Below are 144179 nucleotides of genomic sequence, written 5' to 3'. Positions count from 1 at the left end.
CCATCTCATATCTAACGAAGCATGTTGCTCATATCACCCAAACCCCAGCCGGATCATTTGTAATGACACATGTCCACTTGTCATGGGTCTGAAATCAATAAGAATCAAACACAGAGGCCAAATGCAAGGCCAGTGAAATCTGTAATCACACTGACTGCCAGTACTTCCACTGAATATGAGTGCAGAACACAAAACAGCAGCTTATTTATGCCAGTTCACACTGACTATCAAACTCTGTTTTTATTCCTGTGCAAGAGGAATTCGGGAAGCTAACGCAGCACCTCTGTTTCTTATTCTCAGGAGACCTCTGTGCTAGAATCGCACACATTTAGCTTCAAACATGGCTTCTTTTCAGTGTGCTCATTTAAAAACACTATACTATCTTCAAATATTCAGAGCTCACACACACTAGCCTGTCAAACGCTAGTGTTACACTGACACAAAGCGTTCAGCCTGCATGTAGGATGTCTTGTCCACACATGATTAATTAGGCTGTTAATCATCTTTAAACATCCCCACTTTCACATAAGGCTTATCTGCATTTCATAAACCTGGGCTTGTATCAGTGAGGTGTAATATATGAGGCGTTGACCGGGGGACACAGATTAGCAAGTGGAGCATGAAACTGTTGTTTTCATTAGCAATGACAGCAAACAATTGCAAACCACCTGCAAAATGCAATCATTTCATACATCTCTATCTGTCAAATTGCCATTTTTAAATGGAAACGATGTCAACATGTTGCACAAAGATGCTGGTATGTTCTGTAATGAGTTTTTACTAAGATAAGCGTGCTATTCTGCTCTGCGCTAATGACCTGATGGTTCATTGAATTAGCTTTGCCTGTGGAGACCGTGCAGCAAGGTTCATAGAAACAAATGATGATGCATCCTGCGAGCGGATTTAGCAGGACCAGGAGACTCGAGCACGTAGCGCATGTCGCTTAACTGCTTTCACATGCTAATTATTCATGGCTAATCGTGGTGGTGAAGGATTTATATGCAAGAGTTGTTTTGTTGTTGCTCCTGGCCCTCATAGCACCTCTCAGATCAGCTTGGTTAGTATGCATAATGTTGTTTTTAAGGGCTGTTTATCACAGATTTTCCTTTTGGTCACATTTCTTGTAACAGAACAATAGATGCATCACTTTTCTATTGATGGTGGCTCGATAAGAAAGTCTTAACTGATCAGTCGTGTCATGCAGCCTTGCTATGGCGACACTACCAGCATTTTAGTATTACTGAGAGACTTATAGCTTTTATTCATATTCTGATGTAGTTTTTATATTTTCTTTTTTTTTTAAGTTAGCAATTTAGTTTTTGTTGTGTGTTCACCATTTTATTAGTTCTTGTCGTTTATTTTGTAATTGTTTGTAGCCTATATATTGTTTTTATTTCAATTTTAGTTTTATTTATTTTTGTACATCAAAACTAAATGAAATCTAGAAATCAGTTTACATTTTATTTATTTCAAGTAACAAAAAAAGTTTTTCAAGTTTTAGTTTTAGTAAAAATGGGCTTATGACAAATAAGATAGTCCAAAGGAAAAATCATTTTAAATTCAATGTTAAAAATTTTGTTTTTTTTTAGTTCGATGTATTCATGTTGGTTTTAAAAAATGGTTCATAGGGGTTAGATTATTTATTTATTTATTTATATATTTAGTTGTTTATTTATTTGTTGCATCACTTGACATTGCTTTGGTGGGCACAATTTTTTTTGTTAAAGATTTAATTATTTTAATAGTTTTTCTTCATTATGATATTAACACAGTTTTTATATAAAAAAAATTGAATTTTTTTTCCACCAAAATATGATAAAATTATAATTTTTGTTCTGAAAAGGTAATAATAATAGACTAATAGAAAAGTCATTTAGTTTATCTTGCAGTGAAATATCCCATGTAGTTAATTGGCATTGTTTTACATGTTTACTTGACTAATTCTTGTCACAGTACTGAATGAAATTATTCTAGGTTTGCCGAACAACTGTATTTTTTGTTTCTTGTTTGTGTACGTGTGCAGTTCTGAGGAGTGAGACTTGCGTGGAGGAGCGTCCTGTCTCCTTCAGTTAGTGTCTCAGGACCTCTTGGCCGGGGCGGTGATGCAGATAAGATGCAGTTACATCACTGTCTGGTATAGGACGGGAACAGATCGATATGCAGACAGTCGAGTGTCCCAACATTAAGGGAGACAGCATTGCTTATCCATTCAAAAAGCACTTAATGTGAAATGCTTTTTAAAACCTTAAGACTTTAGTTAAACAAACACAGGATGGGAAAATCTAGTAGCTGTTCATGTTCATTGTGCACTGGCTACTTATATCATTGGTCATCACTTCTTGATTTCCCAAGCGCCTTATGGGAAGCGATTAAGAGACAAACGTGTTACATAAATGCAGGTGCACTAATAGATTTCCACAGCAATTACATACATCAATGTGCCAGCCAGACTTTACATTTGGGCTCATTTCTCCAACACAAAATGCTATCTTAGTGTGAAAGTCTAAAGTCCTATGCTTTGGCTTATTGACATAATTGTTGAAGTCATAAAGCTTTAAAAAAAAGTCAAAAGTGGCCAGATGGTATGCTGTTTCTGAAAGATTTTACACCTTTCCCTTGTGAAAAATAAGTGTTTAATTGTATTGAATGTGCACTTGTAATGCTTAAAATCTTAAACTGTACTTGCAGATCATATGATATCATTAATCAAATAAAAGGCCACTTATGTGTTTTTAAACAGAACATACATTCATGACTAAATTTTGAAAACAATTAAATTTTTAAGTGCAGTTCATCATGTTACATTAAACGTTTTACTTTAAAGTAGAAATAATCATCTTTTGCCATGCTTTAAAGAAGTACACTTGTGTTGACTAAAGCACAGATAGCAGATCAACACTGAATCAATGCTGAAATTTAACATTGATTTATTTATCATGTTTGCACCCTGAAATAATGTTACTTCAATTATGAAAAATAGAGCACAGCGTAAAATTTATTTGACACTGAATCAACATTAAAACAGAATTAAATCAGTTTTGCTTTAATGAACAGCAGGATTCTATGATAGTGAGTCATGTCTGTTGTGACCTCTTTTAATCAGAGATCATGCAAGTGATTTAAGTTGAACAGATATTGATCTTTATGTCCGCCTTGATCTATTTTTCATCGTTGAAATAACATTATTTCTGGGTGCAAACGTGATGAAAACCAATGCTAAATTTCAGCATTGATTCAGTGTTGATTTCAGCATGACTTCAATGTTGAATCAGTGTTTGTCTGATATCTGGGATATAATTTTATCTGTATTATGTTATTCAATACTACGTTTAAAGTTAGAATATTTAAAATGGACTAAATTGCAACTTCATTATTACAAATGTATTTGTATGACGTGACATACAAGTTTAATAGAAATGACATTGAAGTATATTTTTGTTTTTCTATAAATGCTTATCAGGCAGTTACACTTTAACCATATTTCAATGTGTAATTATGTAATTATGATATTATAAAGATGTCCTATTATAGAAAAAAAGTGTAAAGAAATCCTACTTAAGTGGGTCAAATTGCACTTAATATAAATTTGAACTATAATATAGTATATTCTTATAATGCATATTATTCCATAATACAACATTTTTTATTTAAGTATGCTAAACTGTACTTGTTTCTCACAATGGAAGGCTTAACATTGCCCACAATGCAGAGTTTGTGATGTTTTAAAATATCCAGGAATGAAAGAGGTCCACAACTTTATTTATTATAGAAATAAAAAATGTGAAATATATGTCTCAATACTGCCATACTGTTACTGTAATACTAGACATGCTTAAAACTATGTGCTTTCCCATCACCACCAACAAACTTCTGCATGTGACTTGGCATGGCAGCCAGAAAATGAAGAATAGTTGTTCCCCGTCACCCATCGTGTGATAAATGCTTCTTCCAGATTGTTGTCAGTTCATTGCTCTCTGTCCCTTGAGCCGCCTGCCAGAGTAATACATCACATTGTGAGGTTGAATATGTTTTTGAGTCGGTCCCTGACATAAACCATTGTTCCAAAAACTGGAACGGCCATTGAACGACTCTTTAATTGGACATTTATGGAAAGTTTGTTCTTTGGTTCAGAGACTTTTTGCACATTTTCAAAGATTGCATTTACAGAGCCACCGAGTGTCACAGTTTCTGGGTTGTGTCCCTGGGTTTCCACTAGATGTCCCCCTTTCTCACGGTGTCTGTCACCTTATCACTTCCTGTTCCCTTATTTGGTCACCTTCCTCCTTGTTGAGTAATTGATTGTTCCCCACCCATCTCCTGTTCCCTCATTATCCTTCTGTGTATTTATATCCGGTCTGTCTGAGTCTGTGTTACGGAGTCCTTGTTTAATGTTTTAAACTCATGTCCGTCAGCTCTTGTCCTTGCCTTGTGTTCGTGTCTTGTTTATGTTTGGATTTGGATATTCTGGTTTTGACCCTGCCTGGACTGTTTACCCCTTTTGGATTACCCTTTAATAAATGACTTACCTGAGAGTGGTTCCCTCTCCTGTGTTTTCTGTAACACCGATCGTGACTGAAGGACTCCGTCACACTAGGAACCAGCGGTATGTCATTTTTCCGTTCCCCAGCCAAGATGGCGGAGCGGCGAACCAAGTACCTTCGGTTGACCGCCCTCCGCCAAGAGGGCAATGAAGTGGGTGCCCTGGCTCAGGTGTTCTGGTCCCTGGCCGAGGGCATGGGCTACAACGATGCGGCCCTCAAGGACTATTTCAATGGCGGGCTGGATGATCCAGTGTCTCCGGAGGAGATGGCGCAGTTAGAGACACTGGAATTCTGGGAATTTGTGCGCTACCTGCAGCATTGGCTTCGGTGGGATGCCCCAGCCACTTCTGTCTCTTCCGGCGGAGTGGTCGTCAGCCCAGCACCACTGCCCAGGATGGCAACCAGCCAAGCGCCACAACCCAAGATGGCCGCCAGTCCAGCACCACAGCCCAAGATGGCCACCAGCCCAGCCCCACAGCCCAAGATGGCCGTCAGTCCAGCGCCACAGCACAAGATGGCCGTCAGTCCAGCGCCACAGCACAAGATGGCCGTCAGTCCAGCGCCACAGCACAAGATGGCCGTCAGTCCAGCTCCACAGCACAAGATGGCCGTCAGTCCAGCGCCACAGCCCAAGATGGCCGCTAACCCAGCGCCAATGCCCAAATTGGCCACCGTTCCAGCGCCACAGCCCAAGATGGCCGCCAGCCCAGCGCCAATGCCCAAGATGGCCGCCAGCCCAGCGCCAATGCCCAAATTGGCCACCGGTTCAGCGCCACAGCCCAAGATGGCCGTCAGTCCAGCGCCACAGCCCAAGATGGCCGTCAGTCCAGCGCCACAGCCCAAGATGGCCGTCAGTCCAGCGCCACAGCCCAAGATGGCCGTCAGTCCAGCGCCACAGCCCAAGATGGCCGTCAGTCCAGCGCCACAGCACAAGATGGCCGTCAGTCCAGCGCCACAGCACAAGATGGCCGTCAGTCCAGCGCCACAGCACAAGATGGCCGTAAGTCAAGCGCCACAGCACAAGATGGCCGCTAACCCAGCGCCAATGCCCAAATTGGCCACCGGTCCAGAGCCACAGTACAAGATGACCACCAGTCCAGCGCCACAACCCCAGATGGCTGCCAGCCCAGCACCACAGTACAAGATGGCCGCCAGCCCAGCACCACAGTACAAGATGGCCACCTGTCCAGAGTCATGGCCCAAGATGGCTGCTTGCCCAGCGCCGCTGCACAGGATGACAGTCTCAGCTGACCCTCCGGAGTCGAGTCAGATTCCAGTTGACCCTCCAGAGTCGAGTCAGGCGCCAGTGAACTCTCCAGAGTCGAGTCAGGCGCCAGTGAACTCTCCAGAGTCGAGTCAGGCGCCAGTGAACTCTCCAGAGTCGAGTCAGGCGCCAGTGAACTCTCCAGAGTCGAGTCAGGCGCCAGTGAACTCTCCAGAGTCAGGGCTAGCCACCGCTGATCCTCCGGAGACTAGGCAGGTCACCGTTGACCTCTCAGAGTCAAGTCAAGTCACCTCTGATCTTCAAGGACTGAGTCAAGTCACCTCTGATCTTCAAGGACTGAGTCAAGTCACCTCTGATCTTCAAGGACTGAGTCAAGTCACCTCTGATCTTCAAGGACTGAGTCAAGTCACCTCTGATCTTCATGAACAAAGGCAAGTCACCTCTGATCTTCATGAACAAAGGCAAGTCACCATTGATCTTCATGAGCAGTGTCAGGCCAGCACCAATCTTCTGGAGTCCAGTAAGGACAACAGGGTATTAGCAGAGTTTCGTCGTCCTGTTGGTCCAGCTGCACGGAGGTCTGCTCCGCCTTGGGGGGCTCTGGTCCTGACCACATGGCTGTGGTGGTCTTCTGCTCCGCCCTGGGGGCCTTCCGCCCTGGCCACACGGTTGTGGTGGTCTTCCGCTCCGCCCTGGAGGACTTTGGCTTCGACCACAAGGACGTGGTGGTCTTCTGCTCCGCCCTGGGGGGCTCTCGCCCTGACTACATGGTTGTGGTGGTCTTCTGCCCCGCCCTGGAGGACTCTGGCCTCGACCACAAGGACGTGGTGGTCTTCTGCTCCGCCCTGGGGGGCTTCATGTTGTATTTTGTTCTTGTGTTCACTCCTGTCCCTGTTCCTCTCTGTCAGTCTGGCCCTCCGTCCCTCCCCCTGAACCTCCTCCGGTCCTCCTCCCTCCTGGTCTCCCTGTTTGGTGTTCACACTTCCGGTGTCTGTTCCCCATGTTTTTCTTTTCTGGCCCTCCGTCCCTCCCCCTGAGCCTCCACCTGTCCGCCCCCCTCCTGGTCTCTGTTTTGTGTCTGTCGTGGAGCGTCGGGGAGCCGCTCCGTAGAGGGGGGGGGGTACTGTCACAGTGTCTGGGTTGTGTCCCTGGGTTTCCACTAGATGTCCCCCTTTCTCACGGTGTCTGTCACCTTATCACTTCCTGTTCCCTTATTTGGTCACCTTCCTCCTTGTTGAGTAATTGATTGTTCCCCACCTGTCTCCTGTTCCCTCATTATCCTTCTGTGTATTTATACCCGGTCTGTCTGAGTCTGTGTTACGGAGTCCTTGTTTAATGTTTGAAATTCATGTCCATCAGCTCTTGTCCTTGCCTTGTGTTCGTGTCTTGTTTATGTTTGGATTTGGATATTCTGGTTTTGACCCTGCCTGGACTGTTTACCCCTTTTGGATTACCCTTTAATAAATGACTTACCTGCGATTGGTTCCCTCTCCTGTGTTTTCTGTAACACCGATCGTGACACCGAGTCCCTCACCCTTGCTCTCCGGGGTGTCTGGTGTTTTATTGCTGTGAACGTGAGTATGAGATATTCACTCAGTAAATAAGTCCAGCAGGTGTGTGAGCGGAGAGCGGTGTCACGCTGTGTTCTCCGGAGAAGAACCGTGTGCCAGGGAGTGGCTGATCTGCACACCATGACTCTAGTTAGCGCACAGCTGAGGTGGTGTGTTTCCATACCGACTGCTTGGTCTGCTAGAGGTCAATCTTAGCTCCATTCGGGAAGGAACCAGATAATGTGTTTTCTCTGTTTGCATCCTAATTCACTGCTGATTAATGCATCCCATATTCACAGAGTGTTAAAGATTATCCATCCTAGATGGTGTGCTTTTTCTGTTTTTAGTGTTACTTCCTGAATTATGCATTTGTGCATGAATCTTTCATTGTTTTCAATAAATGTGTGTATTTAACACTCAACATGTTAAAGCTCGAGCTCCGTCACTATATTCTTTTCATTGACTATTTTTTAACTCAAAAAACAATTTTATACATCATCGTTTCCGTTTATATAACGTGTGACTATATCCTCTATTGTATTCTACAACAAAAACAATCAGAGCGCCTCGCTATCACTAGTTTTATTTTGATCTCCCGGGTCCGCTATTAGCTTTTAGCCCGTTAGCATCAGCGGCGTGGTTGCAGCTAACTGCGCTAACATTGCTAATACTCTATTCACACACATTACCACTGCTGTACTCACTGTTACTTGCTTTAATGGCGGATGAATGTCTCCACTCTGTGCAGCTCGAGCTCGAGGCCGTGGGAAAGCAGATTCGCGACCTGGAGGTAAGGCAGGCCCAGCTGAGAGAGCGGAGAACCGCGCTGGAATCATCCCGGGCTGACGCTCACAAGTCCGGGGTAAGTATACAGCGATCTGTTAACAGTCCCACCACGTCTACTCCGTGTGTTTCTCTGCACAGGCCCGGTGCACCCAGGACGCGATCTTCCCAGATGTCCTTCACTGCGACGCCGGGACACCACGGACCCTGGGTGCATCCACAGCGAAAGACGCGAGCCGGGTCCCGGGCGACGACTTCTCCCCCTCCTGCCTTCGACATCTCCATCCGGAACCGCTTCGCTCCCCTCCGCGAGACAGGACGCGACGCTGTGATCATCGGAGACTCCATCGTCCGACACGTAAGTGCTACGTTAGCCGAAGGTAAAGTGCACACTCATTGTTTGCCTGGTGCTCGTGTTCTCGATGTTTCTGCGCAGATACCCGCGATCCTGAAGGTCGACGAGAGCCCCAGAGCGGTCGTGCTTCACGCCGGGGTTAACGACACCACGCTGCGGCAGACGGAGACGCTGAAGAGGGACTTCAGCAGCCTGATCGAGACGGTTCGCAGCACGACGCCCGCGGCGACGATCGTCGTGTCAGGACCACTGCCCACGTATCGACGAGGACACGAAAGGTTCAGTAGACTTTTTGCTTTAAATGAATGGTTGTTGTCATGGTGTAAAGAACAGAAACTGCTATTTGTTAATAACTGGAATCTTTTCTGGGAGCGTCCTAGGCTGTTTCGCGCTGATGGATTACACCCCAGCAGAATCGGAGCGGAGCTGCTCTCTGACAACATCTCCAGGACACTTCGCTCCATGTGACTAGTAAGACAATTCTCTAATAACTATTATGATGAGTTTTGTTCCACCCGCTTAAATGATAAAAGTACTTGTGCTGTAAAAACTATTAAGACTGTGTCTGTTCCCCAAATAGTGAGGTCAAAATATAATGTAGGATCTAGAAAAAATCTTATCGTAATTAAACCAGAAAAATTTAAAGTAAATGAACAAAAACAATTTTTAAAGTTTGGGCTCATAAATATTAGATCACTCACACCCAAAGCAGTTATTGTAAATGAAATGATCACAGAAAATAGTTTTGATGTACTCTGCTTGACTGAAACCTGGCTAAAACCAAATGATTATTTTGGTCTAAATGAGTCTACTCCACCAAACTACTGTTATAAGCATGAGCCCCGTCAGACTGGTCGTGGAGGAGGTGTTGCAACAATATATAGTGATATTCTCAATGTTACCCAGAAAACAGGATACAGGTTTAACTCTTTTGAAATACTTTTGCTAAATGTTACACTGTCAGACATGCAAAAGAAATCTAATGTATCTCTTGCTCTGGCTACTGTGTATAGACCACCAGGGCCGTATACAGAATTCCTAAAAGAATTTGCAGATTTCCTCTCAGATCTTCTAGTTACAGTTGATAAGGCGCTAATCATGGGAGATTTTAATATTCACGTTGAAAATGCAAATGATACATTAGGACTTGCGTTTACTGACCTAATAAACTCCTTTGGAGTCAAGCAAAATGTCACCGGGCCCACTCATCGTTTTAATCATACACTAGATATAATTATATCGCATGGAATCGATCTTACTGCTATAGATATTGTACCCCAATGTGATGATATTACAGACCATTTCCTTGTATCGTGCATGCTGCGTATAACTGATATTAACTATATGTCTCAGCGTTACCGTCTGGGCAGAACTATTGTTCCAGCCACCAAAGACAGATTCGCAAATAACCTGCCTGATCTATCTCAACTGCTATTTGTACCCAAAAATACACATGAATTAGACGAAATTACTGACAACATGGGCACTATTTTCTCTAATACATTAGAAGCTGTTGCCCCCATCAAATTGAAAAAGGTTAGAGAAAAACGTACTGTGCCATGGTATAACAGTAATACTCACTCTCTCAAGAAAGTAACTCGTAGTCTTGAACGCAAATGGAGAAAAACTAACTTGGAAGTTTTTAAAATTGCATGGAAAAACAGTATGTCCAGCTATAGACAGGCTCTAAAAACTGCTAGGGCAGAGCATATCCACAAACTCATTGAAAATAACCAAAACAATCCAAGGTTTTTATTTAGCACAGTGGCTAAATTAACAAATTACCAGACGCCACCTGATTCAAATATTCCACCAACGTTAAATAGTAATGACTTTATGAATTTCTTCACTGATAAAATAGATAACATTAGAAATACAATAGCGAATGTAGATTCTACAGCGTCTAACACTTCAGTTTCATCCATCGCCCTCAAAGATAAACTGCAGTGCTTTACAAATATAGGACAGGAAGAGCTAAATAAACTTATCACTGTATCTAAACCAACAACATGTTTATTAGATCCTGTACCCACTAAATTACTAAAAGAGCTGTTACCTGTAGGCGAAGAACCGCTTCTCAATATCATTAACTCGTCGTTATCTTTAGGTCACGTCCCAAAACCATTCAAGCTGGCGGTTATCAAGCCTCTTATTAAGAAACCAAAACTAGATCCTAGTGTACTGGCAAATTATAGGCCTATTTCAAATCTTCCATTTATGTCTAAAATTTTAGAAAAAGTTGTGTCTGCTCAATTGAGCACCTTCCTGCATAAAAATGATCTGTATGAAGAATTTCAGTCAGGTTTTAGGCCCCACCATAGCACAGAAACTGCACTTGTTAAAATTACAAATGACCTGCTTCTTGCGTCAGATCAAGGCTGCATCTCATTTCTAGTCTTACTTGATCTTAGTGCTGCGTTCGACACCATAGATCATGACATACTCATAGATCGATTACAAAACTATACAGGTATTCAAGGGCAGGCTCTAAGATGGTTTAGATCCTACCTGTCCGATCGCTACCATTTTGTTTACTTAAATGGGGTGTCATCTCATTTATCATCAGTAAAATATGGAGTGCCACAAGGATCCGTCCTAGGTCCCCTTCTATTTTCAATATACATGTTGCCCCTTGGTAATATTATTAGAAAATACGGAATAAGCTTCCACTGTTATGCTGATGATACTCAGCTATATATTTCAACGAGACCAGATGAAACTTCCCAATTATCTAAGCTAACAGAGTGTGTTAAAAATGTAAAAGATTGGATGACAAATAATTTTCTCCAATTAAATTCAGATAAGACAGAGATATTAATTATTGGACCAAAAAACACCACACAGAATCTTGTAGATTACAATCTGCAACTAGACGTATGTACTGTTACTTCCTCTACAGTCAGAAATCTGGGTGTTATATTAGACAGCAATTTGTCTTTTGAAAATCATATTTCCAATGTTACAAAAACTGCATTCTTCCATCTTAGAATCCATCTTAGAATGCTTCGTCAATAAACAAGCTACAGGTAGTCCAAAATGCAGCAGCTAGAGTCCTTACCAGGTCAAGAAAATATGATCATATTACCCCAATTTTACAGTCTCTGCACTGGCTACCTATTAAGTTCCGTATCTGTTACAAATTATCATTACTTACCTATAAGGCCCTAAATGGTTTAGCTCCTGCGTACCTAACTAGCCTTCTACCACGCTACAACCCATCACGCACCCTAAGGTCACAAAACGCTGGACTTTTGGTAGTTCCTAGGATAGCAAAGTCCACTAAAGGAGGTAGAGCTTTTTCACATTTGGCTCCCAAACTCTGGAATAGCCTTCCTGATAATGTTCGGGGTTCAGACACACTCTCTCTGTTTAAATCTAGATTAAAAACGCATCTCTTTCGCCAAGCATTCGAATAATGTATCTCTTAAATTGTGAGTGTAGTTGCATCTGCATTTTTATTCTTTAGCTTGGGTTAAACTAATTTTACTTTGTTGGATCAGCAGCTATGCTAATGATGTCTCTATCTTGTTTCTATGTTTTGCCACGGGATTTACATCCCGTGGCAAAACGGGATGTAAATCCCTTTACATTTTCTGTAAAGTTGCTTTGTAACGATTTGTATTGTAAAAAGCGCTATACAAATAAACTTGAATTGAATTGAATTGAACATAGAATCAAAATGGAACCAGGTTACTTCTGTGAATATTACAGGTTCAATACAAGTAAAACTCATTCAACAGCACATTGAAAGTGTACTCACCCTCAGGCCATCCAATATGTAGAGGTGTGTACAGAGCTGTTTTTATCAGCTGTTTTGACTCTCATTCTGACGGCACCCATTCACTGCAGAGGATCCGTTGCTGAGCAAGTGATGTGATGTTACATTTCTTGAAATCTGTTTTGATGAAGAAGCAAACTCATCTACATCATGGATGAGGGTGAGTTAATCTTCATCACATTTTCATTTTTGGAGAACTACTCCTTAATACATGTTTCTAGCCTAAAACATGTTTACTTTAATTGCAATAACTTTCCTGAGACTTGAGAAGAATTACATTAAAAGTCCACACAAGGAAAACTTTGATGCTTATAATATATAATTATAAAAGTGCATCATAAAAGTAATCCATATGAATCTAATGGTTTAATGCACGTCTAATGTGAAGACACAATTTCTTTTTATGATGAACATATGATTATTATGGTTATGATCTGTTTTAGTTTAGTTTTCTGTGTTTCCGTTCTCCTGCCTTGATTGTTTCCATGGTTTTTGATCTAATTAGCTCCACACCTGTTTCAGTTCTCCCAGTTAAGTTTCTATTACTTCAGTCTGCTATCGTTTGGATTTGTGTTTGGTTGTGCCCATTCTCTCCTGTGGATTATTAAAAGAACTCTTTGCTAAAACTCTTTCGTCGTGTGCTTTGTTGTGCACCCCACACGCGTAACAATAATGAACTTAATATGTTGATTTAATTTAGGACTTTATTCATATATAAACATCACCACACATCAAACATAAAAATTTTTCTGTTATTTGGGTAGAATTATTATTCATACCTTCCAGTATAAGGTATTCATCCATATTCTAAAGCTTTTCTAGTCCACCATAGATTATTATCACATAGTGTGTCATCATAAACATATCTTCAGCTCGTAGTGTTCAAAATCGTTAACGTTTTCATCAATCTGCTTGAGTTTGCAGCTCTGAGAACTGAATTAGCGCCGTTCCTTACAGAAGCTCGTCTGATCAAATATTTCACTGGGAGCTATGGATCGTGTTCTCACAGAAAAAGCACCTAATTTAGCATGTTGTAACTGCACAGAGATGTTGGCAGATCCAATTTACCTGTGGTTCAGATGCTATCGAATTTAGCCGTAGCCTTGCAGCGCTCGGTCCTGGTTGTCTGGGTACTCCTGCGGGCCGGCTTACTGCTGGACTCTATTAATCAGGTCTGGATGGTGTCTTGACAGCTGGCTGACCCTGACAAGAGCAATTTTGTCTTTGCGTCTCACCATACACTGCCGCGTGATCAATTCTCAGCCACAGAGAATAATCCTATAAGGCTACAACCAACACTTGTCTGAGCTTAATGCTCTGTCTCCCTGGGCACTTTCATAGAGAGGCATAACTCTCACCCTTCACAATAATAAATTGAAGATGTTATGCTCTTTTTCTCCTCCCCTGACCTTCTGAATGAGTCATGAGTGAGAGCACAAAAACTGCCATGATAAGTCACTGGCTGTGTGTATTACAGGACTGAATTGCCATTTTCCACTTGTCCTCTTCTTGCAGGAAAAGTTACATCTGAACCCGAACAAAGACTGTTGTCATCTTTCAAGATTGAGCTTTGATGGAGAATCGGAAAAATCTCTTAATTAAATTGGAATTATGTCAAAAGAGTTAATCAATATCTCGATTTTGGGATTCTCTGTTCTACACCTGACCCTGACCCTCAACCTGCATCCCCCAGGACATACCAAAAAGATTAGTTTAGACCAGGACTTCCATGCTACTTTATGATAATTAATGCTGGCTTGACATTGGCCTTGTGAAAATGAAGCTTGCTTAATGTTATTGCACGTCCCTTCGTAGTGCACTTCAAATCTTAAAAGTGTATTTTTAAAATAAAACAGTACTTGCAGATAATATAATAATTCATGAAACGAAAGGCCACTTAAGTGTGCTTAAAGAGAGTACACTTTATTTCTTAATACACTGAAATACTTTGCCATTATATCAAGTTAATAGTTTTGCTTTTAATTTAACAGTATTATTTGTTATTATTGTTTTTAATGTGTCATTACATGTACAATATTTTATGTTAATACATGGAGTATTATATGATAAATTCACTAATTAATAGAAACATTATATTAGAAAATACCTGAAATATAAAATTATTATTATTAAATAATAAAAATAACATATTTTCCTACTGTAGGCCTTCTGCCCTGTTTCTTAAAATAAAAATACTTTTTTTTTTACAATGCAAATCTAAATGAATCTGTGTCCAAATTCCCCATTTATAAATATACATGAGCACTTTTAATATCCAGAATAAATAAATAAATAATAAACAAACAAAAAAAATAAATCAAACGAACAAATACATACATAAAATACACAAAAGGTGATCAAATTAAATCTTTATATGAGATAAATTGCTATCACTATGAACAAAAAAATGTAATGATAATAATAATAATAATAATATTTATATATTTTTTGTAATAGAACTCTCAAATGGAATAAATCTAATAAAAGCTGATTCTGATATTTAAGATCAAGATTAATATTAATAATACCATAGTCATAAATGAGACGTAGTGACATCTGGTCCAGAGGAAAATTAATCTTACTGTGCTGATGAAATAAAATCAATGGGCTACAATTAATTTTGATTTAATGTTGACTTCGATAAGTAAGTATGGACACAAGAATCCAAAAACACAACATAGGCTGATGTAGTAGAAGAGTAGATAAAAAGACAAACATTGAAACTAAATTACATGTGAACTGTGTGTTGACCAGTTCATCTTTTTGTTCCTGTAAGGCAATGGGGTCTTCTGAATAAGACATGAGCGTCCATCTGTCATGTTTATGCAACACAGTCTTCTAGTGCTGGTGGTTTTGGCTTTGTTTTGCTGGTCAGGTCATGTCATGTCTTTTCAGTCTCTTTCAATCTATCCCACACCAGCTGAAATTTTGGACTTGAGGGTAGGTAGAACATTTTGTGGTCCTTTTTCAGAAAGGCCAGGGCATTTCAGAAGCTATATTAGGAAACACAAGGTAAGCAGAAGGGCAGAGGTAAATTCCACTCATTATTAATTTGGCTCACAGCAAAGAAAGCATCTGTTTCTCAACCATGAACAGTGGACCTGGCACATTTCTGGTCTTTCATGAGGTGAAGTGTTGGTGGAAACACGTGGTCAGTAGCTGATAATGTATCACCGCAGCTGCTTCTCTGGCCATTACTTAGTTCTGGTCTTCTCCACTGTTGTTTACTGTATTTTGTTGTAGCTATTGCCCATCTCGCCCGGTGCCCTTGATAACTGGTAATTGTGTGAGTTGCTGGATGCCTTTCTGTGAAACACAGTAATGGAGTGCAGGGGTGACCCGTTCAACAGTGAGGTCAGGGGCTTATGGCTTTGTCTCTCAGTTTAATTGAAGATGGAAAGGTGAGCTTAACTGAGTCTGTGGGTCTTTCTTAGTATGCTGTACACATGTCTCCATCTTATTTGGCTTAAAGGTGTTGTGCTAAAGCATGAACATACTAAAATGTGGTTGCAGTTATTTAGGAAAGATGCTAAGTTCACATACTTGCAAAAAAATAAAAAATAAAAAAATAATTTAAAAAATGCGGGAGAAAAAACTCTTTCTTGTATTTTGAATTTGGACTGCAGTACAAATTTCAACCATTAGCTGTCAATACTGGATCTTTAACATATTGGATACAATATTAATAATAATAAAAATTGTAAAAAAAAATGTAATTATATGTCATTATGCTTAGCACTTTTATATCAAGTTGAAAACATATGTCCACTTTATCTGTATGTACTGTATACTTATTATTTTTTTTCAGTGTACATACGGTACAATGGCATCCTGAAAGCAATGATTGCATGGTGATTGTGGAACTGAATTTCTCATATATTTGTATGTATGAATCTGTATGTACAAGGTTTAACAAAAAACAGATCCGAGTCTAATATATACAATATATACTTTCTATGTTTACAGCGTGAATATTTCATTCATCATTTCATTGATTTGCATTTATCTCTGATTCTGATTTATCTCTGTCCTCTCATGTCTGTTGTTATGAGAGTAAAGACACATTCCCAGTCCAAACACATCTGCAAGAAGAAGATCTTCAGAAATCCCAGTTCTGTCATCATTTACTCACATTCACATCATTTCAAACTTCTATGAATTTGTTTTCCCTGTGGAACACAAAAGGAGAAATTTAACAGAATGTTCATGCTGCTTTTTCTATACAATACAAGCACAGGTTTGGAACAACATGGGGTTGAGTAATCAATGACAGGATTTTCATTTTATCCATTTAAGCTGTAAATCAAGTTATGCCTTTAATGAATTTGGCTCCAGCTCTGAAGTGCTTAAATGGAGGCAGTCTGGAGGCTCTGGACATTAGAAAGGTACAGATATAATGAAGGACAAAGACGTTTTAACATTCAGCAAACATGTGCATGCAATAGTACTAAGTGACTCTGAGAGGAAGAATAAGGATTACGACAGGAGGAAAGAGAGAGAGAGAGAGATCTAGTTATGGGACAGTTGCATGTACTTTTCACTCTCCTAATGAAATGTGATTTGATAAAGTATTGTTCTCTCTTAGCCCATGCAGGTCTTGCTTTTGTGGTTTTGGAGCGTATCCATTCATCACTGAACTGAGGATGGTGCTTTTGGACAGAATTTTGTTTATGTAGCTTATGTAGTAAATATGGATGATAATATTAAACAATTATTTATAATATTAAACAGTTACGTGTCATGAGCATAATAGGTCAATCAATTTTATCCCATGAAAAAGTCCCATCCTGTTTCTTTGGTAAAGCTTTAATAAGTCATTAAACATTTATTTACATAACAGAATTATGATAAAATACAATAAAATAAAAATACAAATATAAAATTTCTGTCTAAACTCTCTCTGTATAGTTACATAAATTCATCCATATATATATATATATATATATCATATTTTAGTTTAAAAAAATCTGTTTATTTATTATTATAATATATATTTTTATTATATAGTATTATATCATTGGCCCATATTAATGAGCTACTGATCTGTCAAGCATAATATAATATAATATAATATAATATAATATAATATAATATAATATAATGTAGTTTGGCGATGTTTGTTTTTGCTTTTAAATACCTTACAAATATGTATTTAATTTAACAAAGTAATTTAGCATCTAATTAATAATGCTGACAAAAAAAAAAAACTGACAAATGAGCCCCAACCACACATATTTTTGTATGCCTTACAAAATAGTTAGCTTTATGCAATTCTTTGTGGAATCATTAGGTATTTTTGGCTCCATTTGTCACTCTGACGAGAGGGAGAATCCATCATGTCTGAATGTGCCGTGGCCTTTATGTCCTGCAGTGATTCAGGCTCTCAGGGAACTGATGTGTGGAGGGGAAGGAGTCGAGGCCCGTTCTCTCCTCAAGTCAGGCTCAAGTCATTAGAGGACTTCCAGAATGTTCTGTATTCTGTTAAGCACATCAAAAAAATTAAATAAAAAATAAAAAAATAATAAAAACCAACAACATTTGCTTACAAATGATGCCATCTCTGTCCTGACCTCTCATTCTGACGGAAACAAGCATAAATGTGCTCATCATACTCACTATGCCTTTTCAGCTTTTGCTTGTTATTAGGATTGCCATTGATTCACTGTGACAGAAACCACTCTGGCTGCGTTTCCCAAAAGCTTTGTAAGCCTAAGAAGTTCATAAAAATGATCGTACGACGATTTTAATATTACGGTCTGTTTCCCAAAAGCATCGTGACTTAAGTAGCACTTGAAAATCATCGTAGACCTACGAGTGCTCTGGAGTACTCGTAAAGCCCTAAGTGCATCATAAGAAGAGAGATTTATGCAGTCACCTGCAGGAAAATCAGCATATTGCACCTTTAACTTTATTCAAGTGCAATGCGATTATAACAGGAGGATTTTATTGTCCTTTGTTATATACTTTATTACTCATTTTTTAATGAATTTATAAATTAAGTAATTAAAAAGGGCAGAAAAATATAAATACACATCTAAATTAAATGACTGAACAAAAAAAATGAATAAAAGAAATTATGTAGGAAATATGCTTCAAAGACTGCTGTATAATATTATTTATAATATAATATAATATAATATAATATAATATAATATAATATAATATAATATAATATAATATAATATAATATAATATAATATAATATAATATAATATAATATAATATAATATAATAGTTATTATATCCGAATTGTCTGGAATGGATTATGTTAACATTTTGATAAACGATAGTGTACTACCATTACGAACCTTTCTATAAAGTGACATTTCAGCACTTGACAAACGCGAGAAACGCAGCCCTGGTCTGGTTTAGGGAGTTTATTTTGGAAATTAAGTTGAGGGATTAATTGGGAAATGGCCCTTTTTTAAAATTGCATTAGACATTCAGTTTACAATTAACCAGGTATAAAACCAACAGTGACAGCAATTATATTACCCCTATGCTTGGCCACACAAATGACAGTCTTTCAAGAAGACACATGGCTTGACAGTGTGTCATCTAAAAGTCAGAAAACTCACAAGTCATGTGGTAAGTAATTGCAGTTGGGTGAATGTTAGGAAATTACAATATTCTCCACTCCCCACTAGTGTAATGAGTTTTCTGCATCGGCATCCACCCAACATCTGCTGCCCAGGCAGACACCAATCAAACTCAAGTACAACACACATAATTTCACTCTCTTTCACTCATCTGAACATTGCAGCAAGAAAACACACAATCTCAAACACCTGCATGATGCAAAACCTTGAACAAACCCAAAAGCATTCATTGATGACTTGATTGATTATTCACAGATGCTGTAAATAGGAGATGGTGCCAGGACAGTTGCCAGAGTCATGCTTGCTAAGGTGAATGGTTCTTAGTGCTTTGCTATGTGATTGCTAGGAAGTTTTAAATCATTGCGAGGTGATAAGGGTAGCTAGAAAAAAATGAAACAAACATGTCATTTATTTAAAAGCACACTATGCACATTTTTTTATTAAAAGATCACAAAACCACTAGAACAGTGTTATATATTTTCCTGACATGTGTACTTATTGTGGTTAGTAAGACTTTTCTTTTTACTGGCAACGGCACCCGGGGAATTTTACCCCGAGAATAGGATTTGACTAGCTCAATAAAAGACAATTTTATTCATACAATTACTAAAAAAAACATCAAGTATAAAAAACCATACACCCTAAAATAGGGGAAATGAGTGCTGAGGCCTTAACAGTGGAGGGACAGGGTCAAGGGGTGTGGGATCTCAGGGAAGGATTCCCCAATCACACGTGAACACTCATACACACACACACACACACACACACACACACACACACACACACACACACACACGCACACACACACACACACACGTTTGTTTTTGTGGAACATCCCATAGGTGTAATGGTTTTTATACTGTACAAACTGTATATTCTATCTCCCTTCACCAACCCTACACCTAACCCTAACCCTCACAGGAAACTTTGTGCATTTTTACTTTCTGAAAAAAACTCATTCTTTATGATTTATAAGTGTTTTGAAAAATGGGGACATGGGTTATGTCCTCATAAGTCACCCTCTCCTTGTAATACCTGTGTCATACCCATGTCATTGTACAGAGTTGTGTCCTGATATGTCACAAAAACAAGAGCACACACACACACACACACACACACACACACACACACACACACACACACACACACACACACGGTGGTAAGGAAACTCAAAATAAGCATATGAGGAAAAACATAGCACACAGGAGGAGACACCACCCCTTTTGGCACTCAGCACTGTGGGAAAAAAACATTCAATTATTGGGGGGAATAAATCAATACCAAAAATAAATGAAAAACAACTTCAATCTAAGGCAAATATAGGCAGCAAAGGTGACTTAATAGCTGCTTAGAACCTAACAAAAATAACCAAAAATCAACAACAAAACTTAGCAAGAGAAGCAATTTACAACCCTGACGTACACAAAAAACAAAAAAATTCATTATTTTGCATTATTTTGCATTACCTGTCGAATTACCGTGACTGCACCATGGCCTCGAAAGAGTCCAGAGCAGAAATGTGCCTCTGGCAAAAAAAAGATTAAGGAGTGTCAAAAGGGCAAACCCCCTGCATATATAGCATGCAGTTATGTCCTGATTGGTCCAGACAGAGTGAGTGGAATTGAAACCATTGTGACCAATCAACCTGCTACAATCCATTATCCCAAATGTTTCGAAGAATGTTTAAATCCAGAGAAATAAGCAATTTTAATTTGTGACATGGACTGTGTCCATAGTGTCAGTGTGTCGCCTGCCAATGATGTCATAACCCCTTGATTTTCCCTTGTTTTGTTGTATAGAAAACACGGAAACCCCAAAGACGCATTAATATATTAAGCGTTTTATTAGATAGGTGACGACCGCACAGAGTAGCATTATAACAGAACTCAAATGTATCTAGTATGATGAAACAGCGCTGACCCCTTCCCCACCAAGCAGCGAAAGTGGTCGACTGTGGCATAATAAAAACTCCGCTGCTTTCGAGCCATGTGTCATGCTCGTTCAGCAGCCTATTTTCGGTTCTACGCTTTCAGCCTCACCCTGCTTCATTCTACTACATTAATAAATCATTAGCTCATGCATGAACATGTTTGCTGCCAGATGGCCAAATTGTGGCCAATTTCATACAGTGTGCACTTGGCTTATTGCTGATTCATTCAGGAACAAATCATAGATATTGCATGTTTCTTGAGACATGACAGTAGATTAATACTCAGGCTTATTGGAAACACTGTACATGCTTCTACCTTTTTTTTTTCACTGTTGATCTCTCACCCATGATCCACACCTCATTATGTACAAGTACTGTACTAATTGGATGGCAGAGCCATTTTTGTACCTATTTTATAGACAAGACCTATTTTATAGACAAGAGGAAGATGGAAAAGTGCTAAATTTCAGAGTACTGCTCATAAATCATGTGTATTTCAGAATACTTGTGCAAATGCTAGGACATTGTAATATCGGCAAACTATATTAATTAAATGTCCAGAGTTCACCAGCACCTTTTCCTTATATACTGTAGACATTAGGAACCCTAGCTCTGTCCTAAAACCTACTTATCTGTATACTTGTACAGCGTTTTAAGGCTTCATAGCTGTGCTTTTAATATGAAGTTTGTCTGAAAATGTGGGATACAGGACAACAACTCTCTGAAAAAGGAGTGTGCTTAATTGTATTGAATGTGCACTTATAGTGTACTTCAAATCTTAAAAGTTTATAAAAACTGTACTTGCAGATAATATATTACTGAAATAAAACATCACTGAAGTGTATTTAAAGAAAATATACTATATATTAATGTTTTTTTATTGTCATGCTTTAAAGAAAAAATGTATTCTGATATGTTGACTAACATGAGTACTTGATTAATTTTTACTAGCGTGTGGTTCAGGAGGTAAAATTATAATAAAGCTATAATATATTTTAAATGTACTAAAATGCAGCTTCATCATTACAAGTGTGTAAATACTAATGCATTTAAATACAAGACGAGTTTGAATAGAAATAAAATTAAAGTATATTTTAGTTTTGCATAAATGCTTAGTGACACTTAAACTGTATTTCAAAGATAATAGAAGTACCGTAATTATGAAATTACATATGAAAATGTACCTGCTTAAGTGAGTAAAAAAATATTCTTAAATTCAGTTAAATACATTTAGTATAAATTTGAACTATAATATATTAAATATAAATATCTTTCTTGTAAAGTGCAACACGTCTCATTAATGTGCCTGAAATCACGGTTTGAAAACTAGTTACTACATGCTGTCATATTATTGCCCCTAACATCCTCCACGGGGGCACAGTGACAAATCTTAATGAACCCTTCAGTTCTGTGTGACATCTTGAAATGTCGTGACGTGTAGGCTTTGAAAGCAGCCAGCTTGCTCTTGTCAAAATTAATTTGCTGACAGGGAACGGGTTGCCAGTTCAACAGTCTGAATGCCGCGATCAGAGGTCTTTGAGGTGTAATGTGTTTAAACTAGGCTTATTGGGTTGATACAGGTATAATATCAATATAATATGTCTGTACACGTAAAATGACATTCCCATCATATACTGAAAAAAGCTTCATGTTGCAGTTTTCTGTGATGTCTGTCTGGAATATTGCTCTGCAGATTATCAGCTTCCTTCAAAATCGTTGCATTGCTAATCAAATGGTTTGAGGGGCGGTATTGTGTGAATATATGCATGTCATTACATGTACTGTACATGTGTGTTGAAGGTAGGTGCAAAAGTTTCAAATGATTTCCTCAGCTTTTCATTTGGGCCGTATTGATCCTTGTTTAAAGGTTGGGTTAACAGATTAGCACTTCTGTCTTTTCCTGCAGTCTTTTTCTTACATACCTCTTCTTCTTCTAGTTCATGACCCACTGTGACATTCTATTTCCCAATGCAATGAGTTGTACTTACAGGGATGGGATTGCTTCGACAGAATCAAGATACAGAAAATTGAGTCACATATCGAGAAGCCCTTCTTCCAGTTTTTAATTATTTTGTTATATTGGCTATTTGCACAGAGTTTCTGTTAAAATCCCTTTTAAATGGCCTAATTCCAAAAAAGAGGTTTAGAGAGATTGTTGTCTGGGAAGATGTGAAGGAAGTAATTTACTCTTTGTTAAAATACTGTCTTATCCACCTTACTTTTGACATCAGAGCGGATGTGGCCATGTAAAACTCAATGTGAAATCTTCAATTGTCAACTGTTAGTTATTTAAGCATTTATTTTCAGTTACTTTCCGTTATGCTGCTTGTTAAGGCAAAGTGGTATATTTGCTATCAATATATTATGATAATCATAAACACATTGATTTGTAGCAAAAATAGTTTTAACTTTTACCCAATTTGGTTATTTTAAAGTCCAATTTTCACTATTAACTAACTATTAACTATGATTTTTGGCAATAAACTCCTAATTTGCTGCTTATTAATAGTGAGGTTGTTAAGTTGTTAAGTTTAGGTATGGGGTAGGGTTAAGGCAATATAGTCATGCAGAATAAGTAGCAAATATGTGCTTTATAAGTACTAATAAACAGCCAATATGTTAGTAATGTGCATGCTAGTTAATAGTGATTAATAGTCAACAGTGTTGTCTTTGTTTCATGTTTGGTCCTCCCTCACAGATCCTGACAGGTTCCCTTCACAAAAAAATAATTAAATAAAAAATTAAGACCAAACTGATCTGAACTGTACTCAAAGTATGGCCGCATGCACTTTTTGCCGACACTTGCGTGCTATATAAAACTTTAAAGTGAGGCACTGTTTACAGCAATTTTTAGTTGAATTCACCAACTGGATATTCATTAAATGATCTCCTTTTGTGTTCAACAGATGAAAGTCATATGGCTTTGTGTCACAAGTTGGTCAGGCTCATCACTCAGCCAATCACAGCGCACTCCCTCACCTGAGTATTAATCACCAGCACCTGATCACAGTTATGTCATCAACTTACCACCACATATAAGCACACACCTCAGTCTACACCTTTGTCCGATCTCGTAGCTTCACAGCTGAACTATCCCTGTCACAAGTTACCTGCATTGACTCCTCTAACTTACCTCTCTACCTACCTCTTTGTCAGCACGAAGCTCCTATACTCCTGAGTTCCTCCAGTGTTCCTCCAGTGTTCCTCCAGCGATTTCTCTTCCAAGTCCTCCTCTCCTACGTCTCTCCCGAGGTGTGTGCAATGATTCATCAATACAGGTCACCCTTACTGTCTGTAAGGAGAATGCCAGCATCAATTCCAGCTATCGCTACCATAATCAACTCCTCATATGGATATACTCCCCTGCATTACTTCACAGCTTGCATATATACCTGTTTAATAAATTTACTATATCTAACCTTCTGTTCCCGAGTCCGTGTCTTACAGAAGATTGGACCTAAACAGAGGATGAGCAAACCGGACACGTTTCAAGAGCTGGTGAATTCGCTACAGGGGAGTTTTACAACCATCCACACCGCCTCCAGTCTCTCCAGCCCGGACTCATCCACCACAACATTCCACATCTGGTTCTCCTCCTCGAATCGTGTATTCAAGCCTGGTCATCAGACCAGCGCCCTATGCAGGCGCGGCGGAGGAATGCAACAGGTTTCTCCTTCAGTGCTCCCTCGCAATACACACCCAACCTCAGTTAAATCCCTCAGAACAGTCAAAGATTGCTTTTGTGATATCGTCCCTCACAGGTCCCGCACTTCAGTGGGCTGAGACGATCTGGTCACAAGCTGGTCCTGCAACACAATCCTTCGAAAACAACTTTACCATCTAAAACAAGGCAGAATGGCCATGCATGAGTATACTCTGCAGTTCAGAACCCTTGCGGCGGCCAGCGGGTGGAATGAAGCATCTTTAATCACCGCGTTTTTTCAAGGTCTGGAACCCAAGCTCCACCTAAAGCTGGCCTAGAAATATTTATCCAGCATGCCACCAGATGCTCTAACCGCCTTCAAGCTTGCCTCCAGGAATGCTCACCAGCCAGCCAGATTCCACGCTACCGCCGAATGGACACCCAGAACCCTCCTGAGACTGACCCAGAACCCATGCAAACCGATACCAACAGTCTGACACCTGCTGAGCGGCAAAGAAGGATGACCCAGGGTCTATGCCTCTACTGTGCCGCGAGTGTGCATGACATCCTGGCCTGTCCCCTTCGTCCTCCTCGCCCAGTGGTGAGTTATCTAAAGCCCTCTCCTATTAAGATGAATCCACTTACCACTAGTGCCCAACTTACTGCTGCACACATCACTCTTCCAGTTACTGCCCTCATCGTCTCTGGGTCAGCTGGGAATTTCATCTCGGGGGACCTCTGCCGCCAGATCCACCTACCGACCGCCACCACTGAAACATTCTACCAAATAGTCTCAATCACAGTAAGACCATTGAATCAGCAGCATGTCCGTTTTGGTCCAGTCCAACTGACTCTCTGCCTGTAACATACTGAGTCAATCAATTTCCTAGTCTTGGAATGATCTACGGCGGATATCATTCTGGGTCGTCCCTGGCGGGTGCAGCACAACCCAATCATCTCCTGGTTGTCTGGCGAAATCCTCCCGTTGGCTGACCAGTGTTTCCCATCATGCTTCCCCAATCGTCCATATATCGAAATATTTTTCAGACATTATATCAAGAAATTGCCATAGACCCAGGATTCTTTTTTCCACTATAAATTCTGTTATAAATCCATCTGTTGATTTTCACTTTGAACCTGTTATAGCTTGTGAAAGCTTTCTTAGATTTTTCAAATAAAATAAGTGATATCAGACAGTTTATTATTCCTGCAGATTATGACCCTCAGTCCCTCTAGCTTGTAGTTCATCTTTTAGTGAATTTGGACCAATCACTATAGATTCTCTTCGAGAACTTACTAAGCAATTAAAACCCACTACGTGTTCTACTGATATTATTCCAACACGCTTATTTATTAAGATTTTAGATGCTGTTGGAACGTGTATCCTTTCTAGAATAAATGCAAGTATCTCTGAAGGGACTGTCCCTGAATATTTCAAATGTGCAACAATCAAACCACTCTTTGGATATGACTGTGTTATCAAATTTTAGGCCCATTTCTAATCTACTTTTTATTTCTACAATTTTGGAGAAAGTTGTTTTTAATTAGTTGCTAAGTTTTTGAGATTCAAATAGTTTGTTTGAAACTTTTCAGTCGGGTTTTAGGAAACATCACAGTACTGAGTCTGTTCTTTTAAGAGTATTAAATGATATCTTGCTATCAGATGATACTGGTAACTCTGTAGTACTTTTGCTTTTGGACCTAAGTGCAGCATTTGACACTGTAGACCACAGTATTCTTATTTCCCGTCTTGAACACTGTGTGGGTATTAGTGGTTTTGTCCTGGAATTTTTTCAAATCTTACTTGAATAATAGAACTTTCTCAGTTTGTGTGGATGGGTGTTCATCCTCTAAATCAGTGTTGACTTGTGGAGTTCTTCAAGGTTCTATCCTAGCTCCAATTTTATTTTCATTGTATATGCTCCCGTTGGGTTCCATTTTTAATAAGTGTCGTTTCATTGTTATGCTGATGACACGCAAATTTATGTGCCTTGAGTATATCCGTATGAGGAGTTGATTATGGTAGCAATAGCTGGAATTGATGCTGGTATTCTCCTTACAGACAGTGGGGGTGACCAGAATGGATGAATCGTTGCACACACCTCGGGAGAGAAGTAGGAGAGGAGGACTTGGAAAAGTAATCACTGGGGGAACTCTGGAGGAACTCAGGAGAATAGAAGCTTCATGCTTACAAAGATGTAGGTAGAGAGGTAAGTTAGAGGAGTCAATGCAGGTCACTTGTGACAGCGAAAGTTCAGCTGTGAAGCTAAGAGATCGGGCAAAGGTGTAGACTGAGGTGTGTTCCTTATGTTGTGGTGAGTTGATGACATAATTGTGATCAGGTGCTGGTGATTAATACTCAGGTGAGGGAGTGCGCTGTGATTGGCTGAGTGATGAGCCTGACCAATTTGTGACATTACCCCATCCTCCAGGGCCCACTCCCGAAGGCCGAAAACCCAGACGACATGGTGGTCTCCCTCTGCCCCGAGGAGCTGGATGATCCGGGTGTGCTGTATGGAATTCCTCTAGGAGTGTGGGATCAAGAATATCGTCTCTAGGGAACCAGGAGCGCTCCTCAGGGCCATATCCTTTCCAGTCAACCAGATATTCCAGTCTGCCACCACGCCGCCAAGATTCCAGAATCTCCTTGACCTTGTAGATAGATTCTTCGTCCAGAAGCAATGGGAGAGGGGGTTCCTCTGTCTGGTCAGGCTCTGTGGAGACAGGAGGGTGAAAAGTTTTAACAATGAAACATCGAATGTGGGATGAATTCTATACTGAGGAGGGAGTTGGAGGTTGTAGGTGACGGGATTGATCTGTTCCAGGATGGTGAAGGGGCAGACGAATCTGGGATTGAGTTTCCGGCAGGGCAGGCACAGTCTGATGTCTCGAGTGGTCAGCCAGACCTTTTGTCCGGGTTGGAAGGTAGGAGTGGGTGCTCTGCGAAGGTCGGCTGCCATCTAATGTTTGTGCACTGCCCGTTGGAGATGATGGTGAGCCTTGTCCCAGACTCTCTCACTCTCCCGGAACCAGTAATCCACCGCAGGAACGTCGGAGGGGTCTCCTGACCAAGGGAAGAGAGGGGCCTTGTACCAGAGTATGTATTGGAATGGTGTAAGACCCGAGGATGGTTGATGGAGGGAGTTTTGGGCATACTCAGCCCAGCCCAGGAACTGGTTCCAGGAGTCCTGATGGAACCGACCCACCTCCTGTAGCTTTCGTTCAGTTTGGCCATTGGATTGAGGGTGGTATCCAGAGGAGAGGCTTACAGTCACACCTAGGAGCGAGAAAAAGGCCTTCCATACCCGGTAAATGAATTGGGGTCCACGGTCCGACACGATATCCTCTGGGAGGCCAAACTGATGAAAAACCCAGTTAAATAGTAGCTCTGCTGTCTCCAAGGCAGTGGGTAAACCCTGTAGGGGAATAAGGTGGCAGAATTTAGTGAACCTATCGACTATTACCAGGATACAGGTGTTACCATCAGTGGGAGGTAGGTCAGTGATAAAGTCCACTCCTAGGTGTGACTAGGGATGGTTGGGAATGGGTAGTGGATGTACTTTGCCAACTGGAGGATGACGGGGACTCTTGGAAATGGTACACTCTGTACACCATCTAACGAATCTCCTGACCTCTCCTGACATGTTGGGCCACCAGAAGCAGTCTTTCAGCAGCAAGAGAGTTGAGTCAGCCCAACGGTGGTCAGTGCCTAAGGAGGTATGTGTGGTCTGAATGAGTGGAATGCGTTGTGTCCGTGGAACATACCGACATCGTGGGGGGCAGCCCAGCAGAGCAGCAGGAGGGACTTCTGTGGCGACTGGTGGGGAAGTCCACTTAATAGGGGTAGAAATGAGCTGAGTGGGAATGATGGTCTTAGGCTCATCCGTACATTCTTTGGAGGCATGGATTCGGGATAAGGCATCGGCTTTGATGTTTCGTGGACCGGGTCTATATGAAATTTTGAAATGGAACCTTGTGAAGAAGAGTGCCCTAGCTTCTAGCTTGGCGGGGGTTTAGGCGTTTTGCTTCTCTAAGGTATTGCAGGTTCTTATGATCAGTAAGTACCGTAAACGGATGAGCCTCGCCCTCTAGCCAGTGTCACCATTCTTCTAGTGCCAATTTGATTGCCAGCAGTTCCCGGTTCCCAGTGTCGTAGTTCTTTTCTGCTGGGCTGAGCTTCCGAGAGAAGAAGGCGCATGGATGGAGTTGAGGAGGGGAACCCTGCTGCTGGGAAAGAACCCCTCCCACTCCAGTTGTAGAGGCATCCACTTCCACTACGAAGGGGAGTTCTGGGTCTGGGTGAACTAGGAGGGGAGCGGTTGTGAAGGCATGCTTCAGAGTGGCGAAGGCTTTAGTGGCAGCTGGATTCCAGGACAGAGACTTGGGTTTGTCACGTAGGAGGTTGGTGATGGGACTGGTGATGGTATTGTAATTTTTGGATGAATCGACGGTTGAAATTGGCGAAGCCCAGGAAGCTAGGAGTTCATTGATCGTGGATGGTAAAGGTCAGAAAGCGATTGCTTCAATCTTCCCCTCGTCATTGTGGATTCCCGTATCATCTATTACATAACCTAGGAAGTGCACTGAGGATTGGTAGAAGGTGCATTTTTCGGCCTTAAGGAAGAGTTGGAATTGTCTTAATCTGGCTAGGATGGTTCTGCCATGTATGCGATGTTCTGCAAGGCTCCGGGATGTACACAATTACAAAGCGGTTGAGATACTCCAGGAGCATTGCGTGCATTACTACCTGCATTACTTCCCCGCTTGCATATATACCTGTTTAATAAATTTACTATATCTAATCTTCTGTTCCCGAGTCTGTGTGTAACACTTTGAAATTGGTTAGTCACTTTTTTAAGTAACTTATTTGAGTAAATGACCATGACATCACTGATCAAGGTTATAGAAGTTATGATATTGTGAGATGTGTACAAATTACTGTATAAATTTAAAGGTTGCATTAGTCCACACAACACTTTTTTTTAATCAATCCACCCTCTTTGTGGTTGCATCTGGTAGTATCTGTTATTATAAGAAATATCCCACACAGAGTTCATTGCCCAAAGCAGAAAGTTATGTTTTTACGACACATGTCTGTGTTTGTGTTCACAGGGCTACAGTGCAAGGTTATATAAATAAGGTATACTTTACACATTATAAATAAAGTTAAATATGACTTCACATACCAAAACCTTATTTCTCTTGATTGCCACTGTATATCTCAAAATTGCAACTTTATATTTCAGAGTAATGACTATTTTTCTGGTATGTGGGACTTTATACCTCACGTTGTGTCTGAATATCTTGGAGTTTATTTCACTTTATTCTCTCTGACTTTACCAATCATTTAGTCCACTTAAACCCCCCACCGACAATCCTACACAAGTTCACATCATTGCATCTTTATTTTTAATAATTCCAATCTCAAAACTGCGATTTCATATTTTGTATCTGCAACTTGATTTCTCGTAAATGCTTCGTATCTCAAAACTGTAACTTTATTTTATTCATCTATTTATTGTAATTTTGATGTTATATTTCACAATTTTAATGTATTTTGTGCAATTATGACTTCTTATCTTGGCAACTTTATATCTCATATAGTTCCCTTATAGTAATCAAACACCTGTGCACTTGTTGACCCCTTACCCAACCTTAAACCCACCCATACCACAAACCTGAGCCTAACCCTACTCATATCACACCTCAACAGCAGCAAAGGTGTTGTGCATTAACAAAAGCTTTTAATCATTGTATAACAGCTGTAAAAAATTATTTGTAGATTTTCAATATTTGCATGATCATATGAATTAAAAGTTTAATGACATTTGTAAGCATTTTAATAGACATGAAATGTTAATTATTACGTCATGTTTAATACATTTATTAGTAAACATTAACAAGGACATTATTTCATGTTTCTATATATGTGAATATATATATATGAACTAATGATCCATTATGCATTACATATTGTTTGTTAATGATTTATTAATGAAAGTTGTTATAAAGTGTTACCCATGCCTCTCACCTTCAGGAAACCTCGCAGTGACAAACAGTTGCTCTCGTTCACACATCCACACACTCACACTCACACCGTCAAACACATTCTCACACTCGCTTCTTCTCATTTCTCTCTGTCTGATTATGTGCAGAATGAGCAGATTGAATTGAAGCTTGCAATTATGGCTCAATTGTAAAATAACTCATCCAATAATCCAATACAACTCCCATTTCAAGTTTGGAATTGACAGATGCGGAGACAGATAATGTTGTGTACAACTATAACTAAAAACTCAGTCACAGTTTATACTTCTATTTTTTCCTCTGGGATGTTTTTTTCAGAAGAAAATGTGAGTGGTGCCTGTCTGAGCAAAAGCTGTTGCCATTGTGTTGCCAGGGTGTTATTGTGTGGTTGCTAGGGTGTTCTAAATGGATGCTTGCCATTTTATTTTTTTACAGGCACAAGCTTCTCTAGGTCTGATTTTCAGCAACTACAAGTTATCAGCAGTTAAAAAAGAGAAGAAATTAAGTATTTGCAGATAAATTATTATTATTATTATTATTATTATTATTAATGATAATAATAATAAAAGAGCACACTTTCATGACTTTTCATGTCTTTCACTACATGTTTCTTAATGCACTTTAAAAAATGCACTTTGTAATAGTCAAATTAAAACTCCTACTTTAAAGTATATTGTAAATAATTGTTTTAATATTCTTTAGTCATGTTTTAAAGAAGTATTCTTATTTTGATGTGTTGACTAACATTCTAAAGCACATGTGTACTTGATTACAGTTTACCTGTATTATATTTGAACTCTATTTTGTTAGTTATTATATTTTAACTTAATACATTGCAACTTCACTATTACAAATGTGTAACTAATTACAAATATATTTAAATATATGACACACTTCAAAAGAATATTCAATAGTTTTGGCTCTGGCCTGAGAGGTAGATTCTAGCTGCTCTTTTGGTCTCGCTTCAGCCTGACTCACAGAATGCGTGTTAGGTGTTGCACATGTTAACATCCCGTTTTCGTGGGATGAGTGTGGAGACCATGTGAATACTCCCCCACAGCACCACGCAGACAGCTCTGGATAAACCTCATCTCATACATAGCCCCCATTAATGAAGCAGCAAATGTCTGTGAGGGATAGATGTGGAAGTTATTTTGTAGTGTCTATACGTAAAGTGCTCTAAATGACCTTTTTTGACAAATGTTCCATGCATCAAGGTATATAATGAAATAGTTCATTAATTGCTCACCTTCTGAATGACAAGTTATCAGGAGAAAAGAATACAGAGTCCTTGATTGAGCAGTCAAATTTGTAATATTTTGGCAGAAAGAATTATTTTCACTATTTTTTAAAGATTAACTATCAGTTTCTATAGAATGAAGAGATAAATAATCACAAAATCATAAATCTCAGACACTTCCTAGCAACAAAATATGTTCAGTTCAGAGTATTCTGTAGTATTCAGACAGTTCCAGAAAATATCTGTTCAATTGATTGAAGATTATGGAAGGGAATGGCTTACTGCCTTAATAAGAGTTCACCCAAAAACGAAAATACCCCATGATATACTCACCCTCAAGCCATACTAGGTGTATATGACATTCTTCTTTCAGATGAATACAACTGGAGTTATATTAGATCATGTCCAAGCTAATCCATCCTTTATAATGGAAGTGGATGGTAGCCCAAAATTTGAAGTCCAAAAAATTGCACCCATCTATTATAAAAGAAGTCCACACGGCTCCGGAGTGTTAATAAAGGCATTTTGAAGCAAAGTGATGCGTTTGTGTAAGAAAAATATTCATATTTACAACTTTATAAACCTTAATCTCTAGCTTCCGTGACGTACACGTGTTCACGAGAGAGTCACATCTGGTGGATGATGGATCCATCCACTCCCATTATAAAGCATGAATTAGCATGGACTTTATTTAATATAACTGATTGTATTCCTCTGAAAGAAAAACGTCATATACACCTAGGATGGCTTGAGGGGGAGTAAATCAGGGGATAGTTATCATTTTTGGGTGAACTATCCTTTTAAGATGCAAATTTTTGTGGGCAAAATCCAGTCATTTATTACACTGCAAAACAAAAAAATGATTAAAAAAACATTATTATAGTATATTTTACAAGAAAATATAGCTTCAGAATTTCTACTTTTAGGTTTTGAATTTTTTTTCTATGTCTTGTTTGTCATCTCTTTGCAATTATTTGTGACGTAGTACATATTACAAGGAAATACTATTTTAAAGTATCTTCTTTTGTGCTGTGCCTCATAGACTGCTACTCCTACCCTACCCTAGTGGTAATGGATTTGTTGTTTTTGTTTCTTGGCTAATGTGGCAGTACCTTTATTGATGATAATTAACTGATACCAGAACTAGAACATTACTGGATTTCACCAAGCAGAATCTACTTATTTTTGGTCCATAAACAACAATCCTGTTACATAACAAGGTTAGGTCTGGGGTTATGGAGACTTCACAATTTATCAGCCATCATTCCCTTTGATTTGGATAGTTGAAGTTAGGGTTAGGACTTAGGACTTCTAGGATCATGTTCTTGGCTAAATAAACCTTTGTCCTGTGACCCAGAAGAGCATTATGTAAGGGATAATGCACATACAGCTGGTTGTTATCGCACAATAACCCTGGCAAGGAAAAAAATAAGTCATCAAAATTTAGAAAAAATAAAAAATAAAAGCAGTATTCACTTCTCTCAAATGCTGGGTGCGTGTCCGCTGTCTGTGCTGAAACCACGCCCACTCGTGGAAAAGCTGCTGTCTCTCTTAACAGTAAAATATTGCTACAACCTGAATGGATGCTCTTGTTGCAGCTTGACTGGCTGTAGTAACTAATGGTAATGACCAGTGGCAAAGCTTCTGGTGGGCCCACCTACTACCAACTGTGAAGCATCCAATGAAAAGTTGGTAATTTTCCAAATATATGCAAGTTATTAAAACTGCTGGTGATGGATTTATAGATTGGAAACTTCTGAGCCAAAGGTTTTTGTTTGAAGCATCATATTAGCATAGATACAGTGTTTGATCTGCTAGACAGATGAGTCCTTTGTGGAAAGAAACACACAAACGTTGAGCTAGATACTCTTCTATATTTCTACAGTCCTCAATGTTTTCTCTCCTTTGAACATGAACTGACAGAGACCCTTGATTATGAAATCATCCACAAAGCCCCAATGTTTCACACAATAAACTTCCTTATTTAACTTTAGTAAATGTTAGTTTTCCACTGCATGTTTCTGAGGTTTAACTTGACATCCTAACTAAAAAAAAAAAAATTTGATTCGAATGATGCAAACCATTTTAAGATTTTAAGAAACAATCCTTTTCCAGTGTGTTCAAAGTTCTGTTACTCAATACCAGTAATGACACTCTGAGGTTTGTTTCTAAACAGAAGAAACCTCGGAGTGTCACCTATCAAAAGAGACCAAAACCATATATTTAAGAACCGCTTCAGGTCAAACACACCTCTTATAGTGTTAGGGGAGGGGCTATGCTTAGTGGCTCCAGTGTGTCATTGATTGAGACATAATTTCAGGCCCTCCGAAAAAAATCCTGAACACGAAAATGGTGAAAAGCTATTTAACAGTTTAACCGCACAATTCAGTACTTTATAGTTCACAGTCTTTGTAACGTGTTTGATTGATAACTGTCTGCGATTAATCGCAATTAATCACATTGTTATGCATAACACTAATAATGCATTCAAAAGTAGTGTATTGTGCACTTTTTTCATTTAAAAGTACTGCTATATGAACAAAAGTTCAATAACATTCAATAACACTTAATAAGGTGCTTTTTTACAGCAGTATTCCTTTTACATACACTGGACAAAAATTCTAAACGCAACACTTTTTTTTTGCATGAGCTGAACTCAAAGATATACTGTAAGACTTTTTCTATGTACAAAATTTTTTTTCTCTCAAATATTGTTCACAAATCTGTCTAAATCTGTGTTAGTGAAAACTTCTTTGTGTTGGACAGAACAGCGTATGGACAAAGCAAACTCATGACATGCTCCCACAACAAGACAGAACATGGAGCATGAGTGTTTGAACCCTGACACATACAACCGAAACTCAAGACATGTGTGTCAGGATCCAAACACCATGCTCCAGCAAGAAACAAGGCACACAGACAACATGTCAGGGCTCTGTCACAAAAACACAAGAAAATGAGACCAAAGTGACAACCCTGACACTATTCATACATGGCATATCCAAACATGAATAATTATGAAAATATTGATTTAAGATTAAACCAGTTTGTAAACAATTGCAGTGTACAAAACAATTGGTGCAAAATGGCAGCAGCTGCATTTGTATGATACAAGAGAGAGCAAGTTCACTATACCAGGATGACATAATTAAAAAAACTGTATACATAATAATCATTTGAGTATCAATAGTTTATTAGCTAACCAACAGCAAAGCTTCCACAAAGAAAAATTTTCCTAACAAGCATATAGCGCCAACTTCAGTTACCCGGATGAGCCTGTGTTATCAGCTTTTACTGGTTGTTATCGAGGGATAACATACATCAGAATCCTATGAATCCACACTGCAGCCTCAAACTCATTCAAACCAGAGATTTGAAGAGAGCAGTGTGAGTACTTAGTCGTGCTGTGAATGGAAAAACAAGATCACTTGGAAATGTCAATTACAAGAGCACCAGGAACTCCCAGGTAGGTCCAGATAAAACCTGCAGAACAGATTCAACATTTGAACAAGAAGAGGCACTATGAGAGTAATATGGATTGTTCCAGAAAACACAGTGTGTGCTTAATGACACTGCTCTAATGGGAGTGTGCCACTGGCTCTAGAAGCGTTGCATCTTCTTGATGTCTTAAGATTAATTGTGTCTTATTGTGGTTCTTTATAGGACTTTGGGTATCTTACCAGAATGGTGTCAGTTATACATTATATGCATGTTGTGGAATCGTGTGTTTTTAATTTGTAAAACACCAAGGCTGAGTTGTGAAAAATGCAACTTTGTCAGGTATGAAGCCATCCATTATTCTTACTATAAATGACTAGCTGTCATAAAATCAACCATTAAAGCCACCCATTAAAAAAATAAATTGTGTTTGCACACAGTGCTTTTAAAGTACACTTCCCTGAACCCATTATTGATATCTGTTACATAACTGTCAGTTTGATTAATCCTCTCAATCAACATACTTTTCAAAGCATTTAATTCAAATCAAATAATTATTGACCACATCAAAAACAAACTATATTGCCATTGGTCTATGGTTTTACATTATTGTGAGCATTTATGCATTCTTTTATTTTATTATTATTTTTATTTATACTTCTAATATAATGTATATATAATAATATAATATATATATATATATAATATATATATTATATATATTATTATATATATTATATATAGTATATTATTATATATATTATATATAGTATATAATATATATATTCTAATAGGTTTTGAAATGTTTCCTGAAACATTTGGAGAGCAAGATGCAGTCTTTCAAACAACATTAGTTTCAGAGTTATTATGATGTAGTGACTTCTGACCTTTTTGTCTGAGAGACCTCAGCCCCCTTTAAAGGGGTTAACCCAAAATTCAAATTCTTTAGTGAATTACGCAACATAATGTTGTTCCAAACCTACATAACTTTCTTTGCTGTGTGGAAAAATGTTGTTAACCAAACCAAACAAAATACAGTGGTAGTGAATGGTAACCAAAATTGGTTACCAACATTCTTCAAAATATACAGTATTGTTCAAGCTTCTCAAAAGAAAGAAATGGACATAGGTTTGCAACAACTTGAGGGTAAGTATAAAAAGACAGAATTTATATTTTTGGGTTGATTATCTAAATTATCTATGCTCAAAAGGCAATATATATATATATATATATATATATATATATATATATATATATATATATATATATATATATATATATATATATATATATATATATATATGTATTGTACACACACACACTCACCGGCCACTTTATTAGACACACCTGTTGAGATGCTTGGTGACACAAATTGCTAATCATCCTATCACATGGCAGCTACTCAATGCATTTAGGCATCTAGATGTGGTGAAGACGATTTGCTGAAGTTCAAACCGAGCATCTGAATGGGGAAGAAAGGGGATTTAAGTGACTTTGAACGTGGAATGGTTGTTGGTGCCAGACGGGCTGGTCTGAGTAATTTCAAAATCTGCTGATCTACTGGAATTTTCACACACAACCATCTCTAGGGTTTACAGAGAATGGTCAGAAAAAGAGAAAATATCCAGAGAGCAGCAGTTGTGTGGACAAAAATGCCTTGTTGATGTCAGAGGTCAGAGGAGAATGGGCAGACTGGTTAGAGATGATAGAAAGGCAACAGTAACTCAAATAACCATTCATTACAACCAAGGTATGCAGAAAAACATCCATGATCACACAACACATCGAACCCTGAAGCAGATGGGCCACAGCAGCAGAAAATTTCAATACAGAAGGCTACAATTCACACAGTCTCACCAAAATTGGACAATAGAAGAGTGGAAAAATGTTGCCTGGTCTGATGAGTCTCAATTTCTGCTGTAACATTCAGATCGTAGGGTCAGAATTTTGCGTAAAGAACATGAAAGCATGGATCTATCCTGCCTTGTCTCAACAGTTCTGGTTGGTGGTGGTGGTGGTGTAATGGTGTGGGGGGTATTTTCTTGGCACACTTTGGGCCCCTTAGTACCAATTTAGCATCGTTTAAATGCCACAGCCTAGCTGAGTAGGTTGCAGACCATGTCCATCCCTTTATGACTACAGTGTACCCATCTTCTGATGGCTACTTCCAATGTCACAAAGCTCAAATCATCTCAGACTGGTTTCTTGAACATGACACTGAGTTCACTTTACTCAAATGGTCTCCACAGTCACCAGATCTCAATCCAATAGAGCAGCTTTGGGATGTGGTGGAATGGGAGATTCACATCATGGATGTGCAGCCGACAAATCTGCAATGACTGCGTGATGCTATCATGTCAATATGGACCAAAATGAGGAATGTTTCCAACACCTTGTTGAATCTATGCCATGAAGAATTAAGGGTCTAACCTGGTATTACTTAGGTGTACCTAATAAAGTGGCCAGTGTGTGTGTGTGTGTGTAGCCTATATATATATATATACAGTATATATATACAGTATATATATATATATATATATATATATATACAACCCGAATTCCGGAAAAGTTGGGACGTTTTTTAAATTTTAATAAAATGAAAACTAAAAGACTTTCAAATCACATGAGCCAATATTTTATTCACAATAGAACATAGATAACATAGCAAATGTTTAAACTGAGAAAGTTTACAATTTTATGCACAAAATGAGCTCATTTCAATTTTGATTTCTGCTACAGGTCTCAAAATAGTTGGGACGGGGCATGTTTACCATGGTGTAGCATCTCCTTTTCTTTTCAAAACAGTTTGAAGACGTCTGGGCATTGAGGCTATGAGTTGCTGGAGTTTTGCTGTTGGAATTTGGTCCCATTCTTGCCTTATATAGATTTCCAGCTGCTGAAGAGTTCGTGGTCGTCTTTGACGTATTTTTCGTTTAATGATGTGCCAAATGTTCTCTATAGGTGAAAGATCTGGACTGCAGGCAGGCCAGGTTAGCACCCGGACTCTTCTACGACGAAGCCATGCTGTTGTTATAGCTGCAGTATGTGGTTTTGCATTGTCCTGCTGAAATAAACAAGGCCTTCCCTGAAATAGACGTTGTTTGGAGGGAAGCATATGTTGCTCTAAAACCTTTATATACCTTTCAGCATTCACAGAGCCTTCCAAAACATGCAAGCTGCCCATACCGTATGCACTTATGCACCCCCATACCATCAGAGATGCTGGCTTTTGAACTGAACGCTGATAACATGCTGGAAGGTCTCCCTCCTCTTTAGCCCGGAGGACACGGCGTCCCTGATTTCCAACAAGAATGTCAAATTTGGACTCGTCTGACCATAAAACACTATTCCACTTTGAAATAGTCCATTTTAAATGAGCCTTGGCCCACAGGACACGACGGCGCTTCTGGACCATGTTCACATATGGCTTCCTTTTTGCATGATAGAGCTTTAGTTGGCATCTGCTGATGGCACGGCGGATTGTGTTTACCGACAGTGGTTTCTGAAAGTATTCCTGGGCCCATTTAGTAATGTCATTGACACAATCATGCCGATGAGTGATGCAGTGTCGTCTGAGAGCCCGAAGACCACGGGCATCCAATAAAGGTCTCCGGCCTTGTCCCTTACGCACAGAGATTTCTCCAGTTTCTCTGAATCTTTTGATGATGTTATGCACTGTAGATGATGAGATTTGCAAAGCCTTTGCAATTTGACGTTGAGGAACATTGTTTTTAAAGTTTTCCATAATTTTTTTACGCAGTCTTTCACAGATTGGAGAGCCTCTGCCCATCTTTACTTCTGAGAGACTCTGCTTCTCTAAGACAAAGCTTTTATAGCTAATCATGTTACAGAACTGATATCAATTAACTTAATTAATCACTAGATGTTCTCCCAGCTGAATCTTTTCAAAACTGCTTGCTTTTTTAGCCATTTGTTGCCCCCGTGCCAACTTTTTTGAGACCTGTAGCAGGCATTACATTTTAAATGAGCTAATTAAGTGGATAAAAGTGTAAAATTTCTCAGTTTAAACAGTTATCTATGTTCTATTGTGAATAAAATATTGGCTCATGTGATTTGAAATTCCTTTAGTTTTCATTTTATTAAAATTTAAAAAACGTCCCAACTTTTCCGGAATTCGGGTTGTATATATATATATATATATAATTTCCTTACTGGGATTACACACTGTTTGATCTGTGATTGAAGGCTTTAGTGTAAAAAGAAGGTCTTGAAAAGAATGCAATAGGGTAATTTTTAATACCTATTATTATTTATTGCATGTCTGTCTCTGGAACCCCAAACACTAAGGGAGTGGAGTCAATTTCAACAGATAGACAGCCGCGAGACCAAGTGCGAGCGAGTCCCTCGAGCGCTCTATTTCTGAAGGACCTCCTTCTTGCGCCGCAGGTTTGGTTGATAAACCTCAGCTTCTCAAACCACCAGTTACTCCTGAACAGCACATCTGAGAGCGTCGTGTCGAGCTACAGTCACGGAGACGGGATCCGCGCCTGTCACACACGGTAAGATGCGCCTGAGAGTTTCACAGATGCTTGTCAATGAAGGGAACTTACCGAAACACTTCGCGTCTTCCTTTCATAAAATGATCTCTATATTCTGGCATTATGAATTCAGCCTCGCTCATTAATTGATGCAGAGCCACTTAAAGGTGTTACATACTTTTATTAATCGTACATGACGTTGGAGAATCCGATGATGTTCAGATTTGATCAAATCAAATCTGTTCTCTGGCCAGTTCTGTCGATGATCTTATGGTTAAAAAAAGCATCGCTGCTGCATTCTATTCTATTCTATTCTATTCTATTCTATTCTATTCTATTCTATTCTACGTTCTGATCCATTCTTCAATTCTATTCTTCTGTTGTTTTTTCTGATATTTCTATAGACAAATTCAAGTGTTATGCTGTTTTCCTATTCTATTCTATTCTATTCTATTCTATTCTATTCTATTCTATTCTATTCTATTGTCCTGTTTTGTTGTTCTATATGATATTTCTTAATGAGTGTGCGTGCATGAGTGCGTGCGTGCGTGTGTGTGTTGCAAGACAGATGAAGTTACTGGTACTGGAACATTTAATCTGAAACTTTAATGCACAACATTTATTTATGCATGCTTGTTTATCATATTTCAGATATGCATATTAGGGATATTAGCGAAGCATGGTGATTAAATGAATTTGATTGGCTTAATTAATACATCACCTCATTTTCACTCACTCAAGCAAGCAAAGAAAACCTAAATCTCCATCCACCAGGATGTGCTACAGCCACATAGCCATTATTCATGCTTTCGCATTTATTATGATGAAAATATCTTTTCATCTCAAGCTAATGGCTCTTTCAGTGAGAGCCAGCCTCTTAACATGAGTGCTCAGCTGTTAAAAAAACACCTCAACGAGTGAATACTCAAAGTCATTTCCACCATGTGAATTTTATGAGTGCTTGATATTCATAACTGGTTAGCTGTCCTCTTTATGATTGGGCTGTGTTTCCCTTCAGAGCTGTTTCTAATCTCCCTAACAGCCCAAGGTATCGAAGACAGACGCAAACACTGATGCATTAAAAGCTTTGAATCTCATACTCTGTCTTTACACTTGCTGGTGAAATGGGCAATGAGCAAGCACTGCTTTTTCACACTCAATTCTATTCATTATCACCTGCCAAAGACACGAAAACTAAAGATACCTGTTACATAAGAGGTATGCAGTAATAAATAGTGAATGAGCACCACAGGTGCACAATCAGGTGCAAAAAAGGAACAAATGTAAGTTGTGATGTGTGGAATGCAGGATCAGATCAACTTCAGCAAGATTTCATAGTGAACATTTTCTATTGTTTGCTTATTTCTACAGATACTGGTTTTAGAGGCCTTAACAGACAACATCTCAGTATAACAGATGCCAAGATATATTTTCTCATTTGATGTTGTACCTCTGTTACTGTGATCTTATAGTCTCAGTGTGTCTTAAAAATAAGCATATATACTCAGATTCATAAGTCATCTCAACATTGCTAAAAATAGCATATGCGTTTGTTCTTGATTGCTTATTTTAAGGTTTTGTTTTGTTGTTACAGTTTTTTTATAGGGTTTTTTATTACTGCTAAACAGTTTGTCTGACTTGATATGATGCAACCATCAATTTGACTTAATGATTGAGATTAATTGCTTGAGGATTGACAAAATAGGTATTGGTTGAATGGAGAAGCAGTAGGGGTTTCACTCTCAAAATGAGGTCTATTAGCCTTTTTTATACTACTTTATCTCTGCAGAAATGTCTAAAAGATGGTGTAAATGTCTGAAAGTGAGATGGCTGATATCTTTGACACATTCAGCTGATGGCTGCCTCTCTGATCTAAAACTAGTTTGTTTCTCTTGCCCTTATAATGGTGCAGGATGATTTGAGAAGGAGCACAGCACAAACTTCCTTTGGGAGAGAAAGTGTCTAAGAAAAAATCTGAAGATGAGATTTTAATATTTATCACTTAACATTTATTTGCTTCTCATTTAAACACTAAATAAAAACAACTGATTATAATAAACAAAGGCATAAATTACATTTAAATAAATTTGATTGAACAAAAACATTTGATTAAATGAAATAAATAACATTTACGTTAAATTTAATTTAAATAAAAAAAGGGTAAAAGTAAAAGAGTTTTCTTAAATAAGAAAATACAAAAAAATAAAAATAAATATGAATACCGTTTGATTTAAATAAATACACAACACTTTAGTGGAAACAAATTCAATAACGTAATCAGATTAAATATTATGTACATTTTAAACATATTTATAACACTAATTTTTTTCACTGTATTAATGAGGATGATAATATTTGGGAGTCCATGGCAAAAGAAAAAAAAATACAATTCATTATAATAAATGAATACATAAATTACATTTAAATTAATTTGATTAAACTGATACAAATCAAAAAGTCGTACAGAATCTTTAATATTGCATTTATTTAATATATATTTTGTATTTATTATGTTTTATCAATTTGTCATTCATTTTACTTATGTAACTTAACTATTCAATGAAATTATTTAATATATGTTCAATTTATTATACTTTTAAAAGAATATTTCTTCATCACGTTAACTTCTCTTTGTGTTAAATTGATCGGAAACCTAATCCAGGATCTAAAGGACAAAATCCCAGATGTTCAAAGCGGTGTCAGGTTTTCGAACCCCACTGTTTAGTAAATCTCATGCTATTTTTCTTCCAAATAAATGCTCAGCATGCACAGAGAGATGTTTAAAGCTAGCTGTATTTGAATGCAAATCATTTATTTTAAAACCACTAATGAATGTCTGGCCAAACTCCGCACCATGCCACTGTTCACTAACTTTAATAAAACATGAATGTTTATGGGATGTCATCATTTGACTGTAGCACTGCAGGATGTGCCACAACTGACAGCTATCAAAGCAAACGCTCATCTTGAAACCCCCCGCTATCACAGGGTGTGTTCGCCCGTGGCGAGCTCTGTTATAAATATAGGCATGCTTTGTGTTATGCATGCTAATGCACAGGTTTCTGAAGCTCAAGTGTCACAAAGTGATGGCAAAACCTGCTTGTTTTCCAGTGCTGAATGAATAGGCAATGTCACTTTGTCTCCAAACACATTCCAGGTACTATTTTATCTCATTTTAGAAAGAAAGCCATTGTTTATGGTAACTTATTACAACTACATCGAGTTTCAGTATTTCTTCATTTTGCCATGAACTCACAAAGCACCTCTTAAAAATTCATACCTGCACTTCTGGCTAAACAGAAGTCATGGTTAACGGGTTCTGCAGTTTCAGATGGTCTAAGCTACTGCATCAAATGAGCTCAGAGCCCTGCTGGAAAATTCATCTTCAGGTAGTTTTTTTGGAGCATGGCAGCTAGTTTCAGACAATGAGCTATATAATATCTGGAGATATCTGTAGGCATTCTCATTCATTTCATATATGATAAAATTATCAATTTATTCTAATAAGCTGATTTGCTGCACAAGAAACATTCTGATTATTATGAATATTGAATACAGTTGTGCTACTTAATATTTTTGTAGAAAGCCAACATTATAAGCTCACATTATTTCCATTTAACAGGTGCCTGAATGAAGGCATCAGTACGTCTGGGCTGGTCAGAACTATCTTTCCTGCCATGTTGTCTATTTGAGGATGGAGGAGTCATGGAGACTGAAATGAGAGCTCTGTGGGGATGTTGTTGAGATTTTAAACTTTGTGTGCAACCAGCGGCGCATCATGTGCTCTTTGTCTCAGAGATCTCTGAGACAAAGAGCATCTCTGCTTCATTGCAACACACTCTCATCCATTAAGAGATTCATTGGCAGAGTCTAGCGTCCAATTGAAAACAATCAGTGTCCTTTAGAGAGGGCTGGTTAGAGATGTGGGATTGAGGAGGCAATAATGAGTTTTATTACAATTTATCAGCTGTACATGAGGCACATCTGGGCTGAGACTCTGGGACTGATTTACTGTCACTTGTAAGTTAACTGCAATAGCTGTCTGGGATATACATTAATTACACTGATGCAAGTTATTTCTATTTAGATGAATGTCTCCATGAAGGTGCTGATGTTGTTTTTCTTAAAGGGAATCATGAAAACTGAATCATTCATTCACCCTCATGTTGTTTCAACCCTATTTTATGTTATATTCCTGTGGAACCCAAAAGGTGAATTTTTGAAGAATCTTTACGCTGCTCATTTCCCTGCAACAAGAGATTATAGTGACCATGTCAGAGCTAAAACATCACTGTCTGGTGTAATTGCAGTCTGATTAAATCACATCATTATTCACATGGTGCAGCTGATTGGTTTCTTTCACATCAGCAGCCAATGTGCTCGTGGCTCGACATTTAAATACTTGGCTTGTGCTTCAGAAACCCTTCACCTTCCCCAGCTCCACCTGTACAGATCTGCTACAGGGTGATTCCATGTATGTTATATGGAGGTTATTTCATATATGTTATATCTCTGTCATGTCATGTATATTACCATGCAAAATTCACTGAATTTAAAGATACACTTTAATGACTGTTTCTCAACACACTTAAGTACACTTAAAAAAAAAACACACTTTGTAATAATGTCAAATTAAACATTTTACTTTAAAGTACATTTCAAATCATTATGATAAATTAACTTTTTATCGTATTTAAAGAAGTACATTTATTTGGATGTGTTGACTAACAGACTAAAACACGTATAAACTGTAGTGTGTTATTAAATATTACATTTCAAGTTTAAGCACTTTCAATTTTACTAAATTACAAATATGTATTTACAATTACAGTTAAAAAAACATGACATATAAGTCTCAAAAGTAATGACAAATATAAATGTTAGTTTATAAAATGTCATATTTCATAAATGACTGTCGGTACATTCCACAGTACTTTTTAACCATTATGAAATCACATATAATATGTGCTTAAATCCTTCTTAGGTGGGTGAAAATAACACTCCAAAGTTTATCTAATTGAATTTTAATTTAAATGTAAATAAGGATACATTTATTATAAAAAACGTGATAAAGTGTCTGAAAACTTTACTTTCAGTCTGCACTTAAGTATATTCTTTTTAAAGTATATTATGTCCATTATAAGTACCCTTTTTATATTTATGCAGAACTGTCCTTTCTTCATACAAGGGAACCGAAGACCTTTTTTAGGTTCTGCCTTATTTTGTGACATATAATTTAAAACACAATAATTCAATAGTTCATTTTGATATTAAGAATAAACACACTGTAATCTATCATTTCTAATCAGGCGATGAATAGAGGACACATAAATAGTCTCAGCCAACAAAAAAGTTGCTTTGGGGTCCAAAGGGTACACGACTCGACAGAGGGAGAGGATTCTTGCACAACACGGCCTTACTTGTCTGGATTCAATTAAAAAAGAAAGAAAAAAACAACAACCCTCCAACCATTTCAAAATGACAGTTTACAATTATAAATAATTTTGCACATAAATAAATGCACATAATCTAATGAATTATTCATTGATGGCAATCACATCCTTTATTGTCATGGTGATTATGTTATCTCTCAGGCTTTGTGCAATAATTACATCTGGCGTCTGCTGTTAAATGTCATTTGGCTGTTTGAATGCAGAATTACAGGTTAGGTTATTAATTGCTTTGAATGTTCATATTGTTTATGCAATAATGAACTGCAATGTATTTACTATGATTGGCTCATTATTTTCTCAGCCAAAAGAGAGACGGGCAGAGGACAAATATATTTATTCTTATATGTAGCTGAATGTATTTGAGCTGTAAGTCTCACGTGGGTTTGAGGAAATGAGATGGGATAAAAGCAGCAGGATTCTGCTCATTATTAGCTTCTCACCCATTGTTGAACCTTACTGGGTTATTCATCACCTGCCAGTGTGTTTACATGCAGGCTCAGTAGCTATTACTGCAAAGTCAGAGCGCTTTAAGAAATCAAGAAGCATCAGTCGATGAAGAAAATCTGTGAGACAGATGGAGAGAAGGAGGGCAAGTGAGTGCTGCTTTAATTATCAGGTTGTCTGGTCAAATTGTTTGACAGAGAAGTATGAGTTTCCCTGTGTTGGATATATGCCTTTTATGCAAATACAGTGACAAGACCTTTGGTGCAACAAGTGTGTCACTCAGTGGCACAATGGTGCTGTGGAGCTCAAACCAGAAGCCTTCAAGTTACAAGCTGCACTGAGCTTTAGTCACTTTAGCCTGCAGTTCCTTAACAGTTTCATAACAACATTGTATAACATCATGCAAGTCTGCTCCAGTTCTGTGTCAGTTTACTGGGTTAAGATATCTTATACAATACCCGTTATTATTATTATTTAGTTGGTTATTTCTATGTTCTGGCTAATAACTGATGCAATGGCTGATATTATAAATCTAATATTATTATTCTAATATCAATATTTATTCTATTTATCACACCTTATTTTAAGGTTTAATTCTTTTGCCTACTTTGCTGCTTATTAATAGGTAGGTAGTCAAGTTTAGGATTAAGGGATTTAAAATATAGTCATTTAGAATAAGGCATTAACATGTGTGTCATAAGTACTAATAAACAGTCAATATGCTAGTAATGCATACTAGTTAATAGTTAGAATTGGTCCATAACATATATTATATATACAGAAATATATACACAATTGGATGCTCTGAAGTGAAACAACCGTGGCATTTATTAAAAGTGAACTCTTATGTTTATTAGTCTAATAGAAAATTATGGTTTCCATTTTAAAGTGGTCATATTATGTTGCTAAAAAGAATATTATTTGGTGTATTTGGTGTGATGAAATGTGTTTATGTGGTTTAAGGTTAAAAAAACATCTCCTCTATGACCCCCCTTCTGAAACGCGTCGATTTTGACGAGGCTCGTCGCTCTGAAAATCATCAGTGGCAAATCTTTTACATATCTAAACCTACATACCATGATTCAGAAGTGCCAGACTGTCCTTGCAAAGAGTGAGGAATGGCCAGTGGCTTTTATCTTCCCACATAGTGACATAGGCATGTAGGGGTGTGTTAGAACAAGGTGTTTTAGGAGGGCGTTGCTTAACTTTGATAAAGAATATCTCTTTTTATTTGAGAATTTAGTCTTTGCAACTTTACAGATCTTCTTTATACACAAAGAGCTTGTAACACTCCAAAGAGAAAGGACAATTTTAAACAACATCATATGACCCCTTTTAAAGCTGTTTTGTCCAGTTTAGGCAAATAACACTTGCTTTTAACATAAACTAATATATATATATTTTTTTAATAGGTTGATATCAGAGTGTTGATGTAAAGCGCTTTACTGAAGGCACAAATTATTGTAGGTTTTATTCAGTTTTAGGAGGTGTTTTTTTAAGTACACAATAGAAAATATGATAAAAATTTTTAAATGACATAACAATAAACATTAAGGTCTTTCAGAGCGGTTAAACATTGACTAGCAAAATGATTTATTTAAAATTTACATCATTGGTAATTTAGCCATTAAATTGTAATAAATGTCTACTGGAGGTGACACAAATACAAAGCAAACAAATGATAAACAATCTTATTACCTTTTTTTTATTATTAAGTTTTAAACAAAGCTATAAACTTAGTTTTTGATACTGTGGACCACAGAATTCTTATCTCACAATTTGAACAATGTGTGGTATTGAAGGTTGTGCTCTTAATTGGTTTAAGTCCTATCTGGATGATAGAGCCTTTTCTGCTTGTCTTGATGGGTTTTCTTCTTCTGTTTCTGTTTTGGATTATGGAGTCCCTCAGGGCCCCATTCTGGCTCCTGTTTTGTTCCCATTGTATTGCTTCCATTGGGTACAAATCTTTCTAAACAGGGGGTGTCATTTCACTTTATGCTGATGCCACACAAATCTATCTGCCCTTAAAAGCAAAAACGGCTTGAGCTCATTATCAGAAAGCTTATTTGATATTAAGTCTTTTTTTATGTCTTAACAAGAGGAAAACTGAGGCCATTGTGTTTCAGGTACTTGGTCCTGGTAGATTTCACTCTGTGAAAAACTTGGGTGTTATTTTTGATTCTGCCCTTGAAATTTGATAAATTGTACATAAATGCTGTAGTTAATTTTTAATTGGAATGAGTCCAATATTAGTCATCTTCAGATAGTTCAAAATGCAGCTGCAACTCGGAATTTTGATTATACTTCCCCAATATTACACTTGTTGCACAGGCTGCCGATTCATTATAATAATTGTTTTAAAAATTTAGCTTTTTGTTTTTAAAGCTCTGAATGGATTAGCTCTATATATCTTTCTGATATTTTGAATTTAAATAACTGTGCTAGATCATCAAGGTCATCTCAACAAAAATTGCTGATGGTTTCAAGATCTAGAGTCGAGGGGTGACCAAGCTTTTTCTATTGTTGGTCCAAAATTGTAAAATAGTCTTCCTTTATCCCTAAGATTAATCTCCACAGAGTCTGAATGTAAATTCCTTTTTCTGAGGCCTACGACTGTTTTTGATATTTGAGTTGAATTTTTAGATTGGCCTTTTTTGTAAACTCCCTTTATCATTGCTTTGCAGTCATTTTATTCTCTTTGGTCTCTTTTTTTAATAGATATTTATACTTTATCTTTTTGTACAGCACAATAGTCAACTACTTTTTTTATTGTTTTTTTTTTCTGTGTGCTATATAAGTAAAATTTGATTTGAAACACTAAAGCAACAGCGGCAGCTAAGTGGGCAGGTTACATTGTTTGTGAAGTCAAGCATTGCTAGCACAAACATATTCATTCAAGCATCATCATGTTATTTGCATTGTGTTGTCTGAATGAGATTCCTCTTTAGTAGAGTTACTGAGTGTTTGCTATTATTACAATGTTTGTTACAATGCACACACACACACACACACACACACACACACACACACACACACACACACACTCATCAGGCTAATTCACTGTTGCTGCATTAAAAATTCATGATGCAAGCTGCAATCAAGAGTTAAAATGTATGATGCATTTGTTGCCTGTGTGATGTACAGTATTTGCCTTTTTGGGGTGAGAGATTGTCCAGAATTACAGAATATAAAGGCTTGGAATTCTGACATTTTTCTTGCAATTGCGAGTTTATTTTAAAAGGTTGCTATTACCTTTTTTATTCAGTGGCAGAAATAGTCTTCCATATAGTGGGATGGTCACAAAATGACTGCAAATTCATCTTAATTTAACAACATACCCAGACTGTTTTACTGACAAGAGGTTTTAGGTTTGAGATTGTAATTTGTTTATTATGATTACCAGTTGTACAGTGAAATTAATAAAATACCTGTTGTCTTTGTGCAGTATCGTTGATTCCATAGCCTGAAATACCCAGATGGGGAAACAGTGGCAGGATAGTGTGGCCTGAGGGCTGAAGTTATTTTGTTGATTTGTCTTTTTGAGTTCTTTCTGGTATATTTTTAATTAATTATATTAATTTAATTAAGTTATTTTTATTTAGTTTTTGTTTTCCGCATTTTTGCTAATTTGTTTATGTATATATATTCATAAATTTTGCAGCCATTACTGGGTTACCATAACATATAGACTTTTACACTTTTATGCAAATTTTACACTTTAATGTGTTTTGAAAGAACAGTTATTTGTGTGTGTGTATGTGTGTGTGTGTTATTGTTTTGGTTTGTTTATTTCTTACAATAATTTTTTGGAAGCTGCATTCAAAATATATCTTGAGGGAGCATGTGTCCCAGTTTGAATAAGCATGATGTTTCTGAGCAGGGGAATTTCATATTGTTGTCATGTTTTGCAGCTTTGGTTATTCCTCTGATCTTGAGAGCTATTTTTTTTATTGTTTTGTCCTCAGGTTTCCCAGATCAACACTTCTGTGCTATTCAAGAAAACAAGATGAGACAACTTGGGAACTAAAAGAAAATTGGTCTTAGGAAGGAGCAGCCTTACGCTGGACAGTTCCACTTCATTTCCCCTACTCCCTGGAGAACAAGCTAGACAGAGCAGTCATCATTCATTTCAAGAGACACTACAGCAAGTGATGGCAATGGAGCGGTCTCATCTGAACAACAGCTCTGGTTCTTGGTTATTAGAGGATCCCATCTGTCCAACCTCTCTCAGCAGCACCACTTTCCTCATCGTAGCATACAGCACCATGTTAGCAGTGGGCCTGGTGGGCAACACTTGCCTGGTTTTAGTCATCACACGACAGAAAGAGATGCGCAACGTGACCAACATCTTCATCGTCAACCTCTCATGCTCTGATATCCTTGTTTGTTTGGTGTGTTTACCGGTCACTATTATCTACACCCTTATGGATCGATGGATTTTGGGCGAGGCTTTGTGTAAGGTGACGCCGTTCGTCCAGTGTTTGTCCGTAACGGTTTCGATTTTCTCCATGGTTCTCATCGCCTTGGAAAGACATCAGCTCATCATCCATCCCACTGGTTGGAAACCAGTCGTCAGACACTCCTACCTGGCTGTCGCGGTTATCTGGATCATCGCATGTTTTATCTCCCTTCCGTTCCTTTCGTTCAACATCCTCACAAACTCGCCCTTCCACAACCTCAGCCTTCCCTTCAACCCCTTCAGTGATCACTTCATATGCATTGAACAATGGCCATCTGAGGGGAATCGGCTCACTTATACCACAACGCTGCTGCTGTGCCAGTACTGCTTACCATTGGCGCTCATTCTTGTTTGTTATTTCCGCATATTCCTGCGTCTCAGCCACCGTAAAGACATGGTCGAAAGAGCACGAGGTGGACGGCAGAAGAAGACCAAAGGCTCAAAGCGGGTCAATGCCATGCTAGCCTCGATTGTTGCAGCGTTCGCCCTCTGTTGGCTGCCATTGAATGTTTTCAACACGATTTTTGACTGGAACCATGAAGCGATTCCCGTCTGCCAGCACGATGCCATTTTCTCAGCTTGTCACCTCTCCGCCATGGCGTCGACTTGTGTGAACCCAGTAATCTATGGTTTCCTGAACAGTAACTTCCAGAAGGAGCTGAAATCGCTGCTCTCCAGGTGCCGCTGCTGGGGGCCGCCCGCAATTTACGAGAGTTTCCCTTTGTCCACTGTCAGTACGGGCATTACTAAGGGGTCTATCCTAAGCAATGGCTCTTCTAGCACCTATCAACCACAAAAGAACAACAGTTCGGAACAAAAAGATACCATTTAATTGGTGTCAAATGTAAGATAAGGCAATATTCCTACCTACATGTCACACTTCTTCAAGCATTCAGAGGTGGCTTGTGAACACTGCCAGCTAATCTGAATTTGAGGTTAAGAATCCCAATTTGGACAGTAAAAATCTGTGACATTGTTGCTAAAAGATGTCCACTTGTCTTCTTTAAACACAGAAATGGGCCATAACATATCAAGGAAAGGCTTATTGTAGCCAGGCTCTGCAGAGGAGAAGCAATGAGAATGATCATCGCAAATTGCATTGATGTTTCAAAACCACTGCTAAAATGACTATGACCAATAAAACATGCTAAATTTGTGGCTATTATATGGTTAGTTCTCAATGGCACAGAAAGCCATTTTTACCAGTTAGAACAAGGTTCTCTCTGAGAGATGTTATGATGAAATACTGAGTGGAGGAGGCTTTTTCTTCTCATTGTCTTTGTCCAAGGTATTCTTGTGGAAGGTATCAGCAAAAGAATTGTACTATTTTGGTTCTTTTCATTGTTAAAGTGATAGCTCACCTAAAAATAAATATTCTGTCATCAGTACTCATGTTGTTCCAAACACAAAAGCACCATAAGTGTATGATAAAACCAGTGCATATGTTTTGTGTGCTTTATTCCGAGTCTTCTGAAATCACACAACAGCCTTGGAATTTATGTTATTTTGGACTGAAAATCTTTGTGAACGGATCAATCATACTGCCATTTTGAACCTGATCAACTTCATTGTAAACATCTGACTCAAAATAATGATTCAATCTCTAATGAACATAACAAGGTAGATGATTTCAGTCTGTTTCTCATCCAAGGCTATCACATGGCTTCAGAAAAACATGAAATATAGCACATGATTCAAATGGACCACCACTACAGTGTTTTGTTGTCTTTTTTAAGCTTGAAAGCTTCAGTCGCTGTTTGATGTAACTGCATGAAAAAGACCAGCCTTTTGTGTCTCGCAGAGAAAATAAAGTCATACGAATTTGGAACAACGTGAAGGTGAGTAAATAAATTTTTACAGTTCCTTTAAAGTAAAGTGCAGAACTAGCAATATGTGTATAACGTGTATATTTCAAAACAGATGTAATAGTTATATATAAAAGTTATTATACAGCAACATGATACAAGCACATCATTGACTAGGAGTAGAATGTCTGCTATTTCAAACTGGTATGTAAAATCATTTACACATAATTTTTTGTGCTGTGTGACAGGTTTAATTTGTTTAATTTGATCTTCATTTTAATCAGTATAAACACACTGTGTGGAATGGCTTTATTTGCCAAAGCTATCCAAGTGAATTAAAGAATCAGTTCCTCATTTGTACTTTCACTGGACTTTGGATCTAATCTAAACAATGTGCATGTTGCAAGCAGCATTTGTATAATATATATATATATACATTAAGTCATTACATAGCAAATGCTTTTATCCAAAGTGACTTACAAATGCGGATACCAAAAGAGCAACAATATGTAAGTGCAAATGTCAAGTCTCTGTTAGCCTAATGCAGTACACGTAGCAAGGTATTATACGTAGCAAGGTACACACACACACACACACACACACACACAAAGAAAAACAAGTATATAGAAAAGAAAAAAAACTAGAAAGCTAGTAGTTTTTTTAATTAAAATATAAGATAAATGGATGAAGTATAGAAGGGTCAAATAAAGAGGGAACAGATGTGTTTTTAGTCGTTTTTTGAAGATGGACTCAGTTGCTGGGATTGAGTTGGGCAGGTCATTCCATGAGGAGGGAACAGTTAATGAAAAAGTCAGTGAAAGTGATTTTGTGCCTCTTTGAGATGCCACAATAATGCATCGTTTACTTGTGCAAGCTTCTAGAGGGTACATAAGTCTGAAGTAATGAATTTAGGTGAAGGGGTGCAGAGCCAGAGGAGGACAGCGGGTGAGTTGAGCCAGTTTTTAAAGTGAGCACATAGTAATCGGTGCTACTTAAATATGTATATAAATTTCAGGATTTGGTGAATCTTTACGTTCTAAAATAAACTGATTACAAAATATGGTTTTCCAAAAGTCTCTTGAGACTCTTGGCTAAAGGAGCCACAAGTTAAACTGTGCTACTGATTATGCTGAAGTATCATGAACATTTTCATTTCATGTGGCAGGGAAATACAATTTCATAAAATTTTCAATGGCCAATTTTCATAGACAAGGCCTGTTAAAGAAAATTTACATTTTCAGAACAAAATCAAGGTTAAAACAGAACAAAATTTTTAAATGTTTAAAATGAATAAAGTATAATGTAGAATAACAGTAAAATAATACTTTATAATCATAAGCAGGGGTAAGCCACTGGCTCAACTTACCCCAGGACCTTTGGCTCAAATTTCCCCACTCCTACCATTTTAACAAACTTGTATCATCCAGCGGTTTAGAGCCAAAATTGTAGACTCGTATTATAACCTCCTAAAGTACAGATTTGTCTGTAATTGTTCAAACACAAGAAGAAAGAGTCCTTGAACATACAAAAATCACTTTGTACAGCATATATGTATATATATACTGTATATATATTGCATTAAAGGTTGTCTAGAAACAAGTGGTGGCTCAACTTCCCCACAGGCTCAAATCACACTCTCCCCTGGATAGATAGATAGATAGATAGATAGATAGATAGATAGATAGATAGATAGATAGATAGATAGATCGATAGATCGATAGATAGATAGATAGATAGATAGATAGATATACAGACACACACACACACACACACACACACACACAAGCAAGCCCAAAACAGTCTCTAATTATTACAATAAATATATTTGAAACACTCTGCAAATGTCAGATGTCTAATAAAATTAAATGTCAATCAACTTGTGAAGTTTCTGATCTAGTATTCCCATCACTGATTTAGCCTTAAGTTATTTAATCAGGATTAATTGGCCACTTAGTTTAGTATACTCTTGTGAAAAAGATGTGTGCTTAATTGTATTGAATGTGAGCTTGCAGTGTATTTAACTATTTAGTATTCAGAGTAAAAAAAAAACCTTCCTTGTGGATAATATATTAATGAAACAAAAGGCCACTTAAGTGTGGTTTAAAAGAGTTCACTTCTATGTTTCTTAACACACTTAAGTGCATTTTTGCCCTTCATAATTATGTCAAATGAAAAATGTAAAGTAAATATTAAGCATTCTTTAAATCTTTTTTTTTATTTGGCCATGCTTTATTTTGGTGTGTCGTCTCTAACATACTAAAGTACATAAAGTACTCGACTATAATTTTAACTCTGTTATTAAATATTAAATTTCAAGTGAATATATTTTAAATGTTCTAAATGACAAGTTCATTGATTCAATATTTATTATATGATTAAATACATGACACACAAGTTTGACCATGGATGACATTGAAGTATATTTTTTCGTTTACCAGAAATGCTTGTCAGTACATTCAACAGCACACTTTAACCATATTTAAAAAAATAATAATAATAATTGGATTTATGATATTACATATAAAGATATGTTTGATTCCTTTTTAAGCAGGTCAAAAAAGTACTTATTGCATGTAATCTACATTTAAACTATTTATTGCAATTAACTTCAGTTCACATTCAGTTCACACTTAAATCTTTTAAAAGAATATTTCTGTGCTCTTGTACATATGCTAAAGTGTACTTCTTTTTAACAAATTAAACATGGTTAATTATACATATAAATATCTTTATCATCCTTATGTTTTTATACTTTTTCTTTTGAAATACTCGTTGCGTGCTTATTATATTGTACAGCCAGCCATAACTTGCTGCTATTGTCCTTTCCCGAATGACAACCTCATTCTTTCAGTTCTCCTCATAGCTATAATTTGGTGACATAATGCCACACATGGTGCAAAAAAGTAGTTTGCTGAAAGGACACATAGAAGACACAACAAAGACATGTCAAACCCCGACAGTCTATGGCACAAACTCATGTAATGAATGCTATGAAGTCAAAGGACCAGGTCAAGTGCATCATTTGAGACAGGGCCTGAGTTCTCACTGATGATATCAAGCTTGGTATTAATCGATTATGTCCTGACTGTATAGTTCTGTTACAGTTGAGTCCTGAGAGACACACTGCTCTTATCATTTATTAATAACCGCACTTATCAAAACATAGCACTGAGAGCACATTATCTATAGCATTTGTTGACTTCGCACACACAGTGTAGCTCTACAAGTTTATTCTTGTTGATTGTGTTTTGCTAAAACGGTCCATGTTGGTCTTAAGGCCTGACTGAGTGGGGAGATTTATGTTTTAACTATACTAGCTTGAGTTTCCCAAAAGCATGGTCGCATAAAGAGTGAAAGGCATTAATGTGTTGCCATATAAACATATAGCCATTCACCTGGAAAAGTTAAACATTCAGCCACCATTTACACAGATATTTATGGTGTGATATAGTATATTTCAGAAGCGTCAGTAGTTTTCCTCTCTCTGTGTTTCACATATTGGAAAGTCAGTTATTGCCTGGACAGCCTGCAATGTGGAAAACCTATTATATTCCAGCAATACACCTTTAGAAAATTGCTTTGAGGTATTTATGTGAATCTTTATTTTTTTTCTCATTTTCTTTTTAGCAGAGTTATTTTGCTGTGCCTGAGGTCAGCCAGCTGTTTAGCATAAAGCTGATATCTGGACTCCTCACAATAAAGATTTACAGTAGACCTGCCATAAAAACAAAGTATGCCACATATGCTAAATTTCCATTAATGAGGCTGAAATATACAGCATAAAAAAATGCTGTTTATAAAGACTGAAAATCTCCTGGACACACTGCAGGTCATAACACTTTATAAACCATACACAAATGTACTGTACTGCTGATTTTCTGTTACTGAGCATTCACATATAAATCTTTACAATTTACTGTTCTGAACAAATGAATGTGCCATATGTGTCTTACAAAAATTAGTATCATATTTAATTTATATAATTCAGAACTATTTAATATATTCAGCTTGATTTATTGTCTTACAAACAGTTCATAAGTGATCCAGTATAAATAAAACATAAATTATTTGACTCATCAGAATCAGAAGGAGCTTTATTACCAAGTATGTTTACACACAAGGAATTTGACTAATTTTGACTCATAATGGCCTCATTTCATAAGAGGAAGCAAGAATTATGAGTATCACCGTTTTCTAATCGAAATGCTGTCGTTTGCTTTAATTGCTTTGGTTTGTGAAGATTTCAGATGGCCATCTAATGAAGGATCAGCCTAAATATCCTCAGCTTTAGTTATTTGTACATTATTCATGTCATTGGATATTTGGTAATATTGTATTAAAACGTTTAATTAAACTTTATATTGAACTTATGTTGATGTTTTTCTCAATTCTTGAATGTACTTTCATGTATATTAAATCTTTAAACCTCCATCTGTTGCAGTTCTTTTGTGTTTCTTAGTGCTTGTAACTAATTTGTGAGACAGTTCTGAGAGGTTTAGGATAGAGACCATGCCTAAATAACCTTTAAATATGCTTTAAGTTTTTTATTATTTTTTTCTTTCCTCCATGTTTTTATTAATGGAGGTTGTGTTAACTGATCTCAAGCCAAATTCACTTCTATCACACACACAAAACATCGGATGGCTGAAATGCGGGGCAAAGTCCAGAGATTATAGTACAGAGATAGTATTGAATTTCTCTGACATTATGACTGAATACACAGTGTTTTGTCAGTCTGAAGCATATTCTTCAGGTAGCAACATTTAAATTGACTGGTTTCATTAAATTCAATTTAATTATTTAATATATCAACCCAACTACATTAGATTAGACAAGTGAAAGTCATTAAGTGAGTTCTCCCAAAAAATAAAATTAAAATACTTATAAAATGAAAAAGTGATCAAATGAGCAACACTAACATGCTGAAGATTATACTATTATATGATAAGTGAGTATGTTCTTAAATATTACAGTACTTTAAAATATCTTGCCATATCAAACAATTATTGCATATGGTGACATACAGTATCAGTCACAATCATATATCAATATCACTAGGGGACTTATGCCCCAAATGTAGGGGTAAATGGCTCCTCTAATTACATGATAAAAAAATAAATAAAAACTCTACTCAATATTGAATAAAAACGATATTTTGAGAGCGTATATTCCTATACATACTGTTTTATGTTGTAGGAAGCATATGGAAAACTGTGTATTACTGTAAAATTATTTGTCATCCCTTGTGTAAAAGAATTTTACTAAACATTAGCTTTCTTTTTCAACAGAGTACTACAGTAATAATATTATAATATATTTTATTAAAATAATATTCTTAATGCGTGTTTAAGTCAAAGTGTATTACAGCTTAAATTTATTAAATGTGATTAATTAAACTTGAGAGTGTTTTTGACCCACATAAGTATATATTTATATGTTATTCCAATTAAATTAAAATTAAATTAATTTAAATTAAATTTATTCATTTAGCAGACGCTTAAAAGCGACTTACAGTGTATCTTAGGCTATCAATTTTAAATTTTTTACCTATCATGTGTTCCCGGGGAATCGAACCCCCAACCTTGCGCTTCATAGCGCAATGCTCTACCACTTGAGCTAAAGGAACACTATTACTTATATTACTATTACTTATATTAGAGTATAGTATGGGGAAGTCGTGGCCTAATGGTTAGAGAGTCGGACTCCCAATTGAAAGGTTGTGAGTTCGAGTCTCGGGCCGGCAGGAATTGTGGGTGGGGGGAGTGCATGTACAGTTCTCTCTCCACCTTCAATATCACGACTTAGGTGCCCTTGAGCAAGGCATCGAACCCCCAACTGCTCCCTGGGCGCCGCAGCATAAATGGCTGCCCACTGCTCCGGGTGTGTGTTCACAGTGTGTGTGTGTGTGTGTGTTCACTGCTCTGTGTGTGTGCATTTCGGATGGGTTAAATCCAGAGCACAAATTCTGAGTATGGGTCACCATACTTGGCTGAATGTCATGTCACTTTCACTTTTTCTATCACTATTACTTATATTACTTCTGTTGTCTTTGAAATGTGTACTGCTGCCTTTATGACCACTTTTATGGTCATCATTTATGCATGTAAGTGTACTTACAGTAGGTATAGAAAATAATAATAATGAAAAGAGCTGAGCATTTTAGTCCTCAGTAGTGCATCTGAAGCAAACAATCCACTGTGGGTGGCAAAGCACTGTCTAAGAGTGGATTGTGTGCATGTGACAATAGTGTATCACAAATTCTCCACAAATGGCTTTTATGGAAGGGTTGCAAGAAAAAAGCAAAAAATATTGATTCTTTTCTATACCTACTGTAACTGTATTAAGAAAGTGAACCCTAAGTGCACTTAAGTGGCCTATTATTCCAGTAATATTATAGTATCTGCAAGTAAAAAAAAAAAAAAAAATTAAGTATACTTTAAAGACTTGAAGTACGTACATAAGTAAGCATGCTTCATTTTCAAATGGACAGTTCTGTTGACCCGCACTGATAGATTTCAATGAAGTGTCTAATGACACTGTGGATGTCAAATCATTTGAGTCATATAAAAGCATTACAATTACTAAAAGTACCGCATGGGGACAAAAATGACACATCAGCTGAGGTATGAATGTGTGTTTTTTTTTGGACAGCGTCTATATCAGGTCATGCATATCTGAGGCATGGCAGACATAATTCAACAGAAACCAAGCACACATAATTTATCTTTCTATTCCATGTGTAATTTGCTTTGAATAAAATGTTAATTACCTCTGCAGACACATAATAGGTCTAATCAGGATGTAGCATGTCATGACACAGCAGTCTAACCTCACTTCTAATAAATATGAATGGCACCTGCTACGATTCAGGCAAATAATCCAACAGCTTCATGGAAAAGAAGAAAGAGACTTGACAGGACACAGACAGAAGAATGAGCTGTATTAATGAGCCTCTGTCACTTTAAATTTCTCTCTCCAGCCACCACCCAATACCTAATAAGACCTGTTTTTCCCACCTTATTCTGTCTTTCTCTCCTTTTACCACCCTTCTTATGTCCCAATCTCCATTTTTGCCTTAGGATTCAGTTCTCACCTGTCTCAAATGAGCAAACCTGCACTGAGAAATTCATGGCTTATTTACAGGATGTCAAACAAGTCTCAGAGTTTTTATCCATATACGGTGTATTGGCGGTATTATACAGCACCAGAACAGGCACTCTAGGGTTAATACAGGATAAAAGAACACAGACGAGCACATTGTATATACATTTTTATCACCAACATTAAATATTTTTTAGTGCAAGACATAAACGTGTGGACTTCGCAAGAATCGTGGATAACCTCACATTAAACACAGTTTGGATCGTTTGATATATTTGTATCTGTTATAGAAATATTACACCACACTAATGAATAGAATACTAAATGGATTCCCTGAAATCCACTCAAATGTATTTAATTACAGCTGAGATCCAGCACCTGCTCTAACATAAAGCAATTACAATGAATGGCAGTTGCATAAATACCAATGAAGGCAAGTGATAATGGAAGCTGAGACCTGGTGTGTTGAAATATTCTCTCTGTGTTGTGAAATGTTCTGCAGAAGCACTAAATTTATAATGGGAGCTTGCACCATGTCTGAGCTTTGATTTTTGTGTGTGTTTTTTTTTTCAAATACAAGGAACATTTAAATGTGGTCTTTCTGGAATAAACAGGATAACATATACATCAATGTGAATTACAGACATGTAAATAACAACTTGCTACTGACATGTTATACATAAACCCATATGGCGAGGGGAGGATTAACAGGAGAGAACATGTAAGCACATGAATCAACATATATATTTTGAATATTGCAATATATAATTATATATAATATATAATTGCATATATAATTAAATAGATTTACATGCAATCATGCATATTCACACCTGAAGAAAATAGTGGAGCAAGAGGCTGGGGAAAGTGAAACCGCAAAAGCAGAAAAGTTAACTTTTTTTATCTTCTCCTTGGGTTTATTGGTGGTTAACTAATGTCAACTAGCAGCATATATTCATAATAATATTATTAATAATAATAAGTAATATAATAATAAGTCCTTTCAGGGTTACATAGGGAATATAAAACAGTTGCCATGATAAATTTGTTTTTGCAACAGAACTTTCATGCAAGGTGAAAATTATTTACAGAGCCAAAACAGACAGTCCAACAGAGAACTATACAAGTGCACAAAAAAAGTACCAAAAAACCCCCCCACACAAACAGAACAAATAAAAAGTGACAAATCCAAATGCAAATATTTAAAAGGTGAGTATACAAAGTATACTTGTATTTTGTATACTTGCATTTGCGTTTGCTCGAGGCACCACAGTTGCTCTCTCGCTTTAACTTTTTTAAAAAGCAAATAATCTTTCTTCTTCTTTCAGTTTTATGGCGAGGTACAGATAAAAATTAAAGGTGCACACTGCTACTTACTATACTGGATTGTGTAAAATCATAATCTTACATTTTTACACATATAAAATAAATTACATTTTAGCACATATATACACACACAAAAACTGTATTAATAAAAAGCAATGGTTTTGCCAGGCCTCTGGTTACACTGCGCCGGCGTGGCACAGACAGTGGTGTCATAACTTGCCGCTGTTCATTCGTTTGTTGGCTGGCACACCATCTCAACCCGGAGGCCAACACACTGCACGATTTTCGGCTGTTGTAAGCCAAGGACAAACTGCATGATTGTCTGCTGTCGACTGTAAAACAGTCAAGGTGCGTTAAAAATGGACCCACGCAAAAAAAATCATGACTCCTAGTCAGTTTCACTGTTCTGTATACATCTCAGTCTGCATCACGATGTGGGAAGGTTTGCATAATGCCACCCAAATATTCACGCAAAGAAAGGAGACGTAACCTTTGATCCACACTGTTGCCACCGTCGCGATATTGTGGAGACGCTTTGTGTTTCGTTGTGAAAGCAAAACAACTTTGTTTGGTCTTCTAAAAAAGGGACACATCTAGAAATCAGTGGTTAAATTGCATTTACAACACTGTTCCAGATCAGTTCAAACCAAATATTCAGATGTGTGCAGATCGTTTTATGGAGAACTGTTTCCTGATCCTGGTAGAGTAGACTACAATGCCAGCTCTTCTGACTCACAGTCTGTAAGTAGGTTTACATATTTAAAGGATTTACCACTGATGATTCAAACATGAGTGTGACGAGTGGGGCGGGGCTGAGGGATGTGGGAACACGAGTGAGGCCGGTGAAGTGATTGGGAAATCCGCTACACCTGCGACCCACCACCGGTCTTGAGTCCCACAGAGGAGATGGAAGGATATAAAACTGGAGCGACGACAGTTAAGGATGAGAGAGGACCAGGCCTGGGCATTATTTTAGGTTTTGGTTTTATTTTGTGCGCACCAGTCGTCCGTGAGGGGCTGGTGTGCTGTTTTGTTTATTTTGTGATTATTAAAATGTTGTTTGATTGTCCGCCGGTTCTCGCCTCCTTCTTCCGGATGAATACAAAGGTTAATTCATTACAGTGGTGCCGAAGCCCGGGAGAAGGAGGGACGCGCTGCTGAAGATCCCTCGCCGCTGTGGTGAATCCGCGGTGCCATCGAGCAGGCGAGGAGTGTGCCACCATGGACGCTCGAGGCGGTGGGCTGGAGCGAGTTGCCGGGGACGGGCGAGCTCGCTGCCGACCGCCCGCTATCTGGAGGGGCAGCTGCCGTCCGTGAGGGAGCGGAGGAGTCTGCGCCGTTCGCCAGAGAGCCGGAGCCTGCTGCCGTCCGCCTGAACGGGGAGGAGCAGGGAACGGGGGACTCCTGCCGGCTGCCCAAAACCGGAGGAGCCGTCGCCGTCCACCGGGCGGCGGAGGAGTGTAGTGCCGTCCGCAGAGGGCCGTCCAGTGCCACCGCCAGGCACCACGGAGGAGAACACCCAGCCGGTGGAGGGCCGAGCAGCAGTGCGTCTGGGAACCGGATTTTTTTTTTTTTTCTCTCTCCCCTCTCTCGTCTCTGTCGCTCCTCCTTCCATCTCTTTTTCTCTCGCCTCGTCTGTCCTACCCGCAGGTTCCCGTGAGCGGTCCCCCCCGGAGGGAGTGGGGGGGGGGGGGGGGGGAGTAGAGCGCAGTCTCGTGGGTACCCCCCGGCCTGCGAGGGGTGGGGGTATGGGGCGAGTGGGGCGGGGCCGAGGGACGTGGGAACAAGGAGGGAGGCCGGCAATGATTGGGAAATCAGTGACACCTGCGACCCACTGCCGGTCTCGAGTCCCACGTAGGAGATGGAAGGATATAAAACTGGAGCGATGACAGTGAAGGACGAGAGAGGACCAGGCCTGGGCTTTTAGTTGTGTTTTGGGTTTATTTTGTGCGCATCAGTCATCCGTGAGGGGCTGGTGCGCTGTTTTGTTTATTTTGTGATTATTAAAGTTTCATTTGATTGTCCGCCGGTTCCCGCCTCCTTCTTCCGGATGAATATGAAGGTTTAATTCATTACAATGAGTTTTGAGCAGTGTGTGGTTCTCGATTCCAGTCCTCACACCCCTGCTCTGCACAGATTTTGTATGTTTCTCTTATGGCTTTTGTTCTATTCAAACGTACTGTAAGTGCCCAAATCCATGAATATATGTTCCGAAGTGAGGTAAACTTTGACAGATTTCCCCTGCTCAGGGAGGTAGGGAGCAATGAACACTGAACTGAAACTGTAATGGGTTTTATTGTTTTTGTCTTGTCACCCCGGTGTTCTGACCGAGTCACACATCACATTATGTTAACATTTCCGTCACATGCTTGAGGCATTCGGCCAATTACAATGCACTGGATAGTTGGCCAATCAGAGCACACCTCGCTTTACACACCAATGAGCTTTGTAAAAATCAATGTGTTTCAGAAAGGAGCAACAATAATGTACAGTATGTGAAAAATATAGTGTTTATTGCCCCTATGTTTATTGGTAGGTTTGGTTCATGTTCAAGTCAAGTTATTTTTGTATTTGTTCATGGGTTCAGTTCAGCTTGCCATCAGTGGACTCATTACACACTCCCACAGCATGATGCCCATCTGTGCTTTAACGGATAATAAATAAATAAATTAATGAGAGAAAGAGCCCTCAATCTTTAATGCTCTACCCTTTAACGAGAAGATTTATTAAGTTTGTAGGATCTGAAAATTTTAATTCAACTGTGGTCGCCCTAGATTTAGTATTTATTTGTTCATTAACATTGATCAATTTCATCAGATCAAGGTAAGTTTATCTATTAGAACGATTATTTAAATATTGAGAGTTGGCTGCAGTGATGTATGGCGAGATTAAAATCAGATGTGAATATTAATTAGATGTTGCATTAAATGCATTAGGTGCATTATCATCTGCAACCTGAATTTTGCTTTGATAGAACCTCCAGGTAGACAGCAAACTGACAACAACCTTTGGTATCTGCCAAAGCCTTCAGATATATCTTGTTTGGAAACTGATTTTGCCTCATAATTTCTGCTGAAATTATTGCTTTTTTTTTCAAGTGGCATCCACATCTGAATTTCCACTTTATGACCCCCCCCCCATTTCATAACAAGCCAATTTCACAAAGACAGAGCTAGACATAATAAGAAAGAAAGAATTACATACCACAGAGTATATACTTACTATTTTTGAAAATGAGTCTGTAAAACTAGCCCAATGGCCAATCAGAAATAGCCCAAAAAGTAGCCCAATGACCGTATCCCAAATATCAAAACTCAAAATTCCCATACCTAAATTACCTATTTTACAGTCACTGTTATTCCAGTTAAAAACATTATATCAGTTATCATATACACAGTTCAAAGGCTCCTTACCAGTGATCTACCAGGGAATATATAATATTTCAGTACAAGCAATTCAGCAATTCAAGACATAATTTATGCAATATGTCAAACCACTAACCTGCAGGGGAAAAATCAGCCCATGCACACTGTAACCAAAAGCTGAATTTGACAAATTTTGCAAGGTTAGTGAAATTAAGCGTTTATTAGATATTCAAAGACTTTAAATGAAATGCATATTTGCTGAATTAGAAATTATAGCATCTGTCTTCCTGTAAATAGAAAGCACCTTGTACTTTCGTATACCCTCTGTTTAAATGTTCTGTGTAATAATTTATTAGTCAGTCCTGTTAAACAGTCAAAATAAAAGTTTGCTTCTAACATATCAGCCAAACAGAAAAAAGGATTGGCTGATATGATAATTTAAAAAATGTATTGGCGCTATAATGGTCCCACTAGAACGAAGCTTTTTCCTTACATTGTTTTAAATATCAGCCAATGGTTATATTTAAGTACAACATCCCTGCTGAAAAAAAAAATGGCCAAAACCAGTCTAAGCTGGTTGGCTGGTCTTAGCTGGTTTAAGCTGGAAGTAACTGGTTTTAGCTGGTCTTCTATATATTTTTTTAATAATTCTACATTTCTTTTAGTATAGAGAATTTAGTTTTACTCAGAAAATGTCACATTGCTTAAATGTTAAATGCAGTTATCACATTTTTGAGGGCATTATATAGCCCAGTCCTTTTGTATATAGTGGTAGGATGTAAGTTTGAGTCCTGTCCTGTAGTTTCTTACAAAAATGTTTCTTACACAAAAGTATAAATAAATAAATGTAAGCCGTATGATATTCTTTGTTGCACTTAGCTTTACATTAAACTTGAAGTTAGCTGATGGAATTCTGCAAAGACTCTGATACTGTCATCTTCTCCTGCATGTCATTATCTCTGACAGAAAGGATTTTTAAGACTGTAGGACTTCTCACAGCTTTCATGCCACAGAAAAATAGCTGAACGTTCACTCATAAAATATTCATCACAGGCTTTCCCACCTCACCCAACAAAACACTTCATATCCTGTCCATGACTGCAGTCAAAACAGCAGGGGGTAAGGAAATGAGACTTTAAGACACATATGATCATTTAAATCATATGATGCGGTTTCAATTTTTCCTTTCTTTTTGGAGTGTTACAAGCTGTTCATGAATAGATAAGATCTTTAAAGTTGCAAAGACTAAAGTCTCAAATCAAAAGAAATATTCTTTATAAAAGTTAAGACTTGTCCACGCCTTCCTAAAAGGCCTCGTTTAAACACGCCCACACATCTCTTCTTCACTGTGTGGGACGATTTGCATAATGCCGGGCAAATGTTCATACAAAGAAAGAAGGTGTAACTTTTATTCTCACTGTAGTATTGTTGGCGCCGCCGTCATTTCGTTGAGACGCTGTGTGTTTAGTTGTGAAAGCAAAACAACTTTGTTTGGTCTTCCAAAAGAGGACACAACTAGAAATCAGTGGTTAAATTGTATTAACAACACTGTTCTAGAACAGTTCAACCCAAATATTCAGATGTGTGCAGTGCATTTTACGGAGGAAAGTTTCCTGAACTTGGAAGAGGAGCCTACAATGCCGTCTGTGCACAAAGGTTATTTCTATAAAGTGGGGCAATTCCAACTTTGCAAGGACAGTCTGGCCCTTCTGACTCACAGTCTGTAAGTAAGTTTTCATATTTAAAGAATTTGCCACCGATGATTCAAACATGAGTGTTGAGCAGTGTAGAGTAGTGCTTGTTGTTTGTTGTTTCTTTGAACACAACATGATTTTATGTTTAGGCAGCGCAATATGCAACGCAATGTGTAAAATGACAGTATAAGTCATTATAATCAGTTATTATGTCCCCATGAGCCTGTCCTCCAACAAAAAACGACCATATAGGTTGTTTGTGCAAGCATTTATTACGACCTATATTTACGTTTTAAAGTTAAGCAACCTCTAGCGGGCGTAAAAATAATAACAGGATCTTGTTGCGTCTGTTGTCATGAAATGACGTATAACGTCATTACCAATCAAAACACACGTTTATTTAAATGCAATGTGTGGGCTTTTTACACCGATCGCACAGTATTTCCTACATATTTTACTAGGTGGCTTATTCGTTCGAATGACCACACCTCACCCCACCCCTAAACCTAACCCTCACAGAAATCATGCTAAATTATGATTTATTGAGCATATACATTTTCGTGCACGTCCGTTCCCTGGGATCGAACCCATGATAGTGTCACACCCAGGGGCTGGCTATGCTTTAACTAAGCCACACCCCTTCTCAACTTCCACCTCGAGGAGGTCCCCAAACCCGACCCAATGGCCAAACAACACGAGAACAAGTAAGTGATAAAACAATCTTTATTTAAATATTTAAAAATAGCTTGGGGAATAGGGAAAGGGCAATTAAAACTAAACTCTGACTCGGCCCTCCAGATGGGCTATGGCCGGGAAGAGGTCAGGGAGCAAGGGGGCCACGGGGATCCGGGGCGTAGGACTCGGGCCCCGGCCTGAGTCTTAGGTATCCGTAGCGCCCTCCTTCTTCCTCCTCTTCGCTGAATACAGCTCACGGTAAGTACTGGTTCACACAGTTCGTTCTCGAGGTGCTCACTCTCTTTCTCTTCCTCCACAGGCAACGGGCTCTTTCTCTTTCTCCACAGGCAACGGCTGGGACACACAGGCACAGTTAATTCAGCTTGGTTTTGCTCTCACCTCTTCGCTGATTACAGCTCACAGTAAGTACTGGTTCACACAGTTCGTTCCTTGGGTGCTCACTCGCTTTCTCTTTCTCCACAGGCAACGGCTGGGACACACAGGCACAGTTAGTTCAGCTTGGTTCTGCTCTCACCTCTTCGCTGATTACAGCTCACAGTAAGTACTGGTTCACACAGTTCGTTCCTTGGGTGCTCACTCGCTTTCTCTTTCTCCACAGGCAGCGGCGTAAGTACAGGTTTCCTCAGTCTCTCCTCGTGTTACCCACTCTCTCTCCTTTTCTCTCCACAGGTATCAACTTGGGCACAATAGCACAGTTAGTTTGCTTTGAATGGCTCTCACCTCTGGGCTGGACACAGCGTACTGTAAGTACAGGGTTCGCTCTATTCCTCCTCGTGTTATTCACTCTCTCTCTCCTTTTCTCTCCACAGGTATCAACTTGGGCACAATAGCACAGTTAGTTTGCTTTGAATGGCTCTCACCTCTGGGCTGGACACAGCGTACTGTAAGTACAGGGTTCGCTCTATTCCTCCTCGTGTTATTCACTCTCTCCCTCCTTTTCTCTCCACAGGTATCAACTTGGGCACAATAGCACAGTTAGTTTGCTTTGAATGGCTCTCACCTCTGGGCTGGACACAGCGTACTGTAAGTACAGGGTTCGCTCTATTCCTCCTCGTGTTATTCACCTCTCTCTCCTTTTCTCTCCACAGGTATCAACTTGGGCACAATAGCACAGTTAGTTTGCTTTAAATGGCTCTCACCTCTGGGCTGGACACAGCGTACTGTAAGTACAGGGTTCGCTCTATTCCTCCTCGTGTTATTCCCTCTCTCTCCTTTTCTCTCCACAGATATCAACTTGGGCACAATAGCACCGTTAGTTTGCTTTGAATGGCTCTCACCTCTGGGCTGAACACAGCGCACTGTAAGTACAGGTTTCCTCTGTTTCTCCTTGTGTTACTCACTCTCTTTCCTTTCCTCTCCACAGGTATCAACTTGGACACAAAACACAGTTACTCTGCTTGGGATGGCTTTCACCTCTGGGCTGGACACAGCGTACCGTGCTATCTCCGGAGATCTGAAGCACGCTCACAACATATACTGTACTGAACTAGGCTAGGACCAGCAATCTCCTTGTCCTCCCACGCCGAAGTGCGTGAAGGCGGGGGTTTATCTGACAGGACACACGGCAATACACAGCAGCCCACAGCAATATACAGCACCACGTCAAAATTATAGGTTTTCACAGCACGAAGACTCACCCACCACACTCAGTGTACGGAAAGGACACCCGTCTTCCTTCACTTCGCTTGGTTCGGATCTGGCGATGGAATATGCGGCCTAGCTAGTGATGTCGTCGTTGTGACTACTTCAATAAGTATTCCTTCGGCTCTCCCACCACACTATATTAGGGGTAGGGCCGCCCTCCTCCTCCTGGAGAGATCTACACAACGCCAGGTCAATATACAGGGCACTTTCGACTGGCTCTTAGTACTCACATCAATGCCACTTCCAATCCCCTTTTTCACGTCGTCTCAGTTCGCCGTATAATCTGTTCACTTCTCAACCTTTAAGGTTCGCGATGTCTTCACAATCATACAATTCCAGCCTGAGGGAGAGAGAGAGTTAGACAGCTACCAGCAGCGTACCAAGACGGGCACAACCCAGTGCTTCACACACACCAAAAAGAGCTTCCCAGACTAGGAAATAACTTGGCCTTAAGTACTGCCTTGTCCAGCGTATCCTCCAATCACCAACCGCTGTCCCTAACTAGGCACAGGTGCATCGAATTCCCTGATTTTCCTTCTTACGGCGCTACCGGAAGTTCCGGTGTTCTGTTTTTCCGGTCCGGGCGGAAACGCTTCCGGGCGGAACCAAACTTCCCGAATTTTGGTTCCGCCCCTAAAGATCGTCACCTTGTGACATCCTCCCCCGCCAATCCGTTCTAGTCCCTAGAACGTCCTCGGGCTGTCCACTCCCCATAGCGGGCAGGGGGTCGGCCTCGGTTCTCTCGCTGGGATCGTCTCACTGGTGAATCGGGCTCAGCTTGTTCAGGGGCTGCTTCTGGTTCTCTCGGGGCGATCGGGGGTGGTGCCACCACGGGTCTCCCTGGTACCACAGCCCAACCTTCAATCCAGGGGGCCGCTGGTACAGGTTCCGTGGGGACTTCTTCCACGGCTTCAGGGTAGTTAGGGCATGGGCGAATCATGTTCCGGTGCACCACACGGTCGGGGCCTGACTTCCCTTCTGGCCGGATGGTATAGACCGGCTGCCCCGGCCTCTGCTGCCGGCAGACTACATAAGGGGTGGCCTCCCAACGGTCACTCAGTTTCCCCTTCCCCTGCCGCCGATTATCTCTCACCAACACCCTCTCTCCTGGCAGTAGAGGGGCTTCTCTAGCAGTCCGATCATACAACCGCTTACTTTTCTCTCCTGCCGTCTGTATCCTTTTCGACACCTGCTCGTAGGCGAAATGCAAGCGCTGGTGATGGCGCCCCACCCACTCCGTTACACTTGCTTCCTCTTGGTCGGCTATCACTCCTAGGACCAGGTCAGTAGGCATTCGTATGTGTCTGCCAAACATCAGGTAAGTGGGAGCGTAACCCGTAGTACTATGTATACTGTTGTTATAGGCCTGTAGGAGGTTTGGCAAGGCACTCACCCAATCGTCCTGCCGTTGTTGGTCCAAGGTCCCCAGCAGCCCCAATAGGGTCTGATTGAATCTCTCACAGCCGCCGTTCCCCTGAGGATGATACGAAGTGGTGTGAGTTTTCGTGCAACCGTACAACTGGCATAGTTCTCTAATTACCCTGGACTCAAAGTTGGCTCCTTGATCGGAGTGCAGAAACTCCGGGCATCCGAACGTCTGGAAGACGGCCCGCCATAAAACTGTAGCGGTGGTGGTTGCAGTCTGGTCGAGGGTGGGGATAGCCCAAGCGTACTTTGTGAACAAATCCGTTATTACCAAGATGTTCTGGTAGCGATCTCGTGGTCGGCCCAGTGTCAAGAAGTCCATAGCCATGATATGAAGGGGGGCCTTCGCATGGATGGGTACCATTGGCGCTCGGACCTCCCGTCTGGACTTAAACAATATGCATCTCGGGCAAGCTTGAATTAGGGCGTGCACCGATGCCTCTAGCCCGGGCCAAAAGAAGAATCTCCTAAGCAGGGACACGGTCCTCTCCTGTCCCTGATGCCCCAACTGGTTGTGGTACGCCGAAACTAAAGCCGTTACCTCATCTGCGGGTACCACGATCTGGCGTACTTCTTCGCCCAACTTCGGGTCACTGACCCTTCTGCACAAAACGCCATCTCTCAGCTCCAGCCTGTCCCATTGCCCCAGCAGCCTCCTCCCAGTATCCGTCTGGGCTAACCTCTCCGCTGGCGTCAGCCGTCGGCCCTGTTCCAGCCATTCTCTTACCAGCCGCACATCTTGATCCCTGGCCTGTCTCTCCCTCCACCGACGGGGATCCCATCCCCAGTTCTCAGGCACGGCCTCTTGTCTGCTGCCTGGTGCCTCTACTGCTCCTACCATATAGCCCTCCTCCGGGCTGGCCCCTCCGGGGCTTTCCGCTTCGGGCAGCCTTGAGAGGACGTCCGCGTTCGTGTGTTCACGCCCTGGTCGGTACTGTAGTTGATAGTCAAAGTTGGCCAGTTGGGCCACCCACCGCTGCTCCACGGCTCCCAGCTTCGCCGTCTGTAAGTGTACTAATGGGTTATTATCTGTAATGATCGTCACCTTGGCACCCCAGAGGTAGTCTTTAAATTTCTCACTTAGGGCCCACTTCAACGCCAGCAGCTCCAATTTGAAAGAACTATAGTTCGCATCGTTCCTCTCGGCTGGGTGGAGGCTCCGGCTGGCGTACGCGATGACCCTCTCAACTCCGTCCTGCCGTTGAGCCAACACCGCTCCCAGCCCGAGATTGCTGGCATCTGTATACAAAAGGAATGGTTTTGTGAAATCTGCGTATGCCAAGATAGGGGCCTGTAGCAGCTCCTGCTTCAATGTCTGGAACGCCGACTCACAATTTGCATCCCAGTCTACGTTGGGCGACCCCCGGCCCCGGTTACGACCTGTGCCAACCAGCAACTGATTAAGGGGTTTAGCAATTTTTGAAAAGTCCTTTATGAAACGCCTATAGTATCCCACAAATCCTAAAAAGGATCGCACTTGCCTCACTGTCCTCGGGGCCTTCCAGTCCTTCACGGCCGATACCTTTCCAGGATCTACGGACACTCCAGCCGCACTGACCACGTGGCCCAGAAAGTTGACTTCTCTCCGTAGTAAGTGACACTTATTGGGCTGTAGTTTCAATCCGTACTTCTCCATGGCCCGAAAGACTTCCTCGAGGTGCCTCAGGTGTGAATCAAAATCTGGGGAGTAGACAATCACATCATCCAGGTAAACTAATACTGACTCCATTAACTGACCTCCCAAGCACCGCTGCATCAGCCGCTGGAAGGTGGCCGGAGCGTTACAGAGCCCGAAAGGCATCCGGTCCCATTCAAATAATCCAAACGGGGTTGTAAAGGCAGTCTTCTCCCGGTCTGCTTCGGCCACCTGCACCTGCCAGTAGCCACTGGCCAAATCTAGGGTAGAGTACCATGCCGACTGCGTGAGGCTGGCAAGCGAATCTTCGATCCGTGGCAAAGGGAAAGCGTCTTTCTTAGTCACGAGGTTCAGCTTACGGTAGTCCACGCAGAATCTCCAAGCCCCCGTCTTCTTTTGCACCAGCACTATGGGGGCCGCCCACGGGCTGCTGCTTTCCCTAACAACTCCTTGCTTCAGCATGCCTTGCAGGAGTGTACGTACCTCGGTATACAAAGTGGGCGGAATTGGGCGATACCTCTCCCGGCTGGGCCCTGCATCCCCGGTAGGTATATGATGTTGTACCACCTGGGTGCATCCGTAGTCTTCGTCGTGGGTGGCGAACACATGCTGCCATCTCCGAAGGAGGGCCTGTAACTTCTGTGTCTGTGCTTGCTCTAAATCCTCCCCTTGTAACGACTCACCCGCCAGGTGGCTCGGCACACTCCTCTCCATACCACCCCATGGGGTGTCTACTTGTGTCAGGGCCACCTCGATGACAGTGGGGCACACCTGACGAAAACTAATATCCCTCTCTTCCCTTACTTGGTGGGATGTAACCGTTGTCAGACGGGCTAATCGTTGGTGCCGATGTAGTTGCACCGCGTATGGATGTACATTCCGTATCCTCACGGGGACTCTCCCCCGCCGGACCGTCGATAATCCTCGTGCCACTTCCACTTGTGGACAATCCACATGGGGCTCCACCAGCACCCACTCTTCTGGGCCCGCTCTTCGGGGCGGTACTCGCGCCCACACAACAGCCTCACTTTTTGCGGGGACAGACAAAGCAAAACGACACATCACTCTTCCTACCTCTTCCTGTTCCCTGCGGACTTGGCTCATTTGCACCCTTCGACAGTCAGCTACCACACACTCCCACTTGGGCCTCTCTGCAGGTGGTATCTTCGATACGGGCCTAGCCCGAAATAGCTCTTCCCAGCAATCAGCGAGGACATTCATGCCCAACAGGGCTCGATGTGCACCCAGACAATGGTCTTGCACGATAATCACACCTTTCTGGGGGACCATCACTCCGTGAACCTCTAGGTCCGTCAATCGGTAGCCAATATATGGGATGTCGAGGCCGTTTGCGCCCTTCAGAGTAAGCCAGGGGGCCTCCGCCCCTGGTGCCCCTTGTTTCCCAAACACTTCTTCGGATAAACTCTCAGCAAACAACGTCACTTGGGAGCCTGTGTCTACCAGGCATTGAATCTCCTTGCCGCACACTCTCACCTTCGCCACGGGGCTACGCCCAATCATCTGGCTCCTAGAGCCATATCCTCTTCCAGGGTCTTCTCGAGGGGTCCCGGCCACACGACCCACAGTGGCCGGCCGACCTAAAAACCCCCTTCTGACGCCCTGCGGGGCCCACACTGACGGCTATAGTGACCTGGTTTGCCACAGCGGTTGCAGATGGGTCGCCCTTGCTCGTCCCATTCGAAACGGGGCCGGTTAAAGTGGTTCGGGCGCCTGAACGGCTCTCGGCCTCCCTCTGAGTACACTCGGTCTCGGGGCGCCGGCCGTGGTTCCTCCCGCGCCCGTCCTTGGCGCAATTCTCCTACGAGGGCTTTAGACAGTTCAGACATCTGATCGCGGACATCTTTCAAAAGTTCAGCCTTCAGTGCTTGCTTCCAGTCAGGGCCTCCGGGTTGTGCTGGTGCTACTTCACTGACAACCGCACACACTGGGGAACCACTCACCTCAGTCTCATCACCTTCCAGGGCCAGTGCCTCTTTCTTCAGATCTTCGAACGTAAGACCCGGGTCCCTTCGAAACTGGATACGTAGGCTCTGTCTCACCGGACCCTCCTTCAACCCCAGAAGAAACTGGTCCCGCAATAGAGTCTCTCCATCTCCCAACCCGTGGTCCCGACGGGTCTGTAGTCGGGCGAATTGCTCTCGCAACCTCAGGGCGAAAGCTCTAATCGGTTGGCGGGGGCCCTGCTTACAATTGAAGAACTGGGAGCGAAGGACAGCTACGGGGGTGTGGTCACCATACTGTTCAGTGAGGAACTGGAACACGGTTTGGGCGTTGGCTCTAACGGCTTCGGGGGCGGCATGCACCTCTCGCCGCGCTTCTCCATCCAGGGAGTTTAACACAAATTGAAGCCGCTGGGCTGCACTAAGGCCCTGTAGGTCGGCCAAGTACTCTAGTTGAGCCTTCCATTCAGACAATCGTACCTCGGATTCTGTCCCCCCATATTTTTGAATCCAGGGGCTCCCCATAAAAACGGGCATGGCACGGGGTTGGGCTGAAAGCCCCGCGTTGTCGGTCATTGGACGACCTTGGTTACTCAACTCGAGGTGGAAACCCTGCCGACTACGCCAAATCTGTCACACCCAGGGGCTGGCTATGCTTTAACTAAGCCACACCCCTTCTCAACTTCCACCTCGAGGAGGTCCCCAAACCCGACCCAATGGCCAAACAACACGAGAACAAGTAAGTGATAAAACAATCTTTATTTAAATATTTAAAAATAGCTTGGGGAATAGGGAAAGGGCAATTAAAACTAAACTCTGACTCGGCCCTCCAGATGGGCTATGGCCGGGAAGAGGTCAGGGAGCAAGGGGGCCACGGGGATCCGGGGCGTAGGACTCGGGCCCCGGCCTGAGTCTTAGGTATCCGTAGCGCCCTCCTTCTTCCTCCTCTTCGCTGAATACAGCTCACGGTAAGTACTGGTTCACACAGTTCGTTCTCGAGGTGCTCACTCTCTTTCTCTTCCTCCACAGGCAACGGGCTCTTTCTCTTTCTCCACAGGCAACGGCTGGGACACACAGGCACAGTTAATTCAGCTTGGTTTTGCTCTCACCTCTTCGCTGATTACAGCTCACAGTAAGTACTGGTTCACACAGTTCGTTCCTTGGGTGCTCACTCGCTTTCTCTTTCTCCACAGGCAACGGCTGGGACACACAGGCACAGTTAGTTCAGCTTGGTTCTGCTCTCACCTCTTCGCTGATTACAGCTCACAGTAAGTACTGGTTCACACAGTTCGTTCCTTGGGTGCTCACTCGCTTTCTCTTTCTCCACAGGCAGCGGCGTAAGTACAGGTTTCCTCAGTCTCTCCTCGTGTTACCCACTCTCTCTCCTTTTCTCTCCACAGGTATCAACTTGGGCACAATAGCACAGTTAGTTTGCTTTGAATGGCTCTCACCTCTGGGCTGGACACAGCGTACTGTAAGTACAGGGTTCGCTCTATTCCTCCTCGTGTTATTCACTCTCTCTCTCCTTTTCTCTCCACAGGTATCAACTTGGGCACAATAGCACAGTTAGTTTGCTTTGAATGGCTCTCACCTCTGGGCTGGACACAGCGTACTGTAAGTACAGGGTTCGCTCTATTCCTCCTCGTGTTATTCACTCTCTCCCTCCTTTTCTCTCCACAGGTATCAACTTGGGCACAATAGCACAGTTAGTTTGCTTTGAATGGCTCTCACCTCTGGGCTGGACACAGCGTACTGTAAGTACAGGGTTCGCTCTATTCCTCCTCGTGTTATTCACCTCTCTCTCCTTTTCTCTCCACAGGTATCAACTTGGGCACAATAGCACAGTTAGTTTGCTTTAAATGGCTCTCACCTCTGGGCTGGACACAGCGTACTGTAAGTACAGGGTTCGCTCTATTCCTCCTCGTGTTATTCCCTCTCTCTCCTTTTCTCTCCACAGATATCAACTTGGGCACAATAGCACCGTTAGTTTGCTTTGAATGGCTCTCACCTCTGGGCTGAACACAGCGCACTGTAAGTACAGGTTTCCTCTGTTTCTCCTTGTGTTACTCACTCTCTTTCCTTTCCTCTCCACAGGTATCAACTTGGACACAAAACACAGTTACTCTGCTTGGGATGGCTTTCACCTCTGGGCTGGACACAGCGTACCGTGCTATCTCCGGAGATCTGAAGCACGCTCACAACATATACTGTACTGAACTAGGCTAGGACCAGCAATCTCCTTGTCCTCCCACGCCGAAGTGCGTGAAGGCGGGGGTTTATCTGACAGGACACACGGCAATACACAGCAGCCCACAGCAATATACAGCACCACGTCAAAATTATAGGTTTTCACAGCACGAAGACTCACCCACCACACTCAGTGTACGGAAAGGACACCCGTCTTCCTTCACTTCGCTTGGTTCGGATCTGGCGATGGAATATGCGGCCTAGCTAGTGATGTCGTCGTTGTGACTACTTCAATAAGTATTCCTTCGGCTCTCCCACCACACTATATTAGGGGTAGGGCCGCCCTCCTCCTCCTGGAGAGATCTACACAACGCCAGGTCAATATACAGGGCACTTTCGACTGGCTCTTAGTACTCACATCAATGCCACTTCCAATCCCCTTTTTCACGTCGTCTCAGTTCGCCGTATAATCTGTTCACTTCTCAACCTTTAAGGTTCGCGATGTCTTCACAATCATACAATTCCAGCCTGAGGGAGAGAGAGAGTTAGACAGCTACCAGCAGCGTACCAAGACGGGCACAACCCAGTGCTTCACACACACCAAAAAGAGCTTCCCAGACTAGGAAATAACTTGGCCTTAAGTACTGCCTTGTCCAGCGTATCCTCCAATCACCAACCGCTGTCCCTAACTAGGCACAGGTGCATCGAATTCCCTGATTTTCCTTCTTACGGCGCTACCGGAAGTTCCGGTGTTCTGTTTTTCCGGTCCGGGCGGAAACGCTTCCGGGCGGAACCAAACTTCCCGAATTTTGGTTCCGCCCCTAAAGATCGTCACCTTGTGACAATAGCATGATTACATATCAACGTATATGTACGTTGATATGTCTATATCAATAATCTACCAACTGAGCTACAGGAAAAACGCAAACCAGAGGGCAAATAAAAGAGTATAAAACATTAATATGAAAACGACCTTTTGCCGATAGGGGCGCAATAGTAGTATACGCTCTGATGGGTCGTATTTCAGGGATTTGGACAAACGACCTACACAAGCGTATTGGTTGGAGGACAGGTTGGAGCCACAGTATATGTTGAGGGGCGTAACATTTTTGTTACACGTTTGAGGTATTCAGCTAATCACAACGCTCTGGATAGCTGGCCAATCAGAGCACACCTCGCTTTCAGAACGAAGAGCTTTGTAAAAAATGACGCGTTTTAGAAAGGTGAGGCATAGGAGCAACAATAATGTTATTTTTTAACCTTAAACCGCATAAACTCATTGCATTACACCAAATAGACAAAATAATGTTAATTTTGGCAACCTCATATGACCTCTTTAAGCTAAATATTATCGTTTAAAGGTAATACATGTTCAAATACCAAACTATTTTTCTTTAAACATATAGGAATATCTGTTTAATTTAGTACAGCATTAGGTATAAAACATGCGACTGTTAATATTGCATACCTTATACATGAGAGGATAACAAATATAATTTTAACGTTTTTTTATTGTTATTAATTCAGTAAGTGTTTCAGTGTGGCTTCACATATCTATGATATGTTAATAACACATTAAATCATTACTCATGTCAGTTGAGTAGCTGTAGATTTAACTTACATTTATGCTAGATTTTATGAATGAGCAAATGAGGAATTACTCACATTTCACTGCTGGTTATATATGCTACATATAATTTTGTATGTGAAATGTGCTTTCTGATTCACTAATTAATAAAGGTGTACAGTACATTTTAGAGCTGTCAGGACAGATTTTCTGGGAAATTGCATGTTTCCATTAGTCATCCATATGTGTTCATGAATAAAGAAGATGATTGTAGCAAATTGGCAGCAGATTGAAGTCATGTTTTTGTCTTTTTATTTATTTATTTTACCTATAATCATAGGTAGAACATTACACCTCAAACCATTAGATTTATCTGCACAGAAGAGTAGAAACTCTTGCAGTCTTAGTTCTCAACCTCTGTAATTAAAACAGATATAATTAACATATAAGCAGAGAGGGTGATATTATATACATTATTACTATGTGGGTATAATGGTGTAATGGTGGTATGTCTTAATGTAAATTACAAAGGTATACAGTGTGAATTTATATATTCAGTGTTGATATACAATTGAGGTCAATACAAATCATATCCTCAAATTGTGAAGCTCCAATGGAGAAACATATGGGCTCTCATTTCATTTCTGAAACCCCTTCTGGAAACTTTAAAGCGGACTCTTTCTCAGGAAAAACATAGTGGAAGCTAAAGGCTTTCAAGAGAGTTGTACAATTAATAATAATAATAATAATAAAATAATAATAATAATCAATTGTGGACAGCAGTCCAGTCAAACCAAACAGCTGATGCTCTCAGTCTCGTCTAAATGAAATCAAGGTGATGACATATTATTATTATATGTAGGTATTAAAAGGTTAGTGGGAAAACACATGTTCTTGTTTAAAACAATGCATACCATAACATTATTTGTATTATATATATATATATATGTGTGTGTGTGTGTGTGTGGAAACGTATAATGTTATAAAACTAAAATATAGTTAATGCATGTCATTGTTATAAATCTGATCTGTCTTAATAATAAGGAATAATGATGATAATGATTCAGATAAAAGTCATGATGAGGAAGTAATAAAGATGTTTGTAGGGAAATGTAGTGTTTGTGATTTCCTTTTCTCTTCCATCATCTCTCGCCCCCCTCCTTCTCTGGGTTTGTATTCTGTTTCTTATCTTGTCTCCACTCTGACTGTATGCATTTATTATTTATCCATCTGATTTATTTCAAAGAAATCCTAAAAAAGCAGATCAGAGCTGCACGGCACCTGATGCTTTATTCATGGACTAGTGCAGCTTTCAGATGACCCGCTGGCACACGGCCTGCTCTTACACAGCTCCCTGTGTTTCCTAATTTATTGTCGAAATCTTGCACTGTGACTTACATCAGCCTCAGCAACATCCATGCTGTCAGTAAAAGCGTTTCGCTAAACACAACTGGCAACCCCAAATTCAAAAGGCATGTTACAACAGAGGGTAAATATAAAAGTCTTCTACCTTTTAGCAGGGACAGTTGTTTTTCATAATTTTCTATGCGCTTTACAACCCATTAGCCATTTCAGAACCATGTTGAGAGCCACAGTTGCTTAGAAACAATTTCCACAAGTCACGCATGAAGCTTAGTACTCACCACTGTTTACACTTCCCTCTGTATGCAGTACACTGCTTGTGTCCTAACCACAGAAACACACTGCTAGCTTAGTAGAGGTATGTCACCTGTGGAACGACAGTGGAAGTGTGTTTCAATCACAAAATTGAAAGATCTCTATAAGATATAAGATAAAAATCTTTAGATATAAAATCATCCTTTATATATGAAATAATGACAACCTCATGTATTCCCAGAATAGGGCTGAATACGATTGCTAGGTCCTAGACAAGCTGAGGGAATACCATCTGTATCTCAAGGTGGAAAAATGCAATGTTCCTTGGCTAAAACATCAGTTCTGAAGACATTAAGACGGACGGGGGGAAGATGAAGCTGTCTGCACCTGGCCAGAACTCCAGCATTTACTTGGTTTCTCCAATTTCTACTGCCGGTTCATCAAGAATTACAGTTCAGTCACCGCTCCACTCATCTCTCTTCTGAAAGACAGCCCCAAGGCTTAGAAACCTGAACTTCAAGAGCAGGAGCAGTACTCTCACAGCAGCAGGGGAATCCATCCCAACTACATCCATGTACCTTCTTTTCCAAGAAACTGTCTCCGTTGGAGTAAAACTAAAATACTGGCAATTGTGAACTCCTAGCCATCAGCCGTTTGACAGTTTGAAACATCATTTACTCACCATCATGTCGTTTCAAACCTGTACTTGTGGAACATAAAAGAAGATGTTAAGAAGAATTTTCTTAACCAAGCTGATTTGGTTACCAATGACTTTAATTGCATGAACACAAAATACACAAAATTCTCCGTATATCTTCTGTTATTTTCCATAGTTTATGTTGTAGCCTTAACGTTTATGTGTAGTGAATTTTATGTTGAATCAAATACATTTTTTCTTTTCTAGTCGATTATTCTCTCATTTAACACAGTAATGGCTTCAAATTATCTTTTGGGAGTAATTTCACAGCCATATATATATATATATATATATATATATATATATATAGATAGATAGATAGATAGATAGATAGATAGATAGATAGATAGATAGATAGATAGATAGATAGATAGATAGATAGATAGATAGATAGATAGATAGATAGATAGATAGTGGAGAGCAGGATTTTCTAGTTTTTGCTTATTTGCATTTGTTTTTTTTGTTTTTTTTTTTTAAAGAGGCCTAATGTTAGAAATAATGGTTAAGAGCTGCGGGAAGCAAAGTCAACAATAACAGCATATGCTTAGAATGACTAAATACTGATATAATTTGTGTATGTTATTTGAATTTTAAGTTATTTATCCCATTTGACAGAGAATCAAATTGGAATATTATCCTTGTACATAATGAAAAAAGTACAAAATATGTTGAAGCAGGCGACTTTAGCCTGAGAGTACTTTTAGTGAAAAATAACCATAATTATTTGTGTAGAGAAAACAAGACTAACCTAAAATAAGAGAAGTCAAATCTGAAATAATTTACCATTTCTTTCCAAATCCTTTGAAGTTTGGAATTGTATTGCTGTCCAGTCCAGTTCAGAAGATAATGTGGCTTGCCTAGTTATGGTTAGATCTAAACCCTATTATAATTAAATAAACAAATGCCATATATGCCATAATTTATTTAACATTTATTTATTTCATACTAGGTATATTCAAATCCACTAACATTTATTGACATATCACTTAAGACTTAATGATATAAAAATATAATTAAACTTTATTTTGAGTATTTCTTTATTGCACAATGCACATTTCTTAATATTATGCCTAAAGGAATATATGCCTATAAGGATTGTATGATCTCTGTATTATATTAGTCTTTAAATGCAAGATATTTAAAGTGTACCTGAAGTATACTTGCAATATTGCACTTTAGCATAATCAGACATATTTAAGTATATCTTCAGTTGGACCTCAGCACTTTCGCACAATTAAAGTGCTTAAGCACAAAAGTAATTGTTCCAATTTAGCAGACTGTAAGTATAACAGTTTAACATACCAAAAATACAATGGCAGGGCATTTTTATTAAGCCCATAAATATGTAATTGTATTTGTAGTACACTTAGCACAAAATAAATGTATTTCAAATACATTTTAGTATTTTTTCCCCACTAGTTTTTCATGATTTTAGACCTCAAAATGGAACTGTGCTAATGTTTAATCAGTCAAACAATATGAGACTAAACGTATCTGGGTAACAACCCTACTGATAGCATAACTAATAAGTCTTGCCAGGTCAGTTAAGGAGTACAAACCTTACAATCTAATTTATTTTCAAGAAGGCAATACGCAACCCACACATCCTGAATGGGATTATAAGGGACAACTTGAAACCTTCCTGTATACCTGAAGGACATTTTGTTAACATTAGTTTGCAAGAGGAGTGATTTTATCAGCCCTGTGTGTTTGCAGAGCATGTGGGCCGTTACAGACATAGTGGGACGTTCTGGAAGGATGGGCCTTTTACAGAAGATAAGACTGGGGCCACCATGTAAGAATCAGTCAGATATAAGCAGGATATTATCACTCACTGCCTTTTGTTTAACTACATTTATCCATGCTTCTACATGTGTGCTGTTTAAGTTTGTCTAAATGCTTCAGATAGGAGGACAAACACATCTGTTGGCCAAGTAATGCTATTAGTTTTTATGTTATGGGGAATTTTTTTAATACTCTCTGTATTTAAAAGATAATAGGGAGGTGGTTTTATTGCTTTTAAGATCTGAAATATAGTGTGAAATTTCCTGCATTAGATGAGCATAAACAGTTAGGACATCATATTGTTTACATTATTAGTTCATAAACATATGGTTTCCGGCTTAGAATGCATGTGGGTCAAAAAATATACAACTGGATGCATATTATTTATAATGCTAACTGTTTTCCAATTAAAAATGCATTATAGTTATAATTTAAAATTGTGTGTATTGTGTGTATTATTATTATCATCACTTTATGTAAACTAGAGAAATTAATATTAAATACAAATAATACATATTTAGCCTAATATTAATTCTATTAATAATAATTTTGGGGGGAATGTCAGAGTCATGTAAAACAAATAGATAAATGTTTACTCTCTCTGCCCCCTAGTGTAGAAAAAAAGGCTCAATATACATATGTCGTTTGAAACCATTCCATTTTTTCCCATTTGCACAAAAGTAAAATAATCTTTTGCATTTGTATTTATTTATTATTTTTAGAGACTTTAGGTAATATATAAATGGCAGAATTATAGATGTGGGATTTGTAACACTACCTCGGCTTGACAGTTTGTCACAGACTGGGACTTCCACAGTCCTAAATACGGCTATATAATGAATGAGTAGTTTGACTACAGCGGCCCACAGTCACTGAGGTAATCATTTCCCTTGCGTCAAAATTCCATTCTCACCAGGCAAGTTTTTCATTAAAGAGTCCAGCCACAATTGTGTCCGATTGGTCCGAGGCGCGGGCCCAGTCTATGAAACGCGTCCTGTGATTGGTCGATCGTCGAGGTCGACAACAGTATCCCTGTTTTGATTGGACAGCCGCTTCGTTATCTTGCTACAATGTAGCTAGGTTGGCTCTTATGTAGGTATTAGTTTAATACATAGATAATTTAGCGATATATTAATTTATTAATATTTGTACAGTTAATACGTTAAATTAGTGTGAACAAAGCATGCGAAGGGTGACGCTTTTTGTCAACGGAACCTCCAAAAATGGCAAGGTGAGTGAACACACGCAGTTCACGTTTAGCCTGTAACTCCAGTAAGTGTTGAGGGGACAGTGATGAGCTGCTGTTAATGCATCAAACCTTCTGTTACTCTATTTCACTTTATGTAGTAAAGATACAGAAATCTATTAGATGGGATGACACTCTAAAAAAAAAATCAGTTATCATGTTACTCCTGACGATTTGAGTAAGGCCATAAGAGCTCGCTTTACTGTTATTTTAACGTCACTGTTTATAATACCTCGAAATTGCATTTTCTATACTGTGCTGACTACCAACAACAAATTTATATATATATATATATATATATATATATATATATATATATATATATATATATATATATATAAATAAAATTATTAATTATTTTTCTAATTATAATATTTTTTTAAATACCCAGTAATAGTGAAAAATATAAGTTATTTTATTCACTCCACACGCTATCCATGCATAAAGCTTGTAATAATTACTATAATAAAAGTGATTGTAATTATTGCAAGCATTACAATTTTAATGGCTTGATCATGCGTTTGTTTTTGTTTCTTTTGCAGGTTGTAGCTGTTTATGGGACTCTGTCTGATCTTTTGACAGTCGCCAGCAATAAATTGGGAATCAGGGCTTGTAACCTATATAATGGGAAAGGTGGTCTGCTAGATGACATTGCCCTCATCAGGCGCGTTGCATTGGTATTTTTCAATTAATAATGGTCATTTAGGAAAGAAAAGTGGATTGAAAAATGCATTGCTTTTCTTAGTTTGACTTGCTTTGAGTTGAATGATTAAAGTGAGCCATGTACTTGATTCTTGAGTGGGTTAAGCAAATGAGAGGTGAACTGGATGAACTGACTAGTTATTGTGTATGTATTCCACAGAGATGATGATGTGCTGTATGTGTCAGAAGGAGACGCTTTCATCAGTGAGTCAACATCGTTTTGTTTCTGCTTTATTCCACTTGAAACATCAGGATCATGAGATTTCCAGGGAACACAAACAAATAACAAAGATGCTTTTCTTAAAAGCTTAAAAATATATTTTCATTGTTCAGTGAAATGGGAAGTGTGCTTAGGTCAGTGTGTAAAACAATGAATGTGTTTGTGTTTTAGACCCTCAGAGTGATGGGAAAACATCAGATGACATCTCAGGGTCGCACACCGATTGGCTGACGCTGAATATTGGTGGGCGGTTTTTTACAACCACTAGGTAAACAAACACATGCATCAAGGGTTTGCTGTCTTATTGGCTTAAAATTCCTATCAAAGTATCAAGTTCTAATCTTTCATTATAATTATTCTTAATATATAATATAAAATATAAGAGAGAGGAAATAAAGCAAAAGGCATTCATGAAAGGCTGTGATTTGAAAATGGTTAAGGTGTTTTTAGGCAAGAAAGAAAATGTCTTAACCCTAGTAAAATTTGCTAAATATGTGACAACAATATACCAATTAATAAATATATATATATATATATATATATATATATATATATATATATATATATATATATATATATATATATGTTTGGCACAATAATATAGATTGAGCATAATAATATAGAATTCTATCATAATAAAATATACAGTCTCTGGTGTGCATGTCACCTTTTGTGAAATAAAGATTAAATAATGATTCAAATACTTAATAAATAAGAAAATGAATAAAACAAAATTTGCAAATAAATAAGTTTAAGTTCTAAAATAAATTGAAATAAAAATAAATAAATACTAAATACATTCAAAGAAAAGCTAATTCAAAATATGAATACTAAATAATAAGATAACACTAGTCTGCAGATGCTTAGGGCTGAGTCCTTGCGATGTGACTAATCAAGTCTGATCTGTGCTTTCTTCTCAATTAAGGAGTACTCTTGTGAGTAAGGAGCCTGACAGCATGCTGGCACACATGTTTAGAGAGAAGGGTAAGATTAGTTCACGTTCACTCACTGACTGCTCTAAGCAGTGTTTGTTTGGCTAGTTCATTAGGTTGTGAATCAGTGTGTAGCACAGTTCTATCAGAGTTCTTTCTTGATCTGTAGATGTATGGGGTAATAAGCAGGATGAGCGAGGGGCTTACCTCATTGATCGCAGCCCAGAGTACTTCGAGCCCATCCTGAATTACCTGAGGCACGGGCAGATCATTGTCAATGAAGGAATAAACTTATTTGGTGAGTGACGTCTGAATGTTACCAAAGGCATCCTCGGATGATAATTCCCATCTAGTTTATTAGATGTACATTAGATATTAAAGTTAGTATGTTAGATATGCTGTACATTTGAGCCTGAGGTGTAGATTGATGCAATAAGACTAAACTTGGTAAATCACTGCAGTTCAAGGCCATTTTTTTATAATGCAACAGCAATAGTAATATGATAAAATGCTCCTTTTTTACGTTTTGTAGGAGTACTGGAAGAAGCTCGATTCTTTGGAATAGAACAAATGGCTGAACAGCTAGAAGTGGCCATTAAGGTAATCGCATAGAAGTGTTTGTGCTTATAAATAAAGTGTTTCTTACATAGAATGTAAATAAAAGTTTTTTGTCAGTCAGCTTTTTAAGACCACCAAGGCTATCAAAAAAACAGTAAAAACAAAAAACAAAACAGTAATATTGGGAAATGCTACTTTTTAAAAAATTCGAAAAGATTTTATGCTTGCTTGAGGTGTTTTTTTTTTTGTACTTGTGCGAAAAAGGGTTAGCGGGAATTATCATGCATAAAAAAACGTCCCGACTAAGAAGTGGACTGATCTTGCCGCACAGCATGTGAAATGTTGTTTTGGTCATTCTTAAAAGTCTGTCATTAAAGTATTTCTGTCTAATCGTCTTTAACGACTGTGCTCCCAAACAGCAGCATCCCACTCCGAAGGCAATGAACACTTTTATTGTGTTCCCTCTGCTCGCTCTGAGGCGCAAATAACTTCTTATAAATTAAAATGATTATATTCAATCGCTTCGACTTTTCTTCGTGGTATTTAATGCCAGTTTATGAGGAAGTGACGATTTTGTTGTCTTTGATTTGCTGGATGGAAACTCCGCTTATTCGCAAATGTTTAAGGCGATATTCCAATTTTGTGCGTAAGTTGAATTCGCAGCTATGGATCGAAACCTGGCCAGTGTCACATGATGCTTCAGAAATCATTCTAAAATGCTGATTTGCTGAATTTTCAAAATTATTTCTTATGATTGTCTATGTTGAAAACTTGTGCTGCATAATACTGAGTTAATTAAGTTGAAACTATGATATTTTTTGATAAATGGAAAGTACAAAAGAAGCATTTATTTATAATATATATTTTTTGTAATATTAGAAATTTCTTAAATTTTCCATTTGATCAATAAAATGTCTTAATGACTCCAAGCAAGGTTCTGTATATGCATATATTTAATCATTTTATAATTATTATTTTTATTTTCCATGACATGCAGAATTCTCATCCACCTGAAGACCACTCTCCGCTCTCCCGGAAAGAATTTATTCGGTTTCTGCTGGCTACGCCAACCAAATCAGAGCTACGCTGTCAGGTAGAAGACATTTGTTCTGGAATTCTTCAGACGTGTGTTTTAGTCAGTTTGATGTTGGCATTAAGGTGTCTTTTTTCCTCTTTCCCTCTCAGGGTCTTAATTTCAGTGGAGCGGACCTTTCTCGGCTGGATTTGCGCTATATCAATTTTAAGATGGCAAATCTGAGCCGCTGCAATCTGACCTATGCAAACCTGTGCTGCTCAAACTTGGAGAGAGCGGACTTATCTGGAGCCAACCTGGATGTGAGCTGATCAAAACTTTTTTTTTTAATCTCTTCTTCTGGTTTTAATCCTTTTGTACTGCTATAAAGCCTTGCCTGTTCTCCAGGGTGCTAATCTTCAGGGCGTGAAGATGCTCTGCTCTAATGCAGAGGGAGCGTCACTGAAAGGATGTAACTTTGAGGATCCCTCTGGGCTAAAGGCCAATCTAGAGGGTAAAACTGCACACAGAAGCCATTGTTTAGTATTAGAAATAAAATGACATACATTAGTCATTGCCAGCGGTGTCAAAAGTACTGATATCATGTCGATACTTAAAATGTAAAAACGTAACAATACCAGGCTTTCTGCAATACTGGTAGTACCAAGTACAGGGCTGATTCCGTAGCGGCTAAGCTATCTGTGAAGAGCGTCAATAGTTTCTATTAACAACAAGTTTTTACAACTTTGAGTAAGTCAGAGGCTTTAAAGTCCGAATCCACTCAATACACCAGATACCATTAACGACAGACCTGCTGTGAGCTCCGAGGTTGCTAATTGATGGTATATGCTTTTGTTGAAGCCATCAGTTGGCATTATTTTAACTTATGTTTTCAATCATCATGAACTACATCAAAAACTACACGACCCATGATTCTGTAGAAGAGTTCACCAATCAGAGTCACAGCGAGCAAAACCAGCTCTTTAGCTCCGCCCACTCAGTAATCCTAATTTGAATATTAAATAATCACAACCCAATCATAATTTGAATAAAAGTTGTTGCACGCGTTGGAAAGCCTCAGGAGAGCTAGCCATTTAAAAATGTGGGACTGAATCTGAAATTGTGATGTTTGACAGAGAAATGACTATAGCAATGGAAAAAAGATCAGATGTGTCAAAATAGATCCGTGAATTAAATCTTTTTTGTTACTTTAATTTGATCTTTTTAATGCAATGTCTACATAATTGAACAATACTTGAAGGCTACATGATAATGTAACATATTATTTACTTATAATTATATAATTAACCACTTTTTTTGCCTTTTTTTCCCATGGTATCGAAATTGGAATAGACAACTGAGGAATTTTACTGGTATTTGTACTGACTACTGACATTGTGCTATTGTGACAACGCTAGTCACTGCTAATGAAAATGATGCCACATTAATGTTGCATTATCATGGTTTTTGTTTTGCAGTTGGTTAATTAGTGTATACTCTGTGCACTTTAGGGGCTAATCTGAAAGGAGTTGACATGGAGGGCAGTCAGATGACTGGTATAAACCTGCGTGTGGCCACGCTGAAGAACGCTAAGCTGAAGAACTGTAACCTGCGTGGTGCTACATTAGCCGGCACAGATCTCGAGGTGAGACCTATCCACAGATCTAGCCACATTCCTGATATTATAACCCTAAGAAAATGACAAATGTTTTCTTTCATGTATGTGCAGAACTGCGATCTCTCGGGCTGCGATCTACAGGAAGCCAACCTGCGTGGTTCAAATGTGAAAGGAGCCATCTTTGAAGAGATGCTGACTCCACTGCACATGTCCCAAAGTGTGAGATAACCAATTCGATTTCTCCCTGCCCGGCAACCTCACCAGCCAGCTATTCACAGCTCTCCGTTTCCCAGACCCCCACTTTTCGTTTCACGCTCCTGTGAAACCGTATGCAATACTAGCACTTGGTTTGCCTTTGAGCTTTACTCTTATGCACTAGTGCACATCCAGGGTCTGTAGTCACGGCCAAAAATAGCAAAAGCTTAGTGTAGAGAATCCAAATATTGGAAAATGCCATTTGTCAAACCAAACTTGTTGCTTTTGAACTTTTGTTCAGTTTTACCGAATGTATACGTTTCATGTTGTGTTTGTCTCTAATAATGAAGTCAACATTTCAGTCAATCAAATATTCAACCAAATATATCTGTAGTATTTTAGATTTATCAATCAATTGTAGGCGGTTTATGATAAGGCTTATTGCTGCACAACTTACTACAGGCGAAACAAACTCATAATAGTAGCTTTTTATATGGAAAATACCTTAAACATCTCATATAACTGACAGGCCTGGTTTCAAATATGCAACATAAGCATATGGCTCTTACATATTCTGTTTTCACATTTAAATGTAAACCAAATTCATTGTTTTGATTTCTGATTTGTGATTGGTTGTTTAATCTACCTCCCTTACAACCCAGTCTAGTTCATTTCATAAGTCATTTTTAGCTTTTGAAACCATGCAGTCATGCAAAGATTTCAACCAAATGCAAACCATGTTTTACTGCATTTTTGCAACACCTGTCAATTCTTTAATAACTCTGTAATGACACTTAGCCATAGGTTAATATGCACAATAATTAACCAGTGGTGCCAATATGCTGGTTTATAATATCACTATATGAAATTTGTAAATGTTTCACTTATTTTGCCCATATTTTTTTTTTTTTGTAATTGATGAAGTGAAATGTTGAAGTGACCAACCCACACCCAAAAATTGTGTGATGTTTTTTTTATGTCACTATCAAATCCAGTGCTTCCTTATTTAATGTGTGTCATGATATTATGTTTGTTCATCAAAATTTCGTTTCACTTTTTGTTAACTTTTGAACATAGAAAGCACTAAATTAGGACTTGTACATTCATATCCAAAAAATGATGTTTGTAAGACTGACAAAGTAGCACATTTATGAAATGCAACTTAGGTCTAAGTGCTGCTCAATTATTGCATTATATTATCAACTGACCTGGGTTATTTGCTGCATGGTTAAAAAAAAGAAATCTAAACCTAACCATCTCGGTCAGAGATTTCTGTCAGTGGCTCAGAGTTATTTATAATACAACATGCTGTTATTTTCATTTGCAAATGTTATTGTACTGTAGGTACTTTATCAATCCTGTTTAACGAAGGCAATCAAAATAGACTTTTGCACTTGAAGTGTGATTGTCTATGTATATCAGACCCTTGTGGAAAGGGTGCTAGCTATTTATTTTCTGTATCAGCCTGTATTTATGTATGTGGTGGAGGGGATGATCTTCCTATTCCCTCTTTACCAAACTTTGTTGCACTCTATTACGGAAATTTGTTTCCATAAATAGACTGTTATAATCAAGCTCCTGTTGTCTGTCTTTATTCTTTTTGGATATGCATCCTATTAGAATGATTTCTGAAGGATCATGTGACACTGAAGACTGGAGCAATGATGCGGAAAATAAAGCTTTGAAATCACAGGAATAAAATACATTTTAAAACATATATGCAAACAGAAAGCAGTTATTTTAAATAGTTAAAATCTTTCACAATAATGCTGCTTTTGCTGTATTTCTGATCAAATAAAAATACTGTAACTTCTCGTAAGGAAGTCAGCAGAGGAACTAAATTATTTTCTGTGGTAATCAACGGCATGCCATAGATGCTGTCAACACAGCTTAAGATATTCATCACAGAATATTCCCTTGAAATCTTAAGTATTATTTTAGAGTGAACAGAAAACATTTTATTCAGGTTCTCTCTCTCTCTCTCTCTCTCTCTCTCTCTCTCTCTCTCTCTCTCTCTCTCTCTCGCTCTCTTTGTTAAAAATAAGGTGGACAACCAAACGGCATACCCATATGTACTCACAAAACAGATTTGTATTTATTATTATTATTATTATTATTATTATTTATTTAAAAAAAACTGGGCCAGCGCAACCAAAATCCGACAGTATGTTTATGTCACTTACGCATGACTTTTATTTTGAAGGCCGTCCGCTTGTTGTTGTGCGCAGAAGCTGTTTGTCTTCACAGCCGCTCTTTCTTTCCCAACCCATGTGCAGGTAATGACAGTTTTATACACACAAAAACAGATGTTCGTTCATCAGAACTCATTAAACAAAACGCAAAAGTGTCAATTGTTCGTCTGATAACCTGGCATATTTACTTGCTAGCGAAATGTGAATAACTGCTGAACGCATTGTCACTAGTGTCCATAACACACATGAAGTATGTTAGACGTATCTGTGATACTTAATACAGTTCATACCAAATAAACCTCGGATGGGTTCCCATGGAAATCAGTGCAGCTGTAGTGCACATCGCTCAACAGCAAGCGTCTATCAGACTCTAGAGGAGATGGACTTTGTGAGAGGTACATTACTGCTTGCATGTTCATATATATATATATACACACACACATATATCATCATATAACCTCATACTGGCATATTAGTAAGATGTGGATCGTTTGCTTGTAGGTATATGGTCAGCTGCAATAGATGGACATGTGGAGAGAGTCCGGACATTTATCAAAAAAGGGATTGATCCAAATATGAGGGACCAGGCAAACTACACTGCTTTGGTTTGTTCATGTAATAATTCACCATTAATGCAAACTGTATTAATTTAATTATGATCATTTCATATTGCATAACCCATTCAAACAGGTCCTGAGAATATATATATATATATATATATTTTTTTTTTTTTTTGAGCAGCATTATGCTAGTCGAGCTGGTCATCTGTCAGTGTGTGAGTTACTCCTGGACTGTGGCGCTTGTGTGAATGTCCAGACCCGTGGCGGGGCAACCCCGCTTCATAGGGCGGCTTACTGCGGACACCACAGTGTGCTCAAGTTACTGTTAGACCGTGGGGCTGATCCGTGTCTGACTGACGATGATGGATCTACAGCACTTCATAAGGTACTACAGCTCGACATGATGAATTCTTGATAAAAGTGCTTTTTTATGTAGAGCTTGTTATAAGTTGCATGCTATTTGATGCCAGTTTCTGAGTGTGTTTGTGATTGTATGTGCACACAGGCTGCTGAACAGAAGCATTTGGTGGTTTGTGAGCTGCTGGTGAACCGCTTCCCAGCCTTACGGGTTGTGAAGAATAAAAGATCTCACACATCTTTCGATCTCTGTCCGGAGAATGAGTCCCTGAGACCACAATGACCTGATCTTACTGTCTGTAATGCCTTTGGCCTTCTCCTGAAAGAATATGAAGTACTTTTTCAAAAGCTAGGCTGTGCTTTGTAAATAAGTGTGTCTTTTGGTTGGACAGAGGCATAGTTACTCAGGTTAGTCTTAATGGTCGCTTTCTTCAAGAGTTAATCCACTGCTAATAAATTTGACCAGATCAACAAAAAAAGTTTTGAATCAGTGGCAGATTTAGCTTGGATGCCAATGCTTATCAATTTGACATGGAGTGACCAAGTTGGAGAGAAAATGTTCTTTTCCAGTAGAGGGTGATGGAGTCCTGTTAATGCAGCACTTTATGAGGAAACCTAGGTTTGATGCCTCGGAAGAACTTGGATAACTTAATAAACTGCTGTTTACATGCCCAGATAAGTAAATATGAAGATGATGCTTTGTATAAATTAACAGTGCAGATCAATACAGATGTCACTACAGAGCAAAGGGGCAATGTTTCGTGTGTTTGTGGTTCTGTGTGCTTATAAATGATGTGTTGTACTTGTAATTGACCAAAACATTTAGAATATCTGATATACAGATGTTTTGTATCATAAAGGTCATCTTTAGATAGGTTTCAGAATTACTTATATGCATATAATTAATCTGATTATTGTTTATTTGCTGTATTTGTACAGTTTTACTAATAATTCATAATACATCTCTCACTGGCATGTCTTTAAATGTTTCCCGTAAAGCTCAGGGGGTGTAATTTCCAGAAAAAACATTAAACTCGGTAGGAATTTGGTAAGGGTGGAGTGAATCATAAAATCTTCTCGCGAGCCTCCGCTCATTAATTGAACTGATTTTCGGTCGAGTCGAAAGAAGAACGGAGTCAGATCCCAGTGGTTTCATGAAAACCAAAAGGTTTTATCTTATAACAGAGAGAGAATAGTCCAGTGACTATCTGGAAGGATAGAACAAGGAAAATGTGAGTAAACTGACTCTTAACGTGCTTTTGAAGTGCTTTAAAGAGTTTTTGTAGCAACATTTTTATAAAAAAAAAAAAAAAAAAGTAGTACGATACGCAGTAATCCGCATATTGTTTTCGATTTATGTTTTCTTTGCAGTAATCCGCATCTTTTCTGTTTAGGTTTTCTTTTCTTGTTCACTCAATTGCCTTACACCGTGACTAGGATTATTTTCATTCTCTACTATTTGTATTTGTTTATTTGTATGAATTAGAACCAAAAGATGTCCTAGGTACAGCGTTTCATGGAAAAATCATTTTGGATGAAAAAAAAAAAAAAAAAAAACGCTTAAAGCTACAGAACTTTATTTTCAGATAGGCTGTTATGTGGGTTGTGCACAGACCTAATTATTCATTTAAATAAGCATATTAACTTATAAACATATAAACTAAGCTCCAAATAGTTGTTTTGCCAACGTTTTCACAATGTTTTGTGTTGTGAAAAACGTTGAATTAATTAGCATTTTTAATTAAAGTGCAATTAACATTCATTGTGTTACATAGTCTTTTCTAGCAACATTCCAGTGTTCTTGTCCCAGAGTAATATCTGCATAGATCTAATTCTGAAGAGAACACAAATTAGACAACCAAATTCAGGTAAGTCTCTGGTTGGTGGAACTGGAAGGGACTTCTGTTCAGGTTTTCACAGCACCTCTCCTGTTTCTTTTTCTTCATGAACTGCCCTGAAATACAACTCCAACAATTATAGATGTTTGCTGGCTTTGTTTTGTTTAACAAATGTGATGTGCTTCTAAAATGTTGTGCTGGAACATTAGCCTGTTGCAACCAAAATACAATGTTGTGAAAAGTTTTGAGTTTGCTGGGAAGTGTTCTAATGCATGCATGATAATTCAAACCCTATTCATGACATTGCCAAGGTATTATGGTGGTGGTTTTGGAAGTGAATAATGCATAGGTGATACAGTGCATTTGACCGAAGGTGTGACGTGACGTCTGACAGAGGAGACAAAGCATATTTTTCCTTAACATCACTTAAATGTAAGGAATAGATGCCATAAACTGAGGGAAAAAAAAAAAACCTTGGGCGGTAAGAACATTTGGCGGGAGGCCCGTGGGGAACGGCGGTGTGTAGTAGAAATATAGTCAACAAGAAGTCGAGAAGAAAACTAAAGCTGCGGTTTACTTGACAAAAGCAAAGCAAGTCAGACATCTGGAAACAATTCTCATTTGTTGCCGAATAAAAATGTGAGCGCGATTTCCTGTCCTCTTAATTCACACGTTTTATTTTGAGCATTCCCGCATCCGGTGCTCGGTCAGAGGGGCATTCAGTGTGTATGGGCGGATCTTGGAAGAAAGACGCACAAGTCTGTGACTGCAGTCACTCAGCAATATACTTTTCCTTGTAATCTGGAGTAAGCAAAGCAATGGAACACTAAATAAAAGGAGTAGAGAAAGAGACCAACAGGTTCCTAACTGGACAAAATTTATTTGGGCCTCTGTACCACCACTGTCACCCCTCCCCTTGTCTAAAGTGCTTACATCCACCTCCCCTACTCAAAATAGGCTTGTTTGAGATGAGCAAAATCTGCAAGCACCGCGAGATGCATGCCGGTTAGAAAAGTGTCCGAGTTACGTCCGCCTTGCTCTGATGTCATGCTGACGTTCCCTGAAAAGGATTTATACTAACTGCACTGATTCGTTCTGTTTTTGATTATAGCTCAACAACTAACCTTAATGCAAGAACTAGATAGAGTATACAGGCCAAGGCACTTCGAATATGTTGTGGTGCGTTTAGGACATCACCTATTCCATCATTACAACTAGAAGTGGGAGAAATGCCTTTAGACCTAAGGCGATTAAAACGATCCATGTCTTACTGGACAAATCTGCAAGGTCATGAAGAAACACACCCCACAAAGCAGGTGTTATTAGAATGCTGGGAGTATGGGCGCCCATTATGCAGTTTTGGGTGGCATGGGAATAGGCAGGCAAAGGATATGGAAATTGACAGCATTGCGTATTGCAAAACGGTTAGCACACCAACAATCCCACCATGGATGTTTTGTTATCCCAGAGTAGATTTGGAAGCTAAGAACATAATTAAATCAGGGATATATCAAATTGTTCAGCAATATATTGACATAAATTATGATGACACAGGGGAAAACAAGGGTTGCAGTCCACATTTTAAATTATAATGTTAATATTAAAAAAAGGACAACAGACCATCTGGCCATTTTTACAGCAGAAATGATTGAATCCCGGCTTTACAATGGGTGGAAGAAGTAAAACCCAATAAGGTGATCATCTGTTCAGACTCAATGTCCTCACTAGCATGCATTCAGAGTGGAAAGTCTACATGTAGACAGGATCTACTAGATGAAATTAATCAAATCATTTTTAACATAAACCAACAGAGCATAAGAGTTGGATTTATATGGGTTTCTGCACACAGTGGAATGGATGGGAAGCAGAACCTGATTTTACCAAGTGAGACATGTTCCTGGGACAACATCTTTGTTGACCCTGGAACAACATTGTGATTAACCAATCAGATTTGAAGAACAAGTTTATAGATTTTGTGAAGTTTACGCTTACAATCACTGTTTGGTGCTTGTACATCAGTGTCATTCATCTATCATGTCCTCTGATTTTAAGGATCACTCATGGTTAAGGTTAGGTTTAGGTGTAGGGATATGATCAAGACTAAAATTTTTTGAGTAAAATGTTGTTCCAGGGTCAACAAAATATGTTGACCTAGGAACACATCTAACTCAGCAAAATCAGGACGTGCGGAGGGGAACGAGAGGGCAGACATGTTGGCGAAGGAAGCTGTTACATCAGAACTGGTTGAACTGGATAATATGAATATAAAGGGAAAATATGAAGAGAGCGGTAAATAAAGACTTAACAATGGAAAACTTATTGAGTATAACCAACACACAGTCCAGAATTAGGGCTGTTATAACTTTTCTTAAAGAAACCCATCTAGCAAGTAGAATTTAGTTTTATTTTTTTATTACATTTTTTGTATTATTTATTTATTTTTCTCCTGTAGGATGAGGAGCTCAGGGTGGAAGCTGGAGGAGCTGAACACGCAGCGCCAGCTGAAGCTTGGGCTTTGGTCCTATAGGATTAAAGGTTCTTTGTTTTTTTTTTTTTGTTTTTTTTTGTGAATGATGACATCCCAGTGTGATCACACTTCAGCCCAGTAGATGGTGGAAATGCACAATGATTGCAAACTACCAATAAAATTTACAGAAAAAGAAGTCATGCTGACGTGTGCCAAAAAACTCTACGACGGCGAGGCGGCTGTGTCGGATTGAGCAGTCCAGCGCAGTTGCTCTCCACCAGGGGGGCAGGGTTTCATATTTAATGAAGCATGGAGGCATGAAGTCAAGGGGGAAGCCCATACAGAGTCCATAAAAGCAACGGGTCAAAATTAGTGATGGCAAAATCGATGCCTCGTGAACCAATGAAACAGTTGAACCAAATGTGCCATATTGTTTCGAGGCTTCGAATCAATCCGACACCCGTCTCAACGGTGACACCTAGTGGTCACTTGCAGGTGTTGATCTGAAACAACCTTGACGAGCCATTAAAAAAATGTGTTGTTTTTTTATTATTATAATGTTCTAATATGTGAAGCTTGTAACCTATAGGCTCCTCACTGTGCATAATGTTATTTTGGTCATGAAAAATGAATATTAATAAAAGAAATCAAGCCACAATGTCTCACTTTTTTAGAGATTTTTATTCAAAAATATTAATTTATCTGCTGTGGAAGGACTTAGCCTACTTCTTTTTTTACAAATAATTTCTCCAGCCTTTGAAAAAATCCTCTCACAAGGGACACTTGTTGCTGGCATACAAAGATATTTTTTTGCAAGGACATACAAATGAGGAAAGATTACTGCTCTCTCTTTCCAGTAAGTTAGTGGATCATGAGTTCTGGGCAAATACGCATCGTTGATGTATTTTTTCACTTCCACTGTGGCATCAGCTGTAGCATTGTGTATCATCTTGGTTTGATGGATGCGAGTATCAAAAAGTTCCCATAAACTGTCCTGTGTTTCTACTGGTGTTGATGTTGATGGTGATGGTGATGATGATGATGATGGGTGTGATGTTGACATTTCTGGGTCTGAATAAAAATGAAAACAGCAATTAGTAACAAATCCTAAACTGACGGCATATATGAAGGATATATTATATGACATGATTCAGATTACATAACATAACACAGACTGAAACTGCTCACCAGGATTTGTGTTTGAACGCATCAGTGAAGCACACTCCAGTGTGATATGCTTTTCAGCTTCCTGGGCTTTGGCAGCATTTCCAAATGCCACATTTTTGAACCTTGGGTCCAGCAGTGTAGCCAGTGCCAAGGCTCTAAAACTCTCATAACCTCCACATCTGGAGTGCAGACCTTCTTGCAGATGTGAGCCTATGAGCCAAAACAGGAGAAACACATATCCTTTTGTAGGTCCTCCATTGTCTTCTCCTTGGCTTTGTTGTACTTTTCGCTGACCATTATTTTAAGCACCTTCCGTGATGGGAGGACATAGCTTGGATCAAGCTTGTTCACAAATGCCCTGAATCCCTCATCGTCCACGATGGTGAAGGGCTGCAGATCCTTCACCACCATGTTTATAAGAGCCTCATCCAATTCCCTCTGTCTGACTTTTAAAAGAGAAGACAAAACATACTTTCAGACAAATACATTGGAAAAATACAGCTTCAATTAGTGCACATCTATTAAAAGTATAGCCTACTGGTTCATTATTTGGAAACCTTCCAGTGTTTATAATCAGTGCTTTATATAACTTATAAACTTTATAAACAGTGTCCCAAAAGGTTGTAATTATATTTCAATTATAATTATATCCCAAACAATGCATACCTTGCTTAGATGGCCCAGCAGTGTCAGTAGCAGGCCTAGGTACAGGGGGAATGCCATCCTCTGCACCCTGCAAAATGGCAGGATGAGTGCTCCTCAAATGGCGCATCATGGATGATGTATTGTTGCAGTAGGCTAGCTGCCGATCACAATACACACATCTCACTTTATTTGGGGTTTCTAAATGGAAATGCTCCCACACCACAGATGTACGGCATCTCTTCTGGGGAGCTTCCATTTTATCTATCTATCCAAATCTATCTATATATCTATCTATATATGAATCGATCTATGTATCTAGATATGTATCTATAATCTATGTATCTATATATGTATCTATCTATAATATATGTATTTATATATGTATCTGTAATCTATCTATATATGTATCTATCTATTAATCTAGCTGTCTATATATATTTCTATCTATGTATCTATTAATGTGTCACTATATGTATACTCTGTCTGTCTCTAGCCTCTCAGTCAATGTGTTGTGTAAATTTAAATGTAAGTCTAAATTGCCTATAACTAATCAAATCGCACTATGTCACTATATCACCAAAAATCCGCTATCTCAAAGTCAAACTCCTCTCACAAAAACCCACGAGGTCAAAATGCGTTTATTTCACTTTTATACAGATGTGCGATTGTGTGGTCTGTTCCCGACCGTTCCAATCAAACGCTGATTCGGCGGACCACACCTGATGAAACAATTAGTGAAACACTTCGAGGCTTCGTTTGGTCATAGTCACGTGACATGGGTGTTTCGAATCACGCTTCGGATCAGTGTTTCGACACATCTGCGCTTCGGGATCTCGCAAAGCTTCGGAACGACTGTTTCGCTTCAGCCATCCTTAGTCAAAATTATTCAACAAAGCATGCAAGATTCGGTGGGTGATTCAGATTTCTCTTGGCACAGCGATTAGATGACTTACAGGTTGCTCACGTGACATGTACGTCATCAAGCTCAGTTTAAGTCTGGGCTGTACGCTCGACCCTCAGGAAGTGCGTGCTTTTAATTGACTTCACCTATCTCCGTTGAATCCAATGGGGTCACTGTGTCCATTTCTTTTACTGTCTATGCTCTTCACCGACTGCGCTGATCAAAAGCATGATGGGAAACGACTGACTGACGACACAGCCTCATGCACATTGGCTGAGAATGTCAACTGATACATTTTCTCTTTATTATAAGATTTAGATTACCCATTTATTTATTTATATTTACATGCGAACTAAAAAACACGCCTAGTGAAGTTAAGAATTAGGAGATGCGTTTATTTTATTTTATTTTTCTTTTAATTAGAATTTTTCCTCGTTGTAATTTTCACTTTATTCTATTGTATGTTTGTGTAAATTAATAAATCAATCCATTAAAAGTATGCATGCACACATACATATCTAAATGGACTGTTTAGCCATTACGCCTTATCTTTGTGTGGTTTCATTCGAGAAGTGTCAGGGTCTGGCTTAAAACAAGAGAAGCAATTCTGAAAAATGTTTGCTACAAAACAGCTTTGACTTGCATAGTTTGGAAAAAATACTATGGACGGGATCTGCACATGATGACAAAACAGTTGTATTTCGATTACATCCACTTCGTCTGCGATAAAAAAACGTGAATGTGATCTCCTCCCTTGCTGACGATACAGGAAGTGTCCGACTTTAAAGGTATTTTTTGACCCCTCCCCTTACTGCAGCCGCCCACTCTCGCCTACATTTCAGGCGAGGCAAAGTGCATCTCAAACAAGCCTAATGTGTCCACACATTCCCAAATACCTCACATCCTGTAACGTAGAGGCAACAGGCCCTCAAATACTCAGTCTGTGAAACAGGTGGGCTAGAGGGACCTTCCCTCAATGCAGTCTGTAATGGCTCTTCAGCAATGTCCATATGGGAGGTTGCTCCACCATCCGTTTGTTTGGGTGCTGGTGGCCCTGCAAGACAGTCCCAATGGTACATACAGCAGTTACTGTTCACAGGATTGACGTTAGAATCAGAAGGTGTGACCTCCACACATTTCTCTTCTAAGGGCAACCCTTACCAAAAATAAGTATACTTCAAGTTTATTTTATTAAGTATACTTTAGTAAAGTTCAAGTATATTTTTAAGTATACTTTATGTAGCAAGTATAAAAATATCAGTTTTCTAGTAGTATACTTGTAAGAAAATCCTGTGGCTAGTTGAGTACGTCGCTTTGATGTCCCCCACAACATAGAGTTCAGCGGTGCTGCAATCTTGGCAAAATCTTTTATAAAATACCTATAATACCCTGCTAGGTCCAAAAAAGCATGCAACTGAGTAATATTTTGAGGGGTTGCAAAGGGCCTCCACTGCCCCCAATTTCTCTGGGTCTGGTGACACCCCTCCTTCTGCAATCACATGGCCCAAATAATGAACTTGACTCTGGAAAAAGGGAACACTTACTGAGTTTGACCTTTAGGCCAAAGTCCCCCAGGCAGCTGAAAACCAAATCTAGATGGGTAATGTGGTCCTCAAAGAAGGAGGAAAAAACAATGATATCATCCAAAAAGAGCAATAACATTTTGATCCCCCAGGCATCTGCATCCGATTAAATTCATATAGCCCATTGGTGTCCCAAAAGTGGTCTTCTCTTTGTCAGCTGAGTGCACCCCCACCTGCCAATACCCATGTGCTAGATCTAATGTTGAAAACACTCTTTATTAGTAACACTGTTCAGCCACCTGTAGTCTATGCAGAAATGAAGGGTGCCATCCTTCTTTCTGACCAGCACTACAGGTGCTGCCCACGCACTATAGCTCTCCTTAATAATAAAATTTTCAAGCATGTTATTTAAAAGTCTCCTTACTTCTTGTTACAATTTTGGTGGAATACTATTATAACAATCTTTAATTTGGGCTGCATCACCTGTTGGTATTACATGTAGAATCCTATCCTTATGCCACGCTATGTACAACGCTGAAAAACCGTCACCGAAACCGGAGGAAGGTTTATTCCATAACTCTACTATTTATTACCGCATTCAATGATCAGGCTACCAATAACTGGCCTGGCAATACATCATCTTGACACGGTTCTACCAAGCCCACAAAATCCTTTCTATCAGGCCAAACATGTGCGCATGCCTCAATCACTACCTCTAACTGTGCTGGTATTATTTTTTGTTTTCCCTATGGCCAGTAAATAGCACTTTTCTGCCCTGACTCATCAACAAAGTTGAATAAGTCCTTGCATACAGAAAACATTTGGTTCCACACCTTAACTTGTACTTCACTTTCTACCCCTTAACAACCATCTACAGACTGTGTCATCACAATTCTCCCATGCTCTTTAATTACATTCATTCCAATCAATCCTGGATATGATGACCCATTCAAGTCTTTGACAATAAGCACTCCCCTTTTTGTTATTACTTTGGCGCATATAATTAAATCCACCTCAATATACCCAATATACCCACTTGTGAACCTGTATTAATCAAACAAGGTGTTTTAACCCCTTGTATCACCACATCCACCACTGGACATTGTCCTACTAAATTATCATTCTTTTCTGATTGGCCCCTACCTAACATACCCACTGTCTGAGCCTGCACAGTGAGTTCTACAAGTTTGTGCTCCTTCCACCAACCTACAACTGTCAAAAGCAAGACCAGGATCCAACAGCAGGTGAATGAATATTAACCCTCTGGAGTCTAAGGATATTTATGGGGCCTGGAGAAGTTTTGTTATGCCCTGACATTTGTGCTTTTATCAGTTTCTTATACACATCTAAATGGCTAAAGTCTAATCTCACTTTAATCAGCACAAACTGGGCTATAATAATATGTGAGCAGCATGTATGTACATGATTGTGTTTTTGAGATAAAAAAATGTTATGCGTGGTTAGTGAAAAACTAAAAATGTGAAATCACTTGAATAAGGCCATAAAACACATAGAGAAAATTGGTTCCCGGGACTTTTGAGAACTGGAGCATGTAGCCTAGAATTTTTCTTTCTAAATTATGTGAATTATTGTTTACTCACTTACAGAAAACAATATATTGATTTAAATTTTCACTTTTTGTTGGTAAAAGTCATATGCGAGTAGGCATCAACTATCATGAATATCATTGTGATTTACACCTGAGAAGACAAAGGGCTGCATAATGAGCCGCATAATGAGCTGCATAATGAGCCTCTCAGTCAGCTGTGTCACTGAGAGGGAAGAGTTACAAGAAAGAATGTGAGGACAAAATAAATCTATATAATTTTATGTTTGTAGTTTATTAAGAATATATTTAATTATCCCACAACATAATTTAATATCCACTTGGGGGAGCAGTTAAACAGTTTATCAGGAACAATCAAAGCTGACTTTCAGACTGAATTTTTTTGCATCATCACTCCAGTCACACAATCCTTCAGAAATCCTTTTAACAATCTGTTTTCTACAAAAAAGAAAAAAAAAATTGTAATTATTATTATTATTAATGTTGAAAAGAGCGGAGATTATTTTTTCAGTTTTTTGGGGGGGGGGGGGGTGAATTGAAAGAACAGCATTGTTTGTTACATTTGTTACAGTTACATTTATTTGTTAAATTTATATTATTTACATCAAGCTTTTGAATTGTATAGTAGTGTATATTATTATTGAAACTTCATAATATTTCACTTGATTATACATTTAGTCAGGAATTATAGTTTGGAAAATGTCTTTGGAAAAGGTCTAACTAGTAAAATATTTACATGTTATGTGAAAACTAGTACAAGTATATAAATAAATAAAAAGAGACTTACTCATGTTTATTATCTCTGCTGAATAAAATCTCTCGCAAGGAGAATAATAGAGCATCTAACAAAGCTTATGGACTGACTCAAGACAGCAAACACAAGAGCATGATAAAGGGAAGATCAGTGCAAAACAGGGTGCAGGTGAGGGAGAACACATTACCTGGTGAGCCACCAAAACAGAAAGCCATGTGCTCCAGGACAACAAAAAGCCTCAGACCCCATCGAGATCGTGACAGTACTCCCTCCACCAAGGAGTACCACCTGGCGACTTAAGAGAGGGGCTTACCATGTCTCTGGCGGAAGTCATCGATCCGCGACCGATCCAGAATATCCTTAGCTGAAACCCAACTCCTCTCCTCCAGACTGTATTCCTCCCTGTCCACCAGGTATTGGATACCCCTGCCACGACGACAAAGATCACCAAGGTCCTTAATCCGGTTTTGATACGACTCAAGTTGCCTCCTTCTCTTGGTCGGGTGCACCCTGTTTGGGGGAATTGGCGATCCTCTGCCCATCTTGACTTCTGAGAGATACTGCCACTCTGAGAGGCTCCTTTTTACCCAATCATGTTGCCAATTAGCCTAATAAGTAGCAAACCGGTCCTCCAGCTGTTCCTTATATGTACATTTAACTTTTCCAGTCTCTTATTGCTACCTGTCACAAACTTTTTTGGAATGTGTAGCTCTCATGAAATCCAAAATGAGCCAATATTTGGCATGACATTTCAAAATGTCTCACTTTCAACATTTGATATGTTATCTATATTCTATTGTGAATAAAATATATGTTTATGAGATTTGTAAATTATTCCATTCCTTTTTTACTCACAATTTGTACAGTGTCCCAACTTTGGAATCAGGTTTGTATATATATTTAGTATTATTGATTTTCTTTTTTGCAATAGCCTGTTAAGCAAGCTATTATATATATGTATGTTTGTTTTGTATTTATTCTGTTTAAATTATATCTAGATTAAAGTTTAATGTAATTTAAATATTAAATTATATATTTTCAAAGTTCTCTGTGTTTATTTATTTAATGGTAAAGTTATTTCCTAGTTAATCGTTTAATGCATGTATGCAGTAGGCCTAGCCTGCGTTTAAAAACAGAGGTGCCGCCGTTTAAACCGTGCGTTTTAACGGTTAATGTTTTGTGATGTGTGGTGCTTATTAGCATCGGTTACTTAAAAGCAATCATGTTTAAAATCTGTTATTCTGGATGTTAACTTAAACGAATTCAGTCTGAGTACCTATGTGTGTAAATTTTTCACAATCTCTGAGATAGAAGTCCACGGGTGCGGGCGGGAGTGGAACACACAGGTTGTGGGAGCAGGCGGACCTGGTCATACATTCAGCGGAAGCGGGCGGTTGCAGGTTTAAGAAAACAGTCCCGCACAGTCCAAAGGCCTGCTTTGCCCTTTTACATCACCTACACACACACACACACACCAATAATTGAGGAACTCAATTATTACATGATGCCAATGTATTTTTCGATGAGTCCACTTTGTTAGCAATAATAATGTTACCTGCTTGACGGAAAGGGTTGCCAGGTGTTCACAACAAAACTAGCCCAAACTAACAGTGTTTCGAAGGGTCCCCCGGTAAAAATCGCATTCCGGGTGCTAAAATCAGTTTTCAAACTGCTGGCTGTTTCTAAATCATGCAATCAAAATGACCCCCCTTACCCAACCCCACCCCTAAACCTATAATCACTATGACGTCAGCCAATCAGGTATCGTGGTGTAAAAACACCCTAATCTGGTAACTCCCATTACTTTCCTGCAGAGACCTATACTTGAGATATAGCCTTTACAACAGACAAAAGCGCTGTCTCATGTGACCACAACAGCTTGAAGTCATCTAATGTGGCACGGTCTCCTGCTGCACGGATAGTAGCACGGCTTTCCTCTGTGTATATCCTTACGAGTACAATTTTTGTTGGACTATTTGTATCCTCTTGAAAATTGCTCTTGAGAAATTTTATGTTTATATAACCCCCCCCCCCCCCCCCCCCCAAATGTTAGAGGAAATTTATGCATTATTTAAAATACATTTATTTCATATTAAGTATACTTAAAAACAATTAAAATATTTATTGTCATATCACTTAAGACTTAGCAATATAAAATTATAATTTAACTTTATTTGGAGTATTTCTTTATTGAACAATGCACATTTCTAAATAGTATGCCCAAAATGTGTATTAATATAATTAATATAAAATGTGTAAATATCACTATTAATAAGGATTACATATGTAATAAGTATGAACTCTGTATTATAAAAGTTTTTAAATGCAAGACATTTAAAGGGTACCTGAAGTATACATGCATTAGTTCCACTTTATCACAATAAGACATACTTATATCTTTAGTTGGACCACGGCACTACTTTCACACAATTAAATTGCATTAAGCACAAAAGTAAATGTTCCAATTTAGCAGTCTGTAAGTATAACAGTTAGTATACCAAAGGTACAAAGGCAGAAAAATATGTAAATGTATTTATAGTATACTTATCACAAAATAAATGTATTTCAAATACATTTTAGTATTTTTCTTTTCACTAGGGCAGTAGTATCATATTTCACAATCTAGTCAAATCCAGATGGTTACATTCATGTCCCGATTAGAGTTATATCCAACTGAATATTCTTTTAGACTCATAAATGTCACATTACACAAGATTTTTCATGCTGTTTTTAACCACTAGTTGTTATTAATCTTCTTTATTGTTTTGCTCTCTCTTGTTCCTCTCAGTCTGGATTCAGAAATAATCTTTAATGATAATGATGATGATGATGAAGACCGTTTTGCTGCTAATCTCAGTACTCCTAACTGAACCTCTTCAGTCCAAGGGCAGACCAGCCACACAAGATGAGAGTCAGTTTTTTTTAAGTACTTTTGTTGTATTATATCTCAGTTGAAGATGAGTTAAAGGGTTAGTTCACCCAAATAGCAAAATTATGTAATTAATAACTCACCCTCATGTCGTTCCAAACCCGTAAGACCTCCGTTTATTTTTGGAACACAGTTTAAGATATTTTAGATTTAGTCAAAAAATTCTAACTGACCCTCGGATGTCACATGGACTACTTTGATGATGTTTTTCTTACCTTTCTGGACATGGACAGTATACCGTACACACAGTTTCAATGGAGGTACTGAGAGCTCTCGGACTAAATCTAAAATATCTTAAACTGTGTCCCGAAGATGAACGGAGCTCTCACGGGTTTGGAACAACATGAGGGTGATGCATTAATGACATAATTTTGCTATTTGGGTGAACTAACCCTTTGATTGAAGGAGTGCTTTCTTACAATTTCCTTGATTTAGTAATGGTTCAAATAAAACATCTAATGCAGAGCAAGTGTGCAAACGAGACTGAAAACACTTTATCAGGGAATATATCAAAATAATTTTAATTTGTTTGCTTATCTAGGACAATTTAGTGCAATTAATTATTTTAATTGGTTAATTATGTTGCCTGAATTTTAATAGCCTTGATAAATAACTAACTTCTTGCACCATGTTCTTAGCGTTAGCCCTGGTCGAGCCAACGCCGTACACTTTATATCCGGGGGACAAACTGGAGCTGAGCTGTAAAGCTATAGAGGAGATACAGGAAGTGACCTGGACTAAGGACCATGTTCCCCTGGTTGACGGAGAGCACACCCGCCTGTGCAACCATCAGATGGAGATTGAGACAGTAGAGCCGGCCGACTCTGGTCTGTATGCTTGCTTTGCTCAGGGACCCAACAGCAACCATACAGATTACTTCAATATCAACGTTACAGGTGAGAAATTATGATTTGGGTTGATTTTCATATTCTTCACAACAACAACATTTTAACCAAAATTTTTGTTCTCGATCAGATGGATTGGCTTCCTCAAAAGACAATGAAGAAGATGAGTCTTCCTCAGAGGACACCAAGCTATCAAGTGACCAGAAACTGCTTCGTGAGTCGCCCTCCTCTCTTAGTCAAACTCTGTGTTCTCCAAACTCTGACTCAAAGAGCTGCAAATATCAATAACATTATGAGTTCTTCAAGAAATTGCTAGGATTTTCCTTTAAAGCAGGAATTATAAAAGAAAATGGTGCACATTTTGTCTAATAAGGCACAGACATCTTGTGATACATGATGAACTTTTGTTCATTAGACTGAAATTCTTAATTTCTTTATTAGTCTTGGATTCCCAAGGGCATCAAAACAATCAGATGGAGCAAAACTTGCAACCAACACTCAAATCTCACGCACGTTTGATCTGCAGTCACATTTGTCTGTGGAATGTACTCTTGTGTTGTTTTGGAGTAATGTTCTAAGTCATAGTTTTACAATGAGGAAGTTAAAAGTCTAAGATCCATTGAGAAACAACTGTTTTAACTGAAGACAACCAAGCACAAACATGCATAAACTAAAGAAGTGACTTCCAACAAATAAATAGAAAAAAAGAACACCAAATGTTTCAGTCCATCCCAGTATTGTACACATCATAGTTTCATTTTGACCAGTTTCAAATGACCACTTACATTTTTGTCATCTTATTTTATGTACTTTCTGTCCGTTGTTCAGCAATGGCGCCCGTCTGGGCTCAGCCTGATAAGATGGAGAAGAAGCTCTACACTGTTCCTGCCAGCAAAACCGTCAAGTTCCGTTGCCAGGCCAATGGTAACCCTACACCAACACTGAAGTGGCTCAAGAACGACAAAGAGTTTAAGAAAGAACAGAGAATAGGAGGCTATAAGGTGAGGGCAACTTGATGTGACTGCAGACACAGCACTGAAATGCTACACTAAGTTGTATGGACCACTTCTGTAGTACTTTTTTCCTCCTTTTTGTATATTCGTCTATGGTTGCTTTGTTCTTTGGAAAAAAAGCAGCATGGACACTTGTAGCAAAGTTCGTGGGAGGAAAGGAAGAGGACAAAGGGGTCGGCTGGACTGCTGACAGGTTTATTAATAACGAAAATAACTAAAGTTTACAAACACCCAAACGGTGACTTTTATTCAGACATGGTCGTGTAACACTTTCGGTTTACTCCTTCCGGTTTCCGTTTCCGGCTCGGGTCAGCAGTCCATCTCTCTCTCGCTTGCTTCCGTCTCTCCTGGCATTTTATACTCTCTCCACGCCAATTACTGGAACAAGAAACAGGTGATGATAATTTTTGTCCAAACCACTCACTTACCGCTCGTCTCCTGATTCTCTCTCCCGCTGCAGACTTCGCTAAACCACGCCCCCCCTGTCACATACCCCCACCGCCCGACCCCCCCCCCCCATTTCTGGAGAGGAAGTCGGCCACCGCCATCTGAACACCCGGCCTGTGGACCACCTTGAACTTAAAAGGCTGAAGAGCTAGATACCAACGAGTGATCCGCGCGTTGGTATCCTTCATGCGGTGGAGCCACTGCAGCGGAGCGTGGTCCGAACAGAGGGTGAACTCGCGTCCCAGGAGATAATAGCGGAGGGTGGGGACGGCCCATCTGATGGCAAGGCACTCTTTCTCTATGGTGCTGTACTAAGCCTCTCTCTTCGAGAGCTTCCGGCTAATGTGCAGCACCGGCCATTCCTCCCCCTCTATCTCCTGGGACAGGACTGCCCCCAGCCCCCTGTCTGACGCGTCTGTCTGCAACAGAAAAGGGAGAGAAAATTAGGAGAGTGAAACAACCCCCAAGTGGAAGCCCAGATACCTTACTTCCACACGCCCAATCGCACACTTCTTTGGGTTGGCCGTGAGCCCCGCTCCCCTCAGCGACCTTAGGACAGCCCTCAGATGCTGCATATGCCGCTGCCAATCATTACTAAATATAATGATATCATCCAGGTAGGCAGCCGCATATGCAGCATGGGGCCGCAGGATCCGAAACACGGCATCCGCAACACTTTTAGCGGAAATTTTGCGGAGGGAGGGACCTGCATTAAGGGAAGAGGGCGCAAAGGCGCTTTTGGGGCGGCCGGTGGGTTCACCAACTGACATTCCGGACAAGACGCGCACCACCGGATATGTACCCCCCTTGATACTCACAGGTATTTGGTACTCGCCAGCCTGACCGGGGGTGACCTGTGGGACGTCCGGGACCCGGATCATCATCCCCACCTCCATCACTGGACACCTGTCCACGAAATGCTCCGGGTCCCCGCAACGCCAACAGGCCAGACCTATCCGCCGCCCCAGTGGCAGGGAGTGAATTGGAGAATTGGAGCGGAGAGAGCGGAGAAACGGAAGCACTGTCCCCTCCGGCAGGCACAAGCGGGAGCCTTGAACTCGCGAAGTGCCCTTGGTCAAACCCGCCCCGCCCCCTGGGCTGGACGGGACCTAGGGAGAGGGACAGGGCGAGAGAGAGAGGGGGAAGAGAGAGAAGGAGAGAGAGAGTTAGAGGGCAGGGGTTCGCCGACCCCTGGGCACGCCACCATGTGGTCCTCCGCCAGGCCCACTCGGCCGTCTTTTTGGGAAGCCGAGCGATGAACTGCTCCAGCACCACCAGGTCGACGACATGCTCCACGTCGCTTCCCTCGGCTAGTAGCCACTTGCGGCAGGAGTCCCGGAGCTGTTGGGCCATCGCGAAGGGCCGACCGGCTTCGCCCAAGTCCAGGGACCGGAAACGCTGGCGATGTTGCTCGGGCGACCGGCCGACCCGCTGGATGACGGCCCTCTTTTGGTCGTCGAAGACCAGGAGGTTCGCCACCGGAAGTTGTTGGGCGGCCACCTGGGCCTCTCCGGAGAGCAGGGGAATGAGGCGCACCGGCCACTGCTCCCGGGGCAACCCGCAGATCCTCAGATCCAGCAGGGCCTGGTGTTGTTCGCGGTGAAGGACCGCGAGGGAGGCGATGATATATAATTTTTGCCCAAACCACTCACTTACCGCTCGTCTCCTGATTCTCTCTCCCGCTGCAGACTTCGCTAAACCACGCCCCCCCTGCCACAACACTGTCATAAATATGCACAAGTCACCGGCATCATAATTCAGCTGCACATTAGAGGTCTTTTATGCTTTTCTGAATTTCTTAAGTTTTGAAGTTCATAGAGCTTTTGGCTTGAGAAGAGGCCTGTATAAGGCCTCTTATATATATATATATATATATATATATATTATATATATATATATCTTATATATTATATATATAGAGGCCTGTATAAGGCCTCTGTATAAGGCCTCTTATATATATCACTTTTTTTTTCACACTTTTTTTTTTATAAGTGGATATGAATATGGATCTTTCCTTCTCTCCACCATGAAACGCACTGTTCTCCATGTCTCTTTCCAAAGTGACCTGATGGGGATTTGTTGCTTAAAGGGGTCATGAAAGGTATTTTTTAAATGCAATAATGTTTCCTGAGGTGCACTTATAATAATAAAAAAAAATCAAACGCATTTTAAATGGTAACTTCCTACCTTGAATTTAGCCCTATGATCATAATGTTAAGTTGGAAGGGGCGTGTCTGTTGTGAGACTTCAAAGTAAACACCCACTGTTATGATTGGCTAACATCTTTGCATATAATATGAGCATTACACATGGAGCTCTTTGGAAAACTTATTCTATGACAGCTGTCATGATTAACTAATCATGAAAAGTGCTGATCTTATATATTATATTTAGAACTACACCTGTTGTATTAAAGGTTGTAGCACTGCACTGTAGCTGGACACAGTTATGTCTACTAAGCTCACAATGATTTGCTTAGTGCCGCACAATTTATGCAGGCTCAGCAATTCATTCATCAGAACACAGTTAAAACATGATATAAATAAGAGACTCGTTGAACAGTGTAAAATGTGTCAATGATTATAACAGGAGTTTTGACAGAATTGCAGAAATTAAAACACTGATAAGACTTGCACTGACCTTAAGTGCTTAAGCAGTTATAAAGAGGATAATATTTGATCGATTTCTGTATATAAAATAATCACAATATGGATAACAGATTATTTTCACACTACTAACAGAAACAGTTTGAAGTTGATCGTTTAGTCACTCACTGGCTTGATTCACTAATGCATAAACAGCAATAGCACTTTGTGACAAATAATGTCTCTAGCCTACATAAGCCCTTACATATTACACTGATCACAGCTCATTCTGAAGTTTGCAAATGATTTGCACCAAAACACCATCTGAACAGACAGAAGTTGTTCAGAGCATGCCTCTTTGATTACATCAGCCAATATCGCTTTAAGGCGGAGTGTCGAGGGAATCATGAACTGGGCATTTCAGAAGGTTAGATATATATTCATATTTATATTAACATTAAAATGGGAACATGTCTATATGTGTACTCAATTTTGAGGAAAATATATATTGTGATATATATCCATTTGTATTTATATACAGCACATAAAGAAATAAATCAATTAGCATCCAGTTGTCCAAAACTTTTCAGTACTTCTTTTATTTATTTTTATATACCATCATACATATTTATATCAAATGTATAACTATGCAAATAATAAAGGGAGATAATGTGTTCAGCATTATGCAAACCCAAGCATTAACTTTTGAAAAAACTAATTCTTGAGAAACTGAGTGTTTCAAAGCTATAACGCAAAAATGTAGTGCATTGTTTTTGTCTTTATTGCTTTAGATATTTGTATTCTATGTATCAATACGTTCTGACTCAGAATCCCTTCTTCCTAGTTTTGTACATTGCGGTGTAATTTTACACACACACACACACACACACACACACACACACACACACACACACACACACACACACACACACACACACACACACAAGCACACATATATACTGTATATACATATATATATATATTTTATGCCCACATGGCATTGATTGTGTTTCCTGATATGTATTAAGTAATTAATATTTCTTATTAGATATGTGTATATCTCTATAGATTCGAAAGCACATGTGGACCATCATAATGGAGTCGGTGGTACCATCAGACAAAGGCAACTACACCTGCCTATATTCTATATTCCTATATTCGTTTTTTGTTAACTGGGGTAATTTCTAAGTAATGTACCTATAAAAATTTTCTGTGTGTGTTTTATTCAGAGCGTTCACCACAAAAGTCAATTCTTCAGGCTGGGTTGCAGTAGTGGAGGGGAGTGATGTGGAGTTTGTCTGTAAAGTCCTCAACGATCATCGGCATCACATCCAGTGGCTGAAGCACATCATGGTCAACGGAAGTAGATTTGGCCCTGATGGACTGCCATATGTTCGGATCTTGAAGGTAAAACCTCTTTAACCAGTCTGAGATTGGCCTATGTGTGTTTCAAGGTTGTTTGCCAATCACAGTGAAAATCATTTTATTTGTCTTGACAAAATAATGTTGTGACAGCTCAGAATTGTCCAATATTTCATAGTCCTCCTGTTTGTAAAAATGAACAAGTAAACTTGCTGTCAATTTACCCATAGACATCCACTGTAAGTGTATACAAATACATTAAAGGATTAGTTCACTTCAAGAATAAAAAGTTACTGATAATTTACTCACCCCCATATTATCCAAGATGTTCATGTCTTTCTTTCATCAGCTGCAAAGAAGTTGAGATTTTTAAAGAAAACACTCCAGGATTTTTCTTAATATAATGGACTTCAATGGTGGTCCAAATTAGCAGTTTCAGTGAAGCTTCAAAGGGCTCTGCAAGATCCCAGCCGAGGAATAAGGGTCTTGTCCAGTGAAACTATTGTAAGATTAATAAGGGAATTAAGATCAATATAACTCAAAGGGGACTGAATTACAGTGAATAAGAACCAAATTAGTATGCAGATTATTCAGAATTAATATTTAACACTTTATCAACTATTTATCCACCGATAAGTTGAGGTTAGGGTATTTTATCAATTCTGAACAAAGTATTATCCCGTAGCCTTCGGTAATAATATCATGAAATTATGATAACTGATTATGAGCAAGGTAACAGAATCTACAGTTTAAGGCAGTAACTTGTAAGCACACTGCCAAGACACTGGTATGTAAAATCAAACAAGACTTTATTGAACTACTCTAATACACACAAACTAAACTAACGAAAACACACCAACATTCATTCAAACAGTCACAGAGAAAAGTGATGTTATTAACGGAGGGTGAATGGAGTCCCAAGTGTCTAGCGTTAGACACTATTTATTGACCGCAAACCGAGAGAATCAATCTACTATCACTTTAATCTTAGTTCGTTTTCTTAATACGATTTGCATCAGTCCAGCCAGAATTAGGAGATATTGTGTACTTGCGTTTGGATGCTCCTTTGTGGCTTTGGATGCGTTCCCTTCTATACCGAAGTTGCTGGAGAGGGAATCTCTGGCGCTGATTGGCTGGCAGTCGGTCGATGACACGTTCTGAGGGACAGCACTTGATGGTGAGTGGTTGGTTGGCTTTGCCGGGTGGCGCTTCGTTCGCGAGACTTCCTGGATAGCGGGTTGCTATGCAACAGAGTTTTGTCTGGAGTGACTCTTTCTTTAACGAAGTTCAGCGAAGGATCTTACGGAAGAGTTAATGAGTTTTGAGTGAGCTCTTGGTGGTTTTAAGAGTACACGATGGAGCTCTTCTGGACGATGGAAAGGTCAGCACAAAACATAGGCAAGAGCCCAAGTCACTGCAAGCAGGGAAAAAAAGCAAGGCAAAAAGCAAGTTAAAAAGCCTGTCATTGGGTTATAGGCCTAGTCCACATGGACACGGGTATTTTTATAACCGGAGATTTTCCTCCTGCGTTTAAAAAAAAAATCCCGTCCACATGAAACACCAAAACATGCTATCAAGCGCTGTCAAGAGCATGCCACACCAGCAGGCGGCGATATAACCCAAATTGTAAAGTCACCTTGGCCAATCAGAAGCAGTCAGCAGCGCACAATCTGACGTCAAACACAGCGTATAACGGCGCACACTCTGACTTCGCAAGGCAAAAACCCTGGTTATACTGTCCACACGACAACACTGCAACCGGCGTTTCTGAAAATGCTCACCCTGGCCGTAGTTTTCAAAAATGTTCGGTTTCGGTGCCCTGAAACTGCGTTTTCGTGTGGACGAAAGGCCGAACGGCATAAAAAAAGTCACGGTTATAAAAATACCCGTGTCCGTGTGGACAGGGCCATAAACATGTCCATCTGACCCGTCCTTCTTAGTGCGACAGCCAATCAGATATTGTCTTGGGCGGGACCTACGCCCCGTTTTCCGGTTCTTGCATGTAGTTAGCGTAATGTCAACGTGATCGCGTGTGTCCAAACTCCTGAGAGTTTAGTTGAAACGCTTTAATAAGCAAACTTAATAGTTTAAATATGGTGCATCCTACACACATCTACTTTATATCAAAATTCTAGAAATCATTTACCCATCAAGTAGGTACCAAAATACATATACTTCCCATAGTTGAGGTGGAAGTAAATAAGGATTTAGCCTTGATAAGTGTTTAACACAAAATTAACTTGAGAAATATAAAGCATGCATAATACAGATAATACACATGTATGAGGCAACTTCTGGTGATTAGTTCCTATAACTGAGGTAGAAAACCCTACGAATAGGCTGTAATGGAAGTTAAACACACAGAAATAATTCCACAGGTTATATATAACATACATGATACTTAAAATATATGTGAGGTAAAAACCTGGTAATCAATTCAGCTTATTGGAAGCAATTTTGAGACCGTTGTTGAGAGACTTGTGGTATTAAACAACAAGTGGGTTAAATTTCAGTCTATTGGGAGACAAAGTCTCTGGAATTTACAGCTGCAGAAATATGTTCCCTGGTTAAAGGTTTTTGGTGATCCAGGGCCAAAGGAATGCTTTAGCATCCTTCCTCTTCTGATAAGGCTGGGGATTTATGCATTGGGGTCACCACAGGGTTTCTTGGCCATTTGGTCTTAAGTTTGGGGAACAAAGATAAATCTTTTCCTGCTGTCCTGGCATCGCTGGTATGAGAATAGACAGGCACAGAAGGGAAAGGAGGGGGTGACATCTTGTAATGATAAAAACCTTCATATTCATCCGGAAGAAGGAGGTGGGAACCGGCGGACAATCAAACGAAGCTTTAATAATTCCAAATAAACACAAAACAGTGCACCAGCCCCTCACGGACGACTGATGCGCACAAAATAAAACCAAAACCTAAAATAACGCCCATGCCTGGTCCTCTCTCGTCCTTCACTGTCGTCGCTCCAGTTTTATATCCTTCCATCTCCTCCGTGGGCCTCGGGACCGGCGGGTCGAACAGGTGTAGCTCATCTCCAATCACTCCACCGGCCTCGCTCCCTTGTCCCTCGGCCCCGCCCCACTCGTCACATACCCCCATCGACCCTCGCAGGCCGCGGGGTACTCCTGAGACAGCGCTCTACTCCCCCCCCACCCCCTCCCTCCGGGGGGGACCGCTCACGGGGACCTGCGGGAACCTGGGGGTAGGACAGACGAGGTGAGAGAAAAGGAGATGGAAGGAGGAGCCACAGAGACGAGAGAAGGGAGAAAAAAAAAAAAAAAAAAACTCTGGTTCCCCGACGCACTGCTGCTCGGCCCTCCACCAGCTGGGTGATCTCCTCCGCGGTGCCTGGCGGTGGCACGACACTCCTCTGCCGCCCGGTGGACGGCGACGGCTCCTCCGGTTTTGGGCAGCCAGCAGGAGTCCCCCGTTCCCTGCTCCTCCCCGTTCAGGCGGAAAGCAGCAGGCTCCGGCTCTCTGGCGAACGGCGCCTACTCCTCCGCTCCCTCACGGACGGCAGCCGCCCCTACATATCGTGGGCGGCCGGCAGCGAGCTCGCCCGTCCCCGGCAACTCACTCCAGCCCACCGCCTCAAGCGTCCATGGCGGCACCCTCCTTGCCTGCTCGATGGCACCGCGGATTCACCACAGCGGCGAGGGATCTTCAGCAGCGCGTCCCTCCTTCTCCCGGGCTTCGGCACCACTGTAATGATAAAACTTCCTAGTCATCGGCAAGAAGGAGGCGGGAACCGGCGGACAATCAAATAAAACTTTAATAATCACAAAACAGCGCACCAGCCCCTCACGGACGACTAATGCGCACAAAATAAAACCAAAACCTAAAATAAAACCCAGGCCTGGTCCTCTCTCGTCCTTCACTGTCGTCGCTCCAGTTTTATATCCTTCCATCTCCTGTGTGGGACTCGAGACCGGCAGTGGGTCGCAGGTGTCGCTGATTTCACAATCACTCCTCCGGCCTCAATCGTGTTCCCACATCCCTCGGCCCCGCCCCACTCTTCACACATCTCCTTTAGCCATCTTGGCACCATGACTGTGTTTTATGATGCACTAATGGTTCGATGGCGAATCGTTCTGAACTGTGGAATGCGGTGTTGGGTTCAAGGATAATCCTACACTATCGGTCATTTTCTTAAATAAAAAAATTAAATTTATATAAACTTGAGCTTTAACTTAGATTTGAACAATGAATATGTGCTTAGTTGAAATTTACCCTTACAGCTCTGTTTCGATTTACAATCTTAAACAATAATCAAACTTGTTTTGAATTCAAAGTTGCAGAACAATAGCTACACATGTGTAAAATGACATGCACATAAATACAAAGCCAGGTACAAATGTGCATTATATATTTACTTTTGCACTTATGTAGCTCAGAAAACATCAAAATGCATAAGTTACAGTTACTGTAAAACACTGGAAATCCTTCACTCTGATATGTAAATATTACATTCTTGGCAGACTCTCATGATCTATTTCATAAGAGCAGTAAAGGCAGGGGCCTAACAGGGAGACTGTGTTCTAAAATCATTATCCAGAAATGTTCTTTTTTTCTTCTGGTAGGTTTTCCCAGAGCTGCCCGGCCTTATTCTGTGGTTCTTTTCTCTATAGACTACAGGCATCAACACCATGGATAAGGAGATGGAGGTACTGCAGATCAGAAATGTGTCTTTAGAGGATGCTGGAGAGTACACCTGCTTGGCTGGGAACTCTAAGGGATACTCCCATCACTCTGCATGGTTGACTGTCTATAAAGGTATCTTTGTTTCTCATGGTACATTTTTGTTGAATTTATTCTTTCAGTCTGACTCTACTGTAAGCTGAATTGGTCACATGACTGGTGGTTTTCATAAAATCAAAAATATGTTGTATGCTAGTTTGATTTTATGGAAGGCACAAGCTATTATGTTTGAAGAACTGTATGAAAGTTATGGTTTAATACAACCATCTATCTATATGTGTGTGTGTGTGTGTGTGGTTATTCCTCATACGCTATACACTAATGTTCAGCGCCTGTAAAATGGTAATATGAGCTAACTGCCAGGTTCCTGTCAATATTTCAGCATCATCCTCCAGTCAAGCTCCAGCCGTCTGACGCCTGACTTCTGTTCTGCCATCTGCCCTGGTCTGCATGTTTTTCCTAGTCATGGTAGTGTTGTTTGTTTGCTTGTATTTTGAGCCAAATAAAGCTCGCAATTTTCTCTGCACGAGTCCACATTTTCACCTTCCACAAATTCTGACATAATTAAAATACAACATGCTGTTATTTCTTCATTTACAAAATGTTAATGTAGGTTGTGATGAGAAGTGAAATGTTTTCTATGAAAGACTGTAGTGAAAGTTGTTTTATATTTGTATTATTAGTTTTTTAAATACATTCTGAAAAGTATAAATGTGTGTGTGTGTGTGGTTCAGGTATACCCTACATCAGGGGTGCCCAAGCCTGGTCCTGGAGATCTACCTACCTACAGTTTCAGTTTCCAGGACCAGGACCCTTGCCCTACATTATCGGGACAAAATATCCCCTTAAAGATGGCAATATCTAAAACCCTTGTGGGGACATGTTGGGCAACATGAGGAAAGGAGACAATTCAAGTTTTTATTTGTATTTTTTAATCTAAAATAGGAAAACATTGTCAGTGACGGATGGTTTAGGCTTATAGAAAATACCATTTGTACAGTATAAATCCAGTACACCTATAAAATATCCCCATAAAACATGGAAACCCAACACGTGTGTGTGTGTGTGTGTCACTTTTAAACTCAATGTTCCAATAAAATATACAGACAGTGAGTTGGAGTGGTGTCTCTTTTTTCTATCATTTCGTTTTATTATTTCACTCCTCTGCAACCCTGTGGATGGCGACAGCTCCTCCGAGTTCGGGGCAGTCGGGGGCAGTCGGGGCAACCCTGTTCCTACCCATCATGGTGGATGGCAGCAGGCTCTAGCCTCAGGCGAATGGCAGCGACTCCTCTGCTCCCTCACGGATGGCAACTGTCCCTCCACAACCCCTTGAGTGTCCTTGAGACTGCTCCACCATGCTCGATGACACCGCGGATTCCCCACAGTGGCAAAAGCTCTGTGACAGCATGTCCCTCCTTCCTCCTGGGTTTTTGGTACCAATGTAATACAGTTTCTAGTTCGGGGGAAGAAGGAAGTGGGAACGGGCAAACATTTCAACATGAGTTTAATAATAAGATAAACACAAAAACTGAAAATAGCATGACAGCCCCTTACAGATGACTGCCACACAAAATAAAGTCCAGGCCTGGTCCTCTCTTGTCATTCCTTCTTTTATCTTTCCAACTCAAGAGTGGTGAGTGGCACAGGTGTTGCTCATTATCATTCACTCCACCAACCTTGCTCCATTACCATGGCCCCTGTCCCACCCTACTCGTCACACAGACCCATTTCAAATCTTCTGTTGATGTATTTTTTTTTTTAGAAATAGGCCTTTTGTTTAGATAGAAAAAGTCTTAGATCTTTGAATTCAGTTCATGAAAAATGGGGACAAAACAAAAGTGTTGCGTTTATAATTTTGTTCAGTTGGGGTTTCATGGGGTTAAATGGGGTTTCATCTCAATTATGGAGCGCCACAAGGATCTTTCTTAGGTCCTCTGCTATTTTCAGTATACATGTTGCCCCTTGGTAATATTATTAGAAATTACGGGATTTGTTTCCACTGTTATGCTGATAATAATTAACTATATATAGGTGCCTCTCAATAAATTAGAATGTCATGGAAAAGTTCATTTATTTCAGTGATTCAACTCAAATTGTGAAACTCGTGTATTAAATAAATTCAATGCACAAAGACTGAAGTAGTTTAAGTCTTTGATTCTTTTAATTGTGTTGATTTGGGCTCACATTTAACAAACAAACACCAGTTCACTGTCTCAACAAATTAGAATATGGTGACATGCCAATCAACTAATCAACTCAAAACACCTGCAAAGGCTTCATGAGCCTTCACAATGGTCTCTCAGTTTTGTTCACTAGGCTACACAATCATGGGGAAGACTGCTGATCTGACAGTTGTCCATAAGACATAAATTAACACCCTTCACAAGGAGGGTAAGCCGCAAACATTCATTACAAAAGAAGCTGGCTGTTCACAGAGTGCTGTATCCAAGCATGGTCAATATGGTCCCTAATATATGGCAATGTGAAAGCAGTTCTTTTAACAGTCAGTGTTTAAGTTGCTTTATATGTCTAGACGACTGGGTACAGTGTGACTGACAGCTTAGACATTTTTCTTCATGACTCAAAGAAGCAACTCTGGTTCTGCTTGCCAGCAGTAATGAAAAAGACTCAAGACTAATGGTCTAAAGGCAGCATGGGCTTGGCGATTAAATATATCTCTAAAATCAAAATCAAAGTCACCTTTATTTATATAGCGCTTTAAACAAAATACATTGAGTCAAAGCAACTGAACAACATTCATCAGGAAAACAGTGTCAATAATGCAAAAATGATTGTTAAAGGCAGTTCATCATTGGATTCAGTCATCTCTGTTCAGTTAAATAGTGTCTGTGCATTTATTTGCAATCAAGTCAACGATATCACTGTAGATGAAGTGTCCCCAACTAAGCAAGCCAGAGGCGACAGCATCAAGGAACCGAAACTCCATCGGTGACAGAATGGAGAAAAAAACCTTGGGAGAAACCAGGCTCAGTTGGGGGGCCAGTTCTCCTCTGACCAGACGAAACCAGTAGTTTGAAAAGTGTTCAAGTCTATGCAAAAGAATGTTGTGGTGAATTGTGTCAAACGCAGCACTAAGATCCAATAAAACTAATAGAGAGATACACCCACGATCAGATGATAAGAGCAGATCATTTGTAACTCTAAGGAGAGCAGTCTCAGTACTATGATAAGGTCTAAATTCTGACTGGAAATCCTCACATATACCATTTTTCTCTAAGAAGGAATATAATTGTGAGGATACCACCTTTTCTAGTACCTTGGACAGAAAAGGGAGATTCGAGATTGGTCTATAATTAACTAGTTCTTTGGGGTCAAGTTGTGGTTTTTTGATGAGAGGCTTAATAACAGCCAGTTTGAAGGTTTTGGGGACATATCCTAATGACAATGAGGAATTAATAATAGTCAGAAGAGGATCTATGACTTCTGGAAGCACCTCTTTTAGGAGCTTAGATGGTATAGGGTCTAACATACATGTTGTTGGTTTAGATGATTTAACAAGTTTATACAATTCTTCCTCTCCTATAGTAGAGAATGAGTGGAACTGTTCCTCAGGGGGTCTATAGTGCACTGTCTGATGTGATACTGTAGCTGACGGCTGAATGGTTGCAATTTTATCTCTAATAGTATCAATTTTAGAAGTAAAGTAGTTCATAAAGTCATTACTGCTGTGGTGTTGGGAAATGTCAACACTTGTTGAAGCTTTATTTTTTAGTTAATTTAGCCACTGTATTGAATAAATACCTGGGGTTATGTTTGTTTTCTTCTAAAAGAGAAGAAAAGTAATCGGATCTAGCAGTTTTTAATGCTTTTCTGTAGGATATGTTACTTTCCCGCCAAGCAATACGAAATACCTCTAGTTTTGTTTTCCTCCAGCTGCGCTCCATTATTCGGGCTGCTCTCTTTAGGGTGCGAGTATGCTCATTATACCATGGTGTCAAACTGTTTTCCTTAACCTTCCTTAAGCGTAAAGGAGCAACTTTATTTAAAGTGCTAGAAAAGAGAGAGTCCATAGTTTCTGTTACATCATCAAGTTGTTCTGAGGTTTTGGATATGCTAAGAAATTTGGTTACATCAGGAAGATAACTTAAAAAGCAGTCTTTTGTGTTAGAAGTGATGGTTCTTCCATACTTGTAACAAGAAGTAGAATTTACAATTTTGGCTAAATGAAGTTTGCACAGAACTAAATAATGATCTGAGATATCATCACTTGGCTGAATAATTTCAACACCATCAACATCAATTCCATGTGACAATATTAAATCTAGAGTATGATTTCGACAATGAGTAGGTCCTGAAACATGTTGTCTAACACCAATAGAGTTCAGAATGTCTATAAATGCTGATCCCAATGCATCTTTTTCATTATCAACATGGATATTAAAATCACCAACTATTAAGACTTTATCTGCAGCCAGAACTAACTCGGATGTAAAATCACCAAACTCTTTAATAAAGTCTGTATGGTGCCCTGGTGGCCTGTATACAGTAGCCAGTACAAACATAACAGGGGATTTATCATTAACATTTGTTTCTCTGGATAATGTTATATGAAGCACCATTACTTCAAACGAGTTATACTTGAAGCCTGCCCTCTGAGAAATCCTGAAAACGTTGTTATAAATTGAAGCAACACCTCCACCTTTGCCTTTTAGACGCGGCTCATGTTTATAACAGTAATCTTGGGGGGTGGACTCATTTAAAATAATGTAATCATCAGGTTTTAGCCAGGTTTCTGTCAAACAGAGGACATCTATATTATGATCAGTGATCATATTATTTACAAAAAGTGTTTTCGTAGAAAGGGATCTGATATTCAATAAGCCAAGCTTTATCATTTGTTTATCCATATTGCTTCTGTTTTTTATTTGTTGAACCTCAATTAAATTTTTAATCTTAACTTGGTTTGGACGTTTTTTGTATTTTCTAGTTTGGGGAACAGACACAGTCTCTATAGTGTGATATCTAGGTGAAAAAGGCTCTATGTGCTGAGAATTAACTGACCTCTGTGACGGGAGGCAGCTAGCAGACGGTCGGTTTAGCCAGTCTGTCTGCTTCCTGACCTTGGCCCCAGTTAGTCAAGTATAAACACTAAGACTATTTGCCATATTTCTAGATAGAAGAGTGGCGCCACCCCAGGAGGGATGAAGACCATCTCTTTTAAACAGGTCAGGTCTGCCCCAAAAGCTCGTCCAATTGTCTATGAAACCTATGTTATTCTGTGGGCACCACTTAGACATCCAGCCATTGAGTGATGACAATCTGCTATGCATCTCATCACCACAGTAAGCAGGGAGGGGACCAGAGCATATTACAGTGTCTGACATCGTGCTTGCAAGTTCACACACCTCTTTAATGTTATTTTTAGTGATCTCCGACTGGCGAAGTTGAACATCATTAGCGCAGGCATGAATAACAATCTTACTGTATTTACGTTTAGCATTAGCCAGCACTTTTACATTTGCCAAGATGTCAGGCGCTCTGGCTCCCGGTAAACATTTGACTATGGTGGCTGGTGTCTCTATAAGATAAGTTAATCTTTGAAAACACAGCACTTAAATGTGTGTTCAGAAGTAGTGCTCAACTAACATCAGACAGTCACAGTCAAAGACAGATGCAGTAATGTAACGCCTCCAAGCCAGTCCTCACAGATGGCACAGATATCATAATCTGTAGAAAAGTGCACTTCCCACATGATCAAAGCCGGAATTATTTGCCTATTAGTTAACTGAGAGCAGCTCATTTAAATCTAAGTGTTCACTCTTGACTTCTTGAACGGGAGATCAGAATTATGGATCAATATAAATAAATAAGTTATCTTACCTCATTGGTCTTTAGATCCTCTACCAACTTATTTCTCATCTCCATTTCCTCTTCATCAAAAGCAAATAGTGTCTGCATCTGAAATACAGCTTATTTTTTGTCACACTTTTACTCTGGTTTTAAACAAATAAAACTGATAATGACAGGTCAGTCATGCTTCAGAATAGATATAAACCATGTCCAGTCTAACAGTCAATTTTTAGACTTTGGCCTATTTTGCTTCCATAATGTCTTTCAGGCAAGTGGGAAATAAACACCAAAAATATAAACTTTGTCTTTGTCTTAAAAACCTCTATTTGCATCTATAAAGTTTAATTGTAATAGATATATTTAAAGGGTGTTTTCTCAAAAAGTTTTTTTAGCCATAAATATCCACTTCAGAAATTCTAACATAGACCAAACCTTCCAGTTTTGTTCTTATCTCCATCTTATAGATTTATCTTATATATCTATCTATCTATCTATGTCACGACCGGGATACAAGGATTCACGGAGAGAGAAAAGAAAAGAAAGCCAGAGCCAGAAAAGAAACATGGGGAACAGACACCAGAAGTGTAAACACAAAAACAGGGAGACCAGGAGGGAGGTGGACCGGAGGAGGTTCAACGGAGGGACGGAGGGCCAGGCTAACAGATTGGAACAGAAAGAAAACACAACAGAAACCAAAAAACACAAAACATAAGTCCATGAAGGACATCATGTGGCGCGGAACAGAAGATCACCACAACCGTGTGATCAGGGAAGAAGCCCCCCAGGGCGGAGCAGAAGACCACCACCACCGTGTGGTCAGGACGAGAGTCCCCCAGGGCGGAGCAGAAGACCACCACAACTGTGTGGTCAGGGCGGAAGCCCCCCAGGGCGGAGCAGAAGACCACCACAACCGTGTTGTCAGGACGAATGCTCCCCAGGGCGCAACAGAAGACCACCACAACCGTGTGATCAGGACGAGAGCCCCCCAGGGTGGAGCAAACGTCCGTGCGGCCAGACCAATGGGACGACGAAACTCTGGTAATCCCATGGTGTTTCTGCTGGACTCCAGAAGATCGGTGCTGGCCTGACTCTGCTCACGAAGATCATTGGTGACTGGCATTTGTTCATGAAGGTCAATGGTGACTTGCCTCTGTTCTTGAAGATCACCGGTGACTTGACTCTGTCCCTGAAGATCACCGGTGACTTGACTTAACCCTGGAAGGTCAATGGTGACTAGTCCTGACTCTGGACGGTCGTCGGTGACTGGCCCTGACTCTGGACGGTCGTCGGTGACTGGCCCTGACTCTGGATGGTCATCGGTGACTGGCCCTGACTCTTGAGGGTCATCGGTGACTGGCCCTGACTCTTGAGGGTCATCGGTGACTGGCCCTGACTCTGGAGGGTCATCGGTGACTGGCCCTGACTCTGGAGGGTCATCGGTGACTGGCCCTGACTCTGGAAAGTCCACGAGCACCTGCCTCGACTCTGGAAAGTCCACGAGCACCTGCCTCGACTCTGGAAAGTCCACGAGCACCTGCCTCGACTCTGGAAAGTCCACGAGCACCTGCCTCGACTCTGGAAAGTCCACGAGCACCTGCCTCGACTCTGGAAAGTCCACGAGCACCTGCCTCGACTCTGGAAGGTCAACCGGAATCTGACTCGACTCTGGAGGGTCAACCGGAATCTGACTCGACTCTGGAGGGTCCATAGGAACAGGGCCGGCGCTAGCCATTTGGGTGCCCTAAGCACAAATGCTTGGCGGTGCCCCTCTCCTCCCCTCCCCAACCAACCACAAACCCACCCACCCACCAACCAAAGAAATAACTACCATTCAGAATTTCTTAGTTAGGTTCTCTTTACTTCCAAAATAACTGCTGCAAATGAATAATTGGAACTAAACAATGTAAACACAGAAAGTTAAAAGTGCAAAAAAAGTTTAGTGCAAATAACAGTATAAGTGTATGAATTTTATGAAGTATGAATTTTAAAGTGCACATTTTAAACTGCAAATAACCATGCATAACTGCACAGTAGAAATTACTCAACAGAGGGACAACATCTCTATAAAGAGACCATTCTGCTATTCTATAGAACTATATTAAACATTTTCACTACCATCAGTTGTCAGAGGCCCTACAGAGGCACATACCTACATTTCCTAGCTGCAAAATCAGCTATCAGGTCATCATATGACAGTTTCTGAGCCACGTCCCCATTGATGCTGATGACAGCCAGACCACTTAAACGTTCCTGCCCCACTGATGAACGCAGGTATGTTTTGATGAGTTTGAGCTTTGAAAAGCTTCGGCAGAGGCAACTGTGACAGGGAGAGTCAGTACATGTTTGTGTACTGTGTATAATTATGTGTTTGTGTACTGTGTATAAAATATTTGTATATATAATTTATATAATTTGTATAATTATTTTGTATATATAATTTATATATACAAAATAATTATACACAGTACACACACATATATCATGTAGACACAAACTTTTATTTTGGATGCGATTAATCGAGATTAATCTTTTCCCAGCCCTAATAATTTGACAACTCTGTGAATATGAAAATATAAAATATACACTGAGATTGTGAGGTTTTTTTTTCTAATTGCAGTTTCACAAACAGATGTCGCCCTTGGCCGAACCTCTTGAAAATGACCGCATACCATCGTACAACAACGAAAAATCTTTATCTTTTTTTTTTATTTTATTTTATTTTTTTATTAAACTTCAAAAAAACACAGTCAAAGTACAGTTACAACAACAATAATACACATGAAAATATATAACACAAACATAATATAAAGAAAGAATAAGCATTCAAAATACACATATAGCCAGGGGGTAGGCTAAACATTACATAGTAAATATATTGGAGGATTTACAAATGGAAACTGTCTTAATTGCTTTCTTATTACGTGAATAAAAAATCGTATTCACATAAATTTGAATCTCTTTTTCAAGAACCAAAAATAAAGGATTGGTTTTACTGTACTTAAACAGTTTTATTTGAAGGGATATTAGTAAAACCAAAAATCTTTATCTAAGCGGTCTAATTTGGCAAAATCACATCACGTTCAGTAGCAGGGTTTTTCTAAAGTTCAGACTGAGGCAGATAGACATTGTATTGAAGCGAAAAAATTTCAATAGGGAACGTTCTGCACTAATAGCTATATGCACAAGTGACACATCTGTAACGTACGGGGAAAATTAGCTTTATTTGTCATTCAAATATGACGATGAGGACCCCAACGATTGGCCTTCCTTTCCTTCTCAAACAAACTGCATCTTTAACAGCCCAAGTTTCACAATTTCCCCGGACCCCGTTAAAATAAAAGACTCAACATGCAGGGCTAAAAGCCCCGGATCTTTTGCACTACTAGCGACGCGGATGCGCAGATGCGCCGACGCCCCTGGACATGCATACTACACACAAGGGCTACAAAACTAACATTTTTATTTAAAACATTGTCTTACCTGCAAGCGACGCGCGAGCATCATCCCGCTGTCTCTTCTTTTTTCTGTTTTTCCGCCCCCGACTCTAGGTGCCTTTTCGAGTCCATGTCTGAGGTCGGTGTCTGCCAAATTTGACATTGATTGAGGCATAATCGAACAGACCACTGGGAGGTGGGGAAGGGGGGGCACCAGAGGGAGACTGGCACAGAGATTGACCTTTTTCTCGACTAATTTGGTTATTACTTTTGTATTGCTTTTGTATATTAACATGCTTTTAGAAATATTTTATTTGTTATTTATACTAGTAGCCTATTGTGATAATTTTTTCACGACCCAGATTTTTTGGTGCCCCCCCCAAGCACTTGGTGCCCTACGCGCAGTGCGTGATGTGCGTGTGCGGAGCGCCGGCCCTGCCTGACTCGACTCTGGAGGGTCCATAAGAACCTGACTCGACTCTGGAGAGTTCACTGGAACCTGACTCGACTCTGGGGGGTCAACAGGAACCTGACTCGACTCTGGGGGGTCAACAGGAACCTGACTCGACTCTGGGGGGTCAACAGGAACCTGACTCGGCTCTGGGGGGTCAACAGGAACCTGACTCGGCTCTGGGGGGTCAACTGGAACCTGACTCGACTCTGGGGGGTCAACTGGAACCTGACTCGACTCTGGGGGGTCAACTGGAACCTGACTCGACTCTGGGGGGTCAACTGGAACCTGACTCGACTCTGGGGGGTCAACTGGAACCTGACTCGACTCTGGGGGGTCAACTGGAACCTGACTCGACTCTGGGGGGTCAACTGGAACCTGACTCGACTCTGGGGGGTCAACTGGAACCTGACTCGACTCTGGGGGGTCAACTGTAACCTGACTCGACTCTGGGGGGTCAACTGGAACCTGACTCGACTCTGGGGGGTCAACTGGAACCTGACTCGACTCTGGGGGGTCAACTGGAACCTGACTCGACTCTGGGGGGTCAACTGGAACCTGACTCGACTCTGGGGGGTCAACTGGAACCTGACTCGACTCTGGGGGGTCAACTGGAACCTGACTCGACTCTGGGGGGTCAACTGGAACCTGACTCGACTCTGGGGGGTCAACTGGAACCTGACTCGACTCTGGGGGGTCAACTGGAACCTGACTCGACTCTGGGGGGTCAACTGGAACCTGACTCGACTCTGGGGGGTCAACTGGAACCTGACTCGACTCTGGGGGGTCAACTGGAACCTGACTCGACTCTGGGGGGTCAACTGGAACCTGACTCGACTCTGGGGTGTCAACTGGAACCTGACTCGACTCTGGGGTGTCAACTGGAACCTGACTCGACTCTGGGGTGTCAACTGGAACCTGACTCGACTCTGGAGAGACCACTGGAGCCTGACTCGACTCTGGAGAGACCACTGGAACCTGACTCGACTCTGGAGAGACCACTGGAACCTGACTCGACTCCGGAGGGTCAGCTGTGGCTGTAATCCTGTGCAGCGGTGCTGGGCCAGCAGCCATCTTGGGCCATGACTCTGGACAGGTGGCAATCTTGTGCTGTGGCGCTTGGCTGGCAGCCATCCTGTGCTGTGGCGTTGGATTGGCGGCCATCTTGGGCCATGCCTCTGGACTGCGGCCATCTTGGACCATGGCTCTGGACCGGTGGCCAACTTGGGCATTGGCGCTGGGTTAGCAGCCATCTTGTGCTGTGGCACTGGGCTGGCAGCCATCTTGTGCTGTGGCGCTGGATTGGCGGCCATCTTGGGCCATGACTCTGGACGGGCGGCCATCTTGGACCGTGGCTCTGGACCAGTGGCCATCTTGGGCATTGGCGCTGGGTTAGTGGCCATCTTGTGCTGTGGTGCTGGGCTGGCGACCACCTGGTGCTGTGGCGCTGGGCTGGCGGCCATCTTGGGCTGTGGCGCTGGCTCAGCAGCTGTGACGTGAACAGTCTTGGAAATCTCTAGGATCTTTGACAGCGTGGAGAAATAATCCAAGAACGTGTTAGCTGCCATCTTGGGCGTTGGCGCTGAGCTGGCGGCCATCTTGCACCGTGGCGCTGGACTGGTGATCACCTTATGTTGTGGTGCTGTGTTGGCGTCCATCCTGCCTCGTGGCGCTGGACTAGCGGCCATCATGGGCAGTGGCGCCACCGCGGCGGACGTGCGCTTCCTCTCTCCTCTCCGTCCACCATGGTGAGACGGTGGCTCTAATCCATCCCACACGAGCCCCGGGTCGAAGGGAGGCCATGGTTGAGAGCGGTGCGGAGTCTCCTCTCGACCACTCCCTCTTCGGCGACCTCCCCTGGTCCCCCGGAAAACCACCAGGCGAGTTCCATCAAATCCATTCCTCTCCCGCTCTGTGGCTGGGGAGGAGACATAAGCTGACATACCGCTGGCTCTTGCAGTGACGGATTCCTTCTGTCACGACCGGGATACAAGGATTCACGGAGAGAGAACCAATTGCGATACGTCTTTATTAAGGGGTAACACATCAATCCATCAATCCATCAATCCAAAACATCAATCCAAACATAAACACAAGGCAAGGGCACGAACTGACGGACATGAATTAAACAAGGAATCCGTACACATGCTAAGACAGACCAGGTTAAATACACAAGGAGAGACAAACGCTAATGGGAAACTGACAGAGTGTGATGATTGGTAACTAGTGACAGCTGGGTGCAATAATTAAGCAGAGGACGTAAGGAATGTGGTTCATAAAGTGACAGACACCGTGGGGAAGGAGGACATCTAGTGGATTCCCAGGGAACACAACCCAGACACTGTGACAATCTATCTATCTATCTATCTATCTATCTATCTATCTATCTATCTATCTATCTATCTATCTATCTATCTATTTATTTTTTTGAAGCTTTTTTATTATACCATGCTGTAAATGCCCCTTTTTGGTTGGAAGAAAAAATACATTGTTTTCATGTGTCTTTAAATGCAAATACTATGGTGGCTGAGAATTGCAAAACAAACCACAATTCTGAAAATAAAATGACAAATTAAAGAAAACACAACAACAATTCTGAAAACACTATATAAAGTCAGAAGGCACAACAATGTCAGGATATAGACGAGAGACAGAGGTAAGCACAGTGTTTATTTTCAAGATCACAAGTGGAGGTTAAGTAGTCAGTGATTTCAGGTGCAGGTTCGGTGGAGATCACTCAGTGCGGGGTTGAAAGCAGGTGAATACGTCCTTTGCAGATATGTCAAAGCCACACAGTCACAGTTTGCTAATACTTGTCTCTCTCTTTCAGAAACGGAAGCTATCAAGCAAGCTCGGAGAAAACACAGAAGACTCGGAGATCGCTGGATTTCAGGTAAATCTGGATTTCAGATACCAGACCTCCACACTCTGAAAAACACACTTCTTTGGGTTGGCCATAAGATTTTGTCCATGAGGCGCTGAAATGTGGCTTGTGCCCCAAAAAAAGGAAGTGACAAATTGGTGTAATCCGAACAGCGTTGTGAAGGCTGTTTTTTTTCTGTTTTTAGATAATGGAGATAAGGGGATCTGCCAATATCCTTTTGTCAAATCCAGTGTCTAATAAAATTGAGCTGTGCCCAGCCGATCAAGCAATTCATCAACTTACACATTTTTGATCAAATTTCAACACAGAATTCACCTTACGATAATCCACAAAGAATCGCACAATCACTGTGGGACACCTCTATTACTCCCATCTCTAGCATTGCTTCTAATTCTTTCTGAACAACCTTTTTTTTATATTCAGGCAAACGATATGGCTGTCTGCGAACCACCACACAGACTCAGTCTCAATATGGTGCTGTATGAGGTCGGTTCGGCCAGGCAGGGGCGAAAACACATCCGCAAAAATGGCCTGTTGCTTGGCTACATCAGTGAACTGCAAGGGCGAGAGGTGATCTCCCCCAGGGGCCAGAGCCAGAGAATGAGGTTTGATATTGGCCTCTGGCCCGAGATCATCCTCCTCACGTTAGCATCACTGATTCCACCTCGGTCCATTTTTTAGGAGGTTGAGGTGGTAGAGCTGATGTGCTCCGCCCCTGTCTGTATGGATTACCTCATAATTAAGATCTCCAACTTATCGTGTGACCTCAAAGGCTCCACTTGGCGAGTAATTTAGAGCTAAACGTAGGCAGCAATACAATAGCTTTCTCTCCCTGTGCAAATTTAAGTAGTCTGGCTCTCCTGTTATATAGCCAGCTTTACCTAGCTTGGGCCTTTAACAAATTCTCCATCGACAGCCGCCCCAAGGTGTGGAGTTTTGTTCTCAGGTCCAGCACATATTGAATTTCATTTCGGCTTTCTGAAGGTCCCTCCTCCCAATTTTCTAGCAGCACATCCAGCACCCCGTGGGGCTGCTATCCATAGAGAAACTCGAAGGGGGAAAACCCAGTGGAGGCTTGTGGGACCTCCCGCACGGCGAATAAGAAGGGTTCCAGCCACTTATACCAATTCTTGTGTCCTTTTGAATGAACTTCTGAATCATGGTTTTTAATGTGCAATTAAATCATTCCACCAGCCCGTCTGTTTGTGGGTGATAGATGCTGGTGCAAATCGACTTAATGCCCAACAATTTGTACAGCTTGTGTAACACACATGACATGAACGTTGTACCTTGATCAGTGATAATATCTTTTGGGATTCCCACTTGGGAGATTAATCGAAACGTCCGCTACACTTTTCATTGAAATGTTGCGAAGCGCCACTGCTTCATTAATGCAAATCAATGCATGCATGGCGATTGTTCTAAAGGCCTGATGAGGTCCATACCAATTCTTTTGAAGGGGACCTGCGCAAGGAGTTGGCGCAAAGGCACTTTTGGGGAGGCCGTTGGATTTAGCAGCTGACATTCATGACAAGCCGCGCACCACCTGCGCACATTTTCGTGAATGCCCGGCCTAAAAAATCAGGTCATGAGATGACTTTGTTTCACCTCCTGTCCCAAATGTCCCGCCATTGGACAACCATGAGCCACCTTGAATAACATTTCCCAATGGCTTTTGGGAACTAACAATTGGGTTGTATCCTGCTTTGTCTGAATGTCTTGTGTCACTCGATACAATCGCTCTTTTAAAATAGCAAAATAGGAATAGTAAAGCTGACATGCCGGCTGGAGATGCTGACCATCGATGGATTGGACCTGCTTAAATGCACGTTTTAAGGTGTCTTCCTGAGACTGCTCCAGGGGGAAATCATCACGCTGCGTAAGGAATAGCCTCTCATCCGCGCTCCCTTCCCCTGCACGTCTGCCCTGCTCTTCTTTCTTTTAACACAGGTTCGGGCTTAATTTATAAAATTTTACACAGGCTCTGGCTTTCGCTCCGGTTTCCATGGTAAATGAGCGGTCATGTGATGTGTTTGAGCGAGATTATTATGCGAAAGGGTTGCTGAGTAGATAAACGGAGGCTTGCCTCTGCTGGCGATTACGTTTTGGTTGCACCAGAACTAAAGCAGAGTGTGAGGTGTGGAAAAGTTTTGACCATGTTAATAATGAGAATAATGAACCAGAGGGTTATATTGCTGGACGCACCATCAGTAAGCGCAGGAACGCGCTGAAGCCATCTACAGTGGATTCAATCATTTTTCTCCATAAAAACATGTAGGCCTAGCCTAATCTTGGTGAGTAAAGGCTTTTCAAATTATAATTAAATATTAATTGAGTCTTAAATCATAATGTAGAGAGAGTATATAGGCTAATGTTGGCATTATTCTTTTATTAAATTTCAGTTGCAAGTGGCGAATTTCTTTCTTAATTTCATTATTGCCAAATACCCATCTTAATTTAGATTTTGTTAATTTAATTTGTTTAGAAAGACTAATTTTTATTGGTGTGTAGGCCTATTTATAGGCTAAGTTTATGCCTAGGCTTATTCATAGTGCTCAGATGTTACGATATAAAAGAGACTTATTTTATTTCTTTCTTCAAACTTCCGAGTGGCCTATAGCCTATGTTAGTCATGAATAAATTGGTTAAACATGTTTAAATGACTCATTCTTGACAAAAGGCAAAAGAGCTGTGTGTGTGCATACATTTGAATAATGTCGGGCTGTAAACGGGTTCGGGCTTTTAAAAAGCTGTCAATCAAAATGTGCTTGTCGAGCTCGGGCCGAAATCTGTTAGGCTCGGGTCCTGTCGGGCCTAACTTTTAAGGCCCGATTACAGCTCTACTAAATGCTGGCCAATTCGTCCCCAAAATTAGCGGATGTTGCAGGTGCGGGTTAACTGCCACTGGCTTTTATCCAGTGCATCGAGCTGAATCAGGTTTTGGTGGACTGAGGTCTGGTTAGAACCGGAAACCACCAAAGCGAGATATGCACCTCATAAATACTCACAGGTATTTGGTACAGGCCTGTGGGTCGTCCGGGACCCAGATCAGTGCACCCACCTCCATCACCGGGCACCATTCGATGAAATGCCCTGGGTCACCGCAACACCAACAGGCTGGCCCAGACTTCCCCGCTGCCCCAGTGGCAAGAATTGGGTCAAGGGATTGTGTGGGGAGAGCGGACAGAATGGTAAACCATCAATTTCTAACGTTATGGGTTCAAGTCTCGGGCCGGCAGTACCATGACTGAGGTGCCCTTGAGCAAGGCACTGAACCACCAACTGCGCCAAAAGTATTTTGTGTTATATTTCCACTTGCACTTATCTTAAAGTTGTTTTGGGTTTGTGTAAAAGTGTGTTGATTTATTATATATTTATAAAATTATATTTATTTGGATGTTTTATTAATAAAAAATTCCATTCAATTCAAGTTAAAGTACATTCAGCTAATACACCCCTGAAAGTTTTCCCAAATAAATTTTTTTATTTTTATTGATGGAATTTTAATAGTCTTTCCACACAAGGGTTAATTTCATGATTTGTTGTCACACATACCAATACTTTTTTAATGCATTTAGGAAAAGGAGCCTGAGCAGGTGCAGAAGGCAACAGTCCTCATCATTGCTGTAGAGGAGGAAGAGGAAATGTCACGAAGGAACCCACTGGATGTTTTGATTGTCTTTGAAGATAAAGAGGTGGTGTCAGCCAAGTCTAGGGTCAGTGCACTGCTGGTGTTTTTGCACTTTATGCCCTCATATAGAGTACACTAACTTCTCAAAGCAGCTTTACAGAAAATGCATGTCTACATTACAATTTAGCTTGATCTGTACTATAAATCACCTATTCTTAACCATAGGGCCGCGGCCCACGCTTGGGCCATGAACGCCACCTTGAGGGCCGCAAAAATCTTTACATTTTTTACCCGTGGGCCGTGAGGGACCAAACAAGTTACCAAATAAGTTACAGACACCAGAATGACCACTGTTATCCATGAGACCGTTACAATACACAATCCCACCACTAACCTCAGTTGTTCAACAAGCGCTAATAAGCAGAAGAAGACACTCAGTCAACCGTAGACTGCAAGCGGGAAAGAAGTCGACCGGAAGTTGAAGTCGGCCGCTTGCCGCCATCTTGTAGCAGAACTTCACTTGCGTTAGCATCCTATTGACTCCCATTCATTTTGGCGTCACTTTGACAGCGAATAACTTTACATTTGAGGCGTTTAAAGACTCCATTTGTCCATTATTTATTTCTAAAGATACACGACAATGTATATAGGGCTCTATTACCTTCTATGTTACATTAAGGCCCCGTAGAAACAGTTTTTGTAAAAATAGGCTAACGATTGCGTCATAACCACTCGACTCTCTGTCGCACAGTAGAGAAATTACCGTACAGACAGGAGGAGAAGCTCGCAGGCATCGGGGAGACGTCAAGAGAGAAGCCCATAGATACAAGCCCTGGCGTTACATTTTAAAATACTATACAAAATAATTAATCAGAATACTTACTCCTGCTCACTCACGCCAAAGAACTCCCCGCTCAAGCTCGCCGTCTCTGTAAGATTAACGATGGCAGTTTGCACGCACAGATACTAGAAGATTTACATCTGTCAGACAGGATGCTGACGTCATCAAGCTTAGTTTGAGTCTGCGCGTCAGAAACGGAAGTGCTAAAAATCGCTAAAAATGGGCTTCACTTGTCTCAATTGAGTTCCAATGGGGTCGCTGTGTCCATTTCTTTTCCTGTCTATGGTAGACTGTAGCAAAAGTTACATCTGTTTCACCCCTGATTTCCACTGCACATGTCTGCGGCGCGTTACGGCTCCGACGCGGCTACCGGAGCTGATCGCGGTCACTCTAGTCTATGCTTGTGTTTACACCAGATGCTCCACGGCACTTTTCAAAAGCGTCCAAGAAGCTGCTCTCCGCACCGCTTTACTAAAGATAGGCGCCTGGTCTATTTCTGACGCACCTCGCGTCCAAACCGCACAGCAAATACAAAATAGAAGTCAAAAAATCATGTGCATTTCAAAATAAACACCCTGTGCAGACTCCCAATCGTATTTCACATTATTGTATTCATGCTAGGAGGCCAGAAATAGACGACAAGAGGTTCATCCTTAAAGTTCAAAAACCTCACATTATTATATGACACCACAGATCCCTTTTACAAGGACAATTAAAAAAAGGAAGTGGTGTGGAGTTTAATTGCAGGAGTTGCATGACTGGAAATCAAGAAAAGCAATGTTGGACCATAGACTGTAGTGTTGGACAGGCAAATCACCTGGTCTCGCGAATCTTACCGCTGTGCTTCTGATCATTTATAGAACTAAAGCCTACTGTGTTTCGCAGACAACATATAGCTTTTTTTCTAGGTTTAAAACAAGAAAAAGAGCACCTTTACGTAAACAAGGAAATGCAATATATGCACTTTTATGGAGGCAGAAAAACAAAGCTCATTAAGACCTGTGGGATTGCTTGTAATAAAGATTTAAATGCACAAGGCACGAGAGCCGACTGTTTCTGTGAGTGGTGAATTTTAATTTTAAATGTTTGTGATTGCCTAACAAGGAAATTCAGGGCACGGCGGAACCAGTAGAGAAACAGGAGATTCATGGCTGAGCGGAACCAGCGGAGAAACAGGAGATTCAGGGCTGGGTGGAACCAGCGGAGAAACAGGAGATTCATGGCTGAGCAGAACCAGCGGAGAAACAGGAGATTCATGGCTGAGCGGAACCAGCGGAGAAACAGGAGATTCATGGCTGGGAGGAACCAGCGGAGAAACAGGAGATTCATGGCTGAGCGGAACCAGCAGAGAAACAGGAGATTAAGGGCTGGGCGGAACCAGTGGAGAAACAGGAGATTCATGGCTGAGCAGAACCAGCGGAGAAACAGTAGATTCATGGCTGAGCGGAACCAGCGGAGAAACAGGAGATTCATGGCTGGGAGGAACCAGCGGAGAAACAGTAGATTCATGGCTGAGCGGAACCAGCAGAGAAACAGGAGATTAAGGGCTGGGCAGAACCAGCGGAGAAACAGGAGATTCATGGCTGAGCGGAACCAGCGGAGAAACAAGAGATTCATGGCTGGGCAGAACCAGTGGAGAAACAGGAGATTCATGGCTGAGCGGAACCAGCGGAGAAACAAGAGATTCATGGCTGAGCGGAACCAGCAGAGAAACAGGAGATTAAGGGCTGGGCAGAACCAGCGGAGAAACAGGAGATTCATGGCTGAGCGGAACCAGCGGAGAAACAAGAGATTCATGGCTGGGCGGAACCAGTGGAGAAACAGGAGATTCATGGCTGAGCGGAACCAGCGGAGAAACAAGAGATTCATGGCTGGGCGGAACCAGCGGAGAAACAGGAGATTCAGGGCTGGGTGGAACCAGAGAAACAGGAGATTCATGGCTGAGCGGAACCAGCGGAGAAACAGGAGATTCAGGGCTGGGCAGAACCAGCGGAGAAACAGGAGTTTCAGGGCTGGGCAGAACCAGCGGAGAAACAGGAAATTCAGGGCACGGCGGAACCAGCGGAGAAACAGGAGATTCATGGCTGAGCGGAACCATTGGAGAAACAGGAGATTTAGGGCTGGACGAAACCAACCGAAATGGAGCAGAGGAACTGACTGGTCTAGGAGGAGGCGGGAGTGGGAGGCTGGGAGGGAACACAGGAGGATCAGGGCTGGACGGAACCAGTGGAGACACAGGAGATTCAGGGCTGGGCGGAAACAGCGGAGACAAGGGAGATTCAGGGCTAGATGGAACCAGTGGAGACAAGGGAGATTCAGGGCTGGGCGAAGCCAGCGGAGAAACAGGACATTCAGGGCTGGGCGGAGCCAGCGAAGAAACAGGAAACTCAGGATTTACCTCCACAAACCAGTCTATAAGGTCCATTAATTCCTCCATATAATTCCCAGAAACCAATTGCAGCTCACCCTCAGTCGCAGGAGTGTGGGCAGGGCTTTCCTCCACGCCCTCGATCTCCACCAGTAATCCCACGACGCACGGTGTTGCCGGCTCACACACCTGGTCAGTAGTGCTCTCGAGTCCTTGCTCCCCGACAGTAATAGGCTCGGGCTCTGCGGCTGCGGTGGGCTCTGGCTTATGCTCCATGCAGCGGGATGTCGACTGGCTGGTCTCTGGTTCGGGAGTGGGGCTAGAGATATCCTCTTCAGCGGTGCAGAGGTTGAACGAATATCCATTTTTCTCCAGCACCCACTCCACGAAAGTGGCGAAATCTTCTCTGTGACCGTTCGCTGGCAGGCGTGCCTTACACCGCTCGCTCAGGCCGGTGTAATAAAAGTTACTGAGTGAGCGGTCGGGGAAGTGGGTAAGGCAAGCCAGATCGAGAAAGTCCCTGGTATGGTCCTCCAGCGAACGGTCCAGTTACTCCAGGCACAGGAGTTGGACTGCTGGGTTTGCCATTCCGGGAGAGGGAGGAACAAAAAAAAGAAAAAGAAAGAAAAACGCCGCTAAATAAACTGTTAGTTCCATGATTCTGTTACAGCTGCTGGTGTGTAATGAAGGCGCACAAGGAAGACGATATACAAAAGGGGTTCTTTTAATGATCGTGGGAGAATAAGGGCACATCCAACATAATACATTACAATACATTACATTAACAGAGGTAACATTGATAGTAACATAGATAGTAACATTGATAATCACGGACAGGGAGGAACTAAACAGACAGGGTTTTAAACACAAGGGAGGTAACCTGGGGAATGGAGAACAGGTGGGGATTAATCAATCAACCAAACAGATTTGGAAAACATGACCAAATAAGGAAACTCAAAGTCCATGAATGTAACAAATACATTTAGTTCAAAAATAGTTGCTTAAAGTTGCCGATCCTCAGCATCCCAAACATGCTCAATGGGTGACATGTCCGGTGAGTATGCAGGCCATGCGAGAACTGGGATGTTTTCAGCTTCCAGGAATTGTGTACAGATCCTTACAACATGGGGCTCAGCATTATCATGCTGCAACATGAGGTGATGGTCATGGATGAATGGTACAACAATGGGGCTCAGGATCTTGTCACGGTATCTCTGTGCATTCAAAATGCCATCAATAAAGTGCACCTGTGTTCGTTGTCCATAACATACACCTGCCCATACAATAACCCCACCACCACCATGGGCCACTCGATCCACAACATTGTGCTGTGTGATAAAACTGCACATTTTAGAGTGGCCTCATTTGTCTTTTTCAGAAATGGATAAAACCTTCCCTTCATTTAGATTGTCTGATGTACAGACGTTTTGTATCATATAAGTCATCTTCAGTCAATGAAATAACATATTAAAAATGAATAATAATAAAATAAAATGCTTATGTTCACTACATTGTTCATTATGGTTTAAATAATTAGTATAGTCATCTAATTACACTGTAATTACACTGTAAGTACTTTTTACTAATTAGTGTAACTTACCCAGAACTGATGTTGATACTTTTATATCAATCATATATAATGCTTCCATAGACTAGCAGAATATCATGCACTTAAACAAATAATCTTCCTAACCAAACTTAACTAAGTGTTCAATGTTCTCTGTTTTCACTGTGATTTTATGAAATTTCATTGAATTATTCTTAATATATTTATTATCAGACGAGATTTTAACACACGACGAGTGGTTCTTTCTTCCAGCTGATTTCATTCTGAAAAATAAACAAATAAATGCGCAGGGTTTGTTATAGTAACAAACAGAACACAAATCTGATTGACAGATAAACCGATTGATTTCAGGTGTTTTTTTTGTTGTTGTTGTTGTTTTTTTCTGTGGTTATGTTAGCAAATAGTTTGCTTCATACATAAAAAGCATTAAGTTAAAGAGAGTAAACTTCGTCACTCAACTGAAACTACACTACGTATGGTCGCCGTGATTTTGCCAAGTAAGACAAATCAACATGTTCCTGGATCAACATCTTTTGATGATCCTGGATCAAGATTATTGTCCAAAAATATAAGCTTAACCCAATCCCTGCCCCTAAACCTAACCCTACTTATAATTTATTGCTGCCTTGCTGTCTAATCAGGCAATGACTTTGCAGGCAGCGTTTTTGCCCGAAGTCACCTCATGAAACAGATTTCGGACAGGCTTCTGAGGCGGAGTAATCGTTTAATGATCTACAGTAAAATATATAGAGCTTTGGTGATAACTGAGTGGATATTTCATTACTGCTATATTAATTTCTCGCTAGAAATTACATAAAAAGTGGAAAAGGTTGTTCAGAAACATACATTTAAACACAAACTGACCACCGACCGCAACTTTATTTTTTCAGTTTTCGGATTCAGCCACTGTCTCTTCTCATAGTGACAGCCAATCACATTCGTTTTCTGGTATTGCATGAACTCGATTGGCATGCATCTGCGCCAGGGTATTTGCATAAGACGTTCTGTTTGGAGGACGGCTGCATTGGCGCTTGAAAAGTTTTCAACTTCTGCCACAAGCAACGGACCCACAATTAATTTTTCCATGCTTGACGTCACTCCATTCAAAGTAAACGAGAGGCATTGACGCTGACGCCCCGTGTGAATGGGGCGTTATATGTCTGGATACCGCTGCACAAATCTTTCAACCACGAGAAATGCAGTTCAAGCATGGCCTTACATCCAGGACAGCAGAATGGTCAGGATGACCTGAAACACATAACCAAATGAAATCAATTTAAATGTATTTAGTCTTGCCTGAGTGATGGTGAAACCACCAGGTTTAGTTTTTCACCCAGGATAAACTGCTTCCTGTGGAACAGTCTTCATGAAGAATGATCTCTTGATCCTGGATCTTTGATGCCATCCACTTGGGAGATGATTTGGATGATATGTGGTTGTGTCTAAAGGGTAATGAATCAATGTTACAAGAATACTGATAGCAGCACTATTGATCCTCTAGCTTATATAAATGTTTTCAGTACCGAACAAGTCAGGAACCAAATTAGTACCAGTTCTTGAAACCCATCTCTACTTGTAATAGTTGTCTTGTTGCTGCTGCCCAGACTGTCTCTTTCCCTGATGATAAATATATGTGTTCATTTTAAAGCAGCAAATAATACACTTAGGCTCGGTTTCACAGACAGGGCTTAGACTAAGCCAGGATTAGACCATAGATCAATTAGGACATTTAAGTAATTTTTATAAACATGCTTAGAAAAAAACATTACCGATGTGCATCTTAAAACTAAAAAGGCACTGATATATTTTTAAGATCAGTCAGTGCAAGTTTATTTAAGTGGAAACAGCTCAGACTTACATTTTAGTCTAGGACTAGTCTTAAGCCCTGTCTGTGAAACCAGGGGTTAAACTACTAGGTGGTAACAACTGATTATATTTTCTTATAAGGAACTCAATGAATCATTGACTCAACTGGTGGCAGTCAGGACCTAAAAAAAGTGAACCATTTGTTTACTTTTTGTGAAACAAGAGGCTTGAATCAAGGGCAATCATCGCCAATGACATCATTACGTCGAGCACAAAAGAACCGGTGAACCGTTTTCTTCAACCGGTTTATTGAATCGAACTGTCCGAAAGATACGGTTCGCGGAAAAGAAACGAACTTCCCATCACTACTGGTGATCCGACAACTGATGCAACCGGTTCTTGACTCTTGAATGAGTCATTATCTGGCTCGGCTCACTGTTCATCTTCAGTTCTCTCTTCACAGCAGTTCAGTCAGTGTACTGTATAAAGTAAATGAATTACTCCGGGATATTGGTTTGTTTGAACTCAGAGGGAGTGTCAGCCACATTAAAAAAGTTAACAGCTTAAGTCACTTGTGGATTAATGCGTATTAGAGATGAGAACCGTTTAAAACGATTCAGTTCGATTTGGTGAACTGGTTCAAAAAGATCCGGTTACATCGAATGATTCGTTCGCGAACCGGATATCACTACACTGCAGTGAACGCGCTCACAACAGACATGGAAGAGAAGACAATTACGAATAAAGTCGTAGTTTTAGTTATTTTTGTACCAAAATTTATTTTCAATGCTTCAACAAATTCTAACTGACCCTCTGATGTCACATGGACTACTTTGAAGATGTTTTTCTTACCTTTCTGGACATGGACAGTATACCGTACACACAGCTTCAATGGAGGGACTGAGAGCTTTCGGACTAAATCTAAAATATCTTAAACTGTGTTCCAAAGATAAACGGAGGTCTTACGGGTTTGAAACAACATGAGGGTAAGTTATGAAATACATCATTTAGATTTTTGGGTGAACTAACCCTTTAACTACTCATATCAAAAGGAAAACACTTGGAATTTCTTCTACCTCTTATATGATTTGCTGCAGACTAGATGCATCAAATGTGTATAGTTGCCCTCCTCAGTTCATTTGAAGAATTCTGCTTAGAGATTAAATTCTCTCATAAAGTCTATTGAGGTGTAAAACATGTCTAACAGCCATTGTTGTTTCATAGTCCTTGTTATTAAGAATTGATTTTAAAGATAAAGATGAAACTTCAGATTCCAACAGCTCTGAAAACATGGTAATTCTTACAGTACGATGAATAACACACTCTTTCTGTTTCACAGTTTCAGCCTTAAACCGGGCATGACGTTTTATCAATCTTTTCGTAATATACGCAGATACGGCTGTTCTCCCTCTAAATGTGAGTGTGTGTGTGTTCAGGTTTGACCAATCATAATGCAAAATAAACATTTTGATATTCTCTAAACATTTATTCTGACGTAACACCTAATAAAACTATTTATTTCCATGTACTGTCTTACGGTTGCAAATCTTTCAAGTCTGTCTTGTGTTTTGGGACCCCTGGGGTATAGCCAGAAGTGAGGGGGAGAGAAATGTCAAATTTAATACCTTTTTGCTCTAATTTCAGGTTTTGTTTAGTATTCTTTGAATTTGTTAAGAAATCAAATAAACTGCGGGACAATAATTTGTATTTTGCCATATTTTCACATATTATTCACACTTGCCCCTGACACGTGTGAACACACTTGCCCCAAAAAGTGCAGGGGATGAATTTATGTTTTATTAAAACTGAGGGTTCATGCCCCCCGCATCCCCTATCTATTCTACCCCTTGTGTGAGCCTGCAATAGTAGATCCACTGCCACCAAATCTGACCAGATCACCAAAAGTCTTGAATTATAGTGGCACATTTAGTTTGGATGCTAATGCTTGTAATTTGTACACTAGGTACGCTAGGCCTAATGTTAATCTGTGAGCAAAACATCTTTATTTTTTGATGGTCTTGCAAACTAATAATCATCCCCACTGGGAGTCTGTGTCCAATAAATACAGCAATTTATAAGGAGACCCTGAACTGATGCCTCAGAAGAGCTAAAATAATTACATAAACAGCAGACTTCGACTAATATGATATATAAATGTTCTTTGCATTTTACCTAGACCAATTTATTTACCATGTATTTTTTTTTTTACAAATATATACATTTCTTTATATTGTTATTTCCTATTTACTTATCCTATTTTTATAATCCTGTCTTACCACTGCCACCAAAGCTCCTGTAAAGCTCTTGTCACCAAATCAAATTCTTCATATGTATAAACATACCTGGCAATAAAGCTCTTCTGTTTCTGATTCTGACTTCAAAGTAATCAGAGTGAAATAGTGTATCAGTCTAGCCTGGCCAGCCAGACTTACATCAAGATAAAAGTCTGGAAACTCTCCATAGACGAGGCTTACTCCGAGGGGCGGGATAAACGGCTGTCTCTCAAAATCCCTCTGCACGCAATAGGATAGCGCTACAACCAATCAGAGCAACGAAGAAGGTGACGTAGTCAGAGCGGTATATTAAACTTTTTCCGTATCCAGTCGGCAAAACTCCAAACACATCTTCCTTTTTTAACCCTCTGGGCTTCTTCGTAAATGGGTCACACTTAGCTTCCTCCCGCCCGAAAACGGACGAAGCCTTAAAATTGTACTTTACTTTTTCCCAGGATAACCAATCAAATATATTTTTGTTCTATAATGTTTTCTGATTATTATTTAGAATTTTTAATGATACTTTGAATTAATTATATAATTTTTATGAGCTATTTTTTCCATTAGAATTAATATATCATTTTTTATTTTATATTTATTAAAAAAAAAAAAAAAAAAATTCAAAATAGAGTGCCAGCCTAAAAAAAAAATGTTCCAGGAGAAGAACTTCATCTAGTGGCTTTAAAAAATAGCCACTTTTGTGTAATGTCCTGTACCAGCCTGTAGGCTGCCTATAGCTTCCTATATATACTATATAGAAAGGCTTTTTGATTCCTTTTGTTGTTTTAGACATGATTTCTCTATCTTATTCGTTTTTTTATTTAGATATACATTTAGATATTCTAAAAGATGATTACTTTATTTTCTTAACAAAAATGTTTAGATAAGTATCAGGTTTTGCATTATGATTACAAACTATAGCATTTGGTTAGAAAGGGAACACAATGTGTGTGTGTGAGTGAATGTGTGTGTGTTGCATTTGAGCGAGAGTCTCTTTTTGTATTTTTTATTTATTTATTTTTGCATATTCTCAAAATTTGCTGTTGCAGTCTTACCAGTCTCTCTCTTTCTCTCTCTCTCTCTCTCTGTGTGTGTGCGTGTGTGCATTTGAGCAAGTTTTTTTTTTTTCATTTATTGATTTTATGTGGAATATTCTACAAAGTTGCTGTTGCAGTCGCCAGTTTATCTGTGTATGTGTATGTGTGTGTGTGTGTGTGTGGGGGGGGGGGGTCTTATTTGCACTCTTGATGTTCTAGAGTGTCACCCCTTCATTGCTGTACACTTTTTTCCAGCACAGTTGCTGATCTGTAGCTTGTACCACCAAAATTTTCTCTGAGTTTTCCTATTTTTTCGTATTTCCCATTCATTTCCTATGTCGCCTGTTTCGGGCGGGAGGAAGCTAAGTGTGACTTTTTTTTTACGACCCTTTAACATATCAGAATCATCTCCTTGATTTTTTTGTGTGTTCATATAGGTAATACAACAAAAGTCACCAAGTTTCATCCCCATCCGATGAAGCAAAAAAATTAAACATTTCAAAACGTTCAAGTTTTCGCCCGTTTTCGGGCGAAGAAGCCCAGAGGGTTAAAAATGACTTAAGTGCCATTCTTTGCTCTTTTCTTAAAGAGAAACTTAACTCCAAGTCCTCCAGAGTCGCGGCCAAAGCCGATTCAAAAGATCGTTGTTCGACAGCTGCAGCCGCCATTCTTTGTTTTCAAGTGGCAGCCGTCGCAACTCTCTGTCGTCATATGTTAAGCCCTCCCCGCCTGCTCTATACACGACGTGATTGGCCTGACACAATCTGGGTTTTTGCTGCTAGAAGGTGTATTGAGAGTTGCTAGACTGTACTCTAGGCTGCGAAATACATTTTGCTGCCGCTAGGGTGCGTCTAGATTTCTAGGCTAGTATCAGTCCACATCACATTCACTCTTTTGCTTAAAGCCAAATTGAATAAAAAATATTAATAATTAATAAGAAGAAGAACACTTCATTGTTATAAGACAATACAGCTGCACTGTAAAATAAATATAAATTAAACAAATGTATATATTTCATAATAAACATACTCATAATTATTTGACTTAACAATAGTAAAATTACAATACTGCCTTCATTTCTTCACTTCCAGAACCATCAAGCTTTTATTTTGGTTGAAAACTGTAGGGAGACCTTTAAGTTTCTGTGACAGCAAGTTTACAAATGTTTATTGTAATAAATTAAGAAGCCCCATGAAAGCGTGCTTTACAGTCAGAGCAGCTAAGGGGCGCTGTTCGACAGGGAGCGGAGCAGCTCGTGATTCGCTCCCGAATGCATTCCACTGGGTTGTGGCTGTAAGAGATACAATACAGCTAAGCCCGGAAATTAACAATAAATTAAATTTGCTAACTATTAGATTGTGGTCCATTAACGTCTAGACCCACCCCAACCCTAAACATACCCCAGGTAAAGTAGGCCACTTTATGTAAAACATGTAATTTAGATACCTACCTTTTTATTTTTTTACACTTTTTAAACTTTTTTTTTCTTCACTTTTTTTCACTTTACTTTATTTTATTTTATTACTTTTGTTAACTTTAAGGTCCAGTTAAAATATTTCAATTTGAACAGTTCATACAAAGTGTTATTTGAAAGCTATATACCAACGACATTTTGAGATCATGCACTCCAGACTAATTTTTTATTTTCGGTAAAGTGGGCCATTCCTTATTTTATCAAAAATGGTTCTGCATCTTTATTAAAAACACATGATATCTTAACACATATTATCAGACTAACATATTTAAACAACATATTTGACAAACCCAACTTTATATAACTTATAGGTTATGAGTAAAATAAGTCATGTGTATAGGACTACACACGTCTCAATTCATGTGTGAAAAAATGTTGTGCTAACCCTAAATTTGATTAAATCTTTTCTGAATTAGAATATTGATACAAATTAACTCTATGGTATATTAAAATGTGACTATAACACAAGCAACAACAAATTGGCAAAAAAAAAAATAATAATAATATGAGGTACATTTTAAATGGTAACCATATGTAAAAAAAAAAAAAGTTTTTCTGTCTTTGTTCTCTTAACACTTTAAATGAACGTTGTGTTCATATTTTAAGCTTTATATTCTGCATCTACATTTTTGCTCCTCTCATCCTTTCTCACTCCACAGATTAATCTCAGTGCCACAACTTCCTTTCTGTTCTCTCTTTCCTTTCTTCCATTTCTGGCTTGAATTTCCAGGCTGCAGTCCCCTTTTTGTTTTCTAAATATATAGGTATATACAAACCCGATTCCAAAAAGTTGGGACACTGTACAAATTGTGAATAAAAACATAATGCAATGATGTGGAAGTTTCAAATTTTATTTGATTAATATTTTATTCAGAATTCAACATAGATGACATATCAAATATTTAAACTGAGAAAATCTATCATTTTAAGGGAAAAATAAGATGATTTAAAATTTCATGGCATCAACACATCACAAAAAAGTTAGGACAAGGCCATGTTTACCACTGTGTGGCATCCCCTCTTCTTTTTATAACAGTCTGTAAACGTCTGGGGACTGAGGAGACAAGTTGTTCAAGTTTAGGAATAGGGATGTTGTCCCATTCTTGTCTAATACATGCTTCTAGTTGCTCAATGGTCTTAGGTCTCTTTGTCACATCTTCCTCTTTATGATGCACCAAATGTTTTCTATGGGTGAAAGATCTGGACTGCAGGCTGGCCATTTCAGTACCCGGATCCTTCTTCTACGCAGCCATGATGTTGTAATTGATGCAGTATGTGGTCTGGCATTGTCATGTTGGAAAATGCAAGGTCTTCCCTGAAAGAGACGACGTCTTGATGGGAGCATATGTTGTTCTAGAACTTGGATATATCTTTCAGCATTGATGGTGCCTTTCCAGATGTGTAAGCTGCTCATGCCACACGCACTCATGCAACCCCATACCATCAGAGATGCAGGCTTCTGAACTGAGCGCTGATAACAACTTGGGTTGTCCTTGTCCTCTTTAGTCCGGAAGACATGGCGTCCCAGTTTTCCGAAAAGAACTTAAAATTTTGTTTGTCTGACCACAGAACAGTTTTCCACTTTGCCACCGTCCATTTTAAATGAGCCTTGGCCCAGAGAAAACGCCTGCGCTTCTTGATCATGTTTAGATATGGCTTCTTTTTTGACCTATAGAGAGTTTTATCCCGCAACAGTGAATTGCACGGTGGATTGTGTTAACAACAATGTTTCTGGAAGTATTCCTGAGCCCATGTTGTGATTTCCATTACAGTAGCATTCCTGTATG

The 144179-nt window shown here is 40.0% G+C and overlaps 3 protein-coding genes, 1 long non-coding RNA gene and 1 pseudogene across 4 annotated transcripts; 4 read left to right on the top strand and 1 right to left on the bottom strand.

Moving 5' to 3' along the window:
- The first annotated feature begins 39394 nt into the window (after positions 1 to 39394).
- Positions 39395 to 52842, top strand: LOC132115398 (neuropeptide Y receptor type 1-like). Its single transcript, XM_059523848.1, has 2 exons — positions 39395 to 39629; positions 49471 to 52842. Exon 2 carries the CDS (start codon positions 49657 to 49659, stop codon positions 50794 to 50796), a length of 1140 nt encoding a protein of 379 aa, XP_059379831.1. The 5' UTR covers positions 39395 to 39629; positions 49471 to 49656; the 3' UTR covers positions 50797 to 52842.
- Positions 52843 to 81507: 28665 nt separating this feature from the next.
- LOC132115397 (BTB/POZ domain-containing protein KCTD9-like) lies at positions 81508 to 88527 on the top strand. Its single transcript, XM_059523847.1, has 12 exons — positions 81508 to 81701; positions 82259 to 82380; positions 82579 to 82622; positions 82810 to 82906; positions 83564 to 83622; positions 83740 to 83868; positions 84103 to 84170; positions 85126 to 85221; positions 85314 to 85463; positions 85549 to 85654; positions 86652 to 86785; positions 86870 to 88527. The coding sequence occupies exons 1-12, from the start codon at positions 81654 to 81656 to the stop codon at positions 86984 to 86986; spliced, it is 1170 nt and encodes a 389-aa protein (XP_059379830.1). The 5' UTR covers positions 81508 to 81653; the 3' UTR covers positions 86987 to 88527.
- Positions 88528 to 89177: 650 nt separating this feature from the next.
- On the top strand, positions 89178 to 91095 carry ankrd39 (ankyrin repeat domain 39). The gene is made up of 5 exons (XM_059523846.1): positions 89178 to 89229; positions 89429 to 89540; positions 89647 to 89750; positions 89887 to 90090; positions 90211 to 91095. The coding sequence occupies exons 2-5, from the start codon at positions 89450 to 89452 to the stop codon at positions 90343 to 90345; spliced, it is 534 nt and encodes a 177-aa protein (XP_059379829.1). The 5' UTR covers positions 89178 to 89229; positions 89429 to 89449; the 3' UTR covers positions 90346 to 91095.
- A 1-nt stretch (position 91096) lies between these two features.
- Positions 91097 to 115862, top strand: LOC132115395 (fibroblast growth factor receptor 1-A-like; annotated as a pseudogene).
- A 21084-nt stretch (positions 115863 to 136946) lies between these two features.
- Positions 136947 to 137455, bottom strand: LOC132115396 (uncharacterized). The gene is made up of 3 exons (XR_009425482.1): positions 137326 to 137455; positions 137136 to 137244; positions 136947 to 137050 (listed from the first exon to the last, which is right to left on the bottom strand). It is a non-coding gene; the product is annotated as an uncharacterized LOC132115396 (long non-coding RNA).
- Between the last annotated feature and the right edge of the window lie 6724 nt (positions 137456 to 144179).

This window comes from Carassius carassius, chromosome 34 (assembly GCF_963082965.1).
Source record: "Carassius carassius chromosome 34, fCarCar2.1, whole genome shotgun sequence".
Classification (NCBI taxonomy): domain Eukaryota; kingdom Metazoa; phylum Chordata; class Actinopteri; order Cypriniformes; family Cyprinidae; genus Carassius; species Carassius carassius.
This window is presented reverse-complemented; position numbering and strand designations above follow the sequence as displayed.

What these genes read in the sequence shown, in the direction of transcription:
- LOC132115398 (XM_059523848.1), top strand. Translation starts at nt 49,657, where the DNA reads ATGGCAATGGAGCGGTCTCATCTGAACAACAGCTCTGGTTCTTGGTTA.
- ankrd39 (XM_059523846.1), top strand. Translation starts at nt 89,450, where the DNA reads ATGGGTTCCCATGGAAATCAGTGCAGCTGTAGTGCACATCGCTCAACA. An exon ending in GGAGATGGACTTTGTGAGAG is followed by an intron (nt 89,541 to 89,646) that starts GTACATTACTGC and finishes GTTTGCTTGTAG; the next exon opens with GTATATGGTCAGCTGCAATA. An exon ending in AGGCAAACTACACTGCTTTG is followed by an intron (nt 89,751 to 89,886) that starts GTTTGTTCATGT and finishes TTTTTTGAGCAG; the next exon opens with CATTATGCTAGTCGAGCTGG.
- LOC132115397 (XM_059523847.1), top strand. Translation starts at nt 81,654, where the DNA reads ATGCGAAGGGTGACGCTTTTTGTCAACGGAACCTCCAAAAATGGCAAG. An exon ending in AATCAGAGCTACGCTGTCAG is followed by an intron (nt 85,222 to 85,313) that starts GTAGAAGACATT and finishes TTTCCCTCTCAG; the next exon opens with GGTCTTAATTTCAGTGGAGC. An exon ending in TATCTGGAGCCAACCTGGAT is followed by an intron (nt 85,464 to 85,548) that starts GTGAGCTGATCA and finishes CCTGTTCTCCAG; the next exon opens with GGTGCTAATCTTCAGGGCGT.